The sequence below is a fragment of the Leptosomus discolor genome, chromosome 3 (assembly GCF_034619465.1).
Source record: "Leptosomus discolor isolate bLepDis1 chromosome 3, bLepDis1.hap2, whole genome shotgun sequence".
In the NCBI taxonomy this organism is placed as follows: domain Eukaryota; kingdom Metazoa; phylum Chordata; class Aves; order Leptosomiformes; family Leptosomidae; genus Leptosomus; species Leptosomus discolor.
Window position 1 is genome coordinate 19,005,195 of NC_141393.1, and position 124,976 is coordinate 19,130,170.

Here is a 124,976-nt window from a genome sequence, read left to right on the forward strand (position 1 = left end):
TTCTGAGGATGGCTGCCAGGTAAAGGGATCATCCAGAGGATTGCTTACACTGGGTTGGAAAATGAAACTGTTTTGGAGGATGGGGCTGCCAGTGAGTTTATTATGTGAGGTTATCTGTATAAGAGGTGTTGCAGAGGTTGTGTGGGAATGGAAAATGGCTTGAAGGAAATTCCAAGTGCATGTTGAGAAGACACTGGGGTGCATACACACTGACTGACTCTTGAACAGAATTGTGAGAGATAATTTCTGCTGTAGTAGCATCAACCAGTTAGACAAACTTCCTACCTGTCACATAAAGCATTTTTCATTGATGATTCATTGGATCTAGAGCTTATCAGCATGGTTGTTACATTAGACAACAGTCCTGAAGAAAAAACGTGAGACAAGGGGATACATGCATGTTCCTAGCTCCAGTCCCAAGGTACAACTGGCTTTAAAATGGGGTGTTCCAGCAGGTATTATTTCAATTTGAATGTCTCAAAAGGCCAGCTAGAAATTGCCTCGGATGTCTTGCCTTTTAGGTGCAGAATATTTTGCTTAGTGACTGCCTCACTATATATGCACATGAGACTTTGACTCCTTCAAATTCAGCTCCTGGCTTATTTGAACTAAGGCAGTTTTCCAGAAAAGGAAAATGATGCATCATTTGAAGACCAATCCATGACGAAAATTAACAAGAAACTTTATGTACTCTGGGATACATGGAAGAAAAAGGAAAAAAGGTGTCTCAGAGTACTCTTCTAATGGGGACAGCTGGATGTTGTCCCTGTAATGCATGTTCAGCTGCTATTTTGATTGTTGCATCCAAGTTTACTGTCATTGAAAATACTGTTATGAAAGCTGTTTTGTCAGTTCACTTAATTTGTAGATATAAGGTACCCATGGTTTATAGTTGGATTTGCTGTTCCTTCTAGTTAGTGATTGACTTGGCTTCCTAACTTACAACAATTTTGATGAAGGCAGCAGAGGTTCAGAAGCTGCACCCATTATACTTCAGTCAGCTCCCAAATGCATGTAGGTGAACTGGCTGAAGAGTTATGATCTTACACTAAATGTTACTCATACAGAGCTCCTGTGCCTGCTTAGTTAGAAACCAACCATAGACTAAATTTAATCAGATTTTCCAGAATGTGTGTATATAATTTCACTGGTTAATCAAAGAATTCTGGTTTAAGTTTATTTATGTCTAATAGCATTCTGTATGTAAACAAGGCCAACAAATTCATTTTTCAAGTCTTTATATCTCCATGGCACAGCATGGCATTCCTTTTAAGGAAAAAAAATGTAAGATTCCACCTCGAAAGATGAGTGGGTCTAACAGTTTGTAAACCACATTATCATAAAACATTACTTGGAGAATAATTGTATTTGAGTATCTGATCTCTTGTGATCACAACATAAATACTGCCATATTGCTAAATCCATTAGACATCCCTGGTTTGTTCTTTTGTTGGCAGGACATTTGTATAAAACAAAAGGTAATTTTGTAAGCATTAAGTTAAGCACATATGCTGTTTGACTTGAAAACTGTCTGCCCATGGAGGTTGCTTTTTGAGTTATGAGTTGATTTTGCAGCCAAAGAATAAGGTTGTCTAGAAATTGGGGGCAGGGTTGTCCCAATTCTTATTTTATCCTGCCAACATATGTATGACGTGGGAAGGAGGCTGCATAGTCGTGGAAAGCTTGGCATAGATCATGCTGGACATGATATAGCCTCCTTGTTTTTCCAGCTTCTGCTGTAAAATTACATCACCATGTAAATACAGCCCTGTACATGATCTCATGCTTGGTGCATGGAAAAAGCCGTCACTAAAATCAGCACCATGTTCCACAAAAACTGTTCCAGCAGATTTACATTCTTTTCTCTAGCTTGCGCTGAGGGACAGGCCATCGCCTCTCACAATCTATGGCAAAATTCCCATTGTGTTCAGCAGAAGCAACCAGTCTTCAAAACTGTTTTAGTTATTTTAGCATTGTGATGGCATGATTTAGCTAACAAAAGGTTACGCGCAGCTTAATTTTTTAGATATTTTTAAAATAGATAAAAATCTGTTCACAGTGATTTTTCTGTAGAAACTGAATTTCATTGGAAGTGGATCTGCATCTCTTAAACAGAATGCAATTCTTCCCATAGATTTCAGTGGCTTTGAAACAAATCCTCTATGCTGTTTTTTTCCCCCATATTTCTGACTGCAACTTTTTCCTTCCTTTTACTTGCCTGTAGACTGCTGCTCTTCTTCTCCCTCAGCATAAACAAGTCTTTGAATGATGTCTGCTTTTGGCAATGAACTTTCTGCTTTTCTAGTAATGCCTCCTTTCTTCTTTATCTAGTATTAGGACCAGCATTATACATGTCCTACTTTTGCTGTTTAAAGAACTAGCTACAAGCAGAAGGCTTTCAGTCCTAGGGCTTTTGGATCATGTTTGATGCTCTGTATTTCTGAGCTAGCTTTGCTTGCAGCTTTGATGGTACGGTTCTTTCAGAGTTCCCTGAATTTCTGTGTTGTCTACCACCATTGAATACAACAGGACAAATCAGTTGTAACTTCTTATGTGTACCTGAATATCTTCAATTGCCTTTCTCCTCCTCCAAAACTTACCTTAGGAAATCGTTGTGGGTGACAAGAAGGAGCAAGCTGTTTGTACTTCTGACCTTTGAGGACAGTATGGTTGTTGGACTGCCACCATCTGTGCTGTGAGACAAAGAGGAAGGTTCAAGGAAGAGTCATGAAAAGCTGCACCTCCAGGCAGAGGGAGGCTTGTACCTCCTGTGTGTATGGTCTGGGAAACGCTTATTAGCCTGGGGACTGGAATCCCTTGCCAGATGCCTAAAGGGAGGGGTCGTCCTGTACTTCTATCCTTATCTTGCAAAACTCTCTGGAGCTATGGAGCAGCTAAATAGGGAAATTTTCCATAGGAGGAATGGTATGGTTCACAGATTTCTATGAAACAGAGCACTGACTGAAAGATCTGTGAGTCTGGAAAAAAGAAAACAGTCATAGGAATGTACTCGTTAAGTTTTAGAGGCAAGCTGTCATAGGAGAGGAGTGAATTCTTAGTTTGTGATACACAGCAGGAGAAGAAAATGGCATATACACCCAAAATGGGTGGGACTCCCCTGCATTGGTATTCGTTAGTCCTTCAAACACTGAGGTGGAACTATACACCCTTATCTGCCCTTTTTCCTGTGGTAAGGACAGGTTGGGTGGGGGATTGTTAAGGGCAAGTAGTGAAGGAAGTAAAATAAAAGCAGCGCTTCTGTTTTGAAAAACATTGTTTTTCAAAGCAATGTAACATTCCTGTAACTATTGACAAAGCTTTTATTTGACGTGACTTAAGATAGATGATTACGCATTTAGATATTTGCTTAGGTTCCTTCAGTACTTCCCTGACATGAGACTGAATTCATCCTCTTGATATTTAAATAGTGCTTCATCCTGCTGTGTTCGTTGACTTCGAGCTCGAGATGTGATTATGCCTGATTTCCTATGGATTCGCCCCTCACGGTGGATTGACTTTTGTGTGCAAATCGGGTTAGACCTTCTTGAATCTTTTTGCTGCACATCAAATACAGAGTTCCCCTCCCAGATGGATTCTCTGATTTTTAGTAAGAGGCAAGCTCATGACAGCTGTTCCTTCACCTGAGAAACTGGGAGCTGGCTCTCCCTTCTCTGCCTGAATGTTATTGGGTTTTCTTGAAACCTATGGAAACAGAATTATCTGTGACATCTCTGCCACCAGTCAAATTTGGCTGCAGGGACTAATGGGCTAAAAAATTATTGTGGGCCTTGAAAAGAATGACAGAAAACAAGCTATGCTGCTTCAGGACCCTGGGGCTCGGCTGTGTTTTCCTGTGTTCTACCACAGGCCAGAGCAGCTTTTCAGATCATTGCTGAACATGATTCCAGCAATACTAGTTCTTGAGGCAGCTCACGCAGTTTCTTTGAAGACACGTTTGTTAAAGCATGGATATTTTGGAGCAGTATGCTGTGGAGCTGGCCGCTTGCTGGGGTTTCAAAGTAAGGCAGTTTTAAAGATCTGGGTGAAGACAGTTTTGATGTACCTTGAAATTACCATTGACTAAAAGCAGAATCAGAGGTTTAATTAAGGTTAGTATGAGAAATGCTTTAAAAGCTTCATTTTTAGATACTAAAATAACCAGTAGCAGCAGACATCAAGTCCTGTTCTAATCTCCAGCATGTACATCTAATTAGGACTGCATTAAAGCTCACAGTCAATAACAATGCCTTTTTTAAACCACTAGCCTTGCTACATTTAACTCGCTGCTGAAGTTGAAAAGCTCCTTGTTCTGCTGGCAGAGCAACAACTCTGGCAGCTACAAACTGTCCTGAACCTTGGGAGAAGGATCTGAGATTTCTAACCATTGGTTTCAGATCTACTTGTGACTTGTGCAGAACATAAAAAAAATTCACCAATGGAATGAGCTTAGTTTCAGGTAGTCTGACTTGCTTTTGGAGCACACACCTTACTGAGAGTTGTGAGTCTGTGGATCTAGATTTACTGCATAAACATCCCCAAAGAACTGGATGATTGGCATATGACTCAGATCAAAAGTTTTGGAGGTTTTCTTAAGAGCGGGACAGATAAGCCCAAGGAATTCTGGATGAAACTGTGACAATCATATCTGCATTTGTGATTAACATGAGTGGCTCAAGCTGATAAGTCTGTGTGAGGAAAAAAGTGAGTCTGAATGCCCATAAAAGAAAAGTAGGGGAAATTGGATAAATACAGAAAGGGCTGCAAAAATCAGGATTAATACATTCCCTAATTTTGAAGGGAAGGAAGTAGAGTCTTGGTGGTGTTAGGGGATACTTTAACCAAGCTCTTGTGCTAAGTTGAAGTAGATCTTGGGAACAGAAGAGGATCTCTGAAGCTCTAATCCTTTGCTGTGATTTGTTGGACTTTGCTGTCTCTCCACATTATGCATTTTGTAGACCCAATGCAACCCTGCTGATTACCATTCTTTAGTGTAGACATATTGCATTGTGTGTATAAATTAAAGCCTCGAGTGTGATGAATTCAAAAGTATACCACAGCGGGATTTCTGGTATTCTGTAACGCCAAAATTCATAGAGAAGGGAATCTAACAGTGTGGATTCAGTATTCTCTGTCTAGAAACACTGGTCCTTGCTGTGGGAGGAATACCTACAAATACCTTTTTTGAAAAATACAGCAAGTGCTGATCTTCTAGTCAAACTGAGAGGTATTTATAGCATCCACTTGTTCTCAGCTACTTTATTTCCTCAGCGCTTTGTTCCCTTTCCCTGCCTGCACCTCTCAGTTGCCTAAGAGACAAAGCATAGTCAAACACATCCAGCTGGTTTACTTCCTTTAATCAGCCCCTGGAAGGTCATTGGAATGACAAGCTTCTCCTGTGCTTTAGAAATGTATGTCAAATCTGTTTGCAAATGTCACTCTGTATGAACAGATCAAAGCACAAGCCTGGTCAACGAAAGCAATGAGCGTATCAGCCATGCCAACTGCATCAACACTTCAACAGGAATTTTGGCAGGACAAGCCATGCATCCGACATTCAGGTGCAGATCCTCAGCTGGTGCAACATAAACTGGACTGTGCCTTGGTAGATCTGAGCCAGCTCATCTTAGCTGGGGGTCTGGACATGCAAGCCACAGAAACTACAATCTTCTGCCAAAAAGTCAGGAGACTGTGACTGTTGGTCTTCATCCCTTGGAAAGCTTCAGTAGGCTGCATTGGGGTTTCAGAAGCAAGTGTTCAGGGCAGGAAATACACTTTCAGCAGCTCACGTGAAAATGGGAAAGAAGAACCCTCACCTGTAGTCTGGACTGACGCAGAGTTATTCTGCATGGCCTTTCATATCCCTGGAAAGCCATGGTTTGCTTTCTCAGTTTTAGTGTTACCTGATTAAAATATGGCTTCATGATCAACTAATAAGCCACATCTGACTAAATAGGATTTCTTGATGTGGCAGGGAAGAGTGAGGTAGAGGGGAAGGATATTTACTGTGACCCTTGTCAACACTCCAATAAGCTGCTGTCCTGGTTTGGCTGGGATAGCACCACAGCCCAGCCATGCCAGGCAGGCTGCTGGCAGTCTCAAGTCAGCCAGGGCAGCTGAGCTGAGTGAGCTACAGTGTAGCCCATCCCATAATGCGTGGTCATTATAAAGGGGGAAGGTTTGCTGAAGAGAGAGGGCTCCTGTGAGGTTATTCCTGCTGGGATTTCTCTTGCTCCTCCTCTGCTTCTGCTGAGGATTACTCTGATAACAGCATATTCATTTAGCTAAGTATTTTCTGTGTGTACTGGTGGTGGTTTCATTAAATCTGTTATATTTCCACCTATGGGTGCTCTCTCCTTTTTCCTCAGTTCTCCTCCCTGACTGATCAGGGTTCATCAGGTGGTAGAGTGACTGTTATGTTTAGCCCCGGGTACAGGCTAAATGTAGATAGCTGCTTTAATATTTCTCTGAACTAGCTGTCTGTGAGCTGCAAGTGGGAAGCCACTTTTACCCTAATAGAAAAGGTTAAGATACTGAACTCAGAAAAATATTGAATAATTCAAGTCTTTCACACTGACACCAAGTCTGCTTCTTCATGCAATGCAACAGAGAATTCTTTCTTACCTTACAGAAAAGACCTAAATCAATAAATAGATAAAATGTATTGCTTATTAATTAAAACATAGTATTTTATGTCCTTACCTATGTTACTAAATACCTCAAAGAGTTAAAACAGCAATGATTTTTTTCAGACATTTGCTTTTCCTTCGTTTGAGCTCCTGCATTTCTGACTTTGGGCAATGCAAATAAATAGGCCATACTTACTTTGAGTGCGACTGAATTTCCTTCATGCAGTATTCATCCAATAACTGGTTTTCTGTAGGGGATGTTTAGTAACTTCTTTTGTTGACTGAATTTGACCTAAAAATCTGAATTTTGGTTTCACTTTAATATTATATTGCATGTTCATCTGCAGTATGCCAAATAAAAATTATATAGGAATGTCCTGGTTTGGGCTAAATCAGAACTAATTCTGGTTTAGTGCTTTAACATTTCAGTTAAGTCTCCTCTAACTAACGTCACTTTCTGAAACAGCAGAATGTTTTTCCAGACAGTGACTGCTCCCAGCAGTGATAAGGCCTGATGTTTATAGTTCGTACCAAGGAGTGGGATGCAGAGAGGCCCTTGCTTATACTTGTTCTTGTAGCGACCAAGGTCACTGCTAAATCTTGTACTCCATGTTGGGGTGTTGGGAGTGAAAAGGGTCACAAGCATGTAAAAAGGTCGCACCTGCAGGGAGGAGCGAACCGGACAGGTGACCCAAACCTGACCAACAGAGTATTCCATCCCATATACGTCATATTCAGTATAAAGCTGAGGGATCACGAGGGTCTCTCTCTCTTCTTCAATGGCCAACACCTGAGGAGGACTCTGTCTGTTCTTCTGTCATCAATCCCAATCCGTGCATTCCTGAATCCAGTGCCTGAGTCCAGCTCCTGCATCCCGTCCCTGTCTGCTGCCCAGTCCAGCCTGGGACTGCCCCAGTGCCAGCCCTGCAGCGTGGTGGTGACGTATCGTCATCAGGGTGGGGAGAGTTGGGTTCGGTACTGGTTTTGTACATATTTGTACATATTGTATATATTTCATTATTTCCTTATTATTATATTTTCTTTTATTGTTTCATTAAAGCTGTTTTAGTTTTCTTTTCCAAACCATAAAGTCTCTCTCCCTTGTTCTCTCTCCTTTTTCCTCTTTTGAGAAGGGAGAGGGGTTAGTAGAGAGCGTCTGTCATTTGTTAGTGGCCGGCCCAGCCTCAAACCGTGACAAGGTTGTCAGAAGCAAAGGTAGCAAAGCATTTATGGGAAGGGTAGGTCTTGAAAGATGCAGAACTGATACTGAGTTGTAGTTCTAACAAGTTCAAATACAACCCTAGCTGATTATTCCTGGAAGCAGTCAAGTGTTTGAAGTTGTTAAACAGTCTTTGCAAAAGAATTCAATGCTTTTAGGCCAAAGGTGTCTCCTCTCAGAAGGTATCTGCAGCTGTTATACAATGGGAAAGACAAGAGTGAAATTAGGACTATTCTTCGACTGTGGGCCTTTTGAGTCAGACTTGAGACACAGCAGAAATGCATCACATAGTGAACGGCTGCCACCTGTGCTGCATTAATTTTGTGCCAAATCAAAGTTCTCCATCTCTGTTGCCAGTCATGGGACTTAAACCATAATACATAGTACCTAAAAATAAGCTTGCAAATGTTCTGATGAACTGCTTTTGTGCAGTAGAGTGATTTCTAGTGTCTGTGATCCTCAAGTCTTTTACAGGGGAGCCAACGACCCATGCTTGGAAATGCACCTGCTAAACAATTAGCCCAGCAACTCCGTCCCTGGGATTTAAGGAGTTCTGCAGTGCTCGGATGTACAACAAGCAGAGTCAAGTAGAGCTATACAGAAAATCTTAGTTCCAAGGATAAAATTTTGAGAATTTGGAACACTGAAAAATATTTCACTAACAAGAATCTGAAAGGTTCTGAATCCGCAGCACATAAAGTTTATGGTCATTTCAAAGCATGCCCAGGAAAGCAGGAGCCTGAAAGTGGGGGGAGCCTGGCATTTGGGTGCCACAGCCTCCTGAGAGCACACCTGACAACATGCTGCTTGAGGCTTGTACTGCTTCTTAAGAGATCTATTTTTTAATTAACAGAGATTAACTTAGGCCACCTATGAAACAGTCTTACCAAAATATAAGGACTGCACTACATGTAGAAGTGAAAATTACACAATTCACATTTTTAGAAAAAGAAGGTGAAGTATATTACAGTCTTTCCATTTGGAGGAGTTCACTGAGACCCCAAGAAGAGACCAGGCCATACCTGGAAACTAAGAAACTGTGACTACAAACTTTACAATTAATTTGTTGTAAAACCATTGGACTTTGCAAAGCAGTGACAATCAGCTCATCATTTCCTCTAAACTTTCTTCATTTTCTCTGTATCTGTCTTGAAAGATGACTACAGCTGGACACTATCCTCCAACTGGGGCTTTCCCAGCATCAAGTGAAACAATGCAAGCCTGACTCAGCTCATCTGTGCAAAATTCTTAACTATGGTCTCAGGATGGTATTTCCCATTTTTGCAACAGTACTATATTGCTACTTCAAATACCTTTATTCTGAAGCACAAAATACCACTTTCACCCTCTGAAAATGTGCACTGTGCCCATTTCTACTTTCAGTCCAGCTCACAAAAGCTCCTGTAGAATTACTAAGCTATGACAGAATGCATATAATAGGCCATCCAAAATACAAGAACAAAAGAAGGTTAAAGAATAAAGACATTTAACACTAATAAGAGGTGACAGGAAAAAAAAACACAACAGGCCGATTCCCCAAGTTGCAGCGCATGGCAGAAGCTAAGACAACGATCAGCGTTTTGATGAAGACACAAAACCTGCAGTAGTTTAGACAGCCACACAGGAGCTTCCTCATGCCAGTACCCTGTGCACAGATGGACAGCAGCATTGCTACCACAAAGCAATTCTTCATGGGGAACGGATCAGGAGTCCATTTTGTGACAGGTAAAGCACATGGTTCTCATGAAAGCACACGGGCTACTGACTGCTATTAAACAGGGTCACAGACTGAAAGCTGAGAAACTAACGGGACTGTGTTTATGTTGGAAACTGGCATCCAACTGCCTGGACATCAGTTAGAGCCAGGGATGGCGAAGAGGAAAAACCCTGATATTCTGGAGTTCTGGGACCTGTTGTTTACTTGGCATCACACGTGCATTTACACAGACACACATGTAGACTGGGAGACAAATGGTCTTGGCAGCAGCATCATAAGCGGTGGTCCTATTGCTGAGTGAGCTTGTTACTGTGGGTAGAAATAAACCAGCTAAAAATGAAAGTGACACTTTCTCCAAATCCCACACAGCTGAACAGCACATTTTGCCCAGGGAGCCAGAATTCATATCACCTCCCTCAATGAAGTTGGCATCTTTATAAATATCAAGCTGGCAGTCATTCAGTTCCAGACATATAGTCTTCACAAGCCTATATCAAGTAATTCCATAGAAAGGCTGTCCAGCACTCTGTCAGCAGACCTTTTTGTTATATTGGTTGTACAAGTAGAAAGAAGGTGCAAAATAATGTGAAGTGAAAAGGGGGCATAGCTCAGTATTGCATTTGTAAGGTCAGGTATGGGGACACTATAGACTCAGCCAACTATAAGCCAGAAAGAAAGACGTGTCTTGGTACTGCTGTCCCAGCCATTGGGGTGTGATACGATGGCATTGACTTGTTACATTCCATTCAATTTTGAGTGTGCATCACCTCGGGGATAATACTCCACAGTACTGAGGTTAATTGCTTAATTGCTGTTTATCCAAGCTGATTGCAGCCCTACCAAATTACATTTACTTTAAAAACATTGAAATGTCTCCTGATGTCTGTAATAAAGTAGCCTGCTGTTGGAATTTACAGGAAGGAGGTAGTAAAGGTGAAACTATAGCACAGTCATTTCTGGAGGTTCATACTGAAAGTAGAAATGGGCACAGTGCACATTTTCAGAGGGTGAAAGTGGTATTTTGTGCTTCAGAATAAAGATATTTGAACTAGCAATATAGTACTGTTGCAAAAATAGGAAATACCATCCTGAGACCATAGTTAAGAGTTTTGCACAGATGAGCTGAGTCAGGCTTGCATTGTTTCACTTGATGCTGGGAAAGCCCCAGTTGGAGGATAGTGTCCAGCTGTAGTCATCTTTCAAGACGGATACAGAGAAAATGAAGAAAGTTTAGAGGAAATGATGAGATTAAGAACAAGAAAATCTGACCTGTGAGTAAGGAGTAAAGATACTGGGTTGTTTAAGCTGGAAAAGAGAAAGCGTGGAGATACAATTCTCATATACTAATATGGTTTTTTTTTAAAAAAAGGAGAACAGAGAATGACTGTTCTCTATGTCTGCTAGGGATGAACTGAATACTCACGACATCACAGATGACAAGGAAGTTTCAGCTAGAAAATATCTGCTTCAATTTTTCAGACTGCCCAGTTAATGTCCCTATAAAATACTGAAGTAAGAAGAATGTGCTCAGATATAACCTGCATATCTTAAAAGTTTGATTATTGCTGAAGATGAATGAGAAGGTGGTTTTCTTCACTTCTTTAGTTTGCTGGCCTGCAGAAGAGTCTTTAAAAACAGTCCTTACCAGCAGTCCAAAAATGATATATGAAGAAATTTTAGTGAAATTAAAATAATATCTGTTTTCATCTGGCTTTTTAATCCTCTCACAAAAGTTTGACAGTTCTCAGAATTAAAACTGACCAAAAGTTAATTTTGCAAAGGCAATGTGAAGCACTCACCTCACTGATGAAGCAGGAAATAACCTTATATAATTCACCCATTGGGTAGATATATATTTCTGATACAGTGATTATCTATGTGGTAAATATAATGTTAGTATTACTGTAAAGCACAACTTTCTGCAAACACAGCATCTCTACCTTTTGTTTAATCCATTAATTGTCTGTTCTATCCCATAACCATTTGTTTTGTAAAGGCTTTCCATTACATCAGGTATGAGCAAAAAGCTAAAACAAAGGTCCATTGACTTCCTCAGTCAGGGGCCTCATCACACATTCCTCAGGCACCTTTCATTGCAAGGGGTGTGTCAAGTACGCACAGGGTTCCTGGTCAGGCCACCAGCCAGGAATATGGGTTTATAAAGTACTATTGAAAAGGTTTAGCAAGTGCTGGTTTTCACTCTCATTTTGGAAGCTCCCTTAGTGATTTTCACCGCCCAAGCCCACTTTCATCAGTTTGGTCGTTAACAGTGACATTTAATGAAACAGGACAAAAATGCCTGCAATAAGATCACAGTGGTATAAAACTGGGGTGGAATTTGTTCCAGTTCTCTCTCCTGGAAACAAGCAGGACCACACTGAAATCAGTGAAAATGCCTTTAATTTGTTTATTTTCTTTTTAAGTCTCATCTTATGATACCATCAGTTTCTTTTTGACTTAGCAGCTGGAATCTGGTATTTCTGTCTGTGGGGACAGCAAGGATGAAGTCAGAGTGAAGAGCTATGCTAATAATGTGGAACAAAACAGGGGCAGCAAGAAAATGTATTCTGCCCTTGGTTTAAAGCTAAATTTGCCTTAATTTGGTAACTGGTGGCTGCTTTGAACTTGAATGTGTTTTGACTTATTAACATGTAAAAGGTAACCATTAAAAAACCCCACGTTCTATATTAATGGGACACATGCATGAGGTAAAGTTTAAGGAGGAAGCTTTTTCTTGATCTTCTCTAATGTTATGGTAACGCAGTTGGAAACTCAAGCAGCACCACTGGAAACTTTTAAAATTAATTTGTTTACAGTTCAGTCCCAACCTATTCACATTTATAGTATGGTCCATATTTCCCAATGAAATTGATTAAGCCCTTCTGTGTTCACTCATATTTGTTAAGAGTTTGACGCACAAGCAGCTCTTTGCTGATTCCTGAACAAGTCCAGGTGTAACAGGACCGGGCCTACCATGTCTTACGTTGATGTTCTGATTATGTTCTTTTATTACACTTCATTTACATACTGAAACAATTTTTTTTCTTTCACAGAGCTTTCTGTTTGAAATGTGACATTGTGTGAATGGCATATAATCTTGACTCCTTTTGCAGTATCATCTGGTCTTGTGCCAACTTTGTGTTTAAAAAGGGCGTGAAAGGATTTGACCTATGAGAAAATGATGCTAAACATTAACTGTGACATCGTTTGAGCACCTGCCTCATGATTAACCCCGGATACTCTCACAGATGCAGAGTAGAATAGAATAGAAACTTTTTAAAAATCAATTTCAGCAAGAATTCTGCCATAAAATCCTGTGTGTCCTTTCTGTCTTTAGCTTCTAACTTAAGTAAAAGTTTTGTTCTTGTTAGATGCACATAGAATTTTTAACTGATACCGAATACCTAATTACTATAAACTATGCTCTGGACAAAGGCCAACTATGAGAACCATATTGTGCCTTAGTAAGCTTCTAATTAATTACCCAAGCTATTTAATGTAATTATCAATTTCCCACCTCCACTTGTTGTGCAGCATTGCTAGGTGCTCTTACAACACCTCTGAAGCACCTCTGCTGAGCTGATTTTTTAAAGTTTTCCTCTGGGCACAGAAAGCTTTTAAAATGCATAGGCTGTGTTACAGCAGTAAAAACATCACATGAATTAGTGAATGGAGATTTTTGCAGATCAAAATGAATATGCAGAAGATCTTGTTTATTTTCTAATTACTTAGTTGTTTTGCCCCAGAATGAGTATTTATTTTTTAAAAAAAAGTCAACAGCCATGAGCGGTTCCACAGTTTGCATGTGAAGCACTGCATGAAAAATGGAACAGAATTAAGTGACTTAACGGAGTACTTACTGTCATGTTCTCTCCAGATGCTGTTTTCCTGTGGAACAGACAAAACAAAATACCACTATTCAGCCCCACTGCTAATTTTTTGTAAAAGGTCTACGTCTTAAGGTAAGGTCTCAATGTGAAAAGCTCTGCCTTTCCATCCAGTCGTTACTGCACAGGTTTCCTCTAACTGTTTCTTCGTGTATAGATGAAGGGAAGAAAGGGAATTGCACCCAAACTGCAAATCTTTGGTTTTAAAATATTATATCCCATTCAAACAGAACAAAAGAAAAGATAATTTTAATGATGGAACCAATGGAACTGAAAATACACTATGGGGAATGTGGCAGAAAGGGCTAACTCGATCTCACCAAGTATAGCCACTGGAGACAGGGCTGGGGAGGTCAAAAGACAGACCAAAAACTCACTGTAATTGAATGTGTTTTTTGCATTTCACAGTAAATCAAAACTCCTGCAGTAGGACTGCCCTCTTTGAAAACAGCTTCCACCTGCAGTGAGCCTGGAGAGTTGTGGTCAAAATTAACTTTGGCTGAGTAACTGCTGTAGGGAGGTGCTTGTCTTACTCTGTCAGTGAGACTGAAGAAGGTGGTCCTTACGCTCCCTTGAAATGCCAAGCAGGAGCCACTTTAAAAGAGCACCTTTTCTATGGGGCTAACAGCCAATGGAGTTACTTTTGAAGAGTAACTTCTAAAGCTATGCTATTCCTAAGGAAAATACATTTTGTATTGTGAAATTATAGACTAATCATTAATTATATGTATTTTCTTGATAAACTATTTGTTGCACCAGGTACATTCCACAAAGATAGAGTAAGAAAGAAGCAGAAGACTTAAGAATAAGCCGTGCCCAAGTGAATATGGGATAGTAGAAAGCTGATGTGTGCTTCTCTGTCTGTGTGAGTTTATGCATTTGTTTTATGTGTATCTGTATCTTTATAGAGGTACCTGTAGAAGGAACTGAAGAAGAAACTGGTAGGACTGCAAGATAGTTGTGCACAGAGCAAGGCGCAGGGAAGAACAGAGAAGCCCAAAAGGTAGCAGGCAGCTGACACAGGAGCAGTAGAGCTGAGCTTGCCTAGACGCTTGTGCTACTCCAGCAATACCAAGTATTTCTGAAAACTGATTATTCAGTGCGCTCTGGCTGGTTTAAGATGCTCTGGAGTAAATCAAACCAAATACAACTTTTTTTCATAACTATCAAGTTAAAGCATGAGATGGCAGAGACTAAAATAATTTTCATGCTCAAATGATGTATTTTCTGTATCTTTAATGTGCTAGATTTTCATTAACCTTAATTCCGAGTTTCCTAGGTTTATCATGTTTAGTTTTGGAGTAATAACAACATCACTCTAAAGTCATCTGGAAAAAATTGTCTGGATTTTACTCTACATTATTAAATCCATTTTCAAGTAGTTTTGTCAGGGAATATAATTCCCAGCATTGGTTGAAAAAGTTTTGGCGGAAAATTAGATCTTTATTAAATGCACATTTTTAAACAAAAAGCCCGCTTTCTGGGGAAAACCTTGTTTTCTTTTACATTAACTAATTAAATACTCAGAACTAGTCATTTAGCCAAAAGCTGAAAAGCCTTACTTTGGAAATACTCCCATGTCTTCCCATGGGAGTTGTAGCTCAAATGCCTCGTTGTCCTCTATCAGGAGTTGCTCTCTCTAAGGAGACTATGACTCCAAGGAAGCACTGCAAGAAATCGACAAGATGGGAGACTGAGACATAGTCACAGGCCAAACCTGCACCCTCAGTTACAGCTCCAACGACCCAGCAGGACGACATTTTTCTAGACTTAAGCTTTTGGAACTCTTAGGGAATAGCTGGAAATGTGACTTCCTCTTGTGTTCCAAGAGTCAACAGTTTCTGCAACACAAAATTTCCAAGAGCAGTGGAAAAAAATTACTATACTATCAGCTTTTCTTCCTCCTTGCTCCTTAGAAACTAGAATTATTCATATAACTGAACATGGGAACTGTACAAAGTTTTGGTGCTATGGGTGTTTGGCACCTGGTAGTACTGGTCAATATCTTCCAGAACTGTCATCTGACAGTTAGCTTAAATCATGTTATACCCAGTGTCTGTAAATTTGTTTGCGTATACCATTTAGAATTTATATAACCTTTAACAATATTGTAAAAGAAAGTTCACGCACAAAATATCCATCAGCATAGCTTAATAAACAGCCTTATCTACATTTACATTAAGCTTCTACTCCTTCCCACTCAACATATGGTTTCACTTTGAAAGAGCAGACTTACAGTAAACTCTATCATCAGTAGGCTGATAAATGCTGTAATTCATAACAGCGCGCTTGTTTGAGGAAGACTTCCCATGCCTAGTGAATGCTTAATGGCTTTTTAAAATACTAACTTTCTTTATGTATTTCGACACCAAGTACTGCGTAGAGGAAAAGAAATAATGGTTCTTGCCCGTCTCTCCAACCATTTTAATTTCTCATTTATTTTACAATTACATGCTGGTGTTTGGATACTTAACAGAGATACTGACCTCAAGATCCTTTGTACTTAAGAGGCAAATGGGATCTTAATTCTACTTCAAAGGGCCTGGGTTTGCTGCTTTTGCAATGTGGCACGTCTGACGTTCCGAATAGTGTAATCTACATTTCACAATGCAAGTGTGATGGGATCACCAGGTTCCATGCCAGGTGCTGGAAGGTTTCTGAAAACCTACTGGCCCAAATGAAAACTTGGGCCTGCCTGTATGAAACATTTTGCTTGGAGGTCAGCTGAGGTGCAGAGGTGACAGGTCCTTGAGGTTTTCAAGGTTCCTTGTGACTTTTTTTTCTTTCTTCATTTTGTGAAGCAGCAAAGCTGGACATTACTGGAACACACACATGATTAACAGGTGAGGAAGGAGGAGTTTTGCAAAGGAGTTGGACTAGATGATCTCTAAAGGTCCCTTCCAACTCCTACCATTCTGCGATTCTGTTAAGCCAGTTCCCACTTGAACCATCACTGTCTTTTTTCCTGGGCAGTGAAACAGACAACTGCAAGTGAGACTGTTTCTCTGGATATGCTAATTGTGGAGGCAGCGACACAGCCCCAAATGGAGGCAAACCACACACCCCCTTAAAATAACAAGGCTAGTGCAGGTCAATGCCCAGTGTTTTGTTCTTGTAGACTCCAGTCTGCAAATAAATGCTCCTAGAAGAGTCTGCTCAGGTAAGACATATATACAGTGGTATGGAGACTAATCACATTGTAGGGCTTGGAGCCTGCCTGGGAAACTGCCATGACCTGTAAACATGGGAAAGGATTAAGGTCATATCAACGTGCTGACGCAGGAGGTTTATGACTAAGTTAATCATCCTGTTTGAAATGCAAACTTGCACCCATCAAAAAAGCACGCAAAGGGGCCACTAGTAGTGCCTGGAGCCAGAGATTTCCAGGTTCTGCTCTCACAGAAAGGGTAGCTGGCAAGGACAGATTCCGTAGATGGAACAGATGTAAGGCAGGAGAAAACGGGACTAGAAAATCCAGGCACCTCTTCCCTGAGTGGTACAGAATGCTAAGTCTAGCAGAAAACATCAATCTACCCTTGGTATTGGATGCAATGACCTATGCCTCAGGATAGCAAGTCTTGGATCATTTGGCAAAGGAAAGAGCAGAACCCTGACGAAGCTTTTCATCAACCTTACCACACTATTAAAAACAGGTACATTTTGCAACACCCTCAGGCAGATGAGGTCACAATGCAAATGCTGATCCTGAAGGTATATGCCAAAGAAATTCCACATTTTGGGCTGTTTAAGCCTCCTGGGAAACAAACAATTTCCTGTGTAATTGCCATTGTTGCTGGGTTTGGCCATGGGTCCATAAGGTCACTGAAAGAGGTTTTTTTCTTTTATATCCCCAGATCAAAGCTTTAACAACTAATAGTGGAGACGTTTGTATATCCAGATATGATGGAATTAATAGTTTCTCCCTCAACTCCTGACAAGTGAATACTCTACCCCAATCCAGTGTCATGCTTTAGGCTGATGAAGTGCTGGAATAGCTAGGGAAGGCAGGATACCTGGAAACACCTCACTTTCCCAAGCAATATTGGCATGTTTCTTTTGTGACTGACTGATATGAAAGGTGATTTAATAACACACTTCAACTTTACTTCCATTCAGCCTAGATAGAGCTGCAGCTATTTCTCAGGAGAAAATAGCTCATTTCTTATCTGTATGAGCCCTTACATTGCTTCCTGCTTAGTTAGTATCAGCCATGATCCATGACCAAGACTGAGAATTCCACCTGCAGCTGCTGATCACTGTTCTACAATTCACAACAAAGTACAGAGTTTCCAACCAACCCAGTTAAACATAGCTCTAATTGGCCATAAGCTCAGCATCTCAGATATGCAATAGGAAATGGACAGATGTTGCTGTTGACAAGGCAGCAACATATACAACTTGTATTATACTTAAGATGGAAGACATTCCTGTGAGAAAACAATGGGAAGCCTTAGCATGCCAATGAAGCATATCTACTGGGCAATATGTTTATATGAGCCTGCAGGAAAAAACTGCTCAGTATGTAGACATGATCCTGGAGCCCCTGACCAAAATGCTAACTTGAAGCAACTTTTCAACTGATGCTACTGAAAGATACGATCCAGGAAACAACCTAATCATCAACAACATAAATGATCAACAACAGAGCAACCTGAGTAGCTAATCAAATTAAGTAGCTCATCAAAGGAAGCAGGTTGTCCTCAGATACAAACTCCTGAAAGACACATCTCTTTGAACAACCAAGAGTGGAGATCAGCAATGAATACTGTCTTTGAAACCTACAGGGAAAAATGTAAACAACCCACTGAGATGCAGAGGTCAAGTTCACCCTCATAGTGCTACTGTTTATGGCTGCCTATGGACTTAGGAAGCTGACACACTTGGTTCCTATTTCCATGATTGTCTTTGCAATCAAAAGAATAGTACCTTTTTTTTTTTTCCCCTAGTAGATTTTACAGTAGTTCATAGATTCTATGTCAAATTCTACAGCATCAAAATTGGGATATAGCTAAATAAATAAGCAGAAGTTTGGTACAAACTAATGACTTCATTAAATGCTTCTCTGTTTTTCACTTTGCAGTGCATAATGAAAACCAGTCTCAAAGGACTAGCAATTTAATATGACCATGTACAAAAATCACATGAATGAATAGGTCTTGTGACTGAGTAAATTTGAATAACTTTGAGGTTTTTTCTTACTCTAGAAACGGTATTTGGCCGTTTACGACTCCTTTGGCCATTGAGAGATAAATTCTGGTTCCTCATTCTGTGTACACCTAAAATTCTCTCTTGAAGTTTAGCCAGAGGATCAGATGTCCAAGAAGGAGGATTGGTCTTGTCATATTCATTTCTTGCAACAATAGTGTCTTCAGTTGACCAACATTTAAGCTTTCTCACAGTTGTTCTTTCGTGTTCAGTTGCAAACCTGTTTAACCTGTAACCAGTGGAAAGTTGTTGCTTGTAGAAGTGAGGGACTTGTAGTCTTACGCAGGTAGTCATCCTATCAAGCCAGCTTAATCAAATTTTTTACCAAGTTAAGTAGCCCCATTGAGGCTAATGCCCACATTCACATGCTGGAACTACATTATACATGTTTTATAAAAGCCACACTATATGCAAGTTGCCTTTTAGGATTAATATCATAGTTCTCTAAGGCTACCTTCAGAAATGGAAGACAAACATTTTGGCCATTGAAATATAGCACAAGTTTGTAAGATAGAAGTCTTCTCTAAACAAGGTATAAGGCACAGATCCACTACAGAATTCCTAAACATTCCCACAATAACCAAGAAAGAAGTGAATAGTTATATTTGCGTTCCTTAAATTTTTAATTTTCATGAGTTTCTATAAAAAACATTTGCTTAAAATTTTGATCATATTTCCTGAAAACTTTGCAAATCCACATGGGTGGTTTTGTTCTTTTGCTTTTTTTGTAGTCTTGGATTTCAATATCAATTGTTCCTATGGTTTTGTTTAATACCATTCTCTAAACATAGTCTGGTATTGCCTGAAGTGTGCTTTGACACAATGGCTTTAGTTAAGAGATGTAGGTCTGGATTGTTTTGGTTTGGTTTTGCCTTTTAGTTTGTCAATACTCACGCAAATGCGCTGACACTGTAGCTTATTATGCACAGTACATCACAGGCAATCATATTTGTCTTTTATTTTCTGTTACCCAACTCCGTTTATTTCTGTTGTCTACAAGCACACTGAGCTGGCACCATCTCTTCTCTCAATGTATGGGATGATTACTGCAAGGAGGTGCTGACTCACTTCTGAAACTTTTAGTATCGAATTCAAAATTGACATTAAAAAATAAATTTCTTATATAAACTCCCAATCAGGACATATATATATTCTGTCAGTAATTCCATTCAGCATTGATCTTAAATACTGAAGTGGAGCTAATTAAAACCCTGCTTGTCCTCAAGATGTCTTTTTTGCTCTTACGTGTGGATAATGACATACTAGCTTTCCAGTTTGGTGGCCAAACTAAACAAATGGAAAATAATTTTGGTTTGGGTAGAACTGAAAACATCTTAGTCAACCCAAAACAAAAGGGTTTATTTTGATTTCTTCTTATGCATTGCCCAGAAACCCAAATTTAAAATGAAAACATAATTTTAAAACTATAATTTTGAGCTTGTAGCAACAACACACATTGACCTTTCTGTATTATTTTCAAGTCTTAGGAGAACTTTTTTATTAAGTGGCATCTGACTTTGTTAATAATTGTGATATTCTGAAGGCATGTTTTTCAAGAAATCTAGCATATGCTAAAAATAGGGCTCCCTACTCTGCTGTGAATAGGGGTCAACAGGTTTTGTGTTTCTTTTAAGGAACGTTGGACCGTAAGTGGGGAAAAGCCATTTAATTTTTCTCCTCATGCCAACAGGAACTCCCTGGAGTTCTATTTATTGTCTTCTGTCGAGGGGATTATTTTTAAATTCAGTTTTGGTTTTTTGCCTGGCTGCCTTGCACACCCACGCCCGGGCAGCTCCTTCTGCCCAGAACCAGCTTCACCAGGACCCTGACCGCGACTCAAGCCCTTCGCCGCGGCGGCTCTCCGGGCACAGCCCCTCCTCCAAACCGCTCTGCGACGGGCAGACGAGGCCGGGGCGCGCTGCTCTCGCCAGTAAAAGTCATGGCAGCTATTGCCTCTCCCCGTTACCTGAACGAACTGCCTTCACCTGGGTTCTTTCGCACCTTTAAAAGTAATTAACTGTCAGCTAACGGCATATTTGCTGGGCTAGCGGTTGTTATTTCTCTAGCGCTGCCTGTGGCCGGCCCGGCCGGTGCCTACAAGCCGCCCGCCCACCGCAGGCAGACAAGATGGCGCCTGTCCCCCGCCGGTGGCCCCTGCACTCTTCCGCTGCTGCCTGCCTCAGAAAATCATAGTCTTGATCTCTTCTGCCACACAGAGGCTACTGTGGAGAACTGCCTGAAAACCAAATGTCAGACCTCTGATAAACGGGGAGATTTGAGGCGAGATTTAATCCCCCTCCCGCAAGTTTTGCTCAGTTCGAGGAGCAACTAACCGCCCCCTTTCTCAGCCCCGCCTCCATCCCTGTGCTCGCACATCCAAGCTCGCCCATCAACACACCCCGAGCCTTCTCCCAGCTTCTTCCCCATCTCTTCAGCTATTCCTTGCTCTTTAGGGGGCAAAATAAACACGAACAGTAATGAGTTCGATTTATTCTAACACCGTTGTTATCTCGTAAACGGGATAAGAGCCGTGCTGGAATCGGCGGTGCTCTGCGCAGACGGTATGGCTGGTGCCTGAGGTGGCAGGACCAGGTATCACCACCCAAACGCACACTGCAGCAGCAGGACTGTTTAACCCACCTCCCCACTGACAGGGGTTATGTGTCTGCCTGGGATCTGAGCTGATGTCTGGCACTGGTGCCGAGCAGCACGGGGCTGTGTAGACCCACTAAATTGCTCATTAGCTCTAGCCTCCTAAATGGGGAGCTGTGCTAAATCGTGTGGGCACCGCTTGAGGTTCTGCCAAAGTTGAAACCAGAGAGAACCACTGTTAGGGAGTTGTAGACCAAGAAAAGCAATTCCAGTAGGTAAGGAAGCAGCCCCATATTCTCTTAAGTTGATTTGAAGCGAAATAGGTCTTCTTAAGTTGGTTTTGCAATTTCAGCACATGTTGCTGCCTTCAGTCAGGTGAGGGAACCTGCTGCTTTCTTCGTTGCAGAAGGTGTGAACAAGCTGCTAGCAGGCAGCCTCATTTGATTCTTAATTCACAGAACTGGGTTTGTGGCATCCACAGAGCCTTTGGTAAGGAGCATACTGAAGTAAGGAGCCATCTGATGCGTTTGTCTGATCAGCTGGAAACACGTGGATTTCACCACAACTGACCCACTTCAGAATGGACAGAGATTGGGAAGCATTTCTCTTTACAAGCCCAGCTTATCTACCCAAAAGAGATACACAGAGAGACTACATTAGGCTACATCAGCTTTACCCCATTGGCCAAGAAGGTTGTGAAACCAGTGTCTTGCCTTTTACCCCATTGCTGACACTGCTTGGCAGGATGAATTCCTGATCTTCCTTGAAAAGGAACTCTCTCCAGATAAGGTTACAAAATGTATAGTCAGGATGGTATTACTTTTTATTTATACTTTCCAAGAAAAGTTCAGTTTAAAAACATGGCTTGGTTATGCCTTTTCATTTGCTGAAAAAATTGACAGCCCTGCACTTCCAACAATTCACATACACATGTGCAAAACAGATGGTTTCTGGGTTGGCTGATAGACCTCTCCGTCCTTCTAGGATCCAGACTGACAAGGGAGACACTTTCAATAATTTTTATCCTTGCAATAAACATGTAGAACCTATGAGTCTCTCTTCAGTTATAACTCCCTGAGCATTGCTATTCTTATTCTCTGATACTGAGGGGTCTGATTTATTGTCCATTGAAGCCAATGGCAAATTCTCCCTTGACTGACCCAGTGGTCATAGATGAGAGCCAGGCAGGGAGCAGGCCTCTGTTCTGCCAAGTTTCAGCCAGACACACACACAAAAGGCAATACCTCTCCCAGAGAACTTACAATCTAAGATAAAAGGTAATAGAAGCCTGCCATTTCCTGCTGATCCTAACAGTTCGAGGGTTCATAAATTTCAAAGACTTCACTGCAAAAAAATTCTTGTTTTAACATAGCTGTGCCAATGTAGTTGTCTGGAACATCCTGAAAGTTTTCTCTCCCCCATCTAACGATTGACATTCCAACGTTAGTTGAAAGACATGTATTAGCACTAGAATGAACCTTGGAAAAAATTTCTTTTTAAATGCATGCACTCAGCCAAGCACTTCCCGGGTTGCCTCTGCTAATTCTGGAGTAAGTGTGTTTGAACAGAGATGTATCTCCTTAACCTTTGTTTTCTCATTTGGCTGAATCTACAGTGATCCTGTGTTCTATGTTTGCAAAATTAGATTTGCTGCTACAGATTTACTGCAGGGTCAACTACGATGAAAAAGTATGTTGAGAGAAAGCCAAAGCCTTCTTAAAACACAGATGTCTTAAATATTACAGATGTCATCCATGTTTAGCAAATAGGGGTGGGGCTGGATAGCTGATGAGATTGATGATGAGTGATCAACCTGTCACTGTTAGACCACCAGTCCTAAATAAGCACAGAGCAATGAGAATAATCAGGTTTGTATCTGACTACGCTTGCTGAAATACGCTTGCTGGCCATTATCCATTTCACGGTGAACAAATCTTCACTTCTTAAAAACCTCGAGCAACATAAGGACTCATTTCTTTATCACAGATACCAACTAGTATAAAGCCTTTTTTTTTCTTTCAGGGGAGAAGCATATATTGTTCTTAGGCTGCACCCCTTCTACAGCTCAAGAGTTCAGGCCTCAGGAATGTAAAAAGGGTGCCCAGTAGTAGCAAGAAATTTAGAAAATAAAAAGTCGGCCAAAACTAGTTTGTGGAAACTTATGGAGATTAGACTAGGGGACACCACTGACCTTTAGATATTCTGTGATGGGAAGGGAGTGTGATATTTACAATAAGTATTTGGAAAGCTCTCATGGCTTCCTTGAGAATAAAAGAAATGAATTTGGCAGTATGGACTGTGCAATGACCTTCTTCATCCTTCCCAGTGATTGTTGGGGTTTTTTCATGTTTGACGTTCTGGTGGGAACTGAACTTAGCAGAATATTATTATACCTAGTGATTTCTTTCATTTGAATTAAAATGCTCTTTAATATAAAAGCTTCCTTTATTTCTGATGGTTTTTTCTCTTCAAATGTTCTCTTCTGTTGCTTTACATGGTAGTTTTCCTTAGTTAAGTACAACTTTCCACTGCTTATTTTGTCACGTTTCACTTGCTTATCATTGCTTTTGCAACACCATGTTTGGCAACCATTGCTCTCCTACACTAAAAAGATACTGGTATCATAATGACAACATGTTCTTATTCTTAAGAGAGTGACCCAACAGCTTCTGTAATACATAAAAATCTTTGTACAGATTACAGTGTGCTTTGGATTACTGTTGGACATCAGAAATTGAAATTCTGAGACCAAAAGTCTTTTCCTAGCTCTGTCAGAGACATTCATAGGTGAGTTAGGTACTGTAGTGTTCACCAGCATCTTATTTTCCCTGTCTGCTGTGTGACTGTGCCTGTCTGCATCTCAGGCACATTGGAACTCAGCTTGCTGGCATTTGTAAAATACTTTAACATCTTTGCAAGTGTTACTTTCAATTACTGTTAATTCTGTGAGCTGAGCATTGTAATATATGGAGGTTAAGTTGTTCTAATATGTATATTGTGACAAGTTAGACTGTAAAAGACTTCCTGCTGTTGTCACTTTCATAGTCCTATTGATTTAAGGGGCTGTTCTGATGTTTTATAAATATCTATATTTGTATGTATGTGTAGGTATACATTAATATGCACAAGGCATATATAGGCTATGTAGGGCAGTAGTGTTGATACTGGTTTTATTCCTTCAATCGGTTTCTGCTTCCATCTGTTGAACTTCCTCATTTCACGGTTTGCTCCAGAGGATGTTTGCCATGGATGACCAATGGTTTCCTGGTGTTACTACCCCATATTTGAAGCTCTCTCCTTTGCACCTTGGGAGGGCAGCGGAGAAATTTAGGTATGCTGATACCATCCATCACCTATGAATAAGGCTTTACTATGGGTTTGTGTTTAGCCAGCTAGTAGAACAGCCTGCATTCATGTGAGCAGTATATTGCTGCACATCTGTTTATGGCACAGTAACTTACGTCCACACTTGGCTCTCTCTGTGTTCTGTAAGAGGGGAAAAAATGTTAAGCATTCAGAGCTGACTGATGCTGAGATCTTTACTCACTGTAGAAGGATAAATATGGATACTTAGAAAAGAAGTGGCATCTTTAAAAAATAGGGACATTAGCTATCTCTTTAGATTTTGTTCTTTGCCACGTTTGGTCTGGAGTATGAGAAATCTGTCATAAACCTGTCAGAGGAAATAATGTAGCTCATATCAATTAACAGTATGATCACATGATTGCAAGCAGATGTGCGAGGGCTGCTTTAGGGGCTGCTAACCCCTCTGTTCAGCTGGCTGTGAGCACACATCTAATTGTTTGCAGGGTGAAGTGAGACCTGTTAATCCCTTTGGCGGAGAGATCGGTGGCAGGCAGCTCTGGTTGTCAACCTTTTTAAACTGCTAAAGCAAAACCACAAACTGCTACTGCTGGTCTTCAGAGGATTGGAAGTGAAACACAGGTGAACTTCTGCTCCGTATTGACTGAAGCCATTGAGGCACGACTGCTATCCAAGGGGTGAAAGGAGACAGATCTGACGGCCCTCGGGTTTGCTCAAAGAAAGGGCAGAGATGGCCACAGGGGGCGGTTGGAACCACCAACAGCCGCCTCAGGCAGGATGGTGTGCCCCAGCCAAGGAGCTGTGGTGCCTTGTTGCTAGCCCACTAGAGCACAGGTGAGGCCATGGAGAGGTCTGACCAGGTATGATGGGGAGAAAGAAACAGTCTCTCCTGCTTCCTGTGTTGCAGCTGTGCTAGAAAGAAGGGGTAGTACCTTAAATGCAGGGAATAACGGGAATAAAGCTGAATTGCGGGGTGAGAAACATAAGCAGAGAGGTAGGATGGATGTGTAAAGGAGCAGGGCATCAGACTTTACTACATTTGTACTATACCTTCCTACCTAGACCTCAAAGTTCTTCCTAAACAAAAGCTCTCCTGATGCTTCCTGAGGTGGATGTGGAGTATGTCATGTGTGGTGAATAACTTGTCCAAGCTACACAAAGTCAGGCAAACATGGACTGAATCCCTGTTCCCACCTGGTGTTGGTTATTGATTCCTGCTCTCTCCTTGTCTCAGCATGACTATGCAGCAACTTGAGGCAGTGTTGGGTAGGCAACATGGGGGGTGTATGAGCTAACTGACTTGCTCACAGTCAACAAGGTGTCCAAGGCAAGCACAATCCAGAAGTCCTCAATTCCAATAGAAAGGCGTTGCAAAATATTCTCATTTCTTGTAGAGCTGATAGAAAGGAAAAGTCTCTTCTCATAGATTGCCAGACTTTTAATGCTGAAAGATTTCTTTTGTTTTAACAGATAGACTTGCTGATTTTCTGTATCACAGCTGCAACAATTTTAAAGATGTTTCCACTGTCTTCAGGACCCTGCATATTATAAGAGGCAAGTTGACCTTATTATTGAGTTGTCAGTTCTGTTAATTTGTTGATTAAGCAGCATAAGTCGTAGTTACAAAATCACCTGTGAGACATAATAGTTAAATGCTGGAAGAGGAAAGTTAACTTTACAAGACATTTCAGAACATCCGAGGTTCAAGGTCATGTACAACTTACTTGATAATAGAATGGTGGGTAACTTATAAACAAAGACAAATCATTCTTTTGCTCACTCCAGTTTAATTTGTTTTTCTCATGCTGGTCCGTAAGTCTTTGTTGTTTCCTGAGGCTCGTGCCTCTTCCTTATCACACGGGAGGCACCACAGGTGCTTCATCATCCAACTCATACACAAGTGCCTGCCATTCGACATAAGTCGTTTCCAGTCCTGTAATGACGGGATAGGCTCTCCTGCAATGCTCTGAGTCATGCCCAGTGCACAGCAGGGCTGTGCTGCCATCCAGAGGCACCTCAACAGGCTGGAGAAATTGCCTGACAGGAAGTCTGCGTTCATATTAAGGAATTATATCTTTAGAAGCTTCTTTAATAATGACAGAAAAATTTCTTGATTCACAGGTGTCACTTTTTCTTTTATAAGGTGCAGTTTCACCTAGGTTAACGTATTAGAAGGTTCTTTTGTGATATTGGTATTTGGCTCACGGCTATTTTATGCAAATTATTTAAGTAACTGAAATGTATTTCTTGCATTATTATTGAGGGGCTAATACAAGATTCTCATGCTTCAGTAACAAAATGCATGATGAGAAAGCAAGGTCCAAAGCAATCAAATTATTCTTAGATTCACATAATCTGGTAAATTCCAAGTTTCGGGTTTGTATGTAATATCTGTGGTATGTTCACTTAATGACAAAAATACATATTGTGATTTACTACCTTATATTTGTGCTGGGTAGGTTGTGATGAAGTACCCATTAAAATGAAAAATATTAAATTGGGGAGGGATTACCTATAGCAAATGTAATTTTTTTTTTTTGCTGTCCTAATAACATTAATGTACCTTAATGCACATTTGAGAGGCAGACTACTGCTTTGATTTTGCTGATGGCCACATGTCATTTAAAAAGTAGATTTTCTTAGATATGGAATAATAGAATTTCTTTTATACATGCATTCTTTATTTGGGTAGTAACATTATTAAAGATTTGTTTAGTCTGTTGAGAGAAGTTACCTCAAAAAAACAATTTGTGTTTTATGATTTACATAGTCTTTGGACTGAAGTATGTAATTCATCGAACTGACTAGAATAACTTGGTTAAACGTGACTGTTATTAAGTGACCTCAAAATTTATGTTCAGTAATGTACGTTGCACATTTTTCCTTTGAAAAGTATACCTGGAAACGTGCACTTCGTGTTGCACTTGTTATCCAGACATGGTCCTGGGCAACAAACTCAAGGTAGTCCTGCTTGAACAGAGGTCCCTTCCAACTCCAACCATTTTATAATTCTATAGTCAGAAGTCTTTGGGCATACTTCGAACGTGCACTCAGCCAGTCATGACACAGTCTGCATTCCAGTTTTTTTGTACCAGTAACAAGTTCAGCAGCTATCAGCCTTGTGTACTAAACTGGATGGTGGTAAGTTTTGATTTCACAATGATTTAGCTAGGCAAATCTGGTGGGGAGATTATACCAAGGTAATACGATTGGGGAGGGGAAATAAATAAATTTAAAATTTTTATTTATTATTAGACCTTCTCTGAATGTGAAACAAGAGCAATACTATTTCAAGTGAAGTATAACTCAAGAACAACTGTTCTAATTTTAACTGAATGTGTTTAATGATTATGAGAGTTTAGAAAAAACTAAAAAAGGGGTGGGTGCATTTGTACTGGTGGAACTAAAGGGTGAGCAGAAGACCAGAAGTAAGTTGTGGAAAAAACTAACATGCATTATCAAAACAGTATCTATAATTTGCTATATCAAGTAGAGTTATGACTATGAGCTCCTAGATGCTTCTTCTAAAGTTATTTTGTAAATCTTCTTTAAGAATCAGGACTAAAGATCAGCACTTATGTGATTGTACCCAAGGGTAACTAAATGTTTGTATATTTTTATTGTCTGTCTTGGTTTATTTGGTCAGTAGTGGCTGCCTGATTTTATGGACATTATTTGCGTGATGGCATCTGGATTACTGTATGAAGAATATTGTATTCTCTCTACATATGCATGGAATTACAGAGGTTTTGACGATTCATTCGTGGTTGTGGAGAAATTTTACATTTATTACTCAGCATAGTCTTGTTCTGTTTAGGGAGCATTGATTTAAAGGAAATCTTGCTTCTGATTCAGCTGCTAGGATGTTCTTTAAAAACAATGTTGGTGTGCATATAAAAGGAACTTCTTTGACATTGGATCGAGGAAGCCATTCCGTTTGGATGTTTAAAACCTCTAGTAAGATGTATTTTAGACACGGATCTTACCATTTTTGTGTCAATCATTTGTAAAGCACTAGAGCAGCTGGATGCAGAGACAGCATGATATTAAACCTGCCTAGCTGACTGCATGGAGATGTTCCTACATGCCAGGCAGCATACAATGTGTGAATGCTGCATTATCCAAGGAGCGTGCTTAGCTGTACAGTTTCAGGTGTCGGTTACTCTGCAGTTTGGTTGTCTGCATGAGCCTCCCCTCTAGTTCTGAGGGGAACTCCTGTGTTTTTATGCAAATACTGTAGGGTAGAATTTAGGAATGGCAAATGATGCGTGAAAGGAACAAAGCAACAATTCTTCACAATGTTCATTTTTTTTCCCCCTCCCCAAGTCTGTGATGACCTGTCACTTCTGAATATCATCTTAAAAACCTGCTATTTAATAGTCCTCACAATAATGGGTTTATTTGTCAGTGAAGACCTATGCTGTCTTACTGGAAAAAAAATCTTAAAAGTAAGTAACATGAAGTAGCTTTTTAACCTAGTTTTGTAAAATTTCAGCTAAATAGGAAGTAAACATTTGTAACTGCATTCAGAAGGGTATTCTGGAAACATGACATTGTACATTTTCAGTCTTTGTTTTCATTCTGTGAAAGGTTACCTTTTGAAGCTCTTAGTAAAAGATCATAAAATTAAAGGCAGTGACTAAAGACAAGAAACCTAGTGTTCATCTTTCAAAAAAAGTACATAATGTTCTCTAAAGAACAAATTCTATACATAAATTTACCGTATTATTAAAGTATTTTTGAAAGAAGTATGATATTTCCAGTACTCATTTATTACTATTTCATACCTCTTGCAGAAGGAAAAATTAAATTTTGCACAGGAAATAGAGTACCTGTTTATTAATTTCAAGCTGCCTTAACAGCCAAGTTTTCAATGGATTTTGTTGATCTGAGTGCTTTGAAATCCACTTAGCAAGGCTAATTAGTTGTTCTTCAATTTGAAGGGTTTGGGGTTTTTTTTCTGTATGGTATATAATCAGCATCTTTTTAATCAGCATTTTAGGATATATAATTCATTATAAGCACTGTAAAGGACTGGGCACTGCTGTAAATGCATGATTCCTGTATCTCGTATGATTTTTAAGTAATGTTGTTCCTTGTATTTGTTTCTTGTGAAATGTAGATATAAGTTTCCTTTGAAATTGTGGGTATTTTCTTTCAAATTAGCCATCTCACATAGTTGTTTCATTGACAGATCACTCTATGTATAGAAGTGATCATTCTATGTACAGAACAGGCAATTACTTTTGTAACTTGGGAAATAATACGTTGCAAACCCTCATAGCCCATCCTTCATGCAAAGATGGTCTTTCTGACAAATTTCAAGTCTTTATGGAAAACATGATACTACAAGAGTTTTTCCGTGTCACTAAATGTATTTACTTATTTGCTTAACAGAACTAGGACAAAACAATGTTTTTTTTTCCTGACCCTGTCCTTAGAGATATACGATATTATTTTCCAAATTCTGGAAGTGTCAGACTGAGATGGAAAGCTTGCAATACAAAGAGCTGGTTTTGCAAATTTATGAACTGTTCTATGATTCTTACTAGAAGATTCTGTATTCAACTATCTTAATAATGAACAGTGCTACTAACCCTGGTTTTAGTGCAACTTTCACGGTGGTGGCATTCTTCTGGAATTAAAAGACTCCACATGAAGTATCTGACTGACTCCAGTTCTCTAAACTGGATATGTTTCAGTTTAGCAACACTTGGATGGACAGTTTTCAGGTCCAATTCACATTTAATTCACAAAATTAAAATCAATTAAATATTCTCAATAGCTATACATTTGTGCATTGGAGGAGCAAGACCAGATTCACAATATAACACAGCTTTAAAGGAGAACATTCCATTACTGTAGCCAATGCCTATGCCAGTATTTGTGACCTGATGATAAAAGAAACAAAGATACAAACAGATAGAAAAAAGAACAAGAAAAACTGTAGGGACACCAGCAAATCTCTTTTACTATCATTACAATTTGTGCTGTCTTTATTTTGTGCTATTTTTATCCTTCTTAATTCCTTTCTTTCCCTAGCTCTCTGAAGTGAGGCTCCATGGCTTTGAAATGGTGAGAGACCTGGAAATGTAATCTGTTTTCAATCTTTGTATTTGCAAATCTCTTCATAGGAGTGAATATTTATTTGAATTCTTTGGGACAAAAAAGCTCAACTGCTTAACATCTTAAGATTGAGACATTTTATGGTAAATCAAGATATTAGAAAAATGCAACTTGGGATTGTAACTCTGGAATTCAGTTGCAGGTACTTGAACTTAGCTGGGATGTTACCAGTGGCTATTCTTGTACGAATGCAAAGGGATGTTTTTAAACACAATGACCAAAGCTTTGATTTCTGCATAATCAGAATAACTCCAGCAGGTGGTGTTGCTGCTGCTGCTGTTTGTTCAAACATTTAGCTTTCCTGAATAATCTATGTGCTATTTCCTTGGAGGTCTTTGAGTACTGACCAGATTCCATCTTTCTTAGCTTGAGATCAGTCAAGCTTTAAGTGATCTAACTATACCCAAATGCAGTGAATGATTCATTTTACCTGCCTATTTTTCAAAGTAAACTTGTGTTATTCATAGATTTATTCTTATGTCAAAGGAGATACCATCACTTCACTGATTTCTTTCTTTTTATTTCTCCTAGAATGATTATTTCAGTGCAAGTATATGGTATAATCACAAGTGTCTAGCTAACAGAGAAGTCTATGAAGGTAAAATAACAGATTTAGAGTTTAAAAGGAAGAAAAAAACAATAAAAATCATAATAAAATCCATTCAGAAGTTAGATGGGGTTTTTTTCAGCTTCTCAATCTTGAAATTATGAGGGAATTCATTTTAGGCTTTTGTAGACACTACTGGAGAAGCTATCTGTAAATGATTTTTTGGTGTGGGGAAATCTTGAATCGACAGGAAGAGATTTTTTTATAAACAAAGTTCTGTGTTCTGTCAGTTTGGTCTATGCACAGTAGTTTACATGCAATTACTAAAATAAATGGCACTTTTACATTTGATAGAACAGACATGTACTCTTTCCAGAAAATATTCATTAACTAATAAACAGTCTCTGTAGGGGCTCTGCCTCTAAGTATACATAGTAATTCAGCAGTGAGTATTTATTTAACAGGTGTGGTTATCTAGTGGTGGAGGCAATTATTTTCAATTATTAGTAAGTCTGGAAGATGAAAAAACAATAAAAGCAAACACGTATACAGTCATTCAGTCACATTCATGAGTGATACGGAAATCATTTTCTTCACTGAGGCAGGTGAGGAATTTAAACCTACTTTTGCAGTGAAGTGAGGCATGACAACTACCTGAAAAAGCTCCTGCATTAACCAGTCTTCCCATGTACCTCGTTAATGCCATTATACAGTAAACGCGCTCTCCACAGAGACATTAATACTTCCTGTTGATAAGTTCTGAGTGAACTGCCAGGTTAGAATAGTTGAAAGAAAGATAAGGTTTGTAGAAGGTTTTATTACTTGTGTAGCTGGCAGAATCAAGCTTGTAATCACACAATCCTTCACCTACTTGAACAGCAGCAGGCTTCAGGCAAAGTGTTATACTGATACCAACACACAAAGACAAACAAGGGAAGTGCAGTATGTGATTGTGTTAAGCATGAGGAGTCACGCTTCATTACTTGCTGAGAGGCTGCCAAAGGTCATAGCAAGCTAGTCAGTCATATACCATATAGTCCTTGTTAATCTATTGCAGAATGGAGATGGCTGTAATCAAACAGCTCCTGTATTGTCATTGTATGGACTGAATCTTAACAGGCAGACTGTCCTTTTTCCTTTTCCATTTGCTGTATAATGTACTAGGATAAAGTTGGCTTATATAGATGATATCAGAAAAGTATAGATTTAATTTAGCTGTCTTAATTCATCTCTTCACTTGAAGGAAAAAAAAAAAAAAGAAAAGCCCATGTAAGAGAAACCTTTAGAAGTCACTTTCTATGACAACAGTGACTCACCGGTGCAAGAGCTGCTGATTTTAGTTGAATGCTTTTGTACTATACTTTGCCATGAAGAAGAAAATGTGATGTTATTTTTGTGTAGTGACAGTCCTGTGAGAACCCAAAACCAGTTTGCTCAGTGCTCCACTAATATACAAAGAAATCTATCAAGTTAAATGTACATACATACATTTCACTGGAGGAGGTGTGTACTGATGCTTTAGCAAGATGTAAGTTGTGTGTGCAAGATTATGGAAATCAATGGGAATTTTGTTGTTGTTTTTGCCATGCTTTGAGTTCAGCCCTAGGTTTTCCAGTCCTATAAAGAACTATACAGACACAAAGCTGCTTGTAGAGCCTCCTTGAATTTATTAGACATAAGTATCCACCTGTCTTGGTTTGAAAGACAGGTGTCTGCGGAGGAAGGCAGGAGCCTCCCTTGAAATGGAAAGTGCAACACCCTTCCCTCCAAATTATTATAATTTTGAAAGTAACGGGCCTTCAGGCAAAGATATGGGGAATAGGAATAACAGTTCTTTACTAATATATATATATATATATATATATATATATATATAACACAAGGCAGGGAAAAAACAAACAACCCACTGGTTTACACTGACAGAGTCAGATATACAACCTGACACCCTGTTAGGGTGGCAGTAGCAGTCCGATAAGATGCTGGCTGCAGTCCTCCTGAAGCAATGGATGTAGTCCTGTGGAAGCAGCCATCAGGTAAAAGAGTCTGGTCTTCCTCCGAAGGTCCAGTGGTAGGTAGGTAGCTCCTGTCCTCTGGAACTCCAGTGGGGGGAAAAGCTCCTCTGGGAATCCAGTGGAAGAAAGGCTGCTACGGTGTTCGAGATCTCAGTTTTTATTTGGCATGGACTGCTTGGCTTCTTCCCCCCGGGCGGAGCATCTCACAATGGGATGGTGAGTCGTGAGGCAGTTCCTTGATGGGCCATTAACAGGAGATAGCCCAGGAGCGAGTTACCGATGGGTCAGGCGATAAGGCATTGTTGTGCCCAGTAACAGAAGATAATCCAGAGGGGGGAGGCAGGGAGCACCGCCCCACCTGGTCTCAACAGCTCCTGAAGATGGTAATATAATACTTTTTTTTTTTTCCTTTTGGCACATTTTACACTGTAACCTAGGACACCACCCCAATGACCATGCAGGATGATGCACATGGTATCTTTTGAGGTATCTCAGGAAAAACATTCTGTTTTGTTCACTTTTCAATCTGCTCTAAAGAGGTTCTTTTCTTCCACTCACTAATTTACTGTGAAAGTGTTTCTTTAGCTGTATGTCAAAGTAAGAGATCTGATTGAAGTACTGAACCTCACTGCCACTCCTGTATCAGTTAAGCAGCATGACTTTTGTCTTCTCATGTGCATTACCTGCTTCTAATTTAATTGCCCGTGTTTCTTCTTTGTAAGTTTGGAAACATGTGCCAGATTTGAGACTCTAACAGCAAGTGTTGCTGGTTTGTACTAGGACCATTTGGGAGATTCGTATCTAATTCCTTTGAATAAGTCAAAGTCAGATAGGCTGGAAATGAGGAAGCTGGATATTTTAACACCAGTGGAGGTCAGCTGTCAAAAAAAATTGAATAACTGTTGCAAAATATCCTTTAAATCCGCAAGGAACAGTTTGTTTGTTGCTGTGCACAACTTCAAGCAATTTGGTTTGTGCAAGAAATTGAATAAGAAATATCCTTACTATATGGAGAAGTACCAGGCTGTTGCATATGTACAGCTGTATGTCCATTTTAAATGTATAAGCTGGACTGTGTGACAACTGTTCTGCATTCAATGTAATATTCAGAGAGTAGATAACTATGAATCCTGTAGTACCAGTCTCCATTCTACCACAAAGTCAGTGAACTGACCTCTGTATTTAGAGCCCCTCTACAGCTCCCTCCAAATTGAGCATGCTCGAAAAAGCCTTTTAATCCAGCTCGTGTGGCCAAACTACACTTGTCTGGTGCAGATGGCTTTGAGCATTCACTTCAGCCTTGGAACACAGCTGGGTCCCCAGTGCTGCTGCCTAGGCAAACATTACTGCACGTGAAGAATTACATTGCTGACTTACAGCTTTTCACTTACCCACATTGAATTTCACCTGCCCTTTTATAATCAGTCACATAATACCATGGCATCTCTCTGCAACTCTGCATAGTCAGACACTATCTGTACCATGCTTAAAATCATTAGTGACATTCATCATCTTGTTTTGCCTTCTTTTCCAAATTGGTTTTGAATAAATTGAACACAAATATGCTGAATGCAAAGACTGTGGGACTCTACAAGTAACCTCCCTGCCATGAGATACAGTGCTACTAACTGTACCAGCATAGCTAAATCCTCTTTGCATACTTTGTACCTGACTCTTAGTGTTCTGCTGATAATGGCATAATCAGAGTATTATACCTGCTGCATCAATTAAAATAGTACCAACCATCATCCAATAATATAATCCTTGTACTATTTACTGTTAATTTTTGCTGACACTTTAAATTATCAGTAAGAAAATGGTCTAAAGGAATACTTTGGTTGCGATTTAGAGACTTTTGACAGCAATCACACAATTCAGCCAGTCCTTTGCTATAAAAAGGAAATACTTATGTTATTACAGATTCTAATATTTGAGACCAAATAAATTAACTTTTAAAAGAATAGTTAATGGACAAGATGTCCATTATGAGGTAAGGAAACAGCCACTTTTACAGAAACTAATAATTTTCATTATTTCCCCTTGGCAATAGTTTCGGGTTTGGTTTGTTTTTTTTTTTTCTACTGGACTATGTGGTATCAAAATTAATTTATATATTATAATACTAGAAATGGAGAATAAATAAGATAACCATCTTTTTTTTTTTTTTCTCATCTTTTAGGAAATAAACAAAGTATTTGACCACATATTGTGCCCACAATATATCACTGAGCAACAAATAATATTTTTTGAGCATAATTCAACCAGAAGGAAAGGCAGTATCAAGAGCTCAAAAATTCATGACCTCAATAAAGGTCAAGTGATACAGTCTCAGTAAGATGATGATGATGATAATAATATATCAAGACTTAATATGCCAGTGTTTAATACTTTCAGATGGTAACTAGCAAAAGGGCATTGGCAAAATACTTTTTCTATTTTTACTTTTTAGAGTTGTTGTTTTAGAAATTATAAACAAACAAATGTGAAATTGCATCATTTGATTGTGGAAGTATGGTTGAATATGGCATTCTTTGTCAAATAGTACTTTTTCAGGTTTCAAAACCAGGTCCACTAGTAGTAATTCTGATTCACGCAAAACTTTACCAAAGCCTTGTGAATTCTCAGAGAATGTTAAAAACCATTGTCAGGTAGTTAACAGCAAAGATTAGAAATATTACCTCCTTGGCCACCTTCTTGGTTGCTGGAGTGACATCAGCAGCAAATCAACTGGTTAAGATAGCAGTCATTTGAGCAAGTCACAGTTAGTAGTTCTTGGAAAACTGCTAAGTAGAATATTGTTTTATGTAGGACTGATGAATCTGGTCCCTGAAATACAATGTTGTAGTGTTTGCAGAACCTGTGTTATTACTTGCTGTCTTCCTGTGTGATAATGTTGTGTGTTGAATCAGCAGTTTACTGGTGCAATACACTTCAGCAGAGTGTAACTGAGACTGCTGAGAGTGAACCAAGACTTATTTTCAGCTGACCCATTAGTGTTTGTAGTTATATCAGCATTTGCATTTTGTAAATTAATATAATGCTCATTCAAGTGATTCTGTATTCCTTGGCAACAGGCTTTTGAAGTAGCTGGTTTCTTTCAGAGAGAGAGAAATGGGGAAAAAACTGTTTCTGATTTTCTAAAACAGCTGAAAATACTCAAGATGTCAGAAGTCACCTCCTCAGGCTATGGAGTGTATCTTACATACCAATGATGGAATATATCGAGCTCTTTTGAAAGTACTTAGCAATTCTTCTTATCACATGGTTCATAGGCCATTTTATTCAACACTCAACTATCTTTTTGCCACTCAGTCTGAGAGGACAGATCCTTGTATTAATTTGCTAAGGACTACAAGAATAGATTTCTTGTTAAAGGAAGCTGAAGACCATGGTTCACTATTCTGATGTCTCTAAACATGAATCTTCCCTCAGACCAACACTACCAATTATATCCTTGCATCTGTGTGCACAGTTAACATACAAAGTGGGCTGTCTGTGCTGACAATTGGCACCTCTGGTTTGACAGGAACGTGTTCTGAAAGCAGGGACACAGCCTATTTAGCACAAACTGTTGTGTCTGCCTTTAGCTCAGTATTGGTGCCATCAATATTACAAGTTCTATTCCAAAGATTCATAGGTTCCTTAGTCACCTACATGATTCATACAGAAGTCTGGAAAAGTGAGGAGATCCTTTCCTGGATGAGCTCAAGAACTAATAGATGCCATATACCTTAGAGACAGTGTCTTTCTTTTTGAGTATTTATGCAACTCAGTCTAAGTAAAATAGTTCTGTTTTCACTCCTGACAACGTCTTTTCTTATTATTACCTTATCAGAAGTTTTCAGAAACACCCAATGAGAAACAGAAGTTGCATAGTATCAGTGAGTATGATACATTATTAGTAGCAAGAGTACCTGAAAATGTTTTAGGTTACCACCACTTCTAATAATCGATCATACCCACTGACAAAATCAGTTTGACAGGTATTGCAAGAGATGTCAGTCAGTCCCAAGAGATTTGTACCCTTAGCTACCCCTTTCTAGGAAATAATTTGAACTATTCTCAGAAGCTGCAAAATAATACAATTTCCAATACATGGACACTCTACTGTTTCCACCTACGTATCTATTTTTCTCATCAATTTTTTCTGAATATGTATTTCTCTTCTACAAGAGTTCATTGGATTCACAAATATGGGCCTGTGTGAAGTGATGCGTCCACTGTTAAGCTGATCCATTTTATCATTCCCTCTAGCTGTATCAATTTTTAACTATATTCCAAATTTTTATAGGTAGATGGAGGTAGGAAGAAGCATGGAGGGAAGAGAAGTCATTCATTCCCATACTGCGTTTAATGTAATCATTGATTCATGTGTAAATCAACAGAGTAAAAAAACCTTTGTGGTCTCTCAACACTACTTCTCCGCCATATTCTGTCTTCCATGAAGTTCACATGTGCACCACAGTCTAAACTTCCTTCTAAAGGTTTGGGGTTTGTTTTGGTTTTGTTGTTTGCTTTGTTTTTTTTTTTAAAAAAAAAGAAATTCTATCATTTCGAAGTAACAAATTCCCACACCTGTTGTCTTCCCCAAACCACAAATTTCTGAAGAAATGGTTGCTCTGTACATTTCAGATGTCATTTTATAGAAATTGCTTACATTCTTCACTGCCTTTACTGACTTATCTAAGGACCAGGCAATTTCAGCTCAAGTATGTGCCACGTTGCATGAATGTGTGCTCCAAGACAGCCTTTCAGAGGCCACAAGGCAGATTACTCTGCATTTTAGCAAAGAAAAAGCAACTTCTGCTGCTTCTTATGGTACTCTCATAAGAAAGATTATGGAAACTGTATCCTTTGTGTATGCACATGTATGTATCATATCTATGTATATGTATATAGACAGAGAGACTATAAGACTGTAAGTAATTCTAGTGTGGTTTCTTAGTTTGGATTTGATAAAGCTGTGTTTCGCTCACTGAACAACTCAGCACCTTCTGCCAATAACTGCCAATACCTGCAGAACACATAAGGACAAGGCTCCGTGACCTCTGTTTACTAGAAAGAAGGTAAGTAATTGCTCTTTGTCTTTTTCAGCTGGCAGGCAAAGGGCATACAATTAAAGAATCTAAGCCTGTCCCACCGGTTGGTAGCATTATGAAGACCTACTTTCAAATATAGTTTCATCTGTGCAGGTCACCTGGCATCCACATCTGGTATTTGCCAATTTGGTTTGACTTTGGAGAGTTTTTCTTTAGAATTTGTAAAATAGTGTGAAAGACATGTGCTTTTTACTTAGGGAATTATCCAACACAATAAGAAAATTATACTTCTTGTCATTAGAGGCCAGTTGGAGCAGTTCTTGTAGTCAGTGACTTCCCACTGGGACATTCTTCACGTTATTTATCTTCTGTGATTGTACATGTTCTGGAGAAGTTTCCTGTTGAATCTGAAGGAAGCAGTCCCTGCATAAAGCATACATTAACTGTTACAAAGAGCTTAAAGGACACTAGCTTATTCCACCTTTCTAATCTTTGTGAGCTGAAGTCGTTAATTTGGTACAGTAAAAAGCATGTTAACGTACGTTCCCTCTTATTTCAAGTCACAAATTGTGGTTTTGCATTGTAATACCACTGTTTCCTGTTCTAATTAGGCACAACACTTCTTGGGGGGTGTGTGTGGGGGGAAGCTCCATATGAAATGCAAGTGCCAGAGAATAGACTAGCTAAAAAGCCATTGCCTTTAGCAGATTCGAAGTATTTTACATCTCTGACAATTAGTAGCATCTCCCAGATCACAGCTTCTCCTCAGTTCTGAACTCAGCAGGATTCAAAAGATCCTATGCCTTACGGAGGCAAAATTTTCTTCTTGGCAGCTTGTCAGAGTCCAATACTCTCTGATCAGGTTCTTCTAGACATTCCACACAAGGAGAGTTTAATGTTTAAAATCAAATCTACTTCTCTGGTATATTTAGCATTACGCAGGGGTTTGATTTAGCAGAGTGTACAGCAATGAACTGAAAACACAAGCATAATATAGCAATTGCAAGGTTCAACTGTAGTTGAATCTCAGTGCAAATGTGATTCTTATTACTGGTCTTTGCATGCTCACTGTCATGACATGGGGCATCCCCACTCACCTGGAAGGAGTAAGTGGATTGAAGCCAGTTCAAGCCTGCTGCTTCCTGCAAAGTTTATTATTTGTCCAACATCCATGCTTTATGTTAGGCTGAGCTACCTATACACTGCCCCCCACCCATCCCCAGTGCTGATCTGGCTAGTTCACGAAGACATTATTCTTTATTAATAGTCTCACTGGTGCAGCTGTCTTATCTAAAGCCAAGGTCAATCTCTAGTCTACCTGGTATTGAGATAAGTTCAGCTTGCTTTATTTTACATTTTTCCCTGAGCTCACTGGTTTTTCCCCTTCTTCGAGCTCTCCTCCGCTGTGGGAGCGTGCTGGTTGGCTACACAGATGAACTGCCAAAGCCCCTACTAAGTCCAGAAGTCAGTGGATGTTGGTGGCCGTACCGCTTATGGCTTTGCCTCCCTTGAGCAACAGTAATAGCTAGCTTACAGAAGTCCTTGCTGAATCCCATCCCACAAAGCCCAGCATGCTACAAGCAGCCTAGTCTTGTCATGAATAGCAAGGGATGCCAGAAGCTGTTGCTCTGCGAGTAGCAGCTCTGGCCTCACATTTCTGCTGAGCTCATAACCTAAGCTTTTAAAATTATAACAATCTGGATTTAAATTCATAAACATTTTCCACTTATTTCAAGCATGCATATAAATGTGGTTATAGCTGTCTATAAATAAATAGCCCTTAAATATTATTTTCTTTTTAGTTGAGATATGCTTGGAACATATCCATATGATCATTTTAGAGGTCACTATATTATGTCAATATGTTATCAATTAACAGGTGATTATTAGCACTCCAAAATTTTTTGTGAGCTCACAAGCCATTTCAAGACCTATGGAAGCAAAATCCACTAGAGTCCAAAGTCAGCTGCCTGCATTTTAATCACCTTCAGCAATGTTGTAGTGTTTTAAATGTTAGTATGGTAAGACATTCATTTGCTTCATCTCTCTCTGAGTTGGCTGCAATACAGATCACTCAGTGGGCTGCAAATTAGTTGAGGATGAAAAAGTGTTGACTTAGTCAAAACTGTATTGTCTGCCTTTCTGAAGTATGCTAAATTTAGTAGGCATATTGGTTCAACTAAGAGAATAAATTAGTAACTGAGCCTGGTATTTCATTATAATGTGCATGCAAATGTGTATTCTTTGGACACGAGGCTTTAAGCATAAAATGGGGGCTTTTTTCTATCTTTCTGAGACACTTTCAGCCAGTGTTCAGGCCAAGAAGCTTAGTCTCTTTCATTTTATTTAGTGTTTATTTTGCTATTTCTTGCCTTTCTGCTCCTTTTTCTGTCAGTTCCCGTGTTTTTCCTTACTCCTCCTTTTCACCTTCACTGAAGCAACGTTCCCTTTCAGCCAATCTCTACTCTCCAGGCATAGCTTGTACTCCACTTTTCCCCATGACTTTGTTTGAGGCAAAGGCCCATCAGATTTTGTTTCTTTCATAAAGAAGCTCAGTTTCATTTTACATTGCTCTTCGTGAAAGGTGGTTTATATACCTACCAGTACCACAAGTCTAGTTAATTTATAACATCCTCATCTTCTTTCAACCCATTGTCCAGATGAGGTTTAAAAGAATGTCACTGGAAACAACCCTTTCCAGCAAGGCAACAAACATCTGATTGAATGTTCTATGCAGGGTTAACTATATTTATTTGTTTGTTTGTTTATTTCCCCTTTTTTTTTTTTTTCATTTAGGTTATATTCACATCACCAGATTAAAACAGTGAATTTGGATTTAAATCGTCATGGACATTTCTCTTTCTTTTTTGGGTTCTTTTTTTTTTTTCATCTACCAGTAGTTTCTTTATAGCATGCACCTCAGGAATGATTAACATCTTCCCACAGGCAGAGGCCTAAGCACATCATTGGCACATAGCCTGTTTATGGTCTCACATGACATTACTGGGAAGACGCTCTGTATCCGTAAAAGAGTCTTTGCGGTGAACATTCCTTAGCTAACACAAATGGCAAAGGTTTTGTGATTCCCAAGGCGTAAGGAGCAATTTTGAAATAGTGATACAAACTCAAATCTTCCTTTCCCAGAGCTAGTGTGGTGGGTTGATACCTACTGTGGTCACTTGTTTTCTCTATGTTTTTCTTACTGCATTCAAAAAGATCTCACTATAGTGTTCTGAGGAAAGAATACTGCATCCCAAGTGCCTCTTTTTGCCTAATTGCTTTCTAATTGCACCCAAAGGTATCATTATCTGCCCTATTGGAATCTCTAATTTGATCTGAATTTTCTCAGTAGCTTGTAAGATGTTTTCTCTGTTTGTTACTGGGAAATGTTGAGGTGAATGGTAAAAGATCAGCTTCTTACAAAGTTCAGACTTGTGCTAGGTGACTACCTATGTCTTTGTTAACTGCACGTTAACCAGAAAATCTCTGGTTTCATTTCATTCATTTTCAGGTGTGACCTTCCACTGGACAAATCTAAGAGAAATTCCAGAAACTTCCTTTCTCACCTCCTTTTCTTATCTATACAGCAGTTACTACATTTGTTGGTTAAGATTAAGCAATTGCAGTTCCCCTTGCACTATCTGTTCTTTGTTGGAAACAGCGCAATTCCAGGGATATGTTTTGCTTCTGAGCATCAAGAAAGTTTGAAGCCAAAACTCCCAAGAAATCTTGGTCATAAAACTGAATTTAACTAATCCTTTTTAAAAAATTTAATTTAAAAAGTACTGCATCAGGTAACCACTTAGGATTTCTACCCTGTTAAAGGAAAACGTTTCCACTACAATTCCCCAACGTACCTATAGCCTGAGTCTTCATGATTCTCTTCCTGAGACTATTTCAGAACTATTTATGTGAAATCCTGAAAAAACTGCTTCATAACAACTGTTGTTCAAGTGCACAGTTTTATCCTGAAATAAATATGAGCTAGTATTTCATAATGGATGGAGCACAGATGACATTGCACTGACCGCTGAGTAAGAGCAGCTAGATGTTGGGAGGCTATACACTAGCCAGTCCTACAGTAGAGTATGGTGGGCATGTACCTGCTAGTCTATTTCTAAACCCATGGACAGACAGACATCTAGATGTACTTTGCAGATTAGCAGTGCACACTGAAATTAGGTGCAGGTAATCTATGTTACCCTTGTTTACACATGCCCAGCATAAGCCTTTTGGATCTCCACAGGTTCTGGGTGGAGGTTGCTGTTGTTTCTGTTCTCTAGAACTAAACGGACTTTGGTTATTTCTTTAATAATTACTTTAATAATTTATGAAGGGCAACTGCTATACCTGCCAGTTTCAAAAGGACTTAACGCTACCCAAACAATATTTTAACAACTTTTTAAACAATTTTCACTTCCTCACTGTTCTAAATTATTACAGAGATTATTAGTATTTAATGTCACGTTCCAATAGTGTCCAGAAAACGCACAATAAAAGTAGAAAAAGATATATAAATCTAGGTGGGTTGTGAAGAACTAATTTGAAATGTGGACAAGGAGAAACTGGTCAGCAAAACCCTTCTGATCAGTAAAAGCCTTCTGAGATCTGAGCTGTTCACATACTGCCTGTATCTTTCTTCCCCTAAAGGGAAGCTACAATCAACATCTTTGAAAAGCCAGTATACTCTAAGCCTGAATTGTCCTTCCTTTCACGGAGTTTATGTCTCCAATTCCTAAACTTTGGCTGATGAAAAATAATCTCTAGTTAAATTTTATACAGTACTATTTAAAAATTATTTGTTTTAAAAGCTCAAACTGGATTATATTTCTAAGAAAAAAGCAGCTACCTTTTTCTAAAATTTTGTTACAAGTATATGTAAGGTGATTCTGCATGGTTCATTTAGCAGCAAGTATTAAGCTACATGTAAATTTCTTTTTGGTGTAGCTGGTGAAATCAAAATTAAAACATAAAAATTCAGAGAGCCAGACTTGACGTCTGCTGCAGTGGATAAAGCTGAGTTTGAAGTCACTTTGCAAGGAATGGGACTGGCCCAAAAAGGTGTTTCTATGTGACTTTTTGCTCGTGTGTTGGCCAGAAGGGCAAGCATAAATGAAAATAAAATTGTGATTAGCTAGAGGACTTTTCTTCTATCCCGTCTCCAGCTGTAGTAATGGCCTTGGATTGGTGCTTTGAGAGAAGTTGATTCTCATTAATATTTTTAAATGAATTATGGGATATATGCTCTAATCATATAACTTTATACTTCATGTTAAAATGGAAGTGCTGATCATGCCATGGATTCTACCTCTAATGGTGAGATTGCTGTACCTAACATGAATTTGTTAATCAAAGAGGCATTTTACTCAGAAAGCTTGATTATGAACATTGTAAACTGAAGCTATGTCGCTTTGTGGTCTTTGAAAGAGCAAGGATAGGAAATTATTCAAAATGAAGGTCATGATCTGACCACAGAACCACAATGCTAAGTATAAACAAGCAAACTTTAACTCTTTGCTTTGCTATCCTTAGCTAAAAATGGATTTAGAAGCACTGATGTGGAAAAAGAAAGTGATTCCAGAGAGCAGTAGCTTCCTAATCACAAGAATTCCAGACAGTAAAAGTGCTATAGCAGAGCACATCATGCCTGACAAGGTGCCTTTAGACAGGAGCTTTGCATCCAAGCAATGGTTCTTGCATGACTTTGGTACTATATATGCTAAAAAATGGGACCTAAAGTTAGAAGTGTGCAGATATTTGATGCAAGACTATAATAATACACCAAAGAACAGTATTAAATACTTGGAGCTGAACACAACCTACACTTTCAGATTCAGAGCAGTCCCTCAATATGCAGGTAAGAGGCTTAGCATTTAGTCCTTTTTTAAGGTTTTTAGTTTGTGTGCAATACAGAAATGGCCATTAGCTAGTTTATGTGACTTTGCACAGCTCAATAATCTCAGCAAATTTAAACTTTAAGTATGTCTACTAAAATATTTCTTCCTTATTTTCAGATGCTGTTACCTGGGCAATGTATTCTAAATGCTTATCTTCGGCCAAAAGTGAATCTTACCAGATTTTGTCTCTCTGTCTTTTCCACTGAGAAATAAAAGCACTCTACTTTGGCTGTTATAAAATCTTCTAAGTCTCTTTCAATTTGGCCATGTCCATACATGTGTTATCTTTTGTCAAATACTTTAGTACTGGCTTAATTTAAAGTCTTAAGCTAGCTATAAATGTAAAGTCTATAGGTTCATCTGTGATTTTGATTCAAAGTCTGGTGTTTGATTCAAAGTTAATTTGAGAGGTGGGCATCATTCTGCTGATTTAATTGGCTATACATATGACTTTGCATCAAAGAAAAACAGCATTTAATAACTTCCAAATGAAAACCATATAAATAAATATACTTAAAGACATTTAAAGTAAAGCTGAATGATTTTTTTTTTAAGTATTTATTCATTTTTGATTGCATGTACACATAGTTAACTGCCCTTGACTCACATACACAACTTCTTTAATATCTGGTCCTTAGAAGATCACTGAATAAGTCTAATTAATAGAATAGGAGCAAAGAGAATGTAAGTAACAGTGATCAGTGCATAACAGGTATCTTAATCTAACAAACAACGTCTGTGGTTTGACAGTTATTTTCATTGTGTGAAAAATATTGTGGATTTTTGTGAGAGTTGTCTTGTAAATCAAGTTATTTCTACTGGTAAAAGTCTGCATGGTAAAGGAGATTGTCATCACTAAGATAAACATCTCTGACCCAGACTTGAGAAAGGTAATTCTGCAGTAACTGGTCTTGACTAGTTGAAGATGGAGTTTACTCTGACTGGCGATTTGTTGAAAATATAGGCGTATGGTAGTGTTACTAGTGGTGGTCAAATCACTGAGGAAAAGACAAAACACTTCAAAAACATTTCCTAAAGATTACAGCATTTATGAATGCAGGTACCTCTGGGAAATTAGAGAGATTTATGCTCTTAGATCCCCAAGGTACATTTGAAAATCCCAACTTTCACCTGTACAGGGGAGACCAAGTGCCATCCTGTGCATCTGATACAACATGAGCTATGCCTAACCTATCTGGGGAGGCAGGAAGGAATTCATGGTTCTTGACACCACAGTACTTTATCCTGTGCTGAGCAAGCACCCCGCTGATATCAGAGAGTAATACCAGGATTTATAGCTGATGAGGCTGGCAGTAGGTGACCCATCAAGAAGCCTACGTAGTTCCGTAAGGAAATTCTTTCATGGAAAAAGTACGCACATCCTTCAGGAATGCTAAAATCTTGACAGTCAGTTTATTAGTTTCAGGCCCAGTTATTAGTTTCAGTATATGTCTGACCTTCTTGCCTTTTAAAGGAAAAACAAACTGTACTGCTGACACTGATGCTTGTGTATGCTGCAAATGTACTATCTTGCCCTGATTGCTGCAGCCTGAATTGTTCCCTCCCATAGCTACCAAATGAGTTCCATCCTCTGCGTATATGCCTTCATTCTGCATTTTCGCTCACTGCGCAGTGACTTTGCAGCTTAATAGTTGAACTCTGGTCACTGATCTTAAGACTGTTGTTGCTAGTCACTGGAGTAAGAAATCAAAACCAATTCCAGTCATCAGCTGAGAACTTAGGACTCTCCCTGATCCCTGCACTGCTATCAGGTTGAACCATCATGCTCCTCCATGCATGCTGTATTTCTGGCTTCACTTCCTTGTGTACATGGCTAAGAGCAAGTAGTTCAGCAATAGGGCAGATGGAGATGGCAACACGTTCACCCAGCTTTATAAGCTAACAGGATGTGCTGTTGAGTAAAGGGTGTGGACTTAGGCTGTGGAGGAAGTTGAACGTAGGGCCTGTTCTTTCTGGGTGAGTGCTCTGACTAGTAGACTGTAGTGCCAATGATCAGCACGCCTAGCAACAGCTGGTTGTGGAAAAGTAAAGTAGCTACACGTGCGTTTTAAAACTGAAGAGGGGCACTTAAGATTCCTTTTAACCTGACTCAATGTGCCAACCTGACAGATCTCCTTAGGAAACTGATGTGCCACTCCACTTACGTTTGGATCCCTACTAACTTACGTGACAGCTGGGTGGTTACTTGCATAGGCCAGAGCAGCCTGGTAATGCTCAGAAGGAGTGTTGAAAGAATACAGCAACAAAGGCAATGGTCACAAAACAAAACACAGGAAATTCCATTTAAACATAAGAAAAACCTGTTTTACTATGAGAGTGGTAAAACACTGTCTGTGGACTCGCTGTCCTTGGAGATGTTCAAAATCTGACTGGACAAGATCAAGAGCAGCCCTTTCTAGTGGATTCTGATTTGTGTAGGGGATTTAGACTAGGCAGTCTCCAGAAGTCCCTTCCAACCTCACCTATTTTGTGACTCTGTCAACACTGAGAATTTGAAGGCCAAATGGAAAGGCAAACACTGGCTTCAGACTCAGCTTTTGGTGCTTGAAACTCAGATAAATCCTGTTTTAAGTACCTGAGTCCTCACTGAGATCAAAGCAAAGAAAACCAGCTGTGAAGACACTTGCATGTATTTTCTTTCATGCACTAACATGGATAAACTTAAAAAGGGGGGTGGGGGGTGTTAAAAAAGAAAGAACAAAAAGAGGGATGGGAGCTGGCTTGTAAGAAAGAAACTCAAGGGCTGGAATGCTCAAAGCAGTGGAAGTCAGAAAATTTTTAAATCAGCACATTGTACAGATTTTAAAGTGCAAAATAAGTGGACATGGAAAGGCTACAGACAAAAAAGTTAAATAAACTTCCACAGTTACTTTGACTGTCCTTAGCCATTGTCCTTATCCAGTACAACAAAGGACTAGTTAGCCAGGCAGCCAAACTGGCAAAGAAGCAATTACTGGTATTGTGGAGGGAGTACACATAGAGTTATGATGAAGAAATTTTTCCTATTCCATTCACATAGCTTTGAATGGAAATAAGTTCTAGAGCTTGAATTGTTTTTTTTCTTTCCATGGGATTTTCTTCCACTACAGAGAGCAGAGTACTAAATACATATCTTCACTTTCTTGCTCAATTTCACAGCCTATCCAATGTTTCAAATGCAGTTAAGAAACCTTGTCATTGGCAATCCATCACTACTGGATTTTTTACTGAAAATTTTACTGAAATTTCTTTATTATCTTTACTCAGTCCTTGGATAGAACATTAATATGTCAACAAAGCATTCCTCTACATAATGAGCATTGTTCAAAAAAATTTTATGATATATGAAACTTCAGGTAGGAGTATCCCTCTTCTGGTTTTGTTCACTCTTGTTTCTTTATTATTTTTTCTTGCAGTTCCTTCATATCATCCTCTAAACAGCCAGTTTCTTTCTCAGCTTTCTCAATTTTGAGTCCTTTTCCTATATGATTACATAGAGATGTGCATTTAACTATAAATATTACAAGAGATATAGTTCAGAAAGACTAAAGGAGATCAAACTATAGGCATTGAATGAGATCGATCTTTGTCAGAAAGTCTTCTGATGGAATGGAACTACCTTGATATAGCAGGGAAATCTTGGGTGGGTAATGGGAGATTTCAAGATCTGGAAAATAATCTGAGAACTCTCTCACGCTGGCATGTCATTAGAAAAGGCTGTAGAACAAATCAGTTAAAGAAATAGAATCACAGTATCACAGAATGGTAGGAGTTGGAAGGGACCTCTGGAGATCATCTGGTCCAACTCTCCCGCCAAAGCAGGTTAGCCTAGAGCAGGTCACACAGGAATGTGTCCAGACAGGTTTTGAATATCTCCAGAGAAAGAGACTCCACAACCTCCCTGGGCAGCCTGTTCCAGTGCTCTGTCACCCTCAGAGTAAAGAAGTTCCTCCTCATGTTCAAGCAGAGCTTCCTGTGCTCCAGCTTGTGCCCGTGGCCCCTTGTCCTGTCACTGGACACCACTGAGAAGAGCCTGGCCCCATCCTCGACACCCACTCTTTAGATATTTATAAGTGTTGACAAGATCCTTATAAATATCTAAAGGGCGAGTGTCAAGAGGATGTAATAGTAAATAGTAAATAACTGCATTGAACAGTCTTTCAAGAATTTTAAACATGAAATTTCTCACTTGAAAATTGTGGTGTGTAACATATCATTTCAATCAGTCAGGAGAGCAGAAGATGACAGACATGCCACCAGTTTTTAAAAGCTACTTCAGGGGTGATCTGAGGAACTACAATATCCAAAGGCTGACTTTCATGGGTGGCAAACTGATTGAAATTATTGTAAAATAGAACTAATAGAAATTTGAATAAATTAAAGTATGATGGAAGAATCCACATGGATTTTGAGAAAGGAAATTGTGTAGCAAATGTAGCAGTCATGATGCTGAGCTAGCAATTCCTGTGTATTTGAATTTGTAAAATGCTTCTTTGAGGCAGGTACCTTACTAAGCTCTCGAAGAAGCTAAGCTGTCATGGAACAGGAGTAAAGATCATTCAGGGCTACCAACTGGATGGGACATCCAAATACATGATCATTTTTCACGAATAATAAAATATTAGCAGTGGAGTACCACTGGATCTACAGAGGTCCAGAACCTGCTGTATAAGCTATTCACAAATGATGACAAAAAGGTGTATACTGAAGCAGGAAAGTTTGCAGAAGATAAGCTGTGCAACAAAGTCACAACTAAAGCAGCCAGCAAGGAGTTGAAGATAGTTTTAATCAATGCTGAGCAGCCAGACAGTAAAACCTCTTGTATAACTCAGGCTTAACAAATTCAAACAAATGCACTCAAAAGAAAAACACAAACAGCAAGCTCTTAGCTGTCACTACTCATGAAAGTAGTTACTTGGATAGGTAGCACCATGCTCTGGTGCAAGAAAAGACAAAGGGAATATTACAATTATTTCCTTATGAAGTGAATACAGAACAAAACAGGAAAACATCACGATGCTATTGTACCAATCTCAAATACTTGGGCTTCTGGTTATTAATCTCAAAGACCAATGTGGCAGCACTAGATAAGACACAAAGAAGTTAAGCAGTAGTGATCAGAAACAATTAATAGGTTGTATACAAGGGAAACTGAATAGGACATTCCTTCACGGAAAAGAGATGGTTAAAGGAGGACAGGGCATAAAAACAGTGGTATAAAGATGATGCTTCATTGTTTCTCAGAAGTGCAAAAGCTATGTAGTAATTTGAAACAAACAAAAGGAAACACTTTTTAAAAAATGTTCCTTAATTGAATTGCTGAACTCATTGCTAGGGGATGCTTTGGAAATCAAAAGTATAGAGAAGTTTAAAAAGGGATTAGACAATTAGAGGATATGTCCAGTTATTAGAGGATATGTCCACCATGTGCTATTGAATTTTAATGGTCCAAAATGCTTTAACAACTGGTTGTCAGAAATTAGGACCACTTTGTATTATCCTATTTCTTACAGTCCCAACTGGCCACTGTACAGAATGCTGAAACAGATGGACCTTTGGTCTGAGCAGTGTGGCACTTCCAACAGTCTTGTGACAGGCACTTTTTCTTTGACTGCATTCAGTGTCATGCTCAGACAACATCAGTTGAGCAATATGAGAAGTTCAGTATAAAAATAACATCCTTTTCAAAGTATTATTTCCGTTTGTACCTACCACCCCTTTCTACTGTGGCAGGCATTGCGAGTAGCTAAAAATATACAAGGCCATAAATAACATCAGTGCCAATCATGTGTGGCAGTGATCTGCTTGTACCACACTTGTCCACATAATTTCTGTTATCGGTTTCACCAATTCACAATTGGCAACTGCTTCCCCCAGGTACTCTGGTAAAAGTATGCCATTGCCACATACACTGAAAACTAACTAAATCAGGCTTTGTTACATAAAAAGTAGAACTACGAACTCTTCAAAGACACCTCGCTAAGCACATTCTGCTACGAGGCTATTCTTAACAAAAAGAGGGATCAATTAAATGGTCTCCTGATCATTACCATAGGAGCATTACAAAGGGAGAAAGGCAGTTTTGAAATGAGGGACCCCAAGATAAATTCAAACCAGTCCCTTCATATATTGGCACTGGGTTAGCAGGCAGGAGGAGCAAACTTTGCGATGCAGATATATCAGCCAGTGTAAACATCATATTTATTACATTCTTTTAAATAGCTATCTTTGTTTTGGGAGTCCTAATTTACTTTGACAGCATACTACCTATAGGGTAAATCTACGATAGCTGTGATTATCCCAGAAGCATTATGTATTTGCGATATGGTAGCATATATTATAACACTGAAGAGTGGCAGTGTATGTGGGAAATCAATTCATTACATTTCTCCAGTTCCAACGACTGCTGAACTGTGGCTACAGAAAGATCCAAAAGATGAAAATGGTTTTCCTCTCCTAAAAGAACTGCCATTAAGAAAGCTAAGCAGCCATTAGGTGATGCCTAGGAATTGGTATAGAAAGGGAAAGAATTCCTACCTTGTGCATTCATTTTTGCAAAAGAACCAGGAGCACATGTACGCTTTTGTGCAAGTTTATCCGAAGAAGTTGTCACAATAGCCTACCAATTTCTACAGTGAGAATGCATTGTGCAGGAATAAATCAACACGCAAAATCAGACACCAGGTTGAAAAAGTGCATAAAATGAGACTAGATTGAAAAAGTGCATAAAATCAGTCTTTTTTTAATGTATGCTAAAATATGCCTTTTGCTATTTAGCTTGAATAAATGAAACTGCTACTTTCCATGTAACCCCATGACCTCCCAGGGCTTTTATTCTCAGTACAATGTTTTGGGAAAAAAAAAAAGAAAGAAAAAGAAATTTCCCTCAGGATCCCTAAGTTCTTCTGCTATGAAAAATCTGAACTGAGATAGCTGGAGGCAAGAAATAGCACAGTTCCCAATTACGATACCATTCACTGTACTACTGTTAGAAAGGTACCATGTAATTGTCATTCCACAAACACCTCCTGTTTAATTGGCTGAAGATTTCTTTTGCTAACAAGTTTTTGTTTCATTTTGTGAAACACATAGTCTTGAGTTTAACCTATTATAAAACTGCATAATATGTCCTGTGGTTATAATGCAACTGATTAACAGAACTTGTATCTCATATTAAGCTGGTATTTCCAATTTCATTGCCTAAATAAGACATATAGTCTGTTCATCTCTTTGATTTAAACTTAAGACAAGCCTGTAAAAGTAACACATATGCTAAAGTTCTCTAGGGTTCAGTCACAGTGGACTGAAAGCATCTGAGGTCTTCTGAACATGGTTACTGAGCAGTGTCAGGTGGAGGTGAGAGATCACCTGAAAATCCTGAGTCTGAAGGACCAAGTCAAGAAATTATTGCCATATATTAAATCACATCATTCATATGAGTAGTAAGCACCTGTTGGCTCAGTCATCACTGCTGAGGTGATGGCCAAGAATGAAAAAAAGTTCTTTTTCTGTGAAAGACTTCCTGGGAACTGAAATATTTAATCTAGATTAATGACTTGCTTTTTTTGGTATGTTTTGGAGTTTAATACCATACCATTTCTTCTATTGTATTATCCTGACATTAAGAATAACTTTTTATCCTTTCTGTGCAGAAAATGTATACTTAATCTGTTTTATGGTGCATTTATATGCAGGTAAACTACAGACCTACTGTATCTCAGTAGAGAACAAGTATTCCACTTGGTGAAAATATTTATAATGCAGAACCCAGCAAACTAAGAATGAGAAATAATCATAAGGATTCAAAAGTAAGTCTTTTCTAATAATCTCATGGCTACTGAACATATCTTAAAATTAATTATTTTACTCATTTCTTTCATACACAGTGTTCTTTGTTTTTCTACAACATACTTTAATAATCAGTATTTCAAAAAGCAGACTGTACAGACAGGACAGTTCAGTGGTGTGCTTACTGCAGCCTATTTTCTTTCAATTAAGACCTTTTGGTTACACACTATCAGAGGATACATACTTTTATATCAGGCTCTGCAGGATGCAACGGTGTAAAATTATGAATATTACATTAACAGAGAGGATAGACAGTGGGACAGAACAGGAATTGAAATATAAAATCAAGTTACTTCAATGTAAATGTTTAAATCATAGTCATTAACAAGGAAAGCACCTGTGCCAGAGTTTCCACTTCAAATCTATTCTCATCACCACTGGCAGAGGTACTGGTAAGATGTCATGCATTAAAATAGAAAGACAGGAGAGGATATCTGTAAACCTAGCTCTGTCCCTCCCAAAACACTGTTGTTAAAACAACAGGCATAGTGTGCCAGTCATGACAATTCTGAAATTGTAAGACATACTGGAAAAAAAAAACAAACAGCTTTTTAATCAAGATTTTCTAATTGAGACTTTTAGACAGATCTTTATTTTTTGTGTTAATACACTGAAAAAGTTAACCCAGAATTGACACCATACCAAGAAGTAGCAGAAGTTTTGTAGTTCCTCTGAAAATGTCCTGTGGAATGAGCTCACAGGTTGTTTTTTTAACTCATACCTGCCTCTCTATGTTCCTGGCTTTTGCCTACACTGAAAAAAACCCTTTAAAGATCTCCTCTTTATAGACACTTCCTAACAACTAAGGCACAGGTTCACTTTCTGCTTGTCCCAGGAAAGGGAAAGGCCCATAAGATGGCTTCTCACCATATTGCAAGGCTAAAGAACTAGAACCTTTGGCAATGAGATAAGCTGGGGCTGACTAAAGGAAATTTCATGTGAGCAGGTGGGTCATTCAGGCAGGGCTGGCTTCAGGCTTGCATACAGAAAGCAGTTGCCCAGGCCAGAAATACCCAGGGGGAGCAGAGGAGCTTCCTCAAGACCAACCTCCCCGAAGAGCTCCCTTAGTACTAGTAGACTCTGGACTCACTGCTTATGCCCTTGGCCCCAGTGTGCATCTGCCTTTATTCCTGCTTCCATGCTGCTGAAGGGAAAGGCCCATGCAAGTAGTGGTATTCTCTCCAGCAATGAAAAGTAGGAAAATGGCATAGAGATTCGTCTTTTCCTTTGCCTTCCGTTCTCCTCTTTGGTTTGGGCAGGGAGAGTTGATCTGTCTAGTGCTGGTCTTTTTGGTTTCCAAACAATCTTTTAGGAATTTCAAACACAGTTCATTTTTCTTCACTAGTGGAATAATTTTCTGCTAGAAAATCCTGTCTCATCAAAACAAAGAATACTGTTAATATTCTGACAGAAAATTACCGAAATTTTGAAAGATCAGAATTTTTGGATGTAGTAATATTAGTGGAAACAGTAAAGTACAAATGAAATTTTTAAATCTTAACAAAAGCATTCTGTAAACCTGAAATACTTTTAAATATCAGATTCTTTGAAAAATCCTAAGTTTTCAATATTTTCCCTGATTAGAAATAGAACAAAATTTTTGGCCTGATATCTGCTGGTATCTGACTCGTAGCGAATATCATTATTTTGAAATCACCTGCACCATATAGGGATAGCTGCATTGGTTTACTCATAACTTTTTCTGTAAAGTCTTGTATTCAGGATTTAGTCAAGAAACTGAGCTAGAATCATTTTTCATGGCCTTTCCACAGATTCCTGAATTGTATAAAAAGTGTGCTAACGAGTCGTCTTGAGCTGGCTGCAACTGTACCTTGGCTGAGAAAACGTCTTCACTTTCTCAGACTGTACAGAAAAGGTAAGAAATAAAGCAGAAGTATCAAAATTATTGTCTCTAAGCTAAATTTTGGTGCTTGGCCAGACACCCAACAAGTATTAGAGTAAGAACTGCTCAAGGAAAATTATGCTCAAATTGGACTATAAAAGAGACATTCCAAACTACCACCAAGGCTTGAAAGGCTTAATGAATGCTTGAAATAACCAGAGCAGGTTTTCCTTTAAATGTAGCCATATATCAATACACAGCTTAAATTTCAGGTTCTAAGAATGAAGTATCCAAGTACAATGCTTTCAGTCCATTTCCAACTTAAGCATTTCATGTCCATTAGAAATCTGTCATTTCCTTATTTTGTCACAGTTACTGAAGTCAAACAAAGGACAGGCTGGGAAGTCAAAGGTAAGGATAATTTGAAATTTGAAATTACAGAACAATTTTTACCCCAGTGAGTTCACGACAAAACCCAGCAATTTCAGTGACACCAGGAATCATGATCTTTAAAGGCCACTGCCAGAAATCTTTTTGAGTACTACTCTAAGAAAAGCACCCCTTTTCCCCCATACTGTCACTTTTCTCATGTCCATGCCTTCACTAGAGTCTGTGGTTACAGTGGATTCTCCATATCGTTATTTTGTAATATTATCAAAAATCTTTTTCCCCTTGCCTCTCTCTCCTCATGCCTATAAAGAGGCTAAACTGAATTAAACAACAAGACTGTGTGCAGGAATCCCCAAAAACTCACTTCCTGAGAAAACTGAGAACAGCATTTGCAATGTGAAGAAGGACACTATACATGGGATAAACCAGAGGCTGATACATGCTGATTGATAGGGGAAGGCTTCCAAGGCAGTATAGGACAGGAAGAAGGACAGTAAAACACACAGAGAGTGTATTTTGTTTGAGGAAGGAACCAAACTGTGCAGGACCTTGCAAGTGTAGAGGTTAGTCCTGTAGCAGGGGACATGGTAAAGCAGAGATTTCAAACTAGTGATGGGTATGAGCAGAATGGCAAGTGAGAACTTAACCTAAGCACAAATCATTTGGGCGTGCTGAAAGGAATCAGGAGAAATGCAGCAAAGACAGAAAGAGGGCAACTGCGTGAGCGAAGGAGGGAGATAAGCATGATTGATTGGATCCATGATTTCCTAGGTGAGAAGGTCAGGGAAGCAATTTTGTGCTGTTCCGTGTGATATATAAAAGGTAACAGGAAAGCATAAATCATAATCCCAATGATTTGGGATTATGAGAAGTGAGAAGCACAGAGGAAAGCAGGAAGAGATCAAGGCTGCATCTTTACTGACTGGAATTAGTCTTGTTTTCCGTTATCTCTAGTTGCCCTAGAATTCTCTCATGCCTGCAAAGCACTGTAAGATCTTTAGGTGATCAGGGCTCTAGGGTGGCAGTGTGTCCAGTTTCAGGGGACCTCAACCAATGCCTATTGGCAGCTGGCAATTCTGTTGTCCCCATACATATGCATTAAATTCAATGGCTATTGTACCACATATTTGAAATACTAGAGAATGTCTTGAAATCAGTAAGCCTCAAACACCTATGAAGGCTAATAAAAATCAGAAAACCCCAAAAGTCTAATAGGCAACAAATGGAAAAAAATCAGGCCTGCAAATTTTCCATGCACTGCTGCAAGAATGTGAAGAATGCATCTGAAACCTCCTGCTGCCGTTTGTGTACTATATTTGCCAAATGAATGGGGGGTTAGACTGTCAATCCAGCTTACCCTCCTGTACTGGACTCCCTAGAGCATGACCCCACACGGCTTTCATATCATCCTGAGCCAGCTGCTGACCCAAAGATACAAGTCCATGGCTACTGAAATGTCTCAGGATGAACGGCACCTACAGCTGCCTGCTTGTTTTGTAATGGGTCTCAAGGCTGTCCAGCACTGATGGGGCTCCAGCTGGAGCCTAGGAATGATGACTCAGGTATGGACCCTGCATGAAATGCTGGGTTTTTATTCTCGTTCTCGTGAAGCTTCACTTCATATATTTGGACAATATCTCACAGTCAGCAGCTTGCTCTACTGATCCTTGAGTGTTGTACTAGAGATAGGATTCCAAACAATCCCAAACGCCTCTGTCAGTGGTGAATGTAATCTGTCACCTAATGGGAGACCGTGCCCAGTGCCTCACAGGAATCAGGGAAGAGCTGGAACAAAAAAAACCCACCCCAACTAATTATTTTTCCCTGTCTGTCTGTGAAACCAAAAACTACATTAGATGCATTTAATACACCTGGGAAAAATAAAAAATTTAAAATATTTTTAAGTGGTTCTTTTTTTAATTTTACACGTATTGATGAAGCACCAGGAATGTTAAAGAGAAAAGACTATCCAGGAAAAATATTCCAGACTACCGTATATAATCCAGAGTCTATGTTCTTAAATATATCTCTAAGTTTTATAATTTCAAATTAAAATAAATATTATGACCAGGAATGGCTATAAACCATAGTTCCAGAACTAAATACCATTTACCTTTGAGGCAGTTTCAATATGAGTTGAAATATCTTTTCAACAACACATTTACAATTTGGGCCCATATCTAGATGGGATAAATTGGGGTTTATATTTTCTGCATCGTGTAATCTTTTAAGGTGGTAGACCTAGATACAATGAAGGAAACTTTTGATGAGTCTTTTGCATCTGAAATTTTGGAATAAGTTGCTTTAGGCATCTTTTTGAAAGTCCTGCCTCTTTTAACTAACCAGTTTATTCCTTAGAAATATGATTTATTAATCTGTGTGATTATATTGACAACTAGATTTAGAAGAATAAGTATGCCTTATTTGAATGAATTTAATTATACTAGTTGATTTTGACCTCACTAAATGCCTCTGCAGAAGCTGTCTTCTCCTAGTGTGCTGCCTTATGGGAACTATAGTCTGGACCCACATCACCTGTTTAGAACTGGGCTGTGATAATGAGATTCCATCTCCCACAGCAGAATGTGGCCCTGCTGCCCAAACTAGGAAACTGTACTTTTATTTTGATCTGACTCAAGGCAACCCTTCTTATCTATCAAGAAGAAACAAATTACATAAAGAAAACAGTGACCCAGCTTTCAGTCTGCTTGATAGCAGACCTTTTGTGAGCACTGGAATACAAAAAATACCCACCACTAGATGAACTTGTCAACTGAAGGTCCTTACTTAAATATTGCTTGATTGCTTTTAAGAGCAGCACAGGTATGTTCCTTCCTAGCCTTACTTTTGCTCAATTTTATATGGAACTGATTGAAAATGGTGCCAAATGTTTCTGCTCAGCAAAGCCTATATTTTGGTTTTTTTGGTGTTTTTTTTTTCTGATGATGATGATTTCTTTTAAAAGGGATCTGGGCTTTTCCATTTCGAAGTGTCAACTATTCCTGGACTTTCCCATTGTCATCTGTCTGATGAATTTCAGGTACCATAAATAGACTGTAATATATGTAATTTATAGTCACCATATGTCATTGTGTCACTATAATTGAGTGTTATTTTAAAATAACCATCATACTATGTCGTATGAAAAACAAATTATTTACATCAAAAGCTTCATTTGTGCAAGTCCAACCTCAACTCTTTTGTTGAATAGTGCCCTGATGACGTATTTGGCCATTTGCAGAATCAGTTTCCCTCGAATATTGCGTTATAGCTTTCTAAATATGGCTGAATCCATTTTGGTCAAACTCAAATTCCATCTAGACTGTGCCTGCCAGTTACAGAATGATCTGGAACCCCTGCAGTGCTGGTCTCATCCCTGGGGCCTGTCATGGCTCTTGACCTACCTTCTCTTAGTGCCCAACTCTAAGGGGAGACAATCAGCACATTAACTCCCACTCAGTGTCCAGCCCTCTGCCTACCTGCAGAGGAGTTTCCAATAAAAGGTACTGCTGACCTGTGACCCTCGTTACCCCCCAGAGGTTCGCACACAGAGGACCTTCATCATTATACATTATTTGTTAAGATGATGTTTATTCATAGCCAGAAAGTGCTTTTAAAAGGCCATTATCATTATCTCTGTTTTTCAGCTGGAAAATGCTAACACACAAAGATCCATACTGGGGTTCAGGGCTTCACGAATCAAAGTTTTATAAAAAAAATAGACATAGATACAGCTCTTAGCCCAAAACACCTGCAGTCAAAGAAAACGCAAAAAAGGTAGCATAAGGAACTAATGAAACTAATTCTAGCTCAGCTTTTTATTTACAAAATACCATGTTGCCATAACACAATTGATACCTGCTGTGTGAAAACATCTTTTTTGATATTCCATCACTGAAATTGCTTTCCTGTGGTGACTATCCACCTTCCACCTTGCAACCTAGAGATTTTGTTCTGAAGTACTGAAGCAGGACAAAATTTCTGCTACAATTTTTTGCATCTGAGAGAAAAAGACTGTACTCTTCTGCCTCTGTGCTGAGAACAATTTAGGTTTTGTATTAGAAATCATAAATTCAATGCATTAAAAATTTAATATAGAATTTTAGTAATAATTGAATAACAGATACTGTAAATGTTTTCTATTTCAGATTTATGTTGATGATGCTGTGACCTTTTCTGAAAAGACATTTTAGAATATTAGCAATTGCATTATTATTGGGCATTATCTTTGCAGCATCTCTGAGACAAAATGATGATGGAATCATAAAGAACAAAGAAGCATAAATTCAGGGGGAACAACAAAGGATTACCACTACAAACTTCAAATGCTGCTACTGCTATTTCTGCCTAGATGGAGGAGCAATGTTTTCAAATTACGTACAAGAAGATACCCGAAAGATAAATTAGTTCTTTCTGTGCATGTTTATTGAACCTCTGACAGCTGCTTTATGTTAAAAGTAGCTCCTGATTTGACAGTATATTGCTAATCTTCTGAAAATGTTATTCTTACATACGTAAATTCTCCACCTTCCTAAATTGTTTTTGAATTCTCCAGAAAGTATCTGTTTACAAGGTTTTTTATGCAGAAGATTTCAGAAAATGTAAAGAATTACCTTCTCACCATACTGTTTTAGTCAGTATTAAACACAATTAAACAGGTAGAACTGAGATATATTCTTATAGAGTATAGATTCTCGATTATTTTCTCAGCTTCTGTCACAACAAAAGCTGTAAACCTCATAAATAAATGCTACGTGTTAATTAGTTTAGACAATTGTCAGTGAATATTTAATAACTATTACGTAATTTCTATATACTGCAGTGATGATTAATGAAATGGTGTGCACTTACACACACGCTTTGGTAGCAATGTCCAGGTGTGCTTTTAGTCATATCCCTTTAGGGCTATTTATTAGTCCTGTTCATTTACTCCTGCTGGCACGCGTCAGACAGCCGCAGAGCAGGGCCCTCAGCGCCCTGCAGCATGCGTAAGGGCATTCACACCACACTTCAACGCACCGGGGCGTGAAAGCCGCCGTGCCCCCTTTGCACCTCACTGCTGCAGACCTTCCCAGCACGCACACCATTCCCAACCTTCTTCCTCTTGCACATCCGCTGATAATCCCCACATGCCACTAATGCCTTTGCCCATTAGTCACAGAAAGTCTCTGCCTTGGGAGCTCTGCTTGGAGGCTATCCATATACTCTCTGCAAGAGAGCCTGGGTGTAGGTTGGTAAGTTTGACTAGTACATTGGACTTCAGCATCCGTGCCACCTTGCAGCACAGCATTCTGTCACTTTCTACAATGAGGTATGAAGAAAGACGACTTCTTGTTTTGACCCACCCACTCATTGGACTTCTTGCTCTTCAGTTCTCTTATTGGAGAAGATGTTAAACCCCTATCCCTTCCTAAGTTTCTTTGTGCCTTTCGAGAGGCTACAGACACCTGCCACATCTTATCTCTGGCATGAGCCAGGAAGGAGCCAACATGTAAGGAAAATCAGGAGACTAGGCTGGGAATGTAGAATCAGGAGAATTTCAAAGTGACTATTGAGACACACCAATTCCCAAACAATTTAGGTTGTTATTTCTAGGTGACAGTAAGAGCAAAATCTCTGATTTTGCATTTGGTCTACTTAGCTTCACTTTTGGCTAGAGAAAAGATGCAATATGAGGCCAGTGCGCGCCTCCCTCCCCAAGTGCCTAGCCTCTGTTACTGCAGAGCTCATCCACACACCCCAGAGCCTGGGTCTCAGGTTCTCACCTCTGCATCGTCATTAGCTTCATATGCAAAATAGAAGCTACTAGAGCCAACTTAGATAATTAGTAATCTCTCGTAGTTGGATGTGCTCCCAATCTGCCTGCTATTCACATTACATAGTTGCAACTTGTACCACAATCATTCCTGCCCTGTGCAAGTCTTGAATTTTTGCATTTTTAAGGCCATCATTGTCACGAACACTGTAGTGACACATAACTTTTAAAACTGAAAAAATAAGCCTATATTGGAGTTGCTGTCAGTACAATGGCCGATTGTAAAACACTTCCTTCAAAAAACTCATCTTCTTCCTTTTTTTCCAGAACATTTTTTCAGGTTTCTGATTTTTTTTTCACATTTACTACATTTTATTACATACAATATTGTTAGTTTCACCAGCTTTTGTCCAGGAACCCGATCCTAAATTTACACAGGTCCAGTCCAGTCATCCCAGATGACTGGTCTAATTAAAGTATCAACGTACTGAGACTCTGTGTGTGACTGTGTACGGGTGAGTGTCTGCCTGTGTCCATGTGCCGCTGTCTTGCTGTGGCTCTGACAATGTCCCTTCTCCTCCCCTTTTTGTCTTTCTCCCTTTTTGCTCCAAATTCACCAATGTAGTTCTTATTTACACAAACTGGAAACGCTTTAATGCTTCTCACACTCACCTCAGGATGTGCCTAAGGTAATGAGGAACTTATTTTACTGGGAGTATTGCACTGGTTAGTAATTTTTTAGGTGATTAGGTAGACACATAACAGGAGAAGGGGGCTATGCTTTTATCTTCTGAATTTCTGGTGGACTTTCAAAGCTTCTTGGAAACAAGTTTATGACTTGGATCTCGAACTTCCCACCTCTATATCTATCACTTTCTCAAAAGACCACCAGCCATATGGGTCTAAGAGAAGCCTGTTGCAGTCTCAATTACAGATAAAGTACTAGAAATCTTGTTTAAAAAAAAAATGTACATGGGAGCAAAAGTTAGCAATAGGAAGTCTGCCATAGAAAAGGAAAAAAGTATTCAATAACATCTTACTAAAAACGTTTACAAATACAGTCAACAGGCACAATAATAAATGTAAAAATACAAATACGCTTTGCATAGGGGCAGTCAGCATAATTCAGATGTCTTAGAGTTCCCCTCTCTGAAAAAGGGCAATTTTCACTATCGATGAATAAATGACCCAGACATGTTCTCTGCATCCAATGGCTTCAGCAGCGCTTTGAAATTCTTCAGTCTTTGATGATGAGGACTACATATTTAGATAAAGTGTAGCATTTCCAGAGAGGCATACAGGAATTCAAAACAAATGCAGCCTTTGCACAACTATGCAGTTGCACAGAATTCTTAAAAGCAAGCTCTGTTTGGAAGACTAGGGTCTTTTCAGCACTGTGAAAATTAAGATGACAATATGGGTCGAAACAAAAGAGATGACATTCCTGTTGAGGGGATTCATATGCACATTTTGTAGGAGGAAGAGTCACAGAATTTTAACTGCTGACATACACAGGTTCAGGTTTTGGTTCAGGCACAAGAATAGGGCTACTGCTTCTAGGGGATCTGTGGCAGGATGGGAAAACTGAGCAGCAGCATCTGAGATGTGATTCATAGGGTATGCTGCAAAACAGTGCATGCTGCAGGAATCTGAGATGTTGAAGTGCAACAACTGGATTTGCAAAAAAAATAAAGTTCTTCAGAGTAGTCCTTTCTGACCCTTTTCCATTTCTTAAAATCTGTTAACAGTGAGGTCACCAGAATTATAGAACGTGGCATTAAAGCTACACTTTAGTACTGATGTTACATTCTTCCACAGCTTGCTAGCTTACAGCATACCCAAAATGTATTAGATCTTATAGACACAGATTGATATAAGAAGTTGGTGTTGAGTTGCTTGCAGCCTAGCTTCTTTCAGAGCTGCGTTACTGTTTATTCCTATAGGTGTGACCTTGTACTTGGCTGTATCTGAATGGTGCCGTTTAGGAGATGTAAGTCAGAGCACAGCACAACCAGGCCGCTCCTAGCTGACCACGGTGCCCCCGCACCCTGGCTGCCTGAGCTGCTCTTCCATCAGCTCTTGAATCAACACTGTTCATGGCTCAGAATTTTAAGTTGAAGTGTCATTGTTTGCCTGAAAAATGCAGTGATGTCTGGGAGGTGCTTATGAGCTCATAGACATTTGTAAAGCTGGAATAAGCCAGAAGCAGCTGCCAGTAACCTTACCAGCTGCCCCACGCTAAGCCATTCCTTCTCCTCCATCAGAGCCTTCAGTAGGTGAACCTGTCTATTTCTGACCACTCTGTCCTCAGCTGTACGTGTAATTCTTCCAGGCTCTCTGAGTCATACACAGTTTTTATTCACAGAGATTTTACATTGACTTTCTAATCACTACTGCAAATCCTAAACAGCAGCAGTCTCACTCTTGATTTCTGCACAATCACCTAGAACCATCTCCACTGATCAATAACTCCTTTTGAGCTATGCCAGTCACCTCATATCTGACCCATGCAGCACCAGGTTTCTTCATAGAATACAATACTGGCTTTCCAGAAAAATACCCGAGATCTATCCAAGTATATTGTAACTGCACTTTACTCTTATGAGCAACTTTGTAATTTAACAAGAAATTAAACAATTTTTGCCATAAAGCCATATCAGCTGCTACTACTATATTCCCATCTTGTAGTTCGTTACTGCATCTTGTATCAGCATTTATTGTCTGTGGTTGATGTCAGAAGGATCAGTCTATTATTATCTGTGTTCTCACTTGTCCAATTTGAATATGTATAGTCAGTCTTCAAGTCTTGCAGAATTTCTGCAATAATTTAAGCTTTATTAAAAATTAATATGGTTTCATGCTTCCTGAGATCACACATGCAAACTCCTTTAGGACTCCCAAATTCAAGTCTTTTAGGACCTGTGTACTTTAAAATGTTTCTAAGAAATGTTGTTCAATATCCTTCTCAATAATGACCAGGAAGGCACTTAGTCACCACCATAGGATGCACATATACCACAGATTCTTTCAAGTATAGAACAAATTTATTTATTAAACAGTTCTATTTTTTTGATTCAATAGCAACATTTTTTTAAAATCTAGATATATAGGCCTATAATAGTGTTAAGATTTAGAAAACTTGAGCTGTTCCTAAAATATCAACCATGCATATTCCTTGACATTTTCATCTATTTTTCTATGCTTTATAACTTGTAAAGATTGCTAGGTTTGTCTTTTTTCTGCTTCTTGTATGTATTTCAAACTGTTGTGTTCACTTTCCTGCTAAAGTAGAACACATTTTTCTGAATCTCCTCTCTTTCTTGATGAAAATATCCTAACTTCCTTATAGATGTCATCTGCTTTATAGACTCCCCTTACTGTGATATAGTTTTTCTATGTAATTTTTCTTTTCACTCAGTCATTCATTTTCCACAGCTGTTTTGGGAACAAGTCAAAATATATGTCTCGGGAACAAGAAGATACAGCCAGTGTCCATGTGCGTGTATACAGTATGGATTGTAACCTTGTTTGCACACACTGAATGTAGCCATATCTAAATACTCAGGCAAGCACTGACTTTCATTCTAGCAATTATCTTTACTGTAATGAAGTCTGAAGCTGTTAGTATCCCTTTTACGATTTTTTTTTGTCAGAAAATAATTAGCTAGGATTTTTAGGAACTCTAATAGTGCTTCAGTGCATAGCTCCAAGTTATATGTCTGATCTGAAGTTCCTCATAATAACAATGCAATTTTCTTTCCCAAATTCATGAGCAGATACTGAAAGAAAAAAGTTACCTTGTTCGTTAGTCTTGTCTGCTATGCAAGAGGTTTTCACTGGTAAATCCAGTTTAGGCTTATTCCTATTACATTGATCCATATGCAGTTACTTTCCTATGAATATGAGAAATTTAAAACTATACTCAATACTCCATTTCCTCATTTATTACTCAATTCATGGTGGGTCAAAACCTCTACCAGGGCAAGGTCCTTCATGATTTATGGGAGCCTAACCTTTTAACTCAGTTAAGAACAGCCTCTCACGATCCCTGAAGATATTCCCTTCTGGACACAGTCCGTCAAACTTCTGTAATGGAGATAGGAATTGAGGTGTGACCTGACACACTTTTGCCTTCTAACTCATGAGTCTAAGAAAAATAAACTGAGTGTTTTTTTCTTTCACATCTGCTTTCCAGCATGGGAAGTTGCCACCAATGCCCAGCCTTTCATCTGGTATCACTGGGGCAGAAACATTTGAAAAAAATAAAACACCTTGCCAAATGTAATGAGAATTGGGACAAAACCTGAGAAGTGGGCACTGTTGTTGGGCCGAGCATTGTTCAGGCCAAGTAAAAGAAGCTGAGCCAAAAATTTTCATAAAGCAAACTATGCAAACTGAAATCTGATTGAACTTCTTGTTTTCAGTTCACAAAAAAATCCCGAAAGAATCAAAACTGCAGTGAACAGTGGTCTAGACTTAATCTGATGGCCACAAGAGGGTAGAATTTGTAAATTGTAAATGAGTATAACGGTCCTATGGAGGTTTCTCTAAGTGACAGCAATCTTTTTTGAAGTCCAAAAATCCATCTCTAGAACCACCTAAGAGAAATTTCTGGCACAGCATCTCCCCAGGCATGTCCCCTTGGGGGCTGCACAGGTCGCTGGACGAAGGTGACGAGTGCCTTTCGGCACACGTGCTACGTGACAGTGTCCCTTCATCAGGGCCCATCATCTGCAGTTCTCAGACAACCAAATCTTTCCAAACCTTCCATTGCATTAGCCAAGAACACAGTACTAAGAACAACTGAGCACAACAACATACCTTCAGCTACATTATGGGTGCCCAAACAATACTCCTGGAGACATGTGTTCTTAACCAGTCCTTAGGCACCAGGGCCAGGCTGAAAGCAAAGGCCAAATGGCTTCATCTGAGCACATCAGGAAACTGCGTATCAGTTCTGGAGCCAGACTGGGGGCAAGCGAAAGAGAAGATGGAGAAAGGAAAACAGTGCTTGACTGGAGGCTTCCTCATGACGCGTAAATAATTCTGGGGCGAAAGACTGTAATCTGTGGTTTTGGCTCAAACCAGCCCCATATAACTTATTTTGATAAGCAAATATCAATACTTGCTTGAAAGTATAAAATAAAAATTCAAACTGAAAGAGGGGAGATCTAGATTAGGTATTGGGAAGAAATTCTTTACTTTGACACTGGCACAGGTTGCCCAGAGAAGCAGTGGCTGCCCCCTCCTTGGCAGTGTTCAAGGCCAGGTTGGATGGGGCTTGGAGCAACCTGGTCTGGTGGGAGGTGTCCCTGCCCATGGCAGGGGGGGTTGAACTAGATGAGCTTTAAGGGCCCTTCCACCACAAACCATCCTGTGATTCTATGAAAACATAGCATACCTGGAGTATACTCTGAAATAGACTCTCATGCAGCGGTGTGCCTCTGGGGTCCCAAATGCGTATTTTAGGGAAACTTGTCAAACATATGTTCAGATGTTGGCGGCAGTGGCGAAAGCAGACACTCGGTAGCTTCTGTTTGTTATTGCAATTGTTAGAGCCTATCTCCGCCTACGGAGAGCCAACAGCCGCTGAACCAGAAGCCGTCTAACTTCTGGATCACTCGGCGATGTGTGACAGGGAAAGAAAAACACCCCTTTTGCAAGGGCCGGCCCAGCCGTGCTCTCCGAGCAGCGACACGCCGAACCACCGCCCCAGGCGCGGCCCGGCGAGGTGAGGGGCGGGGGCAGCCCCGCGAGGCCTACCCTGCGGCGGGACCCGGGGCCGCGCGTCGCCCTCCCCCGCGCACACGCGCGGCTGCCGGCGGACCCCGCCCGGCGCCGCGGTACCGGTCACCTCCCGGCCCAGCAGCAGTCGCCGCGGTCCGGGACGCCGCGCAGTGCGGAAAGAGCTGCCGCCGGCAGGCAGCGGGGCAGCCCGCGCTGCCCTTCCGCTCCCTGGGCCCGCGGTAACGGCCCGGCCGGGGCCCCACGCGTGTCCCGCCCGCGCAGATCCGAGCGCGGTTCCGGCAGGGCGCTGCGTGGGGGCGGTGCCGGGCGCGGTGCCGTGCAGCGGGGCTGTCGGCGCTGCGTGGGGCGGCCAGAAGTGCGTGGGGCCCGGCGGCGCCAGCACACCCACTGCCCGGTCGGGGCCGCTGGCCCTTTAAATGCTGGCGGGCGGCCCGTGCCGCCGCTGGCTGGGAGACCCCGCGCCTCTAGTGAGAGGTGAAACCAAGATGGCGGCCGCGCAGTGAGTGAGGCGGAGACGGAGCTGGAGCCGGTGGGAGCCAGGCTGGACGGGCCGCCCTGTGCTGTCGCCGCTCGTCCCCTCGGCAGGGCAGAGCGCCTCTCTGCCGGCCGGGCTGCTTGGTGTCTGGAATCTAGCCACGTCGGAGGGCGCGCTGAGGAGTCGGGACTGAGCCGCCGCAGCACCGGGAGGAGGAGGAGGAGGAGGAGGAGGAGGAAGAAGAATATGGCGGCGGAGTCGGGCTGGGAGTGAAGCTGCCGCCTGCGACGGGAGCTCATGGGGGAGACGGGGCGCTGAGCCCGCCGCCCGCCTCATCCCGCCCCGGGACAGCCAGTGCCCGCAGGCCCCGGCCAGCCCCGGCGGGAAGGAGGGCGGCTCCTCGGAGCCCCGCGCTGACGGACGGCGAGCGAGGGGCTTCGGGCCTGGGCAGCTGCTGCACAATAGAGCCGAGCTCCAGGCCGGGGCGAGTGGCCCTTCTCCCGCCTGCCTCCCCCTGCCTGCATCGCCCCGGCCTCGCCAGCCTCTCGCCTTGCTTCCCTCGCCAGGGCTCGGCCACCAGGTCGCCTGCTCCTGTCAGCTCGGGCCGGCTGCCCGTTGCTGCCCGTGCCATCTGCTGTTCACCGCTGTTTCCGCTCCCGTGGATCCACTTCTCCAGGATCCCTTCTCCACCGCCTCTTCTGCCTGCCCTTCAGCCTGCAAAGAGCCTCTCTGCTTACTGCGGCTCTCCCCTGCGAAGGCTCACTTGCCTTTTGTGCAGCGCCTGACTGTGCCTGGAGCAGCTCCTCTTTCACATCTTCACCTCTTTTCTTGTTCCCCCTTTTCCCCTGCGCCCACCATCCTGTTACTCTCGATAATGAGTATCCCGTTGGAGCACTGAAGAGGAGGAAGAAGAGCTTCCTTGGCGTGCCCGTGTGGGGCTGCTGCCTTCTTTCCCGCTCCCCTCCTTTGAGGGGGGGGCTAGCCCCCGGCCAGCCCCCTGCTCCTCCGGCAAGTGCAAGCCAGAGTGGTGGCTGTGGTGTGGCAGGCGGCAGGATGACTGACACCCGGCGGAGGGTGAAGGTTTACACGCTAAATGAGGACCGGCAGTGGGACGATCGAGGCACAGGGCATGTGTCCTCTTGCTACGTGGAGAGGCTGAAGGGCATGTCCCTGCTAGTCAGGGCAGAGAGTGATGGTAAGTGTGTATGTCTGGAGGTACAGTCTCTCCTCATCCTACCCAGAAAAGGAACTGGGCTTAGTCTGTTGCCTTAATGTTTTGCTGTGTAATTCAAATGTGGTTCCTAAAAGCAAGTAGGCCCTAACCATAGCTCGTTCGTTTTAGGCCAAGTGAAAGAAATGGAAGATTGCCATCAAGTGCAAGCACAGTAGGCTCTTGGTTCATGGTGAATACACAGTGTTGCATACAAAATACGTTCAGGTCTTGTTGTAAATCTTGTATGGGTTTGGCTATCTACTGATCTGTCACTAGATGCTTGATGTACTCCAGTTTCAAAACTGAACATTGTGATGTATCCTTTCGTAGATGTTTCTGGAAACTTGTGAAAAGACTTGTTCAAAACTTAGATCCTGATTTTTATTACAGATTTTTAAAAGGTTATTGAATGGCTAACAAGTTGTTTTTTTTTTTTTCTCCTACCCCTCCTTTTCTTTGGTAGCAAGAATTATGTGAGACATTCTAAAAGCTATCAACAGCTATTGAAGTATAGTTGTTATAGTACTAAAAACAATTCAGTGGACAGAACAGCGTTTTCAGAGGTGATTTTTTTTTTTTTTTGTGGAATAGTAGGTCTCAGTCCTTCAGCAGTTCTAGATCTTCCTGTAAATAAATTTGAAATGAAGCATTATTAACTTTCTTCACATTTTTTGACAACATATGACAATAGTATAGGTTGAGTAGCATGATCTACCTCTGTAGCTACATGTTTGGGCTAGTCTTGATTGTTGGTTAAGTAAGATCATGAGTGCTATGATCAGAGTAGATTTTAAAATGTATACTTGGTGATATCTAGCATGTACCATTACTTCATCAGATATATAGCTACTGTATCTAGTGGCTTGTAGATCTGTTTGTAGCCTCTGACTGTCAGCAGACCTTGTAATTTTCTTTATTTGGCTTTTTCATTGTAGGAACTAGGATGAAAAGCCACTTGAGAATTATTAATTCTTACTGTTTGAGAAAGTTCTGACAAACTGTACAATAATCTCTGTAGCAAGGATCATAAAATGATATGGAGGAATCAGACTTTAATCTGAGCAGGATTTTGATAATTGAGCTTCTGATAAGCATGAATCTCAGGGTTTTGTTGTTCTTGACTACACTTTTAAAAGTTAAATTGATACTTGATCTTACTTATTTTACCCTGAAGAAGATGCATTTATAGTTTGGCCGACTTGATAGTGTCAGAAAAAACGTTCAAAATGGAAATAGGCTTTCTTTAATTTCAGCATGGGGGAGGGAGATAAAAAGAAGGTTATCACTAAATTTTTAGGCTAATCTTTACAGTATATTTTATTGTAGATACAGTCCTTTCTGTCTACATGGCTGCTGTCCTCGTGTAAAAACTGTCCTCTCTTCTATACACTAAACAATTTCCTGTTTTTTAATTCTTTTCGGAAAAGAAAGCACTGCGGTTCATAACCTGCTCGTGAAGAAATAGTCCATTCAAACTAAAATCCCTTTATTGACTTTCAGTGGGATACGTATGCTTAAGACTGATTAGAACCTGAATTGGACTGTCGTTGCCAGCTTATTTGTTGTAAATGAACATCTGTAAGAAGGAAAATGCAAGTTGGTATAAATGATCCCAAACCAAAGATGAAGTCATTACTTTGTGTTGCATAGCTCAGATACTCTAATCAAAGCAGAACGGGCTCAGACTTACTAATTGTACCTAATACACAGAAGTATATTTAATAGGATCCACACATTAGACTTCTCTCAAACAGCATACGTGTACTTCAAGAGTATTGAATAATATACAGAGCTTAAGTTCTTAATTTAGTAGGTAGTATCAGTCCTGGGTAAATGTGCACTCTATTAATAGGCTAGTTTTTCTAACTTGCATGTGTAAACACCTCATAAAATTGGATTTGTATTTTGTTTACTCCCAGTGTCAGTTGTTGGTGGGCTAATTTTGAAGGCAAATATAGTCATTTTTACATGTGAGCAAGAGGTTTGGAAAAAGGTAATGCCAGACTTGTTTCAGATACATGCAATTTGTGTGTTCCCTCACATGTTTTTTTTTAACTAAATGAAGTAGTTGACTGTGATTTATTTCTTTTTTTTTTCCTAGTTATCAGAAACATACAAGTACTAGGAACCTGACCTATACACCATTTGTCTCCATGTTTGCATTGCGTTCTTGTATTGTCTTTGTCAGCTCCTCCTCTTTCTACAATGAGACTTCTTCCTTCCTCCTTTTCTAAACCAATTTTTCTCTAGCGTTTGAGTGGAGATTTCAGCTGTGCACGCTGGCATGTTCTTACTGACTTACTCCAGGAAGCTGACCGAAAACCTTGGGATGTGCCTGAAGTTGAGGTCTCTGTTTCCTGAGTGGGGGAGGCCGCGGGGGTTGTTAGCAGTAGTACCCGCTATGCATGGGAAATTCCCACTCTTGTTAAAGGGCCAGTTCAGCTATGCACAGAGCAGCAGCAGAATTGCCAGAGGTTCATTTGGCTGACCATGTGGGCTAGCACATAGGCCAGTCTTTTGATTGTGCAGCTGTGACTTGGTGTAGCTGCATAGTTGCTTTACAAGTGGTTGAGATTTTATGGCAGGGTCAGGGTGTTCAGATAAGGGAGCTACAATCAGTATGCCAAGTCCAAGGCAAGCTTTCATCTGGAACTGGAGCAATGACTGAATGAGAGCACATTTTTTTTTTTTTTTTAATGTGTAGGAGTGGTTTTGGTTGTTTTTTCTTGGGTTGGTGTTTTTTTAACACCATCTTAAGAGAACTTCGAGCAGATGAGTGATTTGTGTTGCTATCTGAGATGTCTAATGCTCCCAGGCACTAAATTTTAAGAGTTGTTGCAAGCAATTTGGAGTTATCTGTTGTAGTACAGATATGTCATAAATTGCTTTCAGATCAGATATATTATGCTTTGAAACAAGGAATTGTGTTGATTTTTACGCCTAAACAACTGTTAACTTAAAACCCTGAAAAGTTTCTCTGTGTGATTCCTAGTTGCAGTGTATTCTAATTGAGTTTCAGTAGAGCAATAGCAAATTCTTTTTTTACAAATGATCACCTTCCGTGTGAGTTTCTGTGTGTGATCAGAAGCCTTTGATTTCTTACTTGTTTCTCACATGGTATTTTAGGCTGCTGTGGCCTGCCTCATTCTTAAAATGTCTATGTGCTTCTAGATTTTCACTGCATGGTTTCAGATTGCTTTTTTTGTTCTGAGCCCAAATGACTGAAGTGACCTCTAAAAATGAACTTTTCTGTTCAATTAACTTGGGTTAATGCAAAGGCTTAAACTTCTAATTAAAGTTTACTAGTCCTGTAACTAAACTTTTTGGCAAGCCAAAGTGAACTCCTCCATTGGAAGCCATATTTGCTAGCTATCTTTTAGGAACTATCATCTAATCAGCTTTTTTCAGAAGTTATAGTTTGCCACTTCTGAATTCTGTCCGTTAATGACTTTGCCACAGGGCACGCATCCCCGTCCTTGCTGTTTCTTTAGACTAGGTATCAGTAACCCTGTAATACTGAAGAAGACTTATCTGAAATTTGGCTTAAGTTTGCTTTACTTTGCTCAAACTCAAAGAATTAGTTTTATTTATTTATTTTTAGGAAAGCAGGATGGAAAATTTTGTGGTTATGTATTTACCTTAGGTTAAAATGAAAAAAATATGGGGGGTGGGACAGATTTTTTTTGTTTGTTTCTTTTCTCTTGATTCTTCCCTCTTCTTAATGTTTGGGTTTGACCCTTCAGAAATGAGTTAGACTGAGGAATAGTCTCTTGTGAGTGCAGAGTGCGTTATTGGACCTTGGTTTGAGCTGTTCCGTGATTTTCTGTGGATTGGTTTCTGTAATTCAGTAGCAGCAGAACTTAAACTTCTGTGTGCATCTTGCAAAAACCAGCTCTTGGATTGATATTTTTGTTTAAATGTAAACATGTTTATACTGGTGAGGAGTAATGAGTGACACTGTACCTTTTCTGCTTTTGAGGAAGTGTCCGGATAACAGTATGATGGGAGAGGAGCAGTATTCCGTATCAACAGGTCTCCATATGCATATATGTAAACATGTCTGCAGATTTGTTGTTTAACATGACTGGGTTGGGATATTTTATGTTCTTTAAATATCTTTGAAAATACCATTGTATATCTGTATGTAACCTCTTTTGAGCAAGTATTTCCCTATACATACATTCTTTTTACAGCACAGAACAGTGTTGTTATACTAACAAAAAAACCCAGCTGTGCTATATTGCATTGCAGTGGCAAATAACAGAATTCTGCAAATCAGTGTTTTCTTTATAGGTGGTTTCAGATGTTCCTTTCTGGCATCAATGTTTTGCAGTTACCTTTACAAATTCATTCCAGGCTATAATTTAGAGAATAACTAGATCTGCATGATTCTGAGGGGTATAATAAAACCATAGCTTGTATTAAGGTGAGTTTTCAGGTCTTACTTCACTTTGAATAGAGACATTGGGTCAGTGAAGATGAAATTTTGTTGATGTATTTTTATAAAGTAGGCTGGATAGTCTTAACATATTCTAGGACAGTACCAAGAGAAAAATGCCCATGTAGAAACTGGACTGCTTATGACAAATGCAAGAGTCAGCATCTTGAACTGTATTGAGGAATCAATACTGATACTGATTTTGAATGGAGAACAACTTTATTTACTGTGTGTTAAATTTCTGTAACCTTTTTCTAAAGAATATATTTGTGTAACAGAGACATTCTGGTTCCCAGAATCAAGTAACAGAGACTTAAGACTGCCTCATACCAGGAGCAGGCCTGATCCTGTAAAACTTACTGTGTGGAAATAAACTCCCTGAACTAACTAGTAGAGTAGTCACTGATTTTGAGTCATTGAGCCTTTTTTTGGGAGGAACAGATTGCACAAATGGAGCATCAGATACTCCAGAAGGATGGATTTGTGGCAGTTGTAGGTTATAGAGCACAGTTTACACTTTGGTATGTTGCTGTTTCCAAATTAATATTTTTCTAGTTATTGTCTGGCATGGTGAGGAATAAGTTGAATCATGTGGTAATGAAAAGCAAGTCAAGCCTTATAAGGCTCCATTTGTCTTTCCTGCTAGCGTCAGGATTAGTAGAGAAGAAACACTCTTTTGTGGTAAGTCTAGTAAAGTCATTCTCTAGTGTCTGCTTCTAGCCTGGAAGATGAAATGCCTGCATTCAATTGTCTTCAAGATTCCTTTTTTTTTAATAGTATTTTGTCAGACACGGCATTCAAGTTATGTATGATACTCCACTAATTTCAGGATTTCAATGTCTGTAGATAGGTGTTCAGCAGTTAAAATACGTTGAAATTATTAATAGCTTTTAATTCTTACAGGATTCTAATTCATATTTGCTGCTATTAAATATTTCTATACAGTAAAGACTTTCTAGAAGTCAATCAAGTTAATAGCACAAAATAATATTCTAACACTTTGTGTAGATGAAGCTGAGGCTTTGAAACTGAAAGTAAAATTGAAATGAATTTCTGCCTATAACTGAAAAGGGAATACTGTTTAAATTTTCACTAGGTCAAATGCAAAATTCAAAGCTCGAGACTATGGCCTAAGTACCACAGCGTATTAGATTCGTCAGTAAAGCTCATCTTAAATGTTTTCCTTCTATGTCCTGCTCTGTAGTTTGTGATTTATTTTTTTCTTTCGTTATGTCACACTTGAACAAATAAGTTGCTTTAACCGATCTGATATGGGTTAGAAAACTGGAAAAACTCTTAAAAAAAAAAAGGGTAGTATATGTAGTTTTGGGGAGAGATTACTTTTTTGTTGTCTTGTTTTCCCTTGAGGGCTACTTAGTTCAGTTTTGTTACTGGATTGTATCCTGGTTTGTAAACAGCTCTTACTGCAAGAGCAGTTGAGGCAGGGCCCTAGCATGTCAAGCCAACTTCATGAGTGAAGGCTGCTGCTTGTAGAACAACAGACTTAGGAAGAAGCAGCCATCACAGGTAAGTTACTTAGTTAATTAAAAAAAACCCCAGTTACTTAGTTGTATCTGATGAGCACATGCATAGTAAGCTAAAATCCTTGATAAAGCTTTAAATTCATGAAGTCATGAAGTAACATTTCTTAGCCCGCCTGGAGCACTGTGTCCAGCTCTTGCAGTCCTCAGCACAGGAAAGACATGGACCTGTTGGAGCAGGTCCAGAGGAGGGTCACAAAAATGATCAGAGAAGTGGAACACCTCTCCTATGAGGAAAAGCTAAGAGTTCAGCCTGGAGGAGAGAAGGCTCTGGGGAGACCTTATTGAGGCCTTTCAATATTTAAGGAGGGCCTGTAAGAAAGATGGGGACAAACTTTTTAGCAGGGCCTGTCGTGATAGGACAATGGGTAACAGGTTTAAACTAAAAGAAAGTAAGTTTAGGCTACGTATGAGGAAGAAATTTTTTACAGTGAGGATGGTGTGGCACAGGTTGCCCAGAGAGGTGGTAGCAGCCCCATCCCTGGAAACATTCAAGGCCAAGTTAGATGGGGTTTTGAGCAACCTGATCTAGTTGAAGGTCTCCCTGCTCACTGCAGGGGGATTGGACTAGATGACCTTTAAAGGTCCCTTCCAACCCAAACTATTCTATGGTCTTTTATTAGTCAGTAGCAATGCTTCAGGAGAAATATGGGGTTTGTTGTAAATGTAACCTATGAGATTGAGGACGGTGATAGTTAGTAATACATGAACACTGCTTTGGGATATTTTTTGCTGTGTGTTTTATAATCGCCATGCTCTTCCAGATAGCAAGAACTAGCTAGTTGTTGATTCTACTGTGAGATTTGAAAGCACAATTTGCAATAACAAGTATGTTTTTCAAATCAGAGTAATTTGTTTTCTTGTCCTGTCTTCAGGTTCTTGGGCTTCCATATTTGAGGTGGTTGAAGCATTTTTTCTTTAGTGTAGATTCTGTGAGGATATTTGGCAAATATTCTAGTAATATAAGACTGCCTTAGAACTATAGCTGTGAAACTGAGAAGTTGAGACTTTTCTTATTGAACTTTTCTTGAAGAGTAAAATTAAGCAGGTAAATGAATGGAGAAATGCTTCTTTAAAGGGGTGCGTGCAGTCTTATGTTTTAATTACAACACTGACTGTGCAAGTAAATTTATCAGTATTTCTTCATCTGTGTTGAGTGGAGCTCTGCAGATATATAAGTTTAAGTCATGGCTGTAAGAGTCCCTCATGCACTGGCATTTGTGCAGCTGAGCACCAAGGTGGATGAGGGGAATGATTGGACCAAAAAATAAAAGCAGTTTTAAGGGTTGTTTTTCCCTAGATCAGCCATCTGAACCATTTAAATGTGACATGTGTTAACACTAATGCTCCTGCAAAAGGAAGCACAAGAAAACACAGACGTGAGAATAGAATTGCTGTTCTGTGTCTTGCATCGGTATCAGCTGCTGTGAAACCATTGTTCCTGCTTTTATCATGTCTGAAGTTTTTTTCGTATTGGCAGTCACAATTGTTGTTGCCGTAAGCATTTGTTTCTAGATGTGCTTTCCAGCAAACTAATATAAGTGTTTAGCTAAACTTTAAGAACAAATGCCACATGATTAGCAAATTTCATACAAAATAACCATAGGTGATCTGTGGAATGCAGTTGTGATGCTTTTTGTGTGCTGATTTTTGGCAGACTTTGTAATCTGTAAAAAATTGTCCTTGGAAAAGTCATTACTTGGAATAAGAAAGACGTTAAAAATCCCATTCTTAAAACACTCTTGAATGTTCTGTACTATATGAACAATATCTTTGATGGAAAAATGAAATATAATGCTGTAGAATATGGGTTTAGCAGGCTTATTATTGTGAGGAAAGGTGCTAATACCTACTTGAGGAAACAGTGATCAGAAAATTCATGTTGAGATTGAAATATTAGTACACATGTAAATAAGTGGAACTTTGTTTTCCAGGCTCTCTTCTTTTGGAGTCCAAAATTAACCCGAATACTGCATACCAGAAGCAACAGGTAAACATACTTTTTTTTCCTCACATTTAAAGGCAGGTTCTTTAATTTCAGGAATGCGGTCATTTGTTTGCTTCTATTGCAAATGATATTGTATGTTCTTGTACGAAAAATGGGAGGCAAAGTAGTTCTCAACATTTTTGTGCATTTCATGATATATGTATGTTACTTCTGCATTTTTTGTGAAGTTATCTTTATCACTTACACTCTGTTTTACACCAAAAAATGCTTTGGGAGAGACGGGCAAAGCGTAGTTGTGAAAATCATAAAGTAGTTGAGGTTCCTGAGGAGTATAGTATCTGAAGCTTAATGTCATCTGGCTTTTTTCTTCTTTATATTTCAGATACTACAACTTTCAATGTATTTTATATAAGAGAAGACTAGAAGGCTTTACAGCTATTTGCATGTTTAGCTTTGTTTGGCTTTTACTTGGAAGATGGATATGGGTTACTAATGCTGCAGATCATTCTGTATACATAAAAGCAGCTTCTCGTGTCTAGTTTGCACCTTGCTTTGATTACTTAAGCCATACATTGTGAGCCCCTAAAGAATACTACTGAGATGGGTGAGAAGTGTAGGTCTTGCCTTTTATTTGCTGTTCTTACCTTATGGATGCTGAGAATTACCCTTAGAGATTCAGAAATGCTGAACCAGATTGTATTTTGTTGCCTGTCTGATCAGCTCAGACTTGCTAAAATCCAGTCAGGTGCAGTTAATAAATTAAAATACTGTTCAATCTTCAGCTCTAATACTTTATTATAAGCATAGACATAGCTGTAGCTTTGCTCACAGGCAGTCCCAGTGGTTGTGCAGCTGCAGCTGTTTGTTGGATTGTACGTTGAACTGAATGGGGAGAACCAGACTAGGTTTAAAATACCCTTCCTTGGAAAATTTAACCTGTATCTGCCCCTTGATATAATTCATCATGCACCATGTAAACAGTCTGTACTGAACAACTGGTAAAGCCAATGTGGGGTGGAAAATCAGTTGTAGGGAGTAAGAAAGGACAAGACCAGCAAAAAGGCGAAGCAAGCTAACTCTTAGTTGTAACCCTGACTAGCTTGAGGTGGTGGTTCTATGATACAGTAACTTGAGCTGTAGGTCTCCTAAAATGACAGTGAATATTTCACAGCTCTATGGCCTAAAGTGCTGATACAGCATAAACTTGCTTTGCTGGTTCACATCTGTTCAAAGAGCATTGAGGGGTGAGCTTTGTATGAGTAAGCTTTGAGCCAGATCAAACACGAAACCTACTTAAAGTAGGAATAAAATTGTAGAATCAATGCAAATGGCCACACGTGCCTGTTAGTGCAACAGTGTGCTCACTGCTGCTCTGGGAGAGACGTGTATTGTAATCTAGCAGTGCACGAATCAATACTGGTGATTGTGGAAACATGGTTAGAGAAATAAAAATACTAAGCGTGAATGTGTCCTGTTAGAACAGCACTGTACGCTTTCTGTGTTGGAGTAGGAAAAGTGGTGTCCTTAAAGCTTTCAGATGGTGCATAGACAGAAATTTCTGTTTGGAGGTAGATTGTTCATATTATTTCAGAAAAGCACTATCTAATATAGATTGAATGTAGGGCTCCATTCTGAGCCTTAGAATAGTAAATATTTCTTGGTGCATGTATTAATCCTACTTTGTAGCACATTACCTTTCAGGTGAGGTCTACTTATGCTTTCCCTTAGTAATAGACAAGTTCAGAGTTTAAACCTAATTCCATAGGAGTAAGCTTGGAGCTTAGCAGCTGAAAAGAAGAGTTGCATCGTTCCAGCTCTGCTCGTAGAACTCTGAACTGCCTAAACTCACTAAACCACAAGAAAATCAACTTGGTACTCCAAATCCATCTTCAAAAACTGGTAGCTATGTCAGCAGATGTTTCAAGCCACTTCACACAAGATCCATTTGTGGAACTGTGGGATGGAAGAGTGAGCAAGATCTTTCCTTTTTGGCTGCAGAATGCCACGTGGGTCAACTTGCACTCACAAAATTCAAGAAAAAATCTCCTAGAAACCTAAGACTTAAAACTTCAAAATAACTTTCCAGTGTTATGGTCTTACCAGCCTTTTACCTCAAAATTTTGTTGTGAGGGTGAATCTCCATTCCCTTTTAAAGCGGTACAGAGCAGTACATCATGGCTGTTTTTACTGTGACATACTTAGCATGGGCACTTTGGATATCCTATGAATGAGTTCTGACTTGTCTAGGCTGACATGACATTTGTTAGAAGAAACAGTCTTTTATTGGGCCAACTAATGTAGTTTGTGGTTGTAAGGAAGGAGAGATATGTAATAGTTAAGCTCTTGGGGAAATGCTGTGCCAGTTGCTTTGGGTTCTTCAACAAGCTTATAGGTATCTCTGATAAACAGGGAAGTTCTTCCACTGGTGAAAGAACCTTCTACCTATGCTGCACTATTAGTGAAGCAGATTGTCTCAGTAATTGTTGGTATCGCAAATTATGCAATCTCAGTGTATATGTACGTATATTTTAACAACTGTCACATCTTAGGTCAATATTTGTCAGAATAATAGTGTGAAGACCTGACTATAAGTTTGCCTTGCTGCCTTTGTTCTCTTGGCATGTAAAACGACCATGGAAACCAAAAACCCAAAACCAAACAAAAAACCCAACAAAAACCTACAAAACCCAAAACCACACGCTGTGAACCTGAGCTTCAAGTAAAAGTTTGTCAAATTGTCTGCCTTGTATTTCTTGGGGTTTAGAATTGAAAGCAATGACTGCCCTTTATTGTGGATTAGTCAGGTCTCTGCACATAAGCGTTGATCTAATTGGTGGTAGATAACTGTCTGCTTTTCCCTTTGGAGAGGGAGAATACATGGCAGATCTTCAGACTTGTTCAGGGACTCGCTTTTTGTACATCTTGAGATACTTCAGTTTGCATAGTCTAGTCCCCCGTCTTCCCAGACTTGCCATCTAGAGGTTTGGAATAATTCGTTAAAGCATGAAACACATAGGCAGCCTTTTAAGTACCTTTTCACTAGTCAGATAAATTGGATTAGTCTTTCTGTCACAGTGAAGGATCATTGTCTGCTGTGCAATCAAAAAAAGGTTTGTCTATGTATCTAATTCTGTAACACAGGATTGCTACCAGTGGAAGTTTTTGGATGCTGCGAACAATGTACTTCTGGCAAACTCATCATTACTTATACTAGAACTAGAAGAAAGGAATCTGTATGAGGAGAACAAGTTAGAAAGAAAACAACTTGATAAACTAATGTCCTGTATCTCAGAAAAAGGACTGCTGTTTCTCATGTTAAGGTACAGTTTGTAGGCAGAAGATTTCTTGTGAAAAAGCGAAGTATGCATCAGTACAGCCACTTGGCCTCCTGACTTGTATTCTTCTTTAGGGCTATATGTTAAGTTTTATATGTGTTATTTTAAAATGTTACAATAATTGTCTTACAACTTTGGTATGGAATATACTGGATTTAATTATGGGTAAGTAGCACACAGTTTAAAAGCGAATTTTGTTTACGAAGTGGAATTTAATTATACTATGGGTTGCTGGACCGCACACATAGAATACTTAGTTTTCCTCTTCTGTTGTTGGTTGTTTCCTTTACGTACTAGTAAAGTTAGAAGGTATTTTAATTGTAATGTCCTGGTGAAGTTGGTTTACACACTTGAATCCATGCTCTGCTTTTCATGTTTTGTTTTGGGTTTTTTTGAAGGTGTTAAAATGACACAATTCCAGAATGGTAGTGACAGAGGTGGTGTTCTTAAACAAGTGATCCTTACTTAGAAAATAATTGCACTAGTGTTTTAGGACAACACACCTCTTCCTATGCAACCTTAAAGGAGAAATGAACTCTATATACATAGCATTTATCTAGGGAGAAAGCTGATATGAGTGAGGACTGGGGTATATACTTTCCAATATACTTTCTGTATACTTTGGCAATGCTTTAGCAATAGAACAGTGAAGACTTGTATCGTCAACTTTATTTTAGATACATCCGTGTACATCCTGTAACCCAGCGATGAAGTTTTATTGCATCCTTTTTTGTGCCTGAAACGAGGAAGACTTGAGTTGCTTACAGCTTCCAGCTACAAAGTCTTGCCTCTGCACTAGAAACCTCAGTGTCTTGTGTCCTCTGCTTTTGCAGTCCTTCTTTCCGTTCCTCACAAGCATACAAAGCTTAAATTCATCCAGAGTACCATCTACTAGCTGTGTAGCTTGAAGGTGACTGCCCTTGAATGATGGGGAGCAGTCTTCTTCATAACAGGGCTAAATTTGACAAGATCAAAAAAGGCACTGGCAGAATGCTTAGAGAAGGTGAACTTCCTACCCTTGCTCTCAGGGCAAGCGAGCCAACAGTGAAACTATTTCAATAAAATTTGTGCCTATTGTAGCTAAGATAGTAAGGAAAAGTGTGTGGTTTTGTGGGGTGAGGGGAGAAACAAGGGGAGTCACTGCCCTTGGTTTTGGGGTGGGTTGGTTCATCTGTTTTAAATGATCACATGTTCTTTTATCTTCACATGTGTTTTCTAGTGAAATCTAATTCTGCTGTTTCTGAGTATGGTCAGCAGGCCAGTGAACTAATAAACTGATTTTTTTTTTTTTTCCATGTGATTCATGGGAATGCAGCTATGAAATCGCTGACTGAAAAGTCAGGTATGATTGTTGAGCTTCCATAGAAGCTAATAGAATATATTCTGCCAAAAGACTGAGTGTGCCTTTGATATGTTGTTCCAGTTTTTGGGATAACTTGTTAGCATATCCAGATATCCAGGTTCTAGGTGAATAAATGCACAAAACCAAATGCAGAATATATTTATATTACATTACTGGGGCAGATTTTTTTTAGCCTGAAGATCCTGCTACAATAACTATATCTATTTAACTTTAGAAAACCTGTGTAGTGCAAGTAGTTTATTTTATAAATGGAAAGCTGCTTATGAAACTCTACTTCTGAGATAAATAATTAGCTAGCAAGATGCTGAAAGGTGGCTTGGCATATACAGGGAAGTGTCTGTAACTGTAAACAATGTAAGGGCTTAGATAAGGAAGACTGGCAATTGGGCAGTCCAGGAGGGGGAGGGACGACCTTCCTGTGTTGAACAACTGGTGTGGGCTAGGAAAGTGTCATAGGCCTGAATCATTTGAGGGCCAATAGGAAGAGATTAATTTGCTTTTTAAGACAGAAAGCAAGAATTTGAGGAAGACTTATCTAATTTGGGGGGTTCACTACTTCTTGAGAGGAGCATAAATCTCACAGGGATGCCAAGAGAGTATTTTGGAGCTACAGAGAAAACTACTGTTCTCCCTGGACATGAACACCTAAAGGGCATGGTCAAACAATATCAGTTTTCTGAATTTTATCACAGTAGGAAAGAAATCTTAAATCAATTTCACAGCAGAATCAAATCCTGAATGCTAGTTGCTCTGAAATTCTTCATTGTGAAATGCCAGGGCTTGCTTTGGAGATTGTATGAGTGCTATGCAACACACCTGCTAATCAGCTTGCTAGAAGTTAAATAAAACTGTTTTAATGTCTAATAAAAGCATGACTTCTGGTGAGTGTTATGGTGAGAACTTGGAACTGATAGTGTGTATTCAACAACCTTTCTACTAAGGAAAGTAAGCCTTTTAGAAATGATTTCAAAAAGTGAAGAGAAATTGTGTGGTAGATACTAAACCCTGTCCATCTAAGTACAATTGCCACTGCTTCCTGAGTTGAAGCATTGCAGTAGTATTTTTGAAGGTTATCTTCTTGGGAATTAAGTCTCAAATAAAGCTGTAGCACACGATAGTGCTTCCTTGAAAACCTCTAACTAACCAGAGCTTGCTCCATGTGGACTTGATGCAGCCAACAATGAGACAAGCAGCAGAGAAATCCCTGACTGTATCCTGAAGACGTTTTGCCTCAGGCTGTATCTTTATAAGGATAATAGTGCAAAAAATTAACCTCTATTGGTAAAAATGATAAATACCTCTTTATGGGAATGTTAAATACATAGGTCTTCTAAAAAGAGGCCATGCTCAGAATTTTTGCTTAATTTTAAGAATTCCTGATTATATCTGAGCAGTCATAATGAACAAGAAAATGAAAGAAGACAAATTTATATAAATGGTCTTAGGGAGACAGCACATTTTGTATAGGCTAAGGTAGTCATGACGTGTCCAATTGGCACTATTGTCAAAAACATTTTTTTGTGAAGCAGCAGATGATTTTCAGCCTTGGAATGAGATCGTGAACTCTACATAGCGGTTCCCTGATTATCATACAATTTAAAAAAGATCATGCCAAAACCTCTAGTGCATCTTGAAAACTGAGGAGCTAGAATGCTAGGATTCTTGCAGAGCACTCAGTATAAAAGCTTCAATGATAAAACGTTTGTCCATGTCTATGATTTAGTTCACACAGTGTAGCTATGGTTTAATAATACAGTTTCACATTTCAATTGTGTTTAATGACAAGCTAGATGAGAATAGATTTTTCATGCTTTAGTCATCCCATCCAGTTCCTTGTCTAGAGGCATTTTGTATGTAATGCAAAATTACGTACCTTTTGTATGTAATGCAAAAAAAAGGGTATCTTTTTGATCAAACTGAGCCAGAACTGCTTTTATGAGTCATATAAGATTGAAGATTTTATACTCGTAGAGGGGTAGTGTGGAAGACTCATCTCTTTACCTCTCTAACCAATAGCTACCATTACTAGGCATGTTTATTCACACTCCTATTTTCTCTTGGAATGGAGGAGACAGTCTTAAGAAATTTCAGTTGCTTTTTGCAGTTGCGAGAAGTAATGTTTGGCATTTGGAAGCAACAGATAGTGCTATTCCATAGCTGAGAGATCTAGAGTAGATTCAGGTTACACTGAGGAAATTTCAGATCAAACACATGGAAAGATTGCTTTAAATAAAACAAGCAGAAACTAGACTTCTATTCATGTGTTTTTTATCTTTAACTACATCTAGAATTTCCTTCAGTCGCTTCTCCCTGCATGTATAAGTCTTGTAGTGCTCTTTTTGATGATTATAGGCTTTATAGGATTAAGAAAATGAAATTACATTAATAACTGTCTGCATTTTAACAGTGAATTTAAACTTTGACTGAACTGTTTATTATGCAACAGAGTGAAGTGCTTTTCTCACTTTTTCATGCTTTCTTTTTAAAAGCCCTTTGAGGCAAGAAAGGATACTCTCTTACTAAACCCTCTTACTGAAGATCAGAAGAGTAGCTATTGATAGATTTCTATTGAGGCACTGATATTAATGTGTAAAATGAAATGCTTGTGTGATAAGGCAACAGATAACTAATCACTTGAAATTGTTGATATTGGCAATTGGAAAATACTTGCCCAATATTAATAAACCGAACTTGGAGATTATTATTTTGCTGCTCAAATAGTTTATTTCAGCAGTTTTTGTTTTCTTTTCCAAAGCAGAAACAAATAAAAAAAAATCAGAATGTGTAGAGATGAAAAAATTCTGTCTGAACTTCCATGTATGATAGTAGATGATCTTTTTTAACAAGAACAATTGCTATACTGTGGCCAAATACACTTCTGTACATCTGTGACACTGGTTTTAAAAACCAGCTTTACCTTTGTAAAGGTACTTGCCTCGTAATTTTTCTCTGCCTGCCTTATTTCCTCCATCCCTCTGCTCCCCGGAGGAAAAAGACAGACAGACCTGACTTAGTCCAGTGATGGATTTTATTCAGACTTAAGGCTGTTGTTTATTCAGCTTACTACAGTTAATGTAAATAACGCTGTCCTTACTTGTGTTCTTTTAGTCGTTTCCATATTTGCTAGTCGTGTTCTTTATAGAGAAGAGAATGCATTTTGATCTTCATTTGGAAATAGCTTGCTCAGAAATCAAAACATTTTCACTTAGGTGGAAATGTAATTAGATAGGAATATTGCAAGTTCTGCTACAGTCTACTTAAGATTTAGTGTTAGGGTTGTTGTTTTTTAAATTAAATAAGCTCTGCTCGGTGAGAAGCTGATGAGACAGTGGCCTTGAAAATTACTGCAGTGTAAATACTAATTGCAGAGATTGATTTAGTAGATTTTGAACCTGAACCATACAATGAATCCTGCAGTAAGGTACGTACTGTTTTTAAAAGATGGCAAAAAGAAAAATCTTCCTTTTTCTTTCGGACCTTCCCTTTCTAAATTTTTCTTAACCGTTGTTTTACTTACTCTATAGGAGTCAGCAGTACTAGGTGCTGTCAATCTGTTATTACCAGAGTATTTGCACCATGACCTGTCTTGTAGAGAATTATTTTTAACTATTAATTGTGACTTTCTTCTTCCTTTTGTATTTTGGAGGTGGTCTTCCTAAATCCCTTTCTTCTGTGTACCACCTCTTCCTCAACCCTTTGGAAAAGGAAAAGGTAAACTATTTGCCATTTGCAAGGTAAAGCCATTAGTGCCTCTGAAGCAGTATAGCTGCTCTGGTAATGGCAAATTGATTATATTGCATTGCTTGACTGGATCCCAATGGAGCTAGCTGATCGTGCCATTTAGATTATAGTTTAGTTAAGGAGTTTTCTAGTAAGTGCATATCAAAATCTGAATGTAAGATTTCTCTTTATCCTCAGTGTGCATTTTAATATTTGAAATAAATTAAGTCTAATAAACTGTCTTAAACTTTGTCTGGCAACTTACAGTGCTTTTGCCAATATTTAAAATTAATTCCTTTAGGAATAATCACTATAAGCAAAATATATACTTAATGAAGCAAAAATACTCTATTTTATGGATCTCATTGAAATACAGGTAGGGAAATTCTCATACCTCTTGTCCTAGTGAGTAAATTCATGTTTTAGCACTTTTCTGAGATAATGCAGTTTCACGGGGGTATATATATATTTAATGTGGCTATATTTTAGCTAGCTGTTATAGGAAGGCAAAAGACTTCTAAAATAAAACGTGATTCAATATGTAAATAATGCAGATTGTATTTTCTTCTCTTTTTTCTTTTTTTATTCTAACAGTTATTTAGCAGACTGTAAACTACTGCATCAAATGCCTAATCAGTGTGTGATATTGCTGTCTGCAGCATCAGCTTCCACTTCCATATAGTGTTTCTTGCATGCAATATGAGGGCTCTGATAAACTCTTGAACTATTCTAGTAAGTAGATGAAAGCTTAAGTGTCTGGGTAGTAAACATAGCTAAGCAGGGTTTCAGCTAACTTCTAGAAATCTAGGGCAAAACATCCTTTCAGAACTGTAGTTTGGAATGAGTAAAAATGGTGCATGGTTCAATGCAATAGGTGTGCATACTCTCAGGCAGTTAATTGTGCATGTTCAAGCTTCTGTTCTTATTTAAAGTTTGCAGGCGTCTTGAGGCTGCTTTTTAAGCAGCTGTTCTGTGCATTAGCACAGTGTCTTCTGGGGGCTATAAAAATGAAAAGAAAAAAAAAGATTGTGACTTTGATCCTACAAAAGATGTGCAATTTTATATGTTTCCAATGGAAACAGATTTTTTTAAAAAAGCAAAACCTGTTGCTTTTGTTACTGCATTTTATCAGAGGATGCATTGTGGTAGAATTATATCTTCTAGATTGACCTTTGTGAGATTTACAATGTTATGGTTACTAAGAACTAAAACTTTGAGTATCTTTATGGAACTTCCTTATTCTGATTTATGCAGAAATGTTTTTAATCCTAAGAATCTGAGAACATATAAAAAAACTTCCAAAGTATGGTGATTACATTTGTATTTTAATACTGTCCAGTCATAATTAGGTGTCAAGCTATTTTTAATTTAAAATTTTGTGCTTTAAACACTATTCAGGTTTGTAAAATCTGAAATATATTGCCTGAAAATACTCTTCCTCTCTTTAAAGGATACCTTGATTGTGTGGTCTGAAGCTGAAAATTATGATTTGGCACTTAGCTTTCAAGAAAAAGCAGGATGTGATGAAATATGGGAAAAAATATGTCAGGTAAGTTTGGTAAATTGAGACAAATCATCTTACTGTTTTTGTTCAAAATTTTTAGACTGTTCTAGGAGGTGAATTGGAACACAGTAGATAGAAAGTAGAAACTATAGTCTTAGCCACCACCCCCAAGTTTTGCATTTTTGAGTTTGAAAACTTTCGCCTTCCTCCAGAAATTTGATATGAACTTAAACTGTATTTTTTAGAGCATTTTTGCGTCTTTTTGCTTATAACTTTTTAGCTGTATTACCAGCCAAGGAAATTTAGCTCAAAATGAGTGCTTAAGAAGTTTCATAGCAATTAATTTCCTAATTAACTTTTTCCAGGCAGGCCAGAAGGGAAAAGGTTACCTGTCCAAAGTTCTGTTGTAGAGAGAAGAATGTATGTAAGCTTTTAGTGAATTTTACAGTGTATTTCTAAAGGATTTAACCATATCTTACTTGCATTTCTCTTTCTCTCACCTCATTCTTCTGTTTCAGGTGAGGGGAATGTTGAGTTTCTCAGCAGAGCTTTTTTTCCATGTAAACGTGACAGTATGCTTCTGTGGACTGTCAGGGGATGAAAGATTGATCTGATAGTCGGAGATGGCCCTGTCCCTCAGAGCTGTAATTCTTACAGTTTAAAGAAATCAAACAGTTTATATGTAGCATGTATATATTTTAATATGTGCTAACTAACTCACGGTTTACCACTACGACTGAATGACTATATAGTCACTGAAACAATATTGTTTTTGGATAACATTTGGTCAGCTATTTACTGTTGACCAATACCCGAAAGAGTTCAGTCAGTATATTCACCGATGTTAGTTCAATTTGTCAGTTCTTGTTTGGGTGTTTTCTTACATTCCAAGCATTACAACTTTTTTTAATTCTTATGCTACATTAGGTGGGAGTTATCGAAATTTGTCTAATTCTCTCTCTATGCACTCTCTCTTTCCGTTCTTAACAAAAGTCTAGCTCTCTCCACTCTGTCTTTAGGAGTTTGTTCTCACTGATTTCAGAAATAAGGCAAAAGAAATCTGTTTTCATAGTTGTGTGTGTATAGATAATTCGGGTTTTTTTAGGAATGAGTCTTTTCAACAGTTTATCACTTCTGTAAATAAGTACAGAAACTTATGTAAATAAGTACAGAAACATTTCCAGGAACCTTAGCAGTCAAAGGGCTAAAAGTTGGGGACAGAAACAAAATGGGGGAAAGGGGAAATTGTGTTCTTGGGAAACACCCAGATAAGAAGCCCCAGCTTCCTCAGCTTCATGTGAAGATCTAATATTTTTGTAAGAAGCCAGTGTCTTTACATCCTGTTTTGAGGCCGTGCTATTGTATTTGTGTCTAGTGTACTTTAAAGATTTTAAGCTTCCTCAGTCATTAAAGCTTCTTCTAAAAGGAAAACTTTGATACCAATTATACTGGAAGTAGCTGCTGATGTATGCAGAACAGTATGTGGGTTTTCACAGCATTCTGGGTTTTAATCTAAGTATAGCCTTGCTGTTACCCAAGAATTTTCTCCCACATTTTTTTTGCCAATTTTCAAGATTGAAAAGAACACTACATTCTACCATTCTGCACAGCAGTGCCTTTCTGGATTTGACACATCAGACTCCAAGCAGATACTACAATTAAGATATCATTAAAGCTGAAACACTCTGGTGCCCAAGCAGCTGTCTCTGTTTTTTCACTAATTCATACTTTCCGCGGTTTCCTGGTTGTATCTCTAGCAAGATACACTATTGTTTTTCTGACAGCTCCAGATTTCCACTACACTTTTGTTAATATTGGCTTAATAACTGTTTCTTAAGAGGGGATTCTGTGCCTTTGTTGAGTATTTAGAAAGTGCATGGTAACAGATATTGACTTGAAGCTCTCCAGAACTGAAAGCAACGATTAAATTAAATTAACAAGACTGGCCTCTCTTTTCTGTTTGGGGTAGCAGAAGCTTTAAAAAGCATCAAGAGCAGTTAAATAGCCTTTAGATAAATGTTTAAAGCTATCACTGCAATAATGTAATACTGGTTTGCATTTGAAAATCTGTCTGCAGAGAATAAAGACTGGAAATAAATACTATAGTTTAGTAGTATATTAAAAAGGTTGTCGTCAATACTAATAATTATGAATTTCCTTTTTTATTTGAAGTACTCAGAAAATGTAGCTTTTTTTCCTTTATTCTTCCTCCTTTTCACAGAAAATAAATACTTAAATATCTAATGTAGAAATAAAATTCTGTAAAGCCTTCTGTTTGAAGAAATAGTTTCATTGTTTCTTATTTTCCAAACCAACTATATTCAATGTCAGACTTACATTTGCACCTCTGTTTTGGCCAGATAAAGAAATAGTATGTGACATTTGAAATGGTATTTTAAAAAAAGTGTTCAAGTAGCAGTAAACATGAAACTCCACTTCTTTGAACACATCTTATTTTGTAGGTTCAAGGCAAAGACCCTTCTGTCGATATTACTCAGGACCTTGTCGATGAATCTGAGGAAGAACGTTTTGATGATATGTCATCACCAGGTTTAGAATTGCCATCTTGTGAATTAAGTAGACTAGAAGAAATTGCAGAACTTGTGGCATCTTCACTGCCTTCACCATTACGTCGTGAGAAACTCGCACTAGCACTGGAAAATGAGGGCTATATTAAGAAGCTCTTAGAAATTTTTCATGTGTGCGAAGACTTGGAGAACATTGAAGGACTACACCACTTATATGAAATTATCAAGGGAATTTTCCTTTTGAACAGAACTGCACTTTTTGAAGTCATGTTTTCCGAGGAATGTATAATGGACGTAATTGGATGCCTAGAATATGATCCGTCTTTATCGCAGTCACGGAAACACAGGGAATTTCTGACTAAAACGGCAAAATTTAAAGAGGTGATTCCTATATCTGATCCAGAGCTGAAGCAAAAAATACATCAGACATACAGAGTACAGTATATCCAAGATATGGTCCTACCCACTCCCTCAGTTTTTGAGGAAAATATGTTATCAACACTTCATTCTTTCATCTTTTTTAATAAAGTGGAAATAGTTGGTATGTTACAGGTAAGTTTCAGAATTTCACTGTCTCTTTATTTGCACTTGGGCAGAGAAAGCTGGATAATTTTTCTTAGAAAAATTGAGGTGCTTTGGTGGAACCTTCACTTCTGATTCTGAAAATTGTTTTGAAGTATGACGTAAAAGGCATGGATTTGAGTACTGAGCTGTTAAATACATGTTCTTAAATTTCAGGGTTTGGACTAGGTTCTCTGTAACTGATATAAATGGAACAAACATATGTAGAATCCTGAATGAGGTTGTTTGGAATGAATAGTCCGGCTTGCATTTTGAAGGGTTGATTTTGTTAGGAGTTTTTTTTTCTGTATTTTGGGACTTTCTAGTACTACAGTTAAGGATAATTTTTGTCATGTTACCATGACAAAAAAAAAAATCAAATTACTTAATCTGAATTTCATGAATATAATCTCATACCAGGATATAACTGTTTCTAATTTTGAAGTAAATTAAATTAGGTGTTTGGAAAGTACCGGTTCAGAACATAACATTGCCTTAGGTGCTTGAATGTTTTCTGTTTGTCTTCTAAGTCCCTAAATAACACTGTTTGGAATTACCATTTTTTTCGTGATGTATGTCTTACTGCAAACGTAAAGAGATTAGGTGATGGTTTAGATACCTTACCTATGTGTCTTAAGTATTCTGCACCAACCCATGAGCTTCCTGAACTGTGTAGAAATGGTGGCACATCTCTGCAGTGGGAGCTTCCTAAAACTTTCGACTAGCTCAGCAATGTGTTACAGCAGATGTATTTTGGTTTGTAGAGGTTAATTATCATTACCTTATTTCTCCTAACATTTAATAAATTAGGATCCAGTGACTTTGTAGGGGCTGTCTGATCTGGAGAAATGGACAAAATGCTAGATGCTACCGATTACCTTAATCTCATTTATCTTCTGTTGAATCTCAGGATGCACTATGTTTAATTTCATGGGAAATAGTGCAAAGGAGAGTGAAAATTCCTTTTGCGAGTTCACACGGCAAATCATTGTCAAAACTGGACCTCCTGACTTTTCATCCACCACACTCAATTGATGAGAATGCTGTTATTATTTAATCAGCTCTATTGGAGCTTTAATCTGTCATGCCTGTACATGGAGTATTTGATAAGCAGCTAGATCTGCAAGGTGTCACCCAGGCCTAGCAACTGAGGCATGTGCCTTGTGGACAGACCATAACTTATAGGACCAGCTGCTGGAGGCCTGGTAGAACACCTGGGGCATCTTCAGTAGTATGAGACCCCAGTTTATGCTCAACTAAACCAAACTCTTCGTGTCTGTATGTGTGTCCTGGATAAGCAAAGTTACAAATGCGTATCTGAAACAGTTAGAAGGCCTTAATCGTTTTTGAGTGGCCAGTTTGAGAAAGCTTACAAGCCTGACTTTGAGAGAGTGCTAAAAAAGGTTAAGTTAAGGGATCTTAACTGGAATATCCAGTATGACTAGCGCCTCTAAAATATCTTGATCTCTGTGCAAGGATTGCTAAAGGCAGAGTCCTGAGGATGATACGTTTTGGCTTGAGGAGGAGCAAGAGAAGAATTATTCAGGAGTCAGTGGCTGATTCTGAGAGGGATCTTGAACTTGGAAAAGGGAACTGGGCAAGGAAAAAAAAAGGGACCTGATCCTGCAAAATCATTAAGGGTGTGTTTGCCAGAAATCTTGAGGTAACTTGATCGGGGGCTAGTGGCTGACTAGTTTCCTTTTTTCTGTCTTGTACAACCTGTGTTAGAATAATAGATGTAGGGTAAGCTTGGGTTAGAATATCAAGGTTTAGTGTGGCCGCGAAACTTGTTAGTTGCAGTTTACTGCTGAAATAGAGGCTCAGATCTGATTTTGATTTGTTGTGTGACTGCAAGTTTCTGAACTTTATCTTCACTTCTGTTGCTGTTGTCTATGGTTGAGAATAAAGTATACTGCCTGTGTGGTGGAGCCAGAAGAATTAGCATCATATAACTTTCAAAGTTAGATAAATATTTCAAATTGTTCAAGTGTTTTCTACAGCTTTAGGGAGCCAGGACTGGTAACACATAAGGAAGAAAATATATCCTGTGCTATATTGCATTTCCTAATCCTTTCACAGTACAGCTCTATAGCATTGTGGTGGAACACCTTAAGTTTATAAATAAGAATCTGTTGGAAATTATTTGACATTGATGATCAATTTTTGGTTTTGAGGGAATTAAAAGAGGCTATCACAAACTGTACGCCCATTGCATTTCTAAAAGATTAAAAGGCTTGATGGGTTGATTTTTCAAGTTCTCACAGTGTAGCTCTAAACCAAGGTTTAAACCTTGGCATTTATTTATGCGTTTATTTGCAGAGCAGTATGTCAGGTTGCACTTTTTCTGTAATCTCTGCCCTGAAGTTTTGTTCTCCCTTTCTCTACCGCCCCCCCCCATTCCCACACCCCATGTGTAAAAATGTATGATACTGTTCCTTCTCATTTCTTTAAGCAGAATAAATAATACTCTGAGAACAAAATGAAAAGACTGCTTTTGTTGATTTCACCTCTATAACTAATTCTTAAGGTCTTTCTTCCATTAGCTTATGATTTAACATGCATTTCTGTAGCTGGTTGTATCACAGTACTTGGGGGGGGGGCAGGGGGGAGCGTGTTATTTCAGGAAAGATTTAAAGTTGTTTGTAATTGGAGTTCCTGGCATTCATTATTTTAGATCTTGCAAGATCCTGGTGCTCCCTAACCGTGTGTGTGTACTTGAGAAGCCATTTCTTTTATAAGTCATTGTTTCTGGGATGCTTCATGGTAGTTTGTTGGGAGCCACGGATGGCTCTCAAGTTCTTAGCTGATGTGTAATACAGGTTGTTAATGCTTCTGCTGTTGGCTTTAGGTTGTCTCTCCTGGACCACTGAAGGTGCAACAAAAGAGCTGTCTTTTTAGGAAATTTTACTACTTAGGTTAAAAGTAAACTCCTGTGACATACTGCAACCATTGCATTGTTTTATATTCTGTTCTTTTCTTTCTCACTGGCTGTGAAGGAAAGGAGAAGAAAATTGTTACATCCACCATGAAAAAAAGATGAAGTCTAAAGAGCCCTTTTCATGTCAGACTGTGTATTAGCTAAAGTGGTACTTTGCAATACACTCATCTCAAATTAACCCAGCCATGCCTTAGTTACAGAAAAGTGACTAGAAATTTGTACAAGACTCTGTGCAGATGTCAAAAATATGCTTTTTGACAGGCCAGGTGACTTTACTCAGATTACCACTTGTCTTATTTAAGATGTTTGGTGTCAAGATAGGACATTTAAAGTCAGTTTTTCAATTATAACTAGTGAATTTTGTAAATAAGAATATGCTGATTCCTAAGAATTCTGGCTTTATTAGGAGATATTTTGGATGTCTTTTTTTTTTAAAAAAAAAAAAAGGGATAAATTCTGTAGTCATGGAAGATACCTGCTTCCATGATTTTGCTTTCTTTGATACATAAATAACCTTTGCCTGTTCTGTGGTAAAACCGAAAGCAGAGAATGGGTCACCTTTGGCACTTAGGGTTATGAACTCTGTTCCTCCCTCCTCCTTCATTAAGGTTGGCTTTCCCATAATCTTTATGAAAGTGCTTACACTGATGGGCTTTTCTGAGAAATGGAGATTAGTTTGTTTGTGATGTAATTGTCTAAGATCTGTCATTTTAAGTAATACATCAAGATGTCACTAAACTAGATACTGTTGGTCATGATGGATAGTAAACCCATCATACTAGTATTTCCAGTCTACAGAATTAACTGCTGTGGAAACCTGCTCAATTACAGGTTTTGTGATTCACTGTTTGTAAGATACGAAAGAGGTATTTAACATTTTTTTCCAATTTCAGCCCCTCCTAATACGCTCTTACTGCTTGGGGTCCAGCCTGTTCTAGTCTTGAGATGTCGTAGCCACCAAGAAACCTTGCTGAAACATGGAGTTCGCCAAGTTTTGAGACTGGGGGTGGGACAGGTAAGTGGTGTTTCTTACTTTATATGACGCTCTTTTGCAAATTAAAAAATACATACTAATGTTCACACTGGAGGCCACCAGTTCTTTCCCTTTGTATTATTAACTAGTTCTTAAAAAAAACAAAAACTTGCAAAACTGCGCCATAGAGTGAGCAAACACTGTTTCCTTCCTTCTCTCCCCCCTTTCTCATTGGCGTGTTTTTTTTGCCAGCAAGATCCTGTGGTGTTTTTATTTTCCAGAACGCAGAATATTGTTAGGATTACTTTTGAGTATGTGCATTCAGACTTCAGAGTCTTTTATTTTCAGGAAAGTAGAAAGTGCAAGGGGAAAGTTGGACATATGTTAAAATAATTTATGCGCCTAGTAGAGCAGTGATCCCATGGCATTACTGTACTGGTAAATCAGCTTTTTTAAATACAGAAATCATATTACTGATGGTCCCGATCTCCCTTTTCAGTAACTAAAAAATTGTAGGCATTTAGGTACATCTGTGTACGTTACTGGATTTATATATAACAATAGGTTGATTTTAATTTTGAAAGTAGTTTTACAGATAGGTACTTATTCCTAACCCCGTGGTTGTAAACGTAATTATCTATAGTTGTTTTAGAGGAAGAATTGTGTCGCTGTCTGTTGGTAGTTTTGTCCAAATGTATTAGGATTGGGACGTCTCCTGCCGGTCTGCTGTTAAGCAGTAGTTGGCTCAGGAATAGCTCTGGAGATTTGCTTTCAGCAAAATTTACCTTGCAATAAAGTGTCAAAGGTTGCCACTTTCTGGGGGAAATGACTTAGTGAAAGAAGTTTGCAAGAGCTGCATGTCAGTGATTTCTGAGGTTAACTTCTTCGTTGTAGAAAATTATTTTTAATGTGTACAGAAACTCCAAATGTGATTCGGTGGATCCCGCTCCTGTTTCAGCGTGTTGTCTCAAGTGGAGATAGCTTATTGATAGTGAATGAAGGCATGTGTGGGAAGGCAGTCTGAGGTAAAGGAGATTGAAATATTTTAAACTATGAAATATTCTGGTGTGGTAGCAGGAAGGAGGGTATGTTTGAAGCAGTAATTTTGTATTTGCTGGTAACATTTTATGAAACTTTCACTTTCTGGGCTGAAATATTATTCCTGCCTAAAATTAATATGGAGTTGGAAACTAGGATGGGAAGTATACTGTTTTTCCAGCTTAGGTGTCATTGAGTTTCTTGGGTGTTTTTTTGTGAGAAAGGGATTTTTTTCATCATTTATCTGTAATCACAGACAGGAAATATCTGATAACTGAAAGTTAATTATAGAGAGGCCTGCTTTTGAAGAATGTTTAAGTGCCTTTTGGGAGGAGGAAGACTGCTTTAAAAATTCAATCACAAATATAAATAGTGCCTTTTTTTGTGACCCTACTTTGTGAATTTTCTTATTTTTAAAGTCATAAATGATTGGGTGAGTAGATGGCCTGGCTTAATTTTATCTTCATGAACTTTGAAATGTATTAAATCCTAGGAGCATCTACTCTGATTTTGCAAAAGCATAAATGAATATACTTAGTGTTTGGTATATGCATAGTTGAAGTATTGCACATTTAATAATTTCTGTGCATGGGGAAGATAGCTAGATTCTACAGCTATGCCATAAGCTATCATTTGCAGTTTTGTTTTCTTGGAAAACGGTTGTGACCTTCACAGCTTCTAAGATACATCCAAATGTATTTTGATACTTGTCTGCACAAAGAGGCCAGATACTGCAAAGTATTATGCATTTGCACTGTGTTCACTTCAAAGACATATTTGGGGGGATTTTTGAAAGCTGGAAAAAACTCCAGAAAATATTTAAGCATGTGTAATTCTAGCATTTACTGTTGGTGCTTTGTGACTTCTAAAATATGTGAACTCTGCTGCTCAGAGCATTTCTATAGGTTCTGGCAGCATAGTTCAGGAATGTATCTTTAGATCGGCTGCCCTTGTCAGTAATTGTACAGCTTGAGAGAGAGAATCTTGTATTTAGAATGTTCATTACAATCACAATTTTTCTATAAATGTGAGAGGGTTGGGGTTTTTCCCATCAATAACAACCCATTTACCTTCCATTAAGCGTCTGGAATGAGATAGCACCTAAATGCATTTCAGGGCTAAGACATAACTGTGAAGTTAGTAATATAATAGGTTGGTTTTATTTTCTTGGAATAAGAGCCATTTACTGCATATTATCCATGTAAAGGTGGGATGTTTCAAATCACTTGGATCCATCTTAATTTGTCTGATTTTAAATAGATCACAGTTGTTCTGAGGCCTAGAGATTTCAGATAATGCTATTAATTTAAAAATACAATGTATTAAATGAAGTTTGGGAGAGGGGAAGGTTGTGGGAAATGCTCCAATACTGTATTTAATATGTATTGTAGTATGTATGTGGAGGGTTGAAAAACGGTTTCATACCGAACTTCTGCAAATTCTTCCTGAAATGTTAAGTGCCAGCATTGAAGTCTTCATCACTTCCCGATGTTAGGAAGTCCTCTCTACAAGGCCCAAACGTTTGCAAGCCCAGTAACAGGGTGAGTGGGTTGGCCCCTGTTGTGGATGGCCACGTCTTGAACCAGGCAGGGATGTGGTGGGGTCAGAGAGCTGAGCTGGGATCCTGCCCATGCCTTCCTGCCCAGCGAGGCCCTGCCTGCTGGGTACTGCTGGAGGTGCAGCTTCCTCAGCCACCTTTGTCTCTGGAGCTCTGCAGTAGGTCATAAATGAGACCCACGTACCACCAGTACTCCAGGGTTTCCTCCTCTCCATTCACATTTTGACTTAAAAAAATAATCTGATACTTTGAGTAATGCTGTCTACCTTTTTTATGCAGAAGCACACTAATCATGGCACACCAGTCATTATTTTTTCCTGATGATCATTTTTTCATTATGATCACCTGAAATTGTGTCTAGAAGTCCTTCTTTTTCATTACCACTAGGCTGCTGGGTCAGGTTAGAAGCACAGCACACATCAAACAAGAGGAAACATGGCGCATCCTAAATATAGGGTTTACCTTATAGTGCAGTGAAAAACCTTGTGGGGTAGTAGCTCGTGCCAACCTATTCTGGGTTTATCTCTGTTGTGCAGTGCCATGTAGAGATCCTGGACTGGGCTGTGACAGTGTTACAGCTGTGTTAGCATGGTGTGGTGTTGGAACTGAGGTACTTGTTCTCTCAGCCAGGCTGCAAGGTGGGCCTGGATGAGGCACCTAGATAATTTGCAATATAAGAAAGTTTATGTGGATGTATCTGAAGTACTTTCATGGTTCTGCTTTATGCTGTGTAAACATAAGCAAGGCAACATGGGTTTCTAGGATAGAGGGCCATTGCACGTGGTGTTGCTGACTTCACAAGAAACAGCGTTCGGGCAGCTTTTTGAAACCATCTATTCGTATCTGATGTACAGGTTATCTTTTTCAAGCAAGTGCTGTCTTATCACTGTATAATATTGGGGAAAGGATCGGGGGAGGTTTATCTCTGTTGTAATAATCTTCTAGTTGTTAGGACTGTAAAGGCTATGCGAAGCTAGGTATTGCTGCTTCTTTTGGTCTAAACAGGTGTTTGTAATGTGTTGGCTGCTCTTTGTAGTGTTGCTAAGGTACGGAAGCATCAAAAATAACATAATGGGTTTTTGCTGCTGCCAGCCAGAATGCCCAATAAATGCTGAACGTAATAGGAGTAGTTATTTTTATTTGGTTTCTAGAATTCACCCTTTTCACAACATTGGGGGGAAAGAATCTCACCTCATTCCTACTATCAGGCAGCTCTGCCTTTGTCATGTCCTTGCTTTAGTTCTGCTGCAAAGATCTCGTGTTGTTCCGGAGATAATATGTGTATGTGGGGCTTAGTGGGAGATCATGATTATAAATATATGTAAACAGTTGAAACAAGAGTATTGTTGTGTGATTTAGGGGGACAGGCATGTGACAAGGGGGAACAAAGTTGGAGAAGTCATAGGCAAAATGATGAGACTGGCAGTAGAAAATAAAAAGGGACAGCCAAAAGGCAATACAAGATACATCGTAACTAAGAATGAAGTGTTGGTGGGTGGAGTGGTGTCGAACATAATAAAGGCTCAAGAACAAGATTCGTATTAATTTGTTTGAAAATTGAATTAGAAAGTTGATACTGGTATGATTAACTCCAGTACACAAGCATATGCTCTTTTAATTGCAGGAGGCATGGTTTAGAAGAACTTTGTATTATACTTGGATGCCTTTTGGTATTGTAAATAAACAAATGGTATTGTTTTGCCTTTGTAGGAAGACGAAAAATTTCTGACAGACTTGTTTGCACAACTAACAGATGAAGCCACAGATGAGGAGAAAAGACAGGAATTGGTAAGAAGTCTGTAAAATATACATGAAAGGGACAGTTACTACAAAGTGATAGGTGCATCTTTTTTTTAAGTACTAACTAGTATATTATTCCTGTTTTTCAGGTAAATTTTCTGAAAGAGTTTTGTGCATTCTCTCAAACACTGCAACCTCAAAACAGAGATGCGTTTTTCAAAACCTTGTCAAATATGGGCATACTGCCAGCACTAGAAGTCATATTGGTAAATCAGTTCAATTTTATTTGTGATAACAGTTTTGTTTAACTCCAGAGAGGGGTTGGTTTTTTTTTTTAAAAAAAAGTGCATATGCCAAACCTCAGTCATACAGTTTTCTGAAGTGTTTGCTTCATTTATCTTGTCTTAGCTTGAGATTCAGAATATTTAAAATCTCTTTGTAAAACTTTAAAAGCAGTTACAATGTGACATTGGTAAGTGCCCTTGCGTTCTTATTTTTTTTTCCCGTTCACTTTGCTGTCTTTATATGCTTCTTGATACACAGTTAAGTAAGAAAATAGGGAAATAGACTGAGGGACAGGGAAACCATAACATTCATTTTGTCCAACAGTTGTCAAATACAGAAAGCAGAAATTAGAGTCAATTCAGTTTTCTAATACAGTTTTAGTGATAGTTAGGTATGTCTTGTAAGTAGGAATTAAAAGCTATATGCTTTCTGTTGTTCATTCAATTTAAGCCTTTTGTTTTAAGGAAACATATTTGACTTTACCAGGGTATGGATGATGCACAAGTACGCAGTGCAGCCACTGATATATTCTCATATTTGGTTGAATACAACCCATCCATGGTACGAGAGTTTGTCATGCAGGAAGCACAGCAGAACGATGACGTAAGTAGATAGTCCCCAGAAATGTGTGTATTGTTTTTTGAAATTACTGTTTTGTATTTACAAGTCTATTAATGACAACAGCCCTAGTTCTGAAGAAATATGGAATATAGTCGTGATGGTTACAGAATACTCAACTACCATGTTTTTAAAAGCTCTCTTACTCAGGTGAGGTGAGCGTTCACCTGGTTACATAAAACGGGTTACCATAAACCACCATTTTGGTTAACATCAGCTGTCATCCAAGCAAAACAGAATGTTTCTGAATGATGGCATCCTTAAAACGCAAAACATAAATTTCAGTTTTGGTCTTAGCATGTACGTGTGTGTTTAATTTACTTGTAAGAAACCAGTGTTCAGTTTATTATCACATACATTGAAAGTGTATTATGGTGCTAAGTGTTTAAGAACACTTTTTGACAGAGGTTTACATTTCCCAGAGGTCCTCTGTAGCTGATTAATAGAAAATGGTAGCACACAGCTAGTAGTAAGAAAGGTATTTCAAAGAGGTATTCAGTGGAGAAAGAACATTGTGCTGCTTTTTTCCATAGGGGAGGTAGTTAATGTGTTTTCTTGTGTCTGCTAAAAACATGGTAGAGAACAGGAAGCTGCTGGTGCTGCTACTTCTGTACTGGAAGAAAGGGGCAGCTGGGACAGGGAATATGACTTGTGGTTCCAGCCACTTGAGTCTGATGGCTGTACTCTTTTATGGGAGACAGTGGTAACCAAGCAACTTTAGTGTAGGGATTCCTAAATGTAAATATTATTTTCTAATTTTATGTCTTATTATTGTTTTCTGCAAATACATGCAGGGGTTATTTTTAGGTGAAAATAATCTCATCAAGTTAAACAGCGTTATAAAATTTACTGTTGTATATTTGTGGAAGTAAAACCCTTGGTATGTAATTCTAAAGGGGGATAGAAATTAAAACTTCTGTACTCTGAAAACACTTCCAGAAATCAGTTGAATTTTGAGACTGTTAAGTATCTGCCTCTGTACTTCTTATCTTTTGGCATTTCGGTTCAGACTAAATTCTAAATTAGATTGTTAATTTCAGAAACATTTTCAGTTGCTTTGAAAGATTCTTCTTCACTGCTTGCCTTCTTACTGTTAAACCACTGACCAGAATATGTCGCTGGCACATAAAGTTAATTTGTTTCTGTTAAGTTTGGGGGTTTTGTTTGATAGTTGTTTACATTTTACAAAATTTTGATAGAGCACCATTTTTAACCAAGTGGTAACTCTTAGAAGATGATTTCAGATTTGGGGCAAGGGAGTAGCATTAGAATTGATTTTTGCCTTCTTTTTTTTTTTTTTTTTTTCCCCCGCCGTTAGGATATATTACTCATTAACCTCATTATAGAACACATGATTTGTGACACAGATCCAGAACTTGGAGGGGCAGTGCTACTCATGGGTTTGCTTCGTACTTTAGTTGATCCAGAAAATATGCTTGCCACTGCCAATGTAAGTAAATACCTTCAAATGAAATTACATTTGGGGTTTTTTGAGTATTTGGTGCTATGTGTTACGTATTTTTTTTTGTTGTTGTTGTTCTTTAGAAAACAGAAAAGACAGAATTCTTGGGTTTCTTCTACAAACATTGTATGCATGTTCTGACAGCCCCTTTATTGGCCAATACTACAGAGGACAAGCCTAGCAAAGGTAATGCCACTCGGGATTTTGGGCACATCAAGACTGTTGAATGTCAATGTTTAAAATAGAATAACTGTCAAAGGACGTTTTCTGTCTTAAAGAGAATCTGAGACTGATACATGGTTCAAAGTAAAGTGTTGATTCATGATTTAGTAATTTGAATCATTTATAAGTATGTAATTCAGCAGAGACCTTATTTAAGAAGTGAACAGCATTTGCTGCAGATTTTGCTTCAGCAAAATTTAAAATATTTGTATAATTTTTAGTAACTCATGGGGCTGTTCAGTGACATTGACTTGTAAACATGCGTAGATGTTTTTGAAGGCCAGGGATTACTAGAGAGGATGAAAAATTGCCCCTGAAAAGGTGCGTGTCACAATACTGTGCTGAATTTGGGGGTCTTGGTTCTACATCAGACTTAAGGCAGCAGGGATCAGTAATGAAGTAACTGCACTTGCTGGTTACTAGCAGCAGTACTCTTTGTTTCTTAATAGTATAACACATTCAAAATGGATGTAAAAGGAGGTACGTAAATGATACATAAATGTTCTCTAAACTTTTTAGTTTGTGTAGATTTCCAAGGGATCAGTTAATCTGTTTTATCTCAACTGGCTTCCAGATAGATTGGAAGTGAGATTTTTACTAGTTAAAATAACTTGTGTTCCTTAATGGTCAACAATCTGGCAGTATTTTTTAAAAGGTAGCGCTACCTGTTAAAACGAGATTAAATCAAATGTGTATTTAATTTATTATCTGTCTGTGTAAAAGCAGGATTTGAGTTGTGGTTTTCTATATGCTGGTGTGATTATGTCCTAGAAGTATCAAAAGAGGCTGAGATACTTCTTGCATAGTACTTTTGTTAAATGTGATCTATTATGCCTTTTTTGGTGCAAACTTGGTCGGGGTACTATATATAGGACAATATTCTGTGATGTATACATGTGGACATCATAATGAGGTTTGGTTAAATAAGCCTGACTGCTTGTGTTAGTGTTAAGTTCTGTGCTCTCTGAACCTTCAAAGATGATGTAAGATGAACAAAGTGTAATTGTTTCTGTAGTTTGAGAGGGTTTCCTGCCATATCTGTATAAATAGAAAAAACTCAGTCCATAACAAGCATGTTCAGTTTCTGTTTTAAAGACTAAACATGCCCTGCAGCATGTTCCCTAAACTATCTGTGGGAATATACAAGAACTTGGAAATGTTTACTAGACCACAGTCTGATATTTGAAGTTACCTTCTGACGGCAATATCCTAGATATGTTTAAATATTTTGGTGTTGTTTTTATTACAGATGATTTTCAGACAGCCCAACTCTTGGCATTAATACTGGAATTGCTAACTTTCTGTGTAGAACATCATACTTATCACATAAAGAACTACATCATTAATAAAGATATCCTGCGAAGGGTACTCGTTCTCATGGCCTCAAAGCATGCTTTCTTGGCATTGTGTAAGTTTGAAAGCTAAAGAGTAAAGTAGTATTTTGTGAATGTGAAGTATTACGTATCTTCATTCTGATGGAAGAAGACTGTTCACGGATCATGACTATTTGTGATTGAATACAGAAATTCTACTGTTACACTGTGTTTCTCGTACCAATTTATAGCCATGTCCGCTAGTATTCGTAAATAATTTTGCATTCATGGATGTCTCTTTTTCTAAAAAGCAGAAGGATATTTCTTAATCTCAATGTGAATGGAAAAGGTGATATCTCAATATTGAATATCCTAAGAGAACTGTTGCAAGTTTTGGTATTTTTATAGTAAAAATTATTAGAGGTACTTAACTAGAGATACGGTTATCTGACTGCATTAAACAGCACAGAAGCTCAGTGTGCTGCTCTTCAGACTCGGGTAGTTTCTTGACCATGGTCAGTACAGTAATAGCGAAGCAGTGTGACTTACTTCTGGAGGCAAAAAAGAGATTTTTTGATTTTTTTTTTTTTAATTTTTTTTTCCCCCTGTGATTCCGTTGTGCACACAGAGTAAAACAAAGCCTAAAGTTGACGGAGCAGTACCGTACAATAAGTGCTTTTAAATTTGTAACTAAATGACCTGAGTTTGGTTTTAGAACTCTTGAATAATCTTTTTTGTGTACACCTAGTTGCTAACCAGAATGTGCTGCCTTATAGCGAGATGATACTCTACTTTCTGTTTATCCATGGACATTGACATACATGTGTACACTTTGGAGTTCCAGAAAGAGCTTTAAACTGGATGTAAATTAAGTCTCTACTTTACTATGTGTGTGAAGAAAACGTCATTTACTGATTTTAAAATGAGATAGTTTGCGTCCTAATCAAATAGGACTTAATTAAATGTAATAAAACTTGCATTTGAATAATAGGAATGATGAGCAAATTTCCCAGTTCTTCTATTAAGACAATATTTTACCTTTATCATAAGTAATTAAAAAAAATAAAAAATACAACTTTGTTAGTAGTAATATAGTTAAACAGTAGTATATTATTTCTTCAGTGAACAGAGGTGGTTTCACTTGTACAATTTTGATAGAGGATTTCTTTATGATAAAATAGATAAGTAATCTTCAGCAGTATAGTCAAGACGGTTGAGAAGCAGAGAGTAGCTGAATGCATTACCTGGTTCTAATAATGTAGTGCTGTGTAAGAACTGAGGTTGCAGATTGCCTTAACTAATGCTGAGTAATTTCTGGATTTTTTTTCCTTTCAATTTAAAACTGTAAAAAATTCTTTTGACAACACTTCTGTTTCAGGTGCCCTTCGGTTCAAGAGAAAGATAATTGGGCTAAAGGATGAATTCTACAACCGTTACATAATGAAAAGCTTTTTGTTTGAACCTGTGGTCAAAGCATTTCTAAATAATGGTTCCCGTTATAATCTGATGAACTCGGCCATAATAGAGATGTTTGAATTTATCAGAGTGGTGAGTGCTGTTATATGCTGAAGATAATTACTGTATTGCTTAATCGTGTGGTTCAAGATGACTTTTCTTTTTGCTTGTACCTTAAATGATGCTATCATAATGGGACCATATGAACTTTCTTTGATATCACTGTTACATACTTGTACATGTTCTTTCTTATGTTCAAACAGTACCACGACTTGAAAATTAAATTCATTCAATAGTGTATTCACAGTACCCAGATTTGCAGAGGCAGCCCTAATAGAGTTTCATCATGCGGATCGGATGGACCTGTTATGACAGGAATGTAATTGGAAACTACTGCTACAAACCCATCAGATTTAGCTGTCCTCTGTAATGTCAATTCAACAGAATATGGAAATATACAGAAGAGGTGCCAGTCTCTTTTCATTATTTTAACGGAGTTCCTTCCATGGGGAGTCTCTTAAAATATTCATACCAATTTGGCTGTTGGCACAATACTGTTTCCTCACTGTTGTTTGCATCCAGATTCCAATGAAATGATGTCCATTCTGTAAATCTAGTAAGGGGGGCCAAACTAGGGTGCAGAGAGTCGTGGAGGAGTAAGTGGGTGAGGAAAAAAGGAGACTTTGTCACCTCTTATCTTCTGTGCTGATGACCTCTTGCCTCTTTGAGTTGGGACTCAAGGTAATTCAAGACTGAGATGACCTGATCATCATGGAAGAGTTGATTTAAAAATGCTTTTGAAGCTATGAAAAAAGTTAATTCACATAGGTGACCCTGTCTTCTGTGCTACGGTCTTTCAGTACTCCGTGAGATTGTGTGCTGATTCTACAGTTCATGATATGGGGAAATAAATCATCTTTTATTTTCTTGTCCTCCTTTTCATGTAGATACCCAGGTTGAATTTTCAGACTCCTCCTTGGTATCTGTCAATAATTTTTGTCAATATTTTTTTTAATCCAGGTTTGTTTTTAAAGAGAGCAAATTAAAAAAAAGAAGTGTGCTACCGTTGTTGCTGATGTATTGCCATTCATAAAAAGTGACATTTGAGCATGTAACCAAAAAGGAAAATAATCAGTGTATTATGTTGCTTTGCTTATCCTTAGTAGATGGTAATTCAGGTGTTTATTTTGCAGCGTATTCCAGGGGCTGTGCAGTGCTAAGAAAGCCAAACAACGCACAGGAACAATTTTCCTGCTGCAGCATGCAGACCTGTGCTAGTCTCAGCTGTCTAGAGTGGCTTTGGGTAGCCACAACACTGAACTGAACTAGCGGAACAGTCAGGAGGGTTTTGTAAAGGACCTTAACCAGCACTGTATGGCCACAAAGGAAAAACTTGATGTTAGTTTCTCATGAAAAATATCTTCCTTGTTCTCATCCTAAACAAATGCATTGAATAATTATTTTTACATAAGTAATCTGTTTTCAGCAAGGAAAGAAACAAAATTAATGCTAATGTATCTTGTAAACATATGTTTTTAATTGATTACAACAGGTATCAATTAATCTGTCAATATAAAATACCAGTTACAGCGGGAAAGACATTTTAGAATTGATTTTGGTATCATTTTCTATCAGGGTTTTAGGTTCCGTTCATCTGTTTTGAAGGAGACATTGCTAGAAAATTGCTGCTGTTATGCTTGTTTCACTAATCAAATATGTGAAGCTCTAGATTTTTAACTACACTTGAAGGCATAATACTTATTTTTGCATAAGCTACTTAATATGATGCTTCCTATGAAATGTTTAAAAATAATCTCATTTCAGTTACTTTTTATGTTTTATTAAATAAATTATTTTTGAATGAAAATAAGTCACTTTGTTTGTTTCTTCCTATAGGAAGATATAAAATCATTAACGGCTCATGTAATTGAAAATTACTGGAAGGCACTGGAAGATGTAGATTATGTGCAGACGTTCAAAGGACTGAAACTACGATTTGAGCAGCAAAGGGAAAGGCAAGATAATCCAAAACTTGACAGGTAAAATGCACGAAATGCCCTTATTAGTGTTTTAGTGCTTTAATTCTGTTTTGGGAATATGGGTGGGTTGTTCTGGGATAGTGGGAAATGTAAATAATTTAGACTCCCACGTGCATCTCGGGCATTGCTGAATTCACTTGATTAAAAGTGCGATTTCCAGATGTGTTGCTTCAAACTCTTGATCAGCTTTCAGCCAACAGTTGCTGGACCCCCTGTAATAATGCTGAGTTGTCATATCCTAAACTTACATACACTGTTGTAATGAAGCTGGAAGCCTATCAAGTATCTGAAGTTCATTTGCTTAAATAACAGGTTCCCACTGCTTGGTTTGAAAGACTCTTCAGTTGTGAATTATCATTCTGTGGATTCTTCCTTCAGAAATTCATGTCAGATTTCCTTTTATTTTAGTTAGTTGTGGGAGTAGATATTTACATAAGCTCTACCAAAATTACTGAGAAATAGAATATACAAAGAAATTTTCAGACAATGCTTTTTTGTCACTGTTAGGTTTGCTGGTGGTGCAAAAACCGATCTGATGTAACACTTGAATCACTCCTTCTGTTTGCTAGAGCAAAAGTTCCCTTCCTTAGTACACAGTTAGCCAAGGTTAAAAGGTTAGAGTGTATAAAAATAGGAAGTTTAGGATTTTTTACTCCATTTATTTTTAGCAAATTATATTACTTTTATGTGTTGTTTCATTAAAACAAAATGGACTGCTTGTGTGAATAGATGAGTTTTCTTAAGAAATGTTAGCAAGATGTGTTCTTGTGCTGTTGTCTTGAATTAGTTTGGAAAAAACACATTAAAAAACTAATCCTGATTAGTCATACTATGACATCTTGAAATTTTGGACATTTTATTTCCTGCCACAAGATTTCTTAACAGATGCTTAAATTTGAGACTTGTACAGTTAAAGTGAGAGTATAATTGTAGGTTTCTTTTAAAATGTTGAGGCACTTTCAAGAGTATGTGCGGGATCTGCAGTTTCCAGTACTAATGTTTTCAGGTGAGGTATTATCTTGGCTTGTGTCAGCTAAGTTTACTACTTAAACAGCTGTGAAATTCAAGCCTACGATTCTTACATTAATGCATATGTTGGAAAGAACACCCAGCCACTTCCTTCAGTAATTTCCGTCCAGTACCGGAAGTAAAACACTAGTCTTTTCTTGGCTTCAGTTGAGCTAAGTGATTGTGTATATAGCTGTGTCGCATGAGTTTATCCAACAGAAAATTACAGCTTCGAGAGGTTTGTAGCTGAATCAGCTCAGTTTTTACCTTCTTCCTACATCTTTTATAGTGGCTGCACAAGCCCTGTCACAGTCCATGTAATGGCTTAAAACCCAGAAGTAATAAAATGCAAATATAACAAGAATCTGTTTATGCATTTTAGCAAAGAATATTTCAGTAAGGAAGGTGTCACAGTTTGAGGCTGGGCCAGCCACTAACTGATGACAGACTCTCTCTACTAACCCCTCTCCCCTCCCCGGACCATTGTTGACAATGTATGGGAATACATTGATGGTGCACTCTGTACAAACTTCCTCAATATGGGTCGCTGACATGGCATTTCATCGGGATCTATAATTGCTTGCCAGTCACTATAGCTCACTTCTCGCACAGCTAATTCCCTCAGGTACTTCTGTTGATGTGGGCCACAGAAGTATTCAGAAGAGTGCTCCTTAAGTAATAGTTTTGCACTACTAGCAGAACTTTATTTTAAATGCAATGTAAATTGATGCAGTGTATATAGATCCAGATTATAGTGTTGGCAAGCAAATTATTCAGAATTAGATTTCTTTTTAAAAGTACATTTAGCATTTGTGTTTAATACCTTGTAATTTCCTAGTTTTTACCTTCTGGCTTTGTCCTGCAGTCAGTAAAGCAAGACCTTTTCTCTAAGTAGAATAAGCCTAGATTATATTATTAACATTTTGATTCCAGTAACAGAGACTTTATGAAAAATGTTAAATTTCAGACTTGAATTGTGGCTAGTAAATTTAGAAATGCTACAGAAAAGTTGTTGAGGGTTTCACCATTTTGTTGGAAATTAACTGTTAGAATCAACACTTAGCAAGGAAAAGAGTGTTTTCAGCCTCTTTTCCACTTCTCCTCCGCCTGTTCTTCAGGGTGCACATCACTGTCCCTCTTCTCCAAGGCCATAATGCTGCTTCTTTGAGAAAAAAGAAAAGGAAGGTAGAGCTGAGATAGACCAAGACTAATAATAGATAAAATAGGTAGGGAGAAGTAGCACTTTATATCCAAGGCTCTGAGGAATGGAAGATACTGATAGTGACCAAAAATTGTAACAGGTGGATATAGAAGAAAGCTGTCTTTTTGATGTATCTATTTTAAACTGGACTTGTATTTAAGTTAGATTTTGGGTTGAGTTTCTTTTCCTTTAACACATTGGACCTCAAATACTGACAAGTTATAAAGTATTTTCAGGAAAAAAAGTCTATAGATTCTAAACTCTGTGTTTTACAACTTTTTATTTACCAGTGCAAGCTGTTAAACCAAGCCTGAATGTAACACTTCAGTGGCATTTATTGAAATTACTTTTAATAGAGCTGTTTGTAAGCTACAGAATTTTGGACAGACAGAGTAGTCCAAATGTGCTGTTAGCACAGTTGTTACTGTATTTGATTCTTTATAAAGAAAAGGTTTTTTTAATTATATTTGCACTGAAAATACAAAAATTTACATTACAGAATGATTTGCTGGTATTTTTATTGCTCTACAGTATTTGTATCTGTAAGCTGTCACTGTAAATGCTGAGTAGAAGTTCTGTTATTAATATGAGTTGGTTTTTGAATCAAAAGTTTTAAAACTTACTGTTCTGCAGTATGCGCTCCATTTTGAGAAACCATAGATACAGAAGGGATGCAAGAACCCTGGAGGATGAGGAGGAAATGTGGTTTAATACTGATGAAGATGATATGGAAGATGGAGAGGCAGTGGTGCCCCCTTCTGACAAAACTAAAAATGATGAAGATATTATGGACCCTATCAGTAAATTCATGGAAAGGAAAAAATGTAAGTGATGAGATGAATGCTATGTGGCTTATGCAGAAGCCATAACTTGTATTTTTTAGTCCTACTGCAATGAAGGATTTGCATGTACTTATTCTGAAGTTCTTCAGTTTTGAAGTCATGACACCAAGTTGGTGGACCATCCCTTTGAAACAAGTTTTGTTCTCTTTAAAAGCAGAATGATACAAAATAATGTTGTTGATTCCTTAAAGCATTTGAATGACAGTCTTAGCTGATAGTCAGGCTTTCCTGTGTTTTATTCAGGTTTATAAATCAAAATTTTTGATGTAAATGTTCAGGTGATATCATTGGTAGAATAAAAGTGTTTATTCCTGGCCAATGACAGCAGCTGGTAGGTGGTATAGTGGTATGAAAGAAAAAAAGTCTATGATGACTCACTTTACCAAGGTGTACATAAAGTATTAAGCCTTTTGCCTTAATTTGTAATTAAATGTTCCACTCAATAATATCGCTTTACTTTTTGCCTTTTTTTTTTTCTTTTTATGTGTGTGTGGTTTTTTCTCTCTCCAGTGAAAGAGAGTGAAGAAAAGGAAGTTCTTCTGAAAACTAACCTTTCAGGTCGTCAGAGCCCAAGTTTCAAGCTTTCCTTTTCCAGTGGTACAAAATCTAACCTTACCAGCCAGTCATCTGCAAGTAATCTGCCTGGATCCCCAGGGTCTCCCGGGTCCCCAGGGTCCCCTGGGTCTCCAGGATCCGTTTCTAAAAGCACATCTCAGATGGCAGCTATTACAACTAAGGTAATTTTGAATGGACATAAGTTGACTTCATTGTTGCAGGCTAGGAATTTGCTTTAGCATCTGTCTCGAGTTTGTGTGAATTCTGACATATTAGGCAGTAATGGGACTGTCTGGTTTGTGTGTACATTTTATCTGGCCTTTAGCGTTTTTAAGGAGATCTGACGTGTATATAAAAGAAGGAAGAAAAGCTCTTTTAATGTCCAAACTCTTAAAGTATGAAGCATACAACTAGCTGCTGTTTGCAGTGATCATTATGGTGAAATACAGACAATGCTTAACTTCTGTTAAAGTAAAGGGATGTTTGGCAGGTAGAAATACAGAAATACTTTGGAAACGTTGCCAAATTGGCTAGACTCCACAATGTCCCACCACAGCCGTTGAGAATTTCTACTGTTACCGTTTTTACCATTGTTAACATTGTTCAGAATGATACAAGTGGCACACGTGAAACAAATAAATTGTATTATGGAGGGGTGGTTTCTGTAAGCTAAACCATAAACAATTTCTAGTATCTTAGCATGGTGACTTAACCTTTTGAAATAACATACAGTTTTGGGTTGGAACATACTGGAGTAGAAGAAGAAAGCCTGTTTAAAAGAGTCAGTATAACTCGCAGTGAATATCCAAGCCCAGCATGTTTAAATGCATTTTAGGATGCTGTTGGATTTTATCAGATTTTTGGCTAAAACTATTTAAACCAAGTTTGGGAAAAAGAGTGACTAGTGTTTTCTCAGCACTGGGGGACAGACAGGGTCATGTTGGTGCAGCGTAGTTCAGATAATGAGAATTCACTTTCATAACAAGTGTTTCAATGTCTGAAAGGTCAGGTGTGTATCTCAGGTCACCTCGGAATAACTCTGATTCATTCTTATTTTTAATGCCACCATAGTGCTTGTTCATGTAATTTCTAGTAAAAGCAAATGGGGTTTTAGGTTTACTCTTTCTTACAGTGGAACATGGCTTAAGAGTTTGTGTTTGGATTACCTTGTGTTGAAAACACCTGAATGAGAAGAGTTTGGCTGATGGAAGAACTAAGGGACATGTCCTCTTCTGATGAAGGGGAAGCAGATTTGATTAATTTTTGAGAAAAAAAATACAGTAACTAGTCAAGTGCTTTTTAAAAGGGATAGAATTGGCTTGGAATTTAGTTCAGTCTGTTCCATATTTCTGCTGGAGGCTTGTTCTCTCCCAGAGAGTATAATTCCTTGAATATGAAATGGAATCTTTACATATGGAGTATATTGCATACAGCATCGGCTCCAAAATTTCAGGTTGTGGTGGCAAAAGAAAAATGTTCAGGTTGCACTGAATATGCAGTGCACTGAAAAACCATTCATAGGATAAGCTACTTTCTTTCAGTAAAATATACACTGCTTATCAATGTGCCACGGTCGCAAACTAGAAACAGTGTTGAAATTGGGTTTTTCATTAATTATTTGATCCTGTTACTTCATGTGTACTATACTCAGTGTTACGTTGTATTGTTTATCGAGTTATATTTTGGTTATACAGTTGACTGAAATTTTCTGCTTTGGATGTCTGTCATTAGACACCTGAATAATACGATCTTTGAGTAAAGTACCAGGAACGACCATTGTAGTCAAATGCTGGTTGTGCTTGAGAAATTGTAACGTACTGTAGTAAGAGGAAGCTTTAGAAGGTCTCATGCCGCCTCTTCATGGTTCAGAGCTGCCTAATCTTAAAATTTGTGTTTGCTTGCAATACAAGGGAGTTTTTTATATTACTAGATATGCTTTCATTTCCAGCTGCCAAGTTTTTAAATTTTGTAACCTGTACACCTCATTCAGTTATATTATACAAAAAATTCTTGAAGTTACTACACATTTAAAATGGCTTTTGTGAAGACAGACTGTGGCTGTATTTGTTTCTGAAGTGCTTCCAGATTGCTTATTGCTGCAGTCAGCTATGCTCTGTAAAAAAAAATTTCTATCTTTACAGATGGAGCTGCAGTGACACTTAGAAAAACTAAGTAGATTTTTGGCTTTTCTTAAATTTCAACTGGAAATATTTCTATCCAGTTGGATAGGTAAAACCCAATTTTGGATTTATTCATTTAAACATTTTTTAGACAATGTAATTTTTATTGATACTGAAGGATTTCTTTTTGTTCTGCTTTGTTTTATTCAAACCTTTGTGAAATCAGTATGCTTGTGGCAATATTCTGTGCAAACATCGTTTTCCAATACGAACATGAAGTATCAATGTGCAAAAATCATCCTAATTGTAGTAATTGTCTGTCTTTGTAGGGAGGCCTTGTTGGTCTTGTAGATTATCCCGATGATGATGAAGAGGATGATGAAGATGAAGATAAAGAGGAAACTTTACCTTTGTCAAAGAAAGCAAAGCTTGAGTCATCGTAATGGCAACTGCTGAAGAACATTACCAGTTGGGGGAAGGATATTTTTTCCAAAAACAAAACAAACCCACAGCAAAGCAGCAATCTTTTGTGAATTACTGTGTGTGACACAGATCAACCTATACAAATGGATTTCTGCCAATCAAGTGCCAATTCAAAGGAGCAGAAGAAGGGGAAATGTTTCATTTAGGGGAAAGACTTAAGTCTTTGAGCTCTCCAGCTTGGACCACACATTGCCCTTTTCTCAGGGAAGGAAATGGAAAACAAAATGAAACAAAATAAGCCAACAGGGCAGGAGTTTTGCTAGTGGAACTCTGGAATGGCTGGTCAGTTGCTACAATCAGAATATGCTTTCTTGGACCATGTATGAGACTTCTGAAGAAAAGGCAGTTTTGCCATAATTCTTCACTAGTTAAGAATGCCAGCAGTTTCTTTGTATAAAAGAGACCTGCCTTTGAAATCGTACATTCTGAACATTTTAGTCAAGCTACAACAGGTTTTAAAAACCTCTATGGGGGAGGGCCGAATATAAAGTTTCCTCTTTTTTTTTAATCTGTTCCCTTTGCCCTTTAAACTGCAGAATTTTTTTTGGAGGTGGGGGAATTGTTTGTCCCTTCTTGATTAAAGATTGAGTGGAATTCTAGATGTGGTCACTTTTGTGTCATAATTTTTTTTTGCCCCCCTGAGTGTATGCTTAGTTGTTGAGTATATATTTGGGACCATTAAAATTTTTTGATGTAATATAATCTCACTGTTGTGCTGGTACCTGCTTCACCCTGTGTAATTTTGTTCTGCATCACAGTTCTTAATATGTTTAGGATTTTATGGAAGATGGTATAGTTTTTATTGGAAAAAAATAGTCTTACCACAATGTGCATAAAAGCAATACTATTTTGTGACTAAATATTTTATATTAAATTTTACATCAGCAACTGTCAAGAAAAAATTCAGGGAAATAGGATGGAATAAAAAACCTGAAACGTATAAATATGAAATTAGTATTCCAAAGAGACTTTGAAATTTCATAACTCAGAACAATGATGGTAGACTAACTCATCAAAATGCAAGCTGGATGATTTAGGAATACCAATATAGTGACTCATTTGACTTACAAAAATAAAAAAGAAATCGTTAAAGCTGAAGGAAAACTGCATTAGTGGTATTTTTTTGAAGCCTCCGATTCCCTTTGGAATACCAGTTTTGGAGAATCAGAGATGGTCATAGAATAAACGCTTTACAAGGATACCATCTTTTGAAATTTATTCTAATACTCCATTGAAAAACAGCAATTAAACTTTGGGTCTAACTCAATGACTACATTCTTTCCCCTTTTTCCAAAACTCCAAATAATACTAGTTACTAATTTGAAACTAAATGTTGTATCGTGCTTCCTTACTGCTTTTACAGAAGATGGCTTTGATTCCACAGCAGTGCTTCCTGTGAAGGGGAGTTTATTCATTTCCGTTGCAGACCAGAGACCCTTTCTTACATCTGTTTCCAAAAGTCAATTTCCTTTTGGACATTCAAAGCACCAGTGTTGCAAAAATCATGATGTTATCCATGAATGTATCGCATACAAATAGAAATAAGAGAAATGAAAATCTGAGGCTGGATCATGTGTGACCACACCCAAGCGTAGATTAGCGCTTTGCTTCTGAAAATTGTGCGTGGCATGGCAGATTCTGTGCTAATTACAGAAGTCAAAGCTTTTGTGCTTGGACTTCATTAATACATATTAGTAATTTCAGATTTAAGTAAGAGTGTGCATTAGAGAAAATTAATTAGCCATCTTTTCCTCAAAAAGTTCATTTGAAATCACTCTCCAAGGTTGAGTTTTTACAGTGTATTTGAAATGTCTGTGACGGGGCAATTCTCAGCAATAAATTTTACAGAGAAAGCAAGAGTTGAGCACTTGATCCATACAAGATCAGATACAATCTGCTGCTGCAGCATGGGAGTCCCCATGCTGTCTCAATGACCTGTATGAAACCTGATTTTTGCAACTTTGGTGTCAGAGCAGACATCATGACAAGGAAATGTTGCAGGTTTTCTTAATCAGCGTTAATTTAAATCCTTCTCAATCTGCCAAACTTTCCTTGAGCATGAAGCTCTCAAAATTTATCCATATAGTCATCTTCCTGTCCTCCAGGCTATATCTCAGGAAGTCATTCTTTTGAGTTGGTCGAAGGAACGTTTAGTGTTAACATTTTGTGTGTTCCTTCAGCTATTGAGTGCTTAATCTTGTGATGTTTGATGCTGCAGTCTTCTAAACTTTCAAATACTTCCATAATACTTGCAGGAATCTTGGACTCTCAGTACTTGAAGCGTTACATTTAACAATAAATGCTATCCTTAAGTTACTGGGTTCAGTCAAAATAGTGATGGAAGTAAGAATAGTTTTGAACTTTTTATATTTTATGCAGGTCTAAATGACTGGTAAAATATTAAGCTGCACATCTTTTAATGCTGTCTGACTCGTAGTTAGATGGTTGGTTGTCTTCCCAGTTATCTAATGCTGTGGCCTGACAGGACGTGTCTACATTTAGATGATATATTCATGGAAGTTGGAAGTAATCGGGAAGTAGGTAGGTTGGGGACAGTGGTGCGCATGCTTTTGCACAGTGACTTTCACTTTTGTGTTCATGGAAATTTGACATACATTTCAGGAAAAAAGGAAGTAGTGGGATTGTGAGAAGTAATGGGTATTTAAAAAAGTGGATATGAGTTAAGGGGTGGAAAGTATTACATTATGAAACAGTGTTCTATTCTAGATCTTTCTCTGGGCTGATTTTTGAGACCATTTGTCTGCATCCTAAGAGAGCTGTGTGTATATTGTATTAAACACGGATCGGTTGTCTTAATTATATTTTAACTGCATCCTTGAGTATGATTTACAGGGTGCATTGCAGTGGTTGAAAGACTTGATGCTGGTTACTCTGATGTACGCTTCCCAGCTTTTGAGCCTAGGTTCGCTGGGGATTCCAGACGAAAGTATGTGGAGTACCTGGTGCCCCAAGGAAGCACACCCTTACTCTAATGAAAGTAACTCCAGGTAATCTGGAATATTTCCAGATGTTCTTCCACGGTACGTACACAGAGAGCAACTGCATTCAGGTACCAGTGTGCATCACTGAAAAACAGATGTCCTGTGTCATGAGGGTGGAATGATCTGAAAGCTGGTGCATCTAACAGTGAGCTGCCTCTGAAATGCACCTGTCTGTCATACACCTACTTAGTAAACATGGTCAGTCGACGGATCTCTCACAGCTCACCCCGGTGAGATGTCATGTTCTCATGGAATTAAGTGTCAAGTAGGCCCCATCCTTTTAACATACCAAGGATGAAACTGTTCAGATTGGTTTGGGCTGTTTTTTTACATCTCTGCAAATTTCAAAACTGTTTAATTAGATGACTGATAAGAGTGTTCCCACATTGCTGCTGCAGCTCCATTAGGGAATTAGCTGCCTTTCAAGCCAGCACACGTTACATTGGTTGCCTTGCTAAATTATGTTTCCTGGCATCCGTAGAGTGGCCGCAGAAGTTCAGTCTTACCTGTATCAACCGTTTTACAGCTGCAGAGGCGTCCTGGAGCAATGCTGTCCATGCTAGAGTAGTACTGCTGTTCCTCTGCCTTGGGGATATCGAGACCCATTCCAAAGTAGACGACCAGGTGGGTTACTGCTTGAGGTCACCCTCAGTGTAGGTGTAAAACCAGGCAAGCACTCAAAGAAGAGAAGTTACCAACAACTGAAGTTTTTCAAGGTAAGTTGTCCATGTGCACGTTCACCTGCTCTTACTGCTGTCTCTTTTTGGGGTCCAGCAGAAATGAAGGTATATACAGCTTATAGTTCAGTCCAGAAAGGAGGCAGGGCATGTTGGCACGCTGCAGATACAGCAAACCCTTCTGCAGAAGTGTTTGCAATGCTTGCCTTCAACCATAGCCATGGTGTACAGTCTTATTCATGCGAGGGAGGCATAACTTGCTGTATTTCTGTAGGTGGCTGGCTATCTGTCGAACTTGTATCGCGATTTGATATTGCTCTAATTGCAATCACATTCACTGGAGCATGTAAATCTTACAGGGTTTTTTTATATAAATTGAAATTAATAAAACTATTCAAAGCTGAAATTAAACCCTGCAGACTGCTGGAAAGAAGGCAGTCTAAAAAAAGGGAGGGGGGAGATACGGTCTTCTGTATGCCAATTGTATTTATGAACAATGTAAAAATAATATACAAGCCAGTGGATAATAGTAAAAAAAAAAAAAGGGCAGGTAGAATGCTACTGGTGAATGATTGAAATAGCTGCTGGTTTACAGGGACTTCAGACCTATGCCGATAGCCTTGCTGTGCTCTATTGCATCTCCCGGGGGTGTAAGGTGTCTGTCTGAGAACATGCCTGAAACGGCTCCATGTGAACAACTGTTTGTGGTTTAGGTTGAGACCTGGAAATTACTTGGTATAGGGTGGAATTATGCTCATGAAAGTGCGTGTCTGTAACATAGACGGGATGATTTGGGCTGAGTAACATTGATTTTGTTACTCCACTTGTAAGCAACGTTAAATTACATGCGTAAAGATACTGTGCGTGGGCCGCACACCTAGAAGGGCTCAGAAGCATTCAGTAGTCATGTGTATCACTGTTCATTAGCATTGCTTCTGGAAGTACATGCGTACCAGAGCCCTTACGTTATGTTCATGAGTTTTTAGATGAGACTAGTCTTTTCTCTTGTGTTTCAGGTGTACACTTTAGTGACTGTAATTGTGGAAACTTGATTTTTAAAGTGTGCTTACCTCAGTTGGGCTTATTTTAAACCTACTGATGTTGAGTGGCCTTTTGACAGTGTGGTGTTCAGATGGGAGGTTGATGCTGTTAGGTTGGAGAGTTCAGTACAGTCTTCCATCCTCCTGGTTTAGCCTCAAAATGGAAACAAATCTGCCTCTTCAAGGTACCTTGAATCTTGAATCTTTCTAAATTCAGGAAGAAACAAGGAAGAATGTAAATGTTCTCCTGCCTATACAAAACAAACTAAGAACCAAAACTAATAATAGAGTAATACAAGTGTGTAACGGGTCTGCGTGGCAAGGTTTTGGTAGCAGGGGTTTACAGGGGTGGCTTCTGTAGGAAGCTGCTAGAAGTTTCCCCTATGTCAGATACAGCCAATGCCAGCCGGCTTTAAGACGGACCTGCTGCTGGCCAAGGCCGAGCCAGTCAGCGACAGTGTTCTTCACCTCTGTGATAACGTGTTTAAGAGAGTGAAAAAGTTGTTGCGCAGCAGTAATTGCAGCGAGTGAGATGAGTGAGAATATGTGAGAGAAACATCCTGCAGACACCCAGGTCAGTGAAGAAGGAGGGGGAGGAGATGCTCCAGGCGCCAGAGCAGCGATTCCCCTGCAGCCCATGGTGAAGACCACGGTGAGGCAGGCTGTCCCCCTGCAGCCCATGGGCGGTGGAGCAGATCACTGCCTACACCCCATGGAGGGCCCCCACGCCGGAGTAGGTGGATGCCTGAAGAAGGCTGTGACCCAGTGGGAAGCCTGCACCGGAGCAGGCTCCTGGCAGGACCTGTGGCCCGTGGAGAGAGAGAAGCCCACGCTGGAGCAGGTTTGCTGCCAGAGACCCCGTGAGGGGGGCTCATGCTGGAGCAGTCGGTTCCTGAAGGACTGTACACCATGAAGGAGGCCCACGTTGGAGCAGTTCATGAAGGACTGAACCCGTGGGAAGACTCACGCTGGAGAAGTCATGGAGGACTGTCTCCTGTGAGGGGGATCCCACATTGGAGCAGGAGAAACATGTGAGGAGTCCTCCCCCTGAGGAGGAAGGAGCGGCAGAAAACAACAGTGTGATTCACTGACCCCAACCCCCATTCCCTGTTTTCCCCCTGTGCCGCTGGGGGGGAGGGAGAAAAATCGGGATCAAAGTTAAGCCCGGGAAAGGAGGGAGGGGTAGGGGGAAGGTGTTTTAAGATTTGATTTTATTTCTCATTACATTACTCCTCTCTGAGTTAATTTGCAATAAATTATATTTTTCCTTTAATCGAGTCTGTTTTGCCCGTGACTGTAAATGCTGAGTGATCTCCCTGTCCTTATCTCAACCCCACAAGCCTGTTGTTATTTTTTTTTTTCCTCTCGTCTCTCCTGTCCAGTTAAGGAGCGGGAGTGATAGAGTGGCTTTGGTGGGCACCTGGCATTTTGGCCAGGGTCAACCCACCACAAAGTGTTTGTCTGTCTTTGGAAGTTTTTATATATGTGTGCTTTTTATAGAGCACCTTTTAAATTTTCTATGTGTTTATATAGCTAGCTGTATCTGTCTGAATATGTAAGCACTATTTCATTGTTGGACCATGTGTTTGGAACCCCAAGTATGGAGATGCATGTATTTTGTTAGACAGGTTGTGTTGTGGAATTTATTTTTTGATACAGTTGTCCATCAGGGCCACACAGATGTTCTGCACAGCAGAGTGAGAATAACCACAGTCCTCACTGTTCACTGTTATGAACAGGACAACAGGTGGAACCTCTTGAGGCTACCCAGCTAGCTGACCTTGGGACTTCTCTCTTGCTCAGTTTGGTGAATAAGATGAGCTTTCTGTATTTGGACATTCAAAAGAAGACCTCCCTGTAGAGTGAGGTGCCTGACACCAGTGTCCTAAGCTAGACTCAAGCCTCTAGGATCTGAACTCCACATGTTTACTATGTTTAATTTTCCTGATTATGTTAATTTTGTAGTAAGGAAAAGCTACATGACATGTTTGCATGCAAATCTATCTTGACAACTCTTTAGCTGAGAGATGTGTGACTGTGGCTACATCGTATGTGATGTGATACCTGAAGGAAATGTCTGTGGTAGCTGTGTAGTTTGTTTGGAGCTATGAGCTGTCTTTTGCAGACTCTTGCTGATGTAAGGGCGCTTGATTGTAACCCCAGGGAAAAACACATTCCTACCTCATAACCTGGAGGCACTAGGTGCTGGCTGAAGTGCCTGATGGCTTTACAGGGGAACACGCTTCAGCCCCTCATCCCTGAGCACAGCTTGGGTCAAGTTCTACCCAAGTCACTGCCCAGGTATCCTTGGCTTTGACACCAAATAACTGTTGCTCTTCTACCTTTTGAGGCAGACTCAAAGAGGTCAAGATGGGAGGGAGACCACTTGTATGGCAGTGGCAGAAGGGAGAAGCGAGGTGCCGGTCTTCGGCTATCCAGCTGCAAGAGGTGAGTCATTTTGATACCTATAGCCATTATCTTCTTTTGATACCCAGGAATAGGACAGACCTTTTCCCAATGCCTCTGTCAAAGTTAGGAATAACCAGAGCATGGAGTTTGACTGTAGACCTGAGAACAGCAGGCTGGTTACAGCATCTCCATCAAAACACAAATCACCTTTGCATCATTGGGCAGTTATGCTAGTCCCTGTGCCATGTGCTGGCAATCTTGTAACAGACTGCAAGACCTCTTGGCTCTTGTCACAAACATCAGAACAACAGCAGAAATTCTGCAGAGAGTTGTGTGTGTGTTTGTATTGATTCTATCATCCCTAATGAGATTACTAGAACTACTCCCATTTTCAGTGTGCCACAAACCACAGTGGATTCTTACAAAATCTCGTTCATCATGCAACTTACCTTCACAGTGAAGCACTGTTACTCAAACTCAGGATTGCTGTTAATTACATCATTTTAAGGAAAAATAAATTAAATACATGCCTAAATATATGGATCCTCTTAAAGGGATCAATTATTTCAGGAATGAAGGCTATCTACTTAGAGTACTGCAAGTGTAGTGACAAATTTCCATAGACTGTGGAAAATGAACTCCTGTACGGAAAGGATCAGCAGGATACTGATGATGAATAAAAGCTAGCCAAGGAAAGCTAGGTGGTTGCCAGAGTGCCCTTAGGAAGCCTCTTGTAGAGCCCTGAAAATAGACAGCTACAGACAGCTGCGATGGCTATTAAAATCCAAAATACCAAAAGGCAGGCGAGATAGGAGATGCCACATTGAGTGTATTATGGCTGAGGGCATAAAACGACTCACCAGAACAGCAAAGCATCTCGCTCTACAAGACCTGAGTTTGTAGTTCACTGACGTCTTTGGGGAGTCCTTACAGTTACCTGCTCCAGATGTAAAAGCAAGCTTCAGCTTGCCTGTCCTTCTCCAGAGCCATACCTGGCGACTGGAGAAACTTTGCAATCTAGATGTGTGATGTCAATAGCTAAAGCATTCACATCACCACCTCATCTATTTCTAGCTTTTATCTAGACATTTGAAAGGTAGTCACCATATCACGATGTAGCCCACCTCTTAGTAACTGGTTGCTTGATAGACCTTTCCCACTGAGCATCGAGGCTTCCTCTACTGCAGTGATAACTCGCTATGGCTGTTTCAGGGTGCTGCTAATATCAAAATGTGTCTGGCAGCTTGCAGTATCCTACCAGCCTTTGTAAAATCGTAGCAAAGCATGGGTAGATGGCTGATGTAGATCAGATACAACATTGTGTACAGTGTAATGAATACGATCACTACAACATGTGCCTGATCTCCTCTCTGTGCTTTTTGGACACCCCAGCTACTACTACATCAAACAGTGAGAGAACTGAGTTATGCTGATTGATAATCTGCCATCAGTGTATGAGGACAGGCAGGAGGCCTGTATAGCCAAGGAAGAGAATGGCTTTCGAACATGGCCTCACCAAAGTACAGTCCTTGTATGCTCTACAGTGAGTTTACAGTCACTACAGGATCTGTGAAGCACCGGTGTTACAATGTAAATAACAATTCTCTCAAGCAGCTGTAACTGAAATCTCACTTCTAAGAGACTGAGCCAAGCCCATGTGATTTAAAGTCAGTTTCTGTTCACGTTGACCTTCTCTAAACAAGATTAAACTTTTATATCACTCAGCTAGAATCAAAGTCGCATTTTGCATTTCAGCACATCAGTGCACATAATACATAAACCACTGATCACCAGTTTTTACCATGCTCTTGTAAACCAGCTATATCTAACCCCTTCTTTGGGGTTATCACTGAACAACCTTAGTTTTGTGCCTTCTATCCCAGCCTTCAAAACTGGAGTCTTTAATTTTATTAGTTCCTCAAAAATATTAAAATTCTTTCTGCATCTGTCTGACTTGCACACAGAAATGGGGTTTGGGGTGCTATTTGAGCAGGGAGATATCTGAGGTAGTGGTCCTAGCCCTGCTGTCCTCTACTTCCCTGCCAAGGCTTTACCCACTTGGAAGTGTTTTCCTTGCACATGAATTTACACTTTTCTTCAACTCTAGCCAGCCCAAGTGTTGTCCCACAAGCAGAGTCCCGTACCCAGTGTGCAAAACGCCAATGTACACACAGAGCCGAGGTATTTTATTTCATTGATGTGCATCAGTGGGTGTCTCTCCCCAGACAGCACACCTGGCCTCAGAGGTTTCCATAATTATACACTTAACTAATACATATTCATCATTATTCCCTTCAGTGATTGGTTCTTTTTCCTCACTTCTAATGCGAATTAGTGCGCAGCCTCTGTCGTCGTCTTCTATTGTCCTTTTTGAGTAGGTGGTATCATTTGGGTAGGTGGTCAATGCATCGATGGTCATGATCTCCCCTTGCCAGAATTACCTTTTGCCTGCTGCTTCTCTAATCTTGCCAGTCCCAAGTGGTTCTTCATGGTTTGCTGACCGAACCACAATTCATCACCCTTTCTGACAGACCCACATTGTCTAATAGCTAGTTCCTAAATCTAGCCTTGAATCACGTCTAGTTACTGTTTCACCAAAATTGGATCAGGACCATACAAAGGACTCTTAGCAGCTTCCTCATTGCTTCAATCATATTTTACATTTCATTAATATTGATGATAACGTAAGTACTTTCCAGAGCCACTTATAAACTCTTTGGTTGTGCTTGCCTGTTATTTTCACCTAGCCCCCAATGTCATCAGGATAGATACCGATACAGTTTTGTACAATTAAAATGCCAGAACAACACTCTGAAGAATGAACAATTCCCTAAAGCATTGGATCATCAAAGTCACATTCTGCTTTTATAAGGACATTTGTTAGTGGTGATTGATAGGAATTGATTCTTATGTTAAATCTTTAACATAACCAGAAGATGTTCCGTTTGATACATTTTAGTTCTTTCTAGACTTCCCTTTTTCCCCTTTAGAGCGGCCAGTAACAGTCCCTAGTGTGGTCCTATTGGTTCTTCTACTTATCTCATGATTCCCAGTTAACACTGCTGGTGTAGTTCTTCTTTTACCTCCTGCCAAAGAGAGAGAAACTGAGGAGCAATCATCTGCCTCTGTTATGTTCTGTGCCTTGATGAGAACCTAAGATTTTGGATAATGTTGCCAAGCCTTTACATATTTATTTTGGTCCTTGCCTCTTTGGTAATCGCCTTCTCAACAGACCAGGCCCTACCGTGCCTTAAAAACCTGCAAGACACCTTCCCCTCTCTGCTGCTGCTTCAAATGACATGTTTCCTGATTTGTTGGACATGCAGTTCCCACACTCCTGTACCTGAGCTCACCGCTTTGGATCACCACCACCAGCCTTTGTTTCTAGTGCCTCCTCAGCTTATGAGTTGAACTTAAATGAATTTGTTTGCTTCTCTCAGGCTCAAGAGCGTTCCTCCACTGCTGTGGCACTCATCTGTTCTCTGAAGGGTTCACGTCAAGGAGGTTACGCCATTGTTCCTGTGTTTGCCTGGGATGTGAGTACTCCTCACTTGCTTTCAAGTTCGTGCAAAGAGCCATAAGCCACTGCTGCCCCTTCAGTCCTCTCCCCATACCTTTTGCTCAGTATTAACTTTATTGTTTGCCTCGTGTATTTTGACTCTGTAAACACAAAACTCAGGTGTTTGTGAGAGATTCTGCCCAAACTCTCTCTCCCTGTATTTTAGATTCTGTACTACGTTAATCTCGTCAGGAGCCTATGCAGCAGGCTTGAACTTCAGCACTGAGTGAACATCCAACCCTCTATCAAAGGTTAATGCTAGGTTTTCCGGGAGTTTCTCTCTGAATGTTTGCTTTCAGATACCAGCCACACAGACTCTGTAAATCACCAGCATCCCCCGCCCCCACACTCAGATTGATCTCTAAGGCACATAAGCAAATACTTCTGGGTTTTTGTTTGTGTTTGGGTAGTTTTGCTTCTTTTTATTTTCATTCAGATTTCTCTAACAGTTTCTTTACCAACTTTATCCAAACAAAATGAACAATATTGAAAACAGCATTTCGGGATTGGATACTGTGAGAAGCAAAGCTATCTTCTGGCCACCTTTTTTTTTTTTTTTTTTTTTTTTTTTTTTTTTTTTTTTTACTGGCACCCGTTGTTTACAGCTCCAAAAGCTATTTAAAGTAAACTCGCTTCATAGCTGAGAAGTTGATTGATGAACAGTAAAGTCATATTTACAAGAAAGCTGCTCAACGACAGTCCCAAGCAAAAAAGGAGTAAAAAGCCCTTTCCTGATTACCATGAGTTTAACTCTTGCATTGTAACCTGGTGAAGTCTGTTATTCCCATCCCTCAGCAACTTACATTAGACAGCAGATGAATGGTGGAGCTTTGTTGACGGTTGTAATCGTTGCTAGGGGACAGTCTGAGGGAGGTGAACCATGCCATTTACAGTCAGCCTGAAGGAACATTTGGAAATGCTTGAGCTTAGAAATTTCCTTCTGTGGTCTGTGTTGCTGGAGTGCTTTTTGACTGTGAAGAGCGCTTTAGAAATACACATGATGATACGGAGGCATTAAACATCCCCGTGTCTTTAGTTGCTTGTACCTTTGCATGTGCATTAAATTGTTCCAGTGCTTCTTTCATAACTATGTTTTTAATTAAAAGCTGACCACGTGCAAATGGTATGAAAAGAAAGGTTTTGCAAATCACATTGAAATTAAAGTTTTCCTCATTTCTTTACTGTAAGAAGCATGATCTCCAAATGCAATTGCCTGTGCATGTCTGGATTTGAACTTTCTTGGACATATTCACAGGCATTCATTTTATTTTGTCTGCTGTGGGAAGGCAGCAGCTTCAGGTACAATCAGAAAAGGGAACTTGACCTGCAGTGGGTAGGTGAGGTTTTACAAGCTCCGTCTTTGGTGAGACGCAAGGTGGGTCAATAAAAGTGCTCATACTAGAAATGCTCACTCACCGTTTGGAGAGAGCAGAGAGGCAGCAGCACACACCTAGCTGGGGTTGACACGTATGACACAGAATTACGGAGGAAAAAAACCCCAACCTGCCCAGTTTGGGGGTCTAACAGGCAGGGTGTGTGCCTTGCCCAAGGCAGGCAGTCTGGCCGCCTGGAGCAGCGCTGTGTGCCCAGGGCTGAGCTTTGCAGGGCTCCAGGGCAAGCCTGGTCTTGTTCCTCTGCGGGTCAGCCGCCTTCACCCCCCGCCGCGCTCCTCTGCGGCCCGCTTGGTGTCTGCGGCCCGGGACCTCAGGGCGAGGGTCGCGTTCTGCCTTTCCCGGCGTGTCCCCTGCCGCCCCTCGCTCTCCAGCTGAGGGCTGTAGACCCCCGCAGCACTTCGATTCCCCTCGCCATGCGTGTTGAGGGGGTTTAACAGTATTTTGCACACTACATCAGTGGTACCTCTTTTCAAAACAAGAAAAATGTTATTTCCTACCGTTGTTTTGCTTTCGGCACCAAAGCGGAGGACTCAGCTGCCCGCGGGGCCGCAGCGACCTGCTCCCGCCCCGGCGCCACCGACAGAGGGCGCCCTGCCCCCGCCCGGGCGGCGGCGTCCACGTCCTCAACGCCGTCCCCGTCCCCCTTCCAACCCCGTCCCCGCTCCAGCCCTGCTACTGTGGCTGCACCCCCAGCACCGCCGTGCCACTGCTGGAGGCCAAATCCTTGCTGCAAGGCGCGCAGCACCCCAGAGCAATGTGCGAGCCTTTGGCACCCGAGAGCGCGTCCGCGGAAGGTCTCCCGGCTAGGAAGTTCGGGTTTTGTAACTGCTCCGCGACGCCCCCCGTTCCCCTGCCTCACCTGGCAGCACCTCGATCGGCCCGTGCCGCCCTGGCTTGGCTTCAGGAGCCCGCCGAGGCACAGTCCTGCACACGAGCCGCATCCGAGTTCTGCGCAGTAGGAAAGCGTTCTTCGGGCTGTGTTCTGTCTTCTCTGCAGCGGACTATGTATTTTATATATATAAAGTTCTTTTTCTTTTGACTCTATTGACTAACACACCCACCCTCTGTAGTAACAGCTTTAAAATTTTATTTAATGAAACCTGTTCACGAAACAGGAGATCATAAGGCTTCAAGAAGTTAAAGTACAGCAGTCCCTCTTTCTGAAGTGCTGAGAAACCCACCGTTGTTCTTTTCTCTCCAGGCCGGGCAGGAGCCGTGACGCCCAGAAGCACACTTATGCCTCCTTCCAGCTGCACCAGACCGTTTCCTTGCAAACCTTCCTTCTTTCCAGGTTCGGAAACGCTGGGACTCCATGGCCCGCACAATAAAGGGTTAATTTAGCCATTGGTCCCCTCCTGGCACATCCTCTCAAGAAACTTAGAGTGGAACAGCTCGTCAGCCCGCGGCAGGTCGCTGGGGCCGGGTCCGGCTGGCAGCCAGGATTTCCCCTTCCTCGCTCTGCAGGTTCGAGGACCAAAAATCAATCGCGTGCCTTCAACAGCACGTTTACCAGGTAATTTAGGGCCGTTCCCGTGTAATAATGGGATCCATCCAGATGGAAATACCCAGGCTGAGGCTTAGGCTACCTCTATATTTCTTCGGCGAGACTGCAGAGCCCCCCGCTGGGGCCGGGGAGCCCCTCCCGCAGGGTGGCGGGGGCCCCCTCTCTGCCCGGGGAAGGCCTGTCGGCAGCAAACGCCGGCTCGGACCTCGCTAAGGCCCGTGACCGAGCTGTCCAGCGGCACGGGGCCCGGGCCGCTGCAGGGCTGCCCGGCCGGGAGAAGGATCCTGGCGGAGCGGGCCGCTACAGCCTGTTCGCCGCGAAAGCCCGAGCCGGTCGCCGGGTAACCGGTGGCGGACTGCTGCGGTCGCTCAGGCACAGCAACAGGTGTCCCCCGCCTCCCTTCCGAAAACACGCGTGGAAGAGTAAGTGGTTAGTGATAAGCAGAAGTTCAGACGGGGTTTGCCCGGCCTGTGAGATCCAGAGCACGTTTTGCGAGTGCGGTACGATCAAACAAGGAACACGCAGAACGCACCAAGCAGCGGCTGATGCGAAGGCTGAGGAATACCGGAGGGAGCAGACTACGGCTGTGAAAAGATGAGCGAGCTGCCACCGCGAGTGCTCGCAAAGCCAGACCCCGCTGAGCTACGGCACGTAATTTAACTCGTAAGGCTGAACCACTACACTTCCCCCAAATCTGAGACTGGGTTAAATAGAGCTGCAGTCGTCCAGACTACCTGGATTTTTGTGTTTTTTCCCCTAGCTAAAGACAGAGTAAATTCTGCCGCCGCAGGACAGTAGCTCGGAGCCGCTGGGTTCGCGGTGGCCGGGCCGTGGCGGTACCGCGGGCGGCCGTCACGGACCGCGCACCCCCGCCCCGGGGCCGCGCCGGTCCCGCACGGAGCCGGCCCCCACCGCCGGCCCCGGCCCCTTCGGTCCGCGGCACCACCCGCGATGGAGAGGCTTCAAACGGCGCGTTAGCGTCCTGCTCCCCGGCGGGGGTGGGCACAGCGCCCTGCAGCTCCGAGCAACGGATGCAGGTACCGCCGACCCTCGCCGCAGGGCCCCGCATCCCCCCGGTTCAAACGCGGGAACGAGGCCGCCCTCGTCCCTCTCGCACGCTCTGGGCCGAGGGATCCCGCC

The 124,976-nt window shown here is 39.5% G+C and overlaps 1 protein-coding gene across 2 annotated transcripts; it reads left to right on the forward strand.

The window, feature by feature from the left end:
* Positions 1-67,237: 67,237 nt before the first annotated feature.
* On the forward strand, positions 67,238-110,953 carry PPP4R3A (protein phosphatase 4 regulatory subunit 3A). Of its 2 annotated transcripts, XM_009953799.2 has the most exons (15): positions 67,238-67,445; positions 75,377-75,432; positions 85,259-85,357; positions 87,775-88,392; positions 96,619-96,696; positions 96,798-96,914; positions 97,420-97,536; positions 98,870-99,001; positions 99,097-99,199; positions 100,485-100,643; positions 101,927-102,096; positions 103,900-104,042; positions 106,885-107,075; positions 107,604-107,830; positions 110,098-110,953. In XM_009953799.2, the coding sequence occupies exons 1-15, from the start codon at positions 67,304-67,306 to the stop codon at positions 110,209-110,211; spliced, it is 2,466 nt and encodes an 821-aa protein (XP_009952101.1). In that variant the 5' UTR covers positions 67,238-67,303; the 3' UTR covers positions 110,212-110,953. The 2 variants fall into 2 exon arrangements, with proteins under 2 accessions (XP_009952101.1, XP_086318305.1); XM_086462179.1 differs by lacking the exon at positions 98,870-99,001.
* Positions 110,954-124,976: the final 14,023 nt, after the last annotated feature.

Bases quoted from the DNA above. Each gene is read 5' to 3' on its own strand.
- PPP4R3A (XM_009953799.2), top strand. From the start codon at position 67,304: ATGACTGACACCCGGCGGAGGGTGAAGGTTTACACGCTAAATGAGGAC. The intron at 85,358-87,774 runs GTAAGTTTGGTA...CTTATTTTGTAG, and splicing joins TATGGGAAAAAATATGTCAG to GTTCAAGGCAAAGACCCTTC. The intron at 99,200-100,484 runs GTAATGCCACTC...TTTTTATTACAG, and splicing joins AGAGGACAAGCCTAGCAAAG to ATGATTTTCAGACAGCCCAA.